Consider the following 123,941-nt stretch of genomic DNA (forward strand, 5'->3'; position numbering starts at 1 on the left):
CAAGTCAGTGTTCTGCTTGTGGAAAGAAAGGATAAGTACAATCCGTATGTTTGCAACAAATCCAACCTAAGAATTCGGCCTACTCACAAAAATATAGCCACAAGGCCCATGTAATTAACGCAGTATATTCAAAGACTGCAACAGGCATTAGCAAAACTAGCAAGCGAGCAGTTTCTTCAGAGCTACGCCAGTCCAACAAATTCCAACAATTTACTTCTTTGTGGAAAACGTGTGAAATTTCAGTTGTACATGGGTGCCTCTGTCGCATTGCTAAATCGTCACACATATGAACTGTTAGTCTCGCCACGCCTGTCTAAAACTAGCACGCAACTGATAGCTTATAACAGTCAAGACATTCCCGTTCTCAGAACATGTAATTTGCCTGCTAAGTATAGCTCGCATACGCGAACAGTGATTTTTTACGGTGCTACAATCACGTGATTGTGAGAATATATTGGGTCTTGATTCATTTCATTTGATCTGTTTGGTTTTAACATTCATGACAATGTGTTGTCAGTTTCTGCATTCCATGCAAAAGACAGTGCTTGCTGACAGAATTCCCAGAACTCTTTTCTGAAGGTTTAGGCAAAGCTAATCATTTTGTTGCGCGTATTACCATGAAAGACAATGCTCAGCCGAAATTTTTCCAGGCAGGACGTGTTTCCATTACATTACAGGGCAAAGTCGCTGCTGAATTTAAAGCAATGCAAGATAGCAGAGCTGTTGCGCCAGTACAAGCTAGTCAATGGGTAAATCCACTGGTTTTGATCCCCAAACCTTCAGGTCGCATTCGCGTCTGTGTTGGCTTTGTCTACGGCAACCCACAAACTGTGATTGATTCTTACCCACTGCCACGCCCAGAGGATCTCATGAACGGATTAGACGCTGGTCACTACTCTTCAAAAATTGATTTGTGCGACACGTATCTTCAAATACCGCTCGATGAAGACTCTCAAAAAGTGTGTGTAGTGAATACTCGTTTGGGCTTGTTTAAATATTTGCGTTTGCCTTTTGGCAGTGCATCCGTACCCCCCATTTTCCATCAGTATTTGGAACAGCTGACTGCACAAGTGCCAGACTGTTCAAACTATTGTCGTAGCAGGTCTTACACGTGCAGATCACATTGCAAATTTGCGTGCATTGTTTTGTGTGTTACCTGATGCAGGACTAAAGTGTATACTGGACAAGTGCGATTTTTTAAACCTGAGTTGCAGTGTCTCGGTCATGTCATAAACAGTCAAGATGTACACTCTCCTTAGTCGCCTTTATTAGTAATTTGAGATTTTCCAGTTCCTTGCAATGTCACAGAATTGCAGTCAGTTTTAGAGAAAATCAACTATTATACTCGGTTCATACGGAACGCTGCACAAATCGCAGCTCCATTGCATCGCTTGCGTCGCAAGAATATCCCCTTTGTTTGGACAAATGAGTGCCAAGTAGCTTTTCAAAAACTTAGAGATGCAATGCTCAGTGATCGATGCTTAGTTCACTTTGATCCTGACAAGGCAGTTGTATTGCAAGTTGACGCTTCCTCTTGCAGAGGAATCGGTGCAGTGCTTTCGCATAGAATTGGAGGTACAGACGTATTACTTTACCATTAAAAGTGTTGTCCAAAGCTCAGTGTAACTATTCACAAACTGAGAAAGAGGCATGGGCTATTGTGTATGATGTTATCAAATTTCACTACTATTTGTATGATAGAAAATTCTATTTAGTAACGGATCACAAGACATGGCAGTCCTTGTTTCATTCGACAAAGCCAGTTCCTGTATGAAACGCCAAAAAAATTCGAAGATGGGCTTTGTTGTTGTCTCAATACCACAACAAGAGTGTGTATCTTCCGACAGCTAAAAATGGTAATGCGGACGCACTTTCACGTCTTCCTATTGGCCCTGATGCTGACTTTGACGCTTCTGCTGCATCTTGTTGTGACACCGATGCTCAGGATTCTGAATTTAAAAAAATGTGTGTGAAATCTTATGGGACTTAACTGCTAAGGTCATCAGTCCCTAAGCTTACACACTACTTATTGTAAATTTTCCTAAGACAAACACACACGCCCATGCCAAAGGGAGGACTCGAACCTCCGCCGAACCAGCCGCACAGTCCAGGATGCACCGCCTAAGACAGCTCGGCTTATCCCGCGCGGCTATCCTGAATTGCTTGAATCCTTTCCTCTGAACTATAGGAAAATCGCATAGACCACGTAAGCCGATTCAGATTTGAACATTTTGCTAAGATACATTCGCACATCTTGGCCTCGCTCCTTGAATAGCATAAAGAACTCTGTAGTGCGCCGATACTTTGCACGTCGGTATAGCCTCGCTATACAGCAAGGTGTGATTCTTGTTCAAAATCACAGTGAACAGTCACGCATGTTGATCCCTAAAGCTTTGCAAAAAGTAGTGTTGCAGTTGCTTCACCACGGACACTGAGGGACTGTTTGTACGAAACAGTTAGCGCGACGACAATGTAGTTGCCACGGTCTGGATACCCAACTAAAACAGATGACGTCACAGTGTTACACATGTGTGAAAAATCAGTCCACTCCACCACCAACATTCTCTGCTTGCCCTAAGTCGCATCACCATGGTGACGTGTGCACATAGATTTTGCGGGATCTTTTTGGAACTCTCGTTGGTTCATTGTGGTTGACTCGTATAGCAAGTCTCCTTTTCCTGAGTCACTACACATGACAACTTGACGTAGCACAATTCAGGTGTTGTCCACTATTTTTTGTCTCGAATGATTGCCTGAAGTCAACAGTTCCTCAGTTCCTCAAAAGAATTTGAAATATTCTGTGAACACAGTGGCATACAGCATCTAATTAGTGCAATGTTCCAGCCACAGTCAAACGGCGCAGCTGAACAGTTTGTCAGAACATTCAAGCAGTAGAAGGCCAAACTTCGCATTGCACACACCACGGATCAGGCATTGCAACGGTTTCTTACCTTTCATCGTTCGCATCCACGAGAGGGGCCATCGCCGGAGGAATTTCTTCACGGCCGCCGCCATCGCATTGCTCCGCCTGTTCCACCTCCCTCAGTTTCTGGCGCTGAAGGAAAGCCGCCAGTATTGCTTCGCGCAGCATGATATTGTGTTTTACAGGGTTTTTAGCGGCAGCATACGGTGGGTGCTAGGCGACATCGTCCGTAGACTGGGCGCATGCATGTATCTCATTTCAGGCCCCGAGGGATTGCAGCGTCGACGTCACAATCAAATTCTCCACTGTTTAGTGCACAGGGTTCCTGTGTCTCTTGCCCCAGATTCACGAATCCCGAGGACAGAGAGACCACAGTAGCGGCCAGAGGGTGTCATCACGACACCGCGGGACAACCCCATGGAGACGGAGCCTTTCGCCTCCTCCGTTTCGTCGTCCTACCGATGGTGCTGGGCACACCCACGCCGCAGCAGCCGACACCTTCGACAACTTTTAGGGGCCTCAGGGGGTGGATGCGTACCCTTTGGTCGTGTTCCGGGGGATGTGTCCGCCAGAGCGAAGGCCGTATGGCGGGGTACGAACTGAAGCCTGACGTCCCCTTTACCCACGGCTTCAGGTCCAGCGCAGCGTCCACATTTCTTCCTCCCCCACCATTGTCGTGCTTCCTATACGACGGTCCGTCGCCTTGGGGTTGGAGTGGGGGGGGGGGGGGTGAAGGGGAGGAATGTTCTGGGGAAACGAACGTCAAGTGCCGGCACGTCGGCCAGGGACGTTACAGCAGAGAAGGCTGTGACCTGTCAGCCAATAGTACGCTGACGGACCCCTCTGTAGGACGACAGAGACAGGAGTGGCCTCTACACGAAGAGAATATGAGCACCGCTCCGCCTGGTCGCGGTCCGAGTTGAAGACGAACCGTCTCCCGAACACTACAGCAGTGACTTACGAACTGTATTGCTTGTATTGGAGTTGTATACACCGAAGGACATTGATTGATTGCTTGTCGCCATTTGCTTGCGATACACCTCTGTGAATATGCGAAGTATTGTCATTTATCTTACTGTAATAAACATTGTTAATACGATTTGCTTGAATTGTTGTCTAGCGATCCGAGAAAGCAGGTTTCCTAGGCACCCTATATTAGACGAGTGGGTAGAACACAAGTCAAAAACCGGTATTCATGCAGATATCGACGGAAAATGCAAAATTGTGAACTTTGGAGGCCGACAGATGAATGCGTGACGTTGCGGGACAGTTTCACCACACAGCTGGCAGAGATAGTAAACAGGAGACAATTTGATATCAGTCCATAAAGACCTTGCGAATTTCATTGCATGTACTCACCTGGACAGTATTATGCCTCGCAGACAGGGGTGTGAACAATGTATGCCGGTGTCAGCATTTGAGGGAGGACGTGTAGTTAGGCTCGTAGAAGCCAGCTGGAGTAATAGGTGAATCGCTCGACATTTGCATAGGAGCGACGACACTATTCAACGATGTTGGAGGAAATGAGTAAACCATAGCCGAACATAGCATCAAGAAGGAAGCAGTCGACCTAGAGAGACCACTGAACATGAGCACTGAGCGATACCCAGAGAGACATTCAGAGCCCTGGATTCATCATTTTCATCGATCCGACTGAGCACGAGGACCATTAATAGGCGGCTCACACAAAGGGGCTGAGATCACAGCGCCCCTTCCGCCGACTACCTTTGAACTCTATGCACCAACAAGCCAGTTTGCACTAGTGGTGGCCACATTTCGGCATGGAATCTCATGAGCGAAGTAGGATTGTTTTCAGCGATGAGACCCACTTCGAACTGAGCCCAGGTTACTAGCGAAGACGTGTCCGGAGACGCCCCAGGCAGTGATGGGATACCAACTTGACATTCGCCCGCCGTACGGCTCGACAATCAGGGACGATGGTCTGGGAAGCATTTCATGTCATAGAATGTCCCCTGTCAGTGTCACCACGGCGCCCTTAAAGCGCAGCCGTTTGTAGACGGTATTCCACTTTCCGTTTTGTTCCGTTTCACGGCAAGTCATCCAGGACTTACATGTCAGTAAGCTAATGCCCGTCCTGGGACAGGGCGGGAACTTATACTGCTTCCCTTAGTGCTTGCCAAACCCTACATTGGTCAGATAGGTCCCCACTTGATAACATTAGGAGCATTATGCAAGGCCCTGCAGCCAGTTTGGGATTTTGACGATCCAACGCGCCAGTTGGACAGAATTTGGCACGATAGCCCTCAGGAGGACATCCAAAAACTCTGTCGATTAATGCCAAGCTGAATAATTGCTTGAATGTGGGCCACAGGTGGACCAATGCGTTATTGGCTTTCTCAGTGTGACAAGCTCTTTCTCTTGATTAAATCATCCAGTATTTCTGAAACTGGAAGCATTTGTTTCTCTGTACATGTACAACACATCACCGATTTCCGTCCCATTCGGATAGTTTCAGCGTGGTGTGTCATTGTGTTTTTCCCTCTCAGAGGGTGTTCCGAGCCTGGCAAAATTAATATTCTGTTTTCAGTGTACGAAGATACTGTTCAAACAATAGTAAAGAAGGTTGAATTCGACAATATATGTGGGAGTAACTATGTCACTCGTTAGGTAGCCAAATGGCGGCGGTCCGGCTGCATCCGGACTTGGCTTTCCGAAGAGCGGTTCTGATGTTGTCACTCTGCTGCTTTGAGGCGCCTTCCTTGGGTTGTAGTTACAGGGAGAGTGATGTGCAATCCACGGGCCTAGCCCTTTTAGCCTCTCCTCTCCTGCAGTCTTCCCCCCCATTCATGTGGGGCCCGCTGATTTCGCTGAGTGGAAGACTTCTCTGGGGCCTTGGGGGGTTATCAGCCTCCCCTCGCATATACCCTTTTTTAGTTGGGGGCAGCATGACAAAAAACAGGGGAATTGGCCCTCTCACTGGAGGTGCCCACACAGCTATCCCAGCGCCTACTCAGCCAACCAGCCCTGCTGAGGTTCCTGTACGAGACACAGCACACAAATGCCCTGGCTGTTCCCGCGCCTTCACCAGCAAGTCCAGCCTTTGGGTTTACCGCCGCCGTCAACACCAGGTGGCAGCCAACGCAGACATTGTGACGGACCATAAACATGCGAGGTGGTCCAAGGAGGAGGCCCTCTCGCTCGCCCGGTCAGAGGCAGAGCTCTCCCTTGGGAGGGACTGCCGGTTCTTCTTCGCCCATCAGGAGCTCCTCCGACTCTTTCCTGACAGGTCGCTCGACTCCATAAAGTGCCAGAGCCGAAAACCTGCGCACCGCCAGGGTGTGCAGGAGTTTCTGGCCAGACTGAGGGAGAGGGACGAGGAGTGGCCGGCGTCCAACCGTTGGGGTCGCCGCCGCTGGACGGTGGAGAGGACAACAAGACACCGCCAGGGACGCCGCCGCCAGAAGCCGATGTTGACGTGGCCATCTGGGAGCATCTAGCGGGTCTTCCCGCTTCCACACCGCGTTTCTCGGCCCTGGACTGCATCATTGGTTTGGGGCCGGGGACGCTGCCCACTACCATCCTGAGCATGCTCCCTGATGGCCTCGTCGCCGTCGGCTCCAAGAGCCAAGAGGGGGAGAATTCACAGGTCGACGCCTCGCTCACCACCTAAGCGGCAGCAGCCGCCTGAGCGCCGGAGGAAGTGGCGCCGATGGGAGTTTGCACGGACACAGGAGGCCTTCCGGCGGTCCCACCCGCTATGCATAGTGGGCATCCTGGATGGCACCCTGGTGCAGCTGCCACCCGACATCCCCAACCCCGTCCAGCAGCAGCTGCAGTCCACTGCTGGCGCCATCAGTGACTACCTCCTGCCGCACTCGCAGCCCGTGGACTTCGAGTGCCTATGGCGACCGGTCACAGTAGAAGAGGTCGCTGCTTCTCTGCCACCCAGGGGTTCTGCACCAGGCCCGGACGGCCTAGCTCCAGCCGAGCTGCGCCGCCTGCCGCTCTGTCTTTGTTGCATCTCTCAACGTGTTCAAGGCGTTCGATTCGCTCGACCATACTGCTCTACGCCCTGTGCTGAAAGTGCATGGTCTTCCAACCGAATTTGCTGACTACGTTGACAGCTGTTACAGGGGCAGCCCGGCGGCGATAGCGGGCGGCGGCGGCGTGGGCATGGCCGTGCAGCTGTCAAGGGGTGTCCATCAAGGGAACCCACTCTCTCCCCTCCTGTTTAATATGACATTGGACACGATGCTTAACACCTTCCCTTCCCACATAGGAGCCCGTAGTTTAGGTCGCAAGATCAACGCTGCGGCCTTTGCTGATGACATCCTGCTGTTTGCATCGACGAAGAGGCGCCTGCAGTCCCTCATCTACCCACCCACAGCAGCCCTCGCCACCTGGGGCTACATATCAACGCTCGGAAGTATTTCACCCTCGCCTTAGTGGCCTCGGACCGCGAGAAGAAGGTGAAGGTGGATGACACCGTCACCTTCACAGCCAGCAACGCCACCATGCAGACCTTACACGTGGGTGAAATCTTCCAATACCTGGGGCTGTAGTTCTCCTCTTCCGGTCGGTGCCTGTTCCATCCTCGCCGCCATCTGCAGGAGCAGCTGGACATCATCACCCGGGCTCCTCTGAAGCCTCAACAGCGCCTCTACGCCCTCGTCCACGTGATGCTGCTGGCCCTCAGCCGCACTCGGATCGGTGCCCTGAACACCATGGACACCGCAGTGCACGCATCTGTCAGAAGATGGTTTCCCCTCCCAGCAGACACCCCCTTGGGCTACTTCCACTCTCCTGTGGCCCATGGGGGCCTTGGCATTCCATCTGCCCTCTGGATTGGCCCTATTCTATGGCGGGGCCGCCTCCTGACACTGCAGAAGATGGGGCCAGCTGTGGACGACGCGGGCCTGCACGGGGTACAACGCGAGGTCGCGGCGATCGAGCGGCACTTAACGTGGGAAGGCCACGTCCTCACGACGTCGGAGCAGGTCAGGGACATGTGGACAGCTCGCCTTCACGTCGCCTTCGACAGTGTAGTCCTCTCAGAGTCTGTCCCCATCCGGGGGCAGCACCAGTGGGTCACCGACACCAGTCGTCTTCTATCTGGGCGCGACTTCATCAACGCCATCCGCGCCTGCATCAGCGCCTTCCCCTCCAAGGCGCGTCGAAGTCGCGGGCGCGCGGCTGAGAGGCGATGCCGCGGGGGCTGCAGGGCCGTCGAGACCGCCAACCACGTCATCCAGGCTTGCGGACAAACGCACGGGTCCCGCGTGAAACGTCACAACGCTGTCGTGAAGTACCTCGCGCGTAGACTCGCGCAAAGGGGCTTCGATGTCTCAGTGGAACCCCACCTTCATACGCCAGAAGGCATCCGCAAGGCTGACATCATCGCGGTAAAAGACGGCCAGGCCCGCATCGTCGACGCCCAGATAGTCGGAGACCACCTCCGGCTCGACTGGTGTCACCAGCAAAAGGTGGCGAAATACAACACGCCGTCCATCAGGCGTGCTATCCTCGAACTTCGTCCCGGCGTCCGGAGTGTTGTCTGCTCCTCGTCCACCTTGAACTGGAGGGGAACCTGGTCCCCACAATCCGCACGTGACCTCTTGAAGCTGGGCTTCAAGGTGCGGTAATTTTCCATCATCTCATCAAGGGTGTTAACGTCGTGCTGCGCATCGTACAAGATCTTCGAGCGTATGACGGCTCGTCGCCCGATGTCCAGGGCTGGCGTTGGATAGAGCGCTGGTTCTCTTCTACCCTGACTCCTGGGGTCTTTCACAGGAGCAATAACCTGTATTTATTCCTTTCCTACCTGTTTCTGTGTCTTGTTTCGTTATTTAAGTTATGTTTATTTTCTAACTGCATACATTGAAGTGTTACGCCCTGTAATCATTCGCTCCGGTGGAGGTATGGCGTGACATAGGATACTTATTACCTGTATCTGATGTATGTTATTTTTCGGAATAAAGACGGCTTTGAATAGAGGCACACAGTCAGCCTACATAATGTATATTTAACGGACAGCAAGGCAGTAACTGCGAGAGAAATAATCCGATAATCGCGGAGGACTAAATTACGTCACAATAAGACATCCCAGATTTCGATTGGGAACATTTGGGTGAGACAGTTACCGATTATACAACCGAGGTTTAAGCAAAAACTGAATCATTAGACAATAAGGTATGTGGTTGATGCACGACAATGTAGATATCTGAAACGGTGAATACTGAATTGGCATATTCTTTAATGAAGCAGACAGAAAATATGCAAATGTAAGATTAACAATTCATTGTGCAGTGAACTTAATGTTAAGACCGATTGTTAGGACAAATCGGTGAACAATGAGATGAATAGTAAAATTAGATTCTTCGGATAATAAATAAGCAATGGCTAATAAACTAGATTCTTTGAAGAAATCAGTGGGCAGTAAAGTTAAAGAGACAAACAAGAAACCTTAATTACTGTATATACAAAGCCCGAAGAAGCTGTTTGTCATAACCTTGAAAAGTTAATAGATCGTGAAAACTAAACAAAGTAAATAATGAATTTGGTTCTGAACTGATTTAATCTGGAGATATTCTAAAAGGGCAGACTGTGCAAGTTAGACTAACACAAAGACGCTGTTACATGATTTCGAAAAAGCAGTTAGTAACAAACTAATCGATACTCTAACAGCAAATAATGCAGATGTTCACAGTGAAAACAAAAGCTTGGAGACTAACATAAGCTAACCAATCGCGGAGCTTAGATACAAAGAGAAAGCAAGCTCGAAATCCGCAACTAACTGAAAATAACAAACGTATTGAAATTAACGAAAGTTAAAAGTTTAGGAACTGTTAATAGGTTGGCCGCTGCATTCACATTAGGAGGGAATGACATAACCTAAGCGATTGCCGAATTGGAGAAGTTCAACCAGAATGGAAAAAACCCGTTCTGTGACGTTCATGTACACGTTTAGAAAAGTAATTTCCTGGAACTCCCTGAGGAGAACCATGTGTTCATTGTGAAAACTAAACTCACCTGAGACGCACATATTTGGGCGGCTCGCTCCACGTAAGTTTGAGACCTTTTATAAGAAATTTTGAATGTTTGTGAAAACTTATTTTGATTACGCAATAAGCAGAGCAAAATATTTCAGTGCAAAATATTACCGACCCGGCAGAGATAAGCATACGAGAACTACGAGGGGATGTGCAGAAACGTTAATCACAAAAAAGGCATCTTAGCAGAATAACATCTGGTACAAGTGCTGCACAAGGAATTATCTTGGAACGATTATATTGTATAGGAGAATGCGCCAGAGTTTTACGGCTGTTTTCCATCTACATCGGCGAATGCCTCAGTTACACTATGACGGCGATTGCTGCGCAAACACCGTATCCACGTTCACATACACCATAATTATTCTACCACGTAAACATTTGGGGCTACACTCGTTTGATATACGTTCGCGGGCGCGGGGGGCCCTCTGGGGGCCGAACTGCACAAAAAACCTGGGTATTGTGTGGGGTGGCGGTGGGGTTGGTGGACTGCTGTCTCCTGTTGCGGTGTTGTGAACCATTGAAGGCTATGGCGGGACGAAGCCTCTCCGTCGTTTCTAGGTCCCCGGTTTAATACATACATACTTAGGAGAATGCGACACAGCCACATTTCTGGATTTCTGGGAATAGGCGCATTCAATGTTTGACATCGAGCAAACGGTATTCGATATCATAATAGGAATAATTATAATAATGACAATCATAACTAACAACAACAGAAACACCTGATATGGTGTCAGATTTGCAGGAGTAGGTAGAAAAGGAGGAAGAGACTATAACAGGCAATTTCAGAAGATAACTGTTTGGAAAACGGAGATACGCAGCAGTTGCGGGGCGGACTGGAGGAAACAGATGCGAGCGGCCCATCAAAAAGGCCAATGTTATGAACTGCGATAACAATACGACAATTAGCAGACAGAGAGATGATGGGTTTAATCATGAAGAGCTTCATTTGGAAATGTACATTAAGATTAGTGTAGAGATAACAAATCTCGTATATCGAAAGTCTAGATGTGGTGTCGAAGACAGATTTAGGAGTTGTAAAAGCAAACACCAACCTGTCGTACAGAAATGGTGCCGGTACGCCAATAACATTACAGTATCAGATAGCGACAGAGTAAGCTGCCAAAAAATAACGATGGATCGGCAGAAGTTAGAGGGTGGCAAAATACAACTTGGTCAGCTACGTGAAAGGTTAGAATAACAGATAAAGAGAGAAGATTTAGTAGGGACGGCGGTCAGAATATGGCGTGTATCAACAAATGTGAAGTTTGTAAAAGTAAAGGAGCGAGCAGTTTGAAAGACAGACGCTACACCACCACAATTAAATTGTGGAGTATAGGAAGGTGGACGATGAACACGAGGTACAGGTGATTCTGCAAATGTTTAATGCCACTCTCGTACGTAAGGAAGTTAATGATAACGTTCAGATAAGCGGTATCAGTAATATGCGAAAAAAAAATTCAACCTTCGATAATCACGTCAAATTCATAAAAGGAAACGTAGATTACAGTGTATACGAATTCGTGGTGGTCGCTGCACGTTCGAACTTGAGTGAGGAGGAATGTGAAAATAGTGCTGCTAATATCCAGCCGGTAACAGAATTTGGGAGACCCCTCACCTTGTCGGCACAGCTTTACTGTCTGTAACACAGCATGACATGCGAAAATACAACTGCTACCAACATGTTGCCTAAGTCATAAAACACGCGAGCATTGTCGGACTGTTTATATGATTGACAGACTATATTACTGCTGATAAATTTATCGTTTATATTTATCTGTTGTGTTCAAAAAACTAACGAAAAACGATGTTTAGCTGTACTGTTCTAATACCAACTGAGTCAGCAATCTTTGCCTCCGCTGGTCCTTGGCGATATTGCCGCGCCTTGCTGTCTCTGCTGCAGTCAAGACACAGACGTGTGACAAGTGGCGCCACGTTGTGTTCCCGGCGGTTAAGGCCCAAAGCTTGCTACAGGTGTCGCTACTGTCGGTCCGCCGTGTGTGTGTGTGTGTGTGTGTGTGTGTGTCAAGTAATTGGAGACGTCTACGGATATCAGCTGTTGTAGGGAGGTCACTACACTCGTGCGAGTGGTGGTCGAATCCTGCTGGTGCCGTAGCAGCAGTGCGAGGTGCATTTATGCGGATGAGCCATCGTTCCGTTATACACTTCAGATCTGTATGCTCACCAATCGGATCTACCAAAAAGCAGTGAGAAATTGGTCTGTATTGACAAAGTAGCTCTTAGCACCCTCTTAAATAGTATTTATGTGAAATCTCCGAAAGGTTCATTAAGTACTTACGTAACTGCCCAGTGTTCTAACTAGCGCTTAATTTTATAGTGACTTGGTTGTCGGTCACGTTATTTGTTATTCTATTAAAAACAGAACTGTTGTGAATACAGCATTACGGATAACTAAAGATTCTGTTTTAAACACTGGAGGCGCCTGCAGATATCAGTTGTTGTAGAAGGGGTAGTCTTCACTCGTGCAAATGGTGATCGAATCCTGGTGTGCTCTGTCAGTGCGCCTTGTGTACAGTTACTTGCTTGTAGTAATTGTTTTAAGTCACAGGAATATGGTTATATACTTGTTTTCCTCTGTTGAAAATTTTGTATATTCAGGCTGAGCTATAGCAATAGTGGCAGACCCACATGATGGTGACCACTTCGACAGAGGGAGCCTCTTGTACTACTAATGGCTGAATACGACACTGTCTGGGAAGTTGAGTAATTTGTTTCTTCTCTTGTTCGTTTATTCTCCTGCGAACTGCATCTGTTCGAGAGGGGGTGTGAAAGAGGGTGGGTGGGGGAGAGGGGGGTGAAGAGGGGGGAGAGAGGGGGGAGAGGAATAGAACATACATCAGCGCACATATAGTTACAGAAAACACAATTGAAAGCAAAACCATAATAAATGGCAACACTTACAAAACCAAATGACACTATACACACAGAAAATGGCGTTAAAGTCATCTATGTTGAAAACAGTGCACGAAAGGAAAACTGTAAACTTTCAACCAGTTTGTCACATGAAAGAAAGTTATTTAGCTTAAAGATAATGAATCAGACGCAGTCTTGTAAGCACTTTTCCATTTTATTAAAAAAATCTCAATGAGCTGTTTTAAAGTTGTAACCTCTATGTGGAAACGGGAGACCTGTAGCGCCCAACAAAAAAAGTCCCGTAATATTTCAGGACACTGAAATATTACACTGAAGATGCCTTGTAACAAAGGCGAAACTCATGTGCGTGCACAAGATACATAAAAACCTTAATATTCAGCTTCCAGAAGGCAGTTTTCCTTTTAACTACTGCAGTTTATGTCTTTCAGAGTTTTAAGCTGAGTGTGTAAATTTAATTTGGTGAAGCTGAACAGCACATTCTTGAATTATTATTAGTTCAGGCTTTTATCAAAAATCGTAAAATCTAGAAATTTTACATAACTGCAACTAAAATTACGATTGGTCTTACGGAAACACATTTAAGTTTTAAGAGAATTTCAAGCTTTATTGATGGTCTATTAGTTTTCCATGCTGTGGTCTTAAGATCCACTCTGTGGTTGGTCACTTTAAATTGGTTTTAATTTCTGTTTACTTTCTGACAACTTAACTTACTTAAGAATGGTGTCCAAGTTTAACTTTGTACGGAAAATAACTTGAATGTTGAGGTCAGTGGTTTGAATAGTCCTTGATCATTCTATGCAAATGTTTGGAGCTGTCATCTTATCAGTTTCCGTAATTTCTTTGTTGTACTTTGAAATTGAATGTAATAAAACCCTTGTGAAAACGAATAATTTAATTTCGGCTCACCATCTTACCACTCCCTGCCCGCTCCGTACCAATACAAAAACAATGTTTTTTAATAAAACAAATTATCACCAGTTAGCAGGATAATACGCACTTTCAGCTATGAAACGGTGTGTATATGTTCAGTTTGAAGCAGTGTTACAGGAAGACCTGCCAAAAAGTATGAAAAATGTATCAGTAGGAGTAGATACATATCAAAATAGTTAAAGAATCATTCACAGTCACAATTAAGTCAATACAACTGACAAGAAGCAGAAAAGGCAAGCATTAACAAGTGTGCTGTCCTGCAAGTTTTCTCACCTGTAGATCTTGCCGTTTCAGAATCAAAGTAGCGTCGGAACTTATAGAGGAGAAGTTGTTTTAAGATTTTTTTCCTGATAGTCGATCTGCCTGCTGGTAGTTCTTTCACAGAAGAGGTAAAAATCTTGTCACCAGCGAGACTAAAACCGAAATCCAACGCAACGTTTCCCTTGAAGAGCGAACACTTTACCTCTAAGTTATCGTACAACTATAGCTGACATCACTCCCTTGTTATCACACAATGGCTAATACGGAGGGCTCGCATATGATGAGGTAAGCTGCAGATTCTGTTGCATCAAACTTGTTGGATTCAAAAACATGAAGATGCTACCTCTGCGTCAGCCATTAAGTAAGGCTCATTCAGACTACTTAATTCAAATGACAAGACGAAATTGAGTGAATTGACCACGATAATTCTGAATCGCTCCTGGAAGTAAAACGACAGTCATAGCTGCCAAACTTATTCTAGAATGTTGCCAAATCAATGTCAGACTAGCGACAGGCAGAATACAGTTCCTCAGCTCATGTCTTGCTTGAGGTGTCTACTATTGGGAACTCTCGCGCTCAAAGACACGTTGACGCTGGATGAAATATAGTGAACACTGCAAGGTGCTTCTCTCAGACTTGTTTCTCTCATGCATTGCACTGATACTGCTGAACAAGTAAAATTCAAGAGGAGACGTGCAGGCACTGACGATGTTTGCGAGAAATTCAAGTAACCTGCTGGCAAAGTAACTGTTAGTGCCAAAAGGAAAAAACTGACCACTTTTCTCAGTGGAATAAGACTACAGGAATATGCAAAATTTGCAAGAAACAGAACACTCTTGTTTTATCTGTGATTCAGAAGATTCCACTGCTAAAAGAAATGTATGTGAAGAACTTGTTACATTATTAAATGTACATTTGTAATAAACGTATTCAGAACACAGTAATATTATTATACGTTTGTTGCCATGCTGATACTTTACCTCGAATCAAAATGTTACACATGTGTAACACATTGTAAAACACCTAAAATTAAAACAATTGTTCATGTGTCCTTTAATCAATAGACAACTGTAAATAATACTGTGCTAGCTACAACCTACAAATAATATTAATTTTTGTGGGTCTTGTCACACTGGTATCCATTCATATCTAAGCCTGCAGTTAGAAAAACTCTATTTCATGAACAATACAACCTATAACATCTTAAATCGTAGTCAAGTTTCACATATCTTTCCCATAAAAGGATTTCGAAAGCAAGGAGCATCGGTAACCTACTGCATGCATTTGGTGACATATACAACTCTACAGTTTTCTTTCCGAATGCAAGATTCTGTAATCTCCAGCAACACTGAGTTTCTATTTATGTTATCTCGAAATATCTCAGTCTCATCCACTTCACAGTGAAGGCCAGTATCGTTATCACAACGTGTGAGTTACTGGAAGTTCCAACAAAACGATTACGCTTGGGACCATCTAGAGTGATACATACTGGTGCATAAATTTAATGTTTTAATTTTTACCTTTTCATTCCTTAAGTTACTAAAAATGTTAGTGTATCTTAATGCTATTAAGACTAGTTTGGTCTTTGTATTTTATGCTATTTTTATCATCAGATGGATTACTGGCACGTCGTCATACCCGTATTTAGGTTGCCAGCAAGCTACGCCATGAAAACGTCCACTCAGAAGTCTTTGCGAATACCGACAGTCTGCCGTTAACAAAATCGGCATTACTAAGTGCAGTTTTCTGTTTTTCTTCCTACCAGCCATTTTTTGTCACCATGGCACCCTGACAACAGCATCCCGTCTAGGGCTCAAAGTATCACTTGAACATGCTATGTACCAGTTCCACAGCTTTTTGTAACGTGTATGTTTCCGTTTTAGTACCTAGTTTGTCATTATATTTTATGCGCAATATTACGCCAACTTTTCAGCCACGCGCCGCCACGTGGTAACGATAATTTTCAGCTTTTCCAGCTACCTATGTTATGAGTTGTCCGCACAATCGTCGTTGAAGACATCGACCTAGATCGTTACCACGACTACAGTCGTCGTCCCCATGTGTACTTCTTTGGTTTCTGAGCTCCCATATTGGTTTCTACGTTACCATGGCTGTTCTACTATGAAGAATGTTGTCTAAATTTATGAGTAGTGGTAATATCGTACGTTCACTCACAGTATCAACAGTAAAGAGACGGAGGGCGTGTGTTTGTGAAACTCACTTCACTTGGAATTTATATCTCTAAGAATCTGATGGCACCGGCAAGGGGTGTTTAATGTCGTTCATTGTTTTACCATTATTTATTTATTTTTGGTCAATACTTCAACCTGTTTTTCTGTAACTGTAGCTAATTTTGTACAAGAGTATTACATTTAAGTTTAAACAGCACTTAAAGACTGCCAGAATCTCTAATTTTGTAGTTTTGAACATCGAGACTAACTTTTTTTAATGTCTTTTTCAGAAGGTGGATATATTATCTCCAATTCGGACAATGAAATATACAGCATACACTTGCGGAATAATAACGGATCTAAATACGATTCTTTGAAATAACCAATGCTGGTAATAACAAATTTTAAGTCTTATTTTAAATACAAATTTTCAACTGGTATTCTGAAGTATTTACATATTCATGATCACTTCATCATGTGTCAGGTCGCACATATTGCATTCGCCAACACTCTCGGGCAGTGGTAATGACAACCATCAAAAACGTTTTATATGTATTACATCGAGATGTGGCAATGGCATGCTTCACCACCGTTCACACTCTTTGGGCCCATTGTCTATGATTGGGTAAATTAAAATAAAGAGCTGACCAAGTATCTAAAGAGAGCTTTGTTAGAGTAATGGAGGCGAAGGCGGCAACGTGATGCAAGTAACGGATCGTGAGATATTTAGGTTTCAGGTCAGCTGGTCGATCTTTCACAAGTGGTCGACGCAAGCGGGCTCCGGCAGTGTCGCGAAGCGGGCCAGTGTTGGTCGACAATCGCAAGTAGCTTGGGCGCGGTCGCACGGTCTGCATGGCTCGAAGGCTGGCGGATGGATAGACATGTGTTTCAAACGAAAATACTGCGTAGTTTACATCAGTGGACACCCCTTCTTCCTGAACGGTTGGACGAGTTCAGAGTAACATAAGAAGTCAGAGACAAAGTAGTGCCTGGTGATCTACGCATCTGTACTCTTGCAAAACACCGTGAGCTGCACGGCAGAGGGTACATCCCACTGCACCAGCTATTTGGGTTTATTTTCGTTCCATTCACGTATGGAGCGCGGGTAGAATGCTTGTTTGAATGCCTTTGTACGTGCTGTAATTATTCTAATCTCATTCTCATAGTCCCTATGTGAGCGATTCGTTGGCGGTTGCAGTACATTCCTAGAGTCATTGTCTAATCCCGGTTCTTGGAACTTTGCCAGTAGTTTACGTCTATCATCAAGAGTCTGCGAGTTCAGTTTCTTCATTATCTCTGTGACGCACACGCATGGTTCACACATACCTATGACCATTCCTTCCGCCAATCTCTGTATACGTTCAATATCACCCGTTAGTTCTATTTGCAACGGTCTGACACAGTTGAGCAGTTTTCTAGGATGGGTTGCATAAGTGCTTCGTAAGCAATCTCTTTTGAAGACTGATGTTATTTCGGCAGTATTCTATCAATAAACCAAAGTCTACCAACTGCTTTACCCACAACTGAAACAATCTGGTCATTGCATTTCATATCCCTACGAAGTTTTGCATCCAGATATTTGCTAACCGAGTCCAGCTGTGACTCATTAATACTCTAGTCATAGGATACTGTGGTTTTTCGTTTTGCGTAGTGCACAAATCCATATTATGAACATTTAAAGCAAGTTACCAAACTTTACACCATTTGGAAATCTTCTCAAGATCTCACTGAATAATTATGCAGTTTCTTTCAGGCAGTAGTTCATTATACATAACTGCATCATCTGCGAAGTCTGAGATTATTGTTAATAGAGTGTGCAAGGTCGTTACTATAGGCTACAACATGAACTGTAAGCGTCCCACACACTGCCCTGGTTCACACTAGAAGTTACTTCTCCATCTGACGATAAATCTCCATCCAAAATAACACGCTGCATCCTCCGTATAAAAAATCCTCAATCCATACACAAATTTCTCCTGATAGCCCAATGTTCTTATTTTTGACAATAAGCGTAAATGTGGTACTGAGTCTCTGACATGTTGCGGAAATCAGGAAAGACTGCATCTGACTTACTGCCTTGATCCAAAGCTTTCAGTATGTCATGTGAGAGAAATGTGAGTTGGGTTTCATACGGTCGCTGTTTTCGGAATCCATGCTTGTTGACATGGAGGAGGTCGTTCTGATCGACATACCTCATTATGTTTGAGCTCAGAATCTATTCTAAGATTCTACGAGTTCACGTCAGGAACATTGGACGATAGTTTTGTGGGTCACTTCTACTAACCATCTTGTAGGCGACTGCAACCTGTGCTTTTTCCCAACGGCTGGGCACAGGCTTTTGTTCGAGCGATCTGCGATAGATTATGGCTACAAGAGGGGCTAACTCAGCCGCAAGTTCAGTTCGGAATCTGACGGCGATGCAATCAGACCCTGTAGCTTTGTTCAATTTTAACCAATTCAGTTGGTTCTCAACACCACTGACATTAATACTTGTTTCACTCATATTTTTATTGGTACGAAGATTAAATTGAGGCAATTCTTTGTAAAAGGAACATTTGAAAATGTTGTGGATCGTAATAGTTAGGAGATACGTAAAATTCTTGCTGATATCATTCTGCAAGATTCTACCTTGGAGTATCGATGGGATGTATTCTAATATCAACACGGTTGGGCAGCAGAGAGGAGGATGCGCCATTGTTCCAGGAGAACGCGACTGGAGACTGGAGCTCATGTACGTATAGAGCCGGCTCCGCAGTTATGGAAAAATAAGCTTTGTTTTTGCACACATTACATAAAGAATGGTGTCGAAAGTCAAGTCGTGTAGGGAGTGAATTTGTTTGGTGATTACAAGTGTTTCTCCTTGGTGACATACGCACAGACCTAAAAAAGTCAGACAATGCGCGAAGCTTATGCCAGTCGAGACTGTGAGTTGCTACGATCTAAGTTCGTTGGCCTTACTGTTCCGATGCGTGCCATCTTAGTGTGGTGAAATTCTTATCGATGATGACAATTTGGTTGTGGCAGGAAGATATTTCAGTCACTTTGTGTTCGTTGTGAATGTGCCAGCATTACCAAAACTGTGCTGGTGGTGTGTATGAGATGGCAAGACTCGCGTTGCTCCAAACATAGTAGAATGATGGGAGATAGTTACTGTGTGTTCTGATATCGGTAACTTCTCTTGTGTATCGGTAGTGTCGGCCTGCACGCAAAAGCTACCTTTTCTACTGTACGGTGGATTCTGATAGAAGCAGCTGGAACCGAGTGCCATCACTTTAGCGAATGTACCCATACGAAATTGGAGGACACTGGACCCCAGCAAAATATCAAGACTACGAAATTTGCTCATCGTTTATTTATGAGGGTAACTACATCCCCAGAGTGTTATTTTCGTTGTACATTCGTATTCAGAATTCACAGGCTGGTGTACAACGTGCAGTTTGCCTGTGTTGATGTTTCGTTTTGATAGACAAGAAAAAGGAAACAAGCCAAATTCACGTGAAATACAAAAAGGAGGATAGAATAGGTTACAACATGTAGTTTGTCAGATAATAGATAATTTTCAAACGTCAACTTTTCAGGTGTGATCTGTCGTTCCTTTTTTCGAACAGAACATATACATTTTGCAATATCATTCGTTAATAATCAATGTAATAAACTCAAGGTGATAATAGAAAAGCGAAGTACATGTAGCTAAAACACGACAAGACCTGTACACTAACTTCTGCTAGTGATAATGTTTCCTTTACAGGGAGTGTAGTGGAACCGACATATAGTTCATTGTCTGATTGCATCACTGTCCCTATTGCTACACTCTTCTGAACTCTTCTACATGGTGAGCTGGTATGTTGCAGACCGTAGGTTGAACACAAATTCGTATAACACTCACACAAAACCTTGTGCAACTGTGGTAGGAAGATAGACCAGAACCAGTCTCGCACATGTCAGAACATAACTACTTACATGACCGCAAACTATAAGTACTTTGAGATCAAATAATTAGTTGCAATTAGTTATGTTGCAATTCTTTGCAATGTTATGTTGGTGTTACATTTATTCTTAATATTTGTACCAGGGTATTTTTGGCAGTGTGTTGTGTATGGCTGGATTTAGTGTTTTCATGTCATTGCAACATATTTTTCTTTTATTATTGGATGGTTATTGTCAGGTTTCTGTTGTTATTTGTTTCGATTGGTCATTAGTTATTCGTTTCAGAAGGAGGGAGAGTTTGATGGACGGTTCCTTTTCTCAGATGACGACTTCATGTGGACATACCTAGATGATGGGAATGGTCCTGGGTCGGCTATACTTCGTTGGTAGTGCAGTAGAACGCCTAACTGTCGTTTAACCGTTGGAATCATATGTGTTGTTTTCTAGGTAATCGGATGTCTTAATTATGAGCTATCAGTGGATATTAAAATAACAGTGGAGATATTGGAAATTGGGAATGATATTCGGAGATTTTTTTTCAGAACAGGGAAGTGATCTTAGTAGGGAAAAGCACGAGGAGTGCCAAGAGCTACAGTTTACTTACGGTAAATTAAGATCACAGTTATCACAGCTGGTGGATATTGAACGACAGACTGTGGTTCGGATGAAAGGAGGTTGGTTAGTATACTACGTAAATTTTTAAAAACTGTGTGCAGGATAGTAACAGAGGACGGTGGAACTTAAATTGTACATTCGGTCAGGTGTAGCAAATGTTGAGTTGTACGAAGGGTGTTGTAGGATTCCATGCAATTCGACTTTATAGTTTAGAGCAGGGAGTATTAGACAATATGAACTTAGTACGACAGTTAACTATGGAGCTAACTCGGTACATCAGTGTACAAGGAAGGTGTTGAATTCAACGACCTGGGAAAGATCGGGGACAATTATGTTTATTGGATAACAAGTTGGTCATCGTAAAGATGCTCAGGATTTATGCTGGGATTACGCCTAGCAGAGAAACAATTCCCAGCAGAATTAAGACATATAAGTAGAAGTGACAGAAAGTAATTTAGCATTATTTTTTCATATGGCTAGGATAATGGCAAGAACAAATGGAGCAGGGGTATATATAGCAGTTCCTTACCTATAGCAGGGATTAGTTCAAAATTTCAGCATTATACCATTCACCCATATCTGATGAAATGTGAGATAATAGGGAAATGAATATGAATAAGGATGCATGAGGTACTGTTGATCTCAGATAGAAGGGAAACCCATGTGTCTATGTTGTTACTAGATTTGGAGAAGTGCACTCAGGGAGTATTGTTGTCTGGCCAGGTAGACCAATACAGCAGTACATGCAGGCATATGAAGCGAGTAAGGTTGTAGGAAAAATGGATGAGACAAGTAATGTGAAGGAAATCTTACCTGCATAGTCTTACTTTCAGCAGGCAGGGATGCACTGGCTGTACTCAATCTTCTTGTCAGATACTATGTTAGCAAATTACTTGAAAATCGGAAATCTGAGAAAATTAGAGCTGTAGGGAAGTGATATTATCATTAACAGAATGGCTTGTGAGATAGTCGGAAGGGTTTCTGGCTTCCAGCTACACTGACTGGTACAACTGCCATGACACTGATGCAGAATACATTGTATTTTCCAGATGGGTCACTAAGGGTATTAGCCACCCAGAATTTAGCTTACCTTCACGCCAGCATCAACCCTGAACTTACGTGATCATTAGACAAATTAACATATTACAGCAGGGAAAAATTTCAATGGAGTGGATGTTATAACTTGTTTAAAATATGCACGAAAATCGTAGTCACAAGATTATCTCGATAAGCATTTCAGTTCAGCATTGTGGCCTGTTTCTGCTAGGTATTTGCACATTTTATTTCTGTAATAAACACAGGCGTGTATAGTCTATAGACCGACTGATGCATCGATTACCAGTCGAGTTGTTAGCTGGCGTAGGCCAAGGGAACAAAATTATGAAAGTAAAACTTCTGTTTTACGTAGTATAAGTATTAAATTAAGGACTATTTTGTAACAAGGTCTTGGAGACCATACATCGAGAGTAAGCCCCTGTTAGTACTAGATAAAGGAGGAACCCCAGTGGATAGTTCATGGCGAGAGCTGGGTGTTGCCATCAGCACACCATGGAATTTTCTTTGGTTAAGAGATTCGGGACGAATCTTTTGAGAGAGGGAAGCGTCCTGTATTCCTGAAACTTAACTGTGCAGATAGTGAACTTTTAAAGTTTTATCCTGCTGTGGCCATGCAGGAGAGGCCAGCCCAGTAAATGTGCTAATCAAATAATCCACTGGACGGTGTTGTTGACATTATGACAAAACACGTTGGGCAGACAGGGATTTGTGATACTACTCAACTACTGAGCGTATGGAACAACTAACATGGAGTGACCAAGAGTGGAGTAATAGTCTATAAGTCGGTCAGGGGTTTGCTTGCTGCTGAGAATCTCACACTTTGTAAGTTTCACTGGGCCTTGCATCCCAAGCTCAGAGCATAGCGAGCTAGGAAAAGGGACAAGTAAAAGGAAGCAGGACGAGAAGAGAATGATGGACATTTGAGTTTCAAAGAAACCACGACCCACTCACTCTTGGTGATAAAGATCAGCTGACTACCTGCCTGCTGATTGACACATTGAGATCCAATGTGGCATGTGACATAGTGGCTGCGGCGCTTGGGAAACTTCGCTGATGTGAAGAAGTAGTGTGTGGCTAGCATCAAGACACTGGCAGGCTTCAGCCATTCGGCTGCAAGCCATCTAAGATCCGGCTGGGGGAGGAATGCCTTCGCAGCCTTCTATTCACTTAGACATAATCAGGAATCGTCCTGGTTGGTCCCTGGGGTCCGGAGGGGGGTGGAGGGAGGGGTTGATGGGAGCATTGCAGCTCAGCAGTAGACAACTGGTGTCAGCTACTGCATCCAAGCTCAAGACATGGGGAAAACTTGTTAGTGTATGGTGCGTAGTGACAAGACTCTGGAGGACCAGGGAGGGCTGTCCTCATTCTTCACTGCTGGTGGTATACACGTGGTCACCTGATGACAGGCTGCTCATCATCATGGTAGCCGCTGCTTGCGCCCCTACTCAGTGGACGTCATCCATCACTGGTGGAATAAAACGTCAATGTATCCCACGAGTGACTGTGATTGCAAGCATACAGTGCAGCCATGAGCACTGCGGGAGTTCTGAATAAGGCGACTGTACACCCCATGCAAATGTACCCTCTCCCTCAGGATTATCACCATTTCTCTCATCCATCCTGATACGCAGCCACCACGTTGTTACAATACTTCTGGCCTGATTCTGGAACCTTTCTGGCCCATTTCTTGTGTAGACAATAGAATGCTTCTAATACATTGTTGACTTTGTTGAGTCAGGAAATATTATCCCCTAACTCTTCTGTTTCTACACTTAAATCAAACAGACATCTGTAACAGAAGCACTAAACACAATGGACATATTACAAAATGTAATATTAACGTGCTGAGATTCTTACATCAGAATTACTTATTTTAAAACTAAAACCACCTATTTTACTATGAGAAATACTTGCTTGAATGACGACACACATGATACCAATCAAAAGCAATCTACTATCCTAGAGGGAACTAATCATAATAGCAAATACATATTTTAGATGTGAAACATATCAAACGAAAAATCAGCCAGCCATGTCCGTTACCCAGATGCCCTCTATATACGTTCTGGTTTGAAATGCACCACACTCCTCTCTAACTTTTGGATCAGAGGGTCTCTAATTGTGCACGTTGTCCCACGTGGTTGTACACTACGTTGATCGTAGCGTTCACTGAGGCCAGCCACGTGACAAAATATTGGCCAGACGTGGCCGCAGACAGCTGCGTGCACTTTCTCCTCCGTACAATTTGCCGCATCCGACGAGCGGCAAGTCTGATCGCAACCAAGGAGCCACTAGTGCGCCTCTGCCCTAAGGCACAGCACTGCAAAATACAAGAGGTGGAAGAGAGGGGGAAGGGGGAGGGGCACGTTCTCGCGATTCTCTCACTGGGGAGACACTCCTGCTAAAACGACCTCGAAAACTGCATGTTTCCCACTCGTAACATGTGTTGGCTGCAAGATACAAGTTATGTGTAATACAGAGTAAACTACGGCTAGGTCACGAATTGAAAAAAAAAAATAAAATAAAATAAAAAAACACTGACATCAGTTGCACAGGTGCACGCGATAGCAAAAGAATCATTAGTTAAAATGGGATAAACATGAACTAAAATTTGCACTTTATAATAAGGAATAGAAAAGCTTAGTTTAAAGTAACAAGTACAGATTTTACATCGATTTGTAACGACAGACGACCGGAGTGAGACAGCATAGTATACACAGTTTAAGATTTTTATGTGTACTTAGTGAGTATCTGTGGGTAGCCACAGGAAACTCTGAATTCAGAAGTGGCCACCGCCTTCGGACATGATTGTCTACGTTGGAAACACGACAGAGACCAGAGACACGGTAGGACGACACACATTTGATACAATAACAGACTGTGGCGTGCTGAAGATTATTGCAACTTGGATACCCGATAGAGTAACACTAGTGAAGACAAGCACGTAAGTAGAAACGAACACAGAGGTGGAAAGCTCTATGAAGAACTGCAGAAATAAAGCATTCCGCAATCCACAGCGTAAGTAAAAATTAAAAACATACACAAATTTTTAATTCTTACTAGTGACGCCTTGAAAAAGAATGGGAATAGATTCACCTGCAGAACAGTGCAGCATTAATTTCAGAGAGATCATGGGGAATTTCGGGTGTATTAATCTATATCAAATACTGAAAATAAAATCAAACAGAACAGATACCACAGGAAGAAAGGTTGTACTTATAGACATGGCAGCAAAACGAAATACCCAACAAACGAAAACCATGAAAAGAAGCACAGTGGAAAACTTAGATTGCGAGACAGACCCGATATAATCTTTCAGTTCCAAGGGGAACATAACATAAATATAAAACTTGGAGAACTGTATGATACACACTGTGCTGTCTTACAATATATTCATTCACTAACAGTTTCGATCATGGACCATCTTCACAGTGGAAAAATATCTATTGTGAGAACTACACATGCCATACTTGCTATTTCACCAGAAAAGTATACGCCATTGCTGACTTGAAAATATCATAGAATGGCACTTAATGCCATAATTCCTGCTTAAGCAAGCAGAAAACATTCAAAACATGAAAACGTATAATATCAGTAAGTGTACAGCACTATTACACTGGCAGAACAACACCCAGAAGTTTAACACACAAGTCACTACTGTCACATGGTTTCATGTTTCCAATGTTTTCTGCTTGCTCAAGTCGGTATTATGGCGTTAAGTATCATTACATGACATTTTCAAGTCAGCAATGGCGTATACATTTCTGGTTAAGTTATATGTATGGCATGTGAAATTGTCACAGTAAATTATATTTCATTGTGGAGATGGTCCATGTTCGAAACCGGTTATGAATAAATATAGAATGCCGGAGTGGCCGAACGGTTCTAGGCGCTACAGTCTGGAACCGCGCGACCGCTACGGTCGCAGGTTCGAATCCTGCCTCGGACATGGATGTGTGTGATGTCCTTAGGTTAGTTAGGTTTAAGTAGTTCTAAGTTCTAGGAGACTGATGACCTCAGAAGATAAGTCCCATAGTGCTCAGAGCCATTTGAACCATTTCTGAATAAATATATTGTAAGACAGCCCAGTCTATCAAGCATTTATTCAAAAATATCGATGCTGTTGACCGTCTCCTGAAAAAAAACCTGATAAATATAGAAAATATCTAAAGGGGTTTCTTGTTAGCCAAACGAGAGAGACATTAAAGGTCAAAACACTTGCTATAACTGATTCGTAGGATAAAATCGCGGGAGTCTTAATAATAAATGAGTGAGGATACCTTTAAACACCTAAAAGACTGCAGTATCACACTCATAAATTGGTCCCTCAAAAGAAAACTGTTTAAACAAATTGGGCTTCCAATACTCACTAGAGGAACAGCAAATCAGGGTTTATATATGGAGTGACTGACTTAACAACAGTAGAAGCCAGACGAGTATACTCTAAACTTACATGGCAAAATTCATAATATCCCGATGACAAAGAAGAAGGAGAAAGGAAGCGTCCGACCTTTCGTTCCACAGTCTGGTAGGTTAAGCAGCGTACTGACTTTCTGGCGGCAACAGGTGCTCGTTATAGTGTTACGATTGAATGCGCCAGTAACTCTATAGTCGTCTATAATCTCTAGTAATCTGATAGATGTCAGAAGTTAGAAAAAATGTATGCAAACTAGAAAATCTGAAAAGCGAAATGCTAACGCTCAATCTAGATACACTGCCGGTCAGTGAAGTGAAATGAAAAGAACACAAGTATTTCTGGAATGAGATTTTCACTCTGCAGCGGAGTGTGCGCTGATATGAAACTTCCTGGCAGATTAAAACTGTGTGCCGGACCAAGACTCGAACTCGGGACCTTTGCCTTTCGTGGGTAAGTGCTCTACCATATGAGTAGAGCACTTGCCCGCGAAAGGCAAAGGTCCCGAGTTCGAGTCTCGGTCCGGCACACAGTTTTAATCTGACAGGAAGTTTCACAAGTATTTCTGGTCAGACGACGACTATAGGGTAATTTCAACAGCGACAGAAAATGTTGTAACGGCAGTAGGATTCATTATAAACAGGAAAGTAGGACATAAAGCGAGTTGCAGTTAACAGTCCAGCAATAGGGTGGTCCTCATCAAAATCGACAGCAAACAGTCGCCGACAGTAATAGTTCAGCTATACATGCCGACGTCAAAGCATAGGATGAAGAGATAAAGGAAGAATATGAGGATACTGAATGGGTAATTCACTACGTAAAAGGAAGTGAAAATCAATTAATAAGGGGTGGAGTGGAATGCGGTTTTAGTCGAAGAAGTAGAAGAAAAGGTTATGGGAAAGTCTGAGCTTGGTAAAATTTGGACTTGGTAGTAGAAGTGTGCGAGGACAAGCAATAATTGTGTTCTATAACAAATTTCAGCTAGCGATAGCGAATACTGCGTTCAAAAATAACAATAGAATGAGATATACGTGGAAAAGGCCCGGAAACATGGGAAGATACCAGCTGGATTATATCTTAGTCAGACAGAGATTCCACAATTAGATATTGCATTGCAAAGAGTGCCCAAGAGCAGATGTACACACAGCTCACAATTTAGTAATGCTGCAGGCTAGACCAAAGTTTAAGAGAATTGTACGGAACTATCAGTGAGGAAAGATTGGGGATATTGTAGTATTGAGGAAAGATGAGACGCATTTTAATTTTGCTAATATGTGGATACCGTGATAAGGAATAACACAGTAACAAGTTCAGTTTAAGAGGAATGGATATATCTGAAAAGGGCTATCACAGAAACTGGAAAGAAAAACGTAGGTACAAAGAAAGTAACTGCGGACACACAGCATATAACGGAAGAAATACTTCAGTTGATCGCCGAAAGGAGGAAGTACAAAAATGTTCAGTGAAATTCAGAAATACAGTAATAAAAGTCATTTATGAATGAAATGAATAGGAGGCGCCTGGAAGCTAAGGTGAAATGGCTACATGAAAAATGTGAAGAAATTGAAAAAGAAATGATTTTCGGACGGACTGACCCTGTATGTAAAATAGTCAAAACAACCTTTGGTAAAATTAAAAGCAAGGGTGGTAACATTGGGAATTCCACTTCTAAATGCAGCGGAGATACTGAATAGTTGGAATGAGTAAGCTGAAGGCATCTATAAGAGGGATGACTTGTCTGATGATGTGATAGAAGGCGAAACAGCAATCGATAGGGAAGAGACAAGGAATCCAGTAGTAGAATCAGAGTTTAAAAGAGCTTTGGAAGACTTAAGACGAAACAAAGCAGAAGGGATGGATAACATTTCATCCGAATTTCTAAAATTATTGGTGAAGTGGCAACAAATCAACAGCTCTTATTGGTGTGTAGAATGTAGGAGATTGGAGATATACCATCAGACTTTTCGAAAAACATCATCCACACAATTATGAAGACTGCAAGAGCCGAAAAATGCGAGAATATCGCACAATCAGCTTAGCATCTGATGCAACCAGGTTGATGACAAGAATAATATACAGAAGTACGGAAAAGAAAATTGAGGATCTGTTAGATCATGATCAATTGTGGCCTTAGGAAAAGTTAAGGCAACAGACACGGAGTTCTGACTTTGCAATTGGTAATGGAAGCATGTATGAAGAAAAATAAAGACACATTCAAAGGACTTGTCGACCTGGAAAAGCGTTCGACAAGATAAAGTGGTGCAAGATGTTCGACATTCTTAGAAAAATAGGGGTAAGCTATAGGGAAGGATAGGTAATATACAATATGTATAAAAACCAAGAGGGAACAATAAGAGTGGGAGACCAACAACGAAGTGCTGTGTTAAATGTCGTGTGCCTAGAGCCTCCCGTCGGGTAGGCCGTTCACCGGGTGCAAGTCTTTCGATTTGACGCCACTTCGGTGACTTGCGCGTCGATGGGGATGAGATGATGATGATTAGGACAACACAACACCAAGTGCCTGAGCGGAGGAAATCTCCGACCCAGGCGGGAATCGAACGCGGGCACTTCGGACTGACATTCTGTCGCGCTGACCACTGAGCTACCGGGGGCGGACAGTGCTGTGATTAAAGGGAGAAGACAAGTATGCAGTCTTTTTGCCCCTTTTGTTGAATAGATACGTCGAAGAAGCAGTGTCGGACATAAAAGAAAGTTTCAAGAGTGGGACTAATATTCAATGTGAATGGATCTCAAAGATAAGATTCGCTGATGTCATTGCTATCCTCAATGACAGTGAGGAAGAACTACAGGACCTGTTGAATGGAATGAACGGTACAGGATGAGTACAGGATATGGATTGAGGGTAAACCAAAGAAAGAAAAAAGTAATGAGAAGTAGCAGAAATGAGAATAGCCAGAAATTTAATACCAGAATCGGTGATCATGAATCAGACGAAGTTAAGGAATTCTACTATCTTGGAAGGAAAATAACCCATGATGGTCGGAGCAAGAAGGACTTAAAAAGTAGACTAGCTCCGGCAAAAGGAGCATTCTGGGCCAAGAGAGGTCTAATGGTATCAAATACAGACTTTAATTTGATGAATAAATTTCTTATTGATTTAGGGGCACAGAATCGTATGGTAGTGGATCATAGACAGAAGGAAAACCGAAACAGAAGAGAATCAAAGCATTTGAGATGTGATGCTAGAAAAAAATGTTGAAAATTTCGTGGACGGTTAAAGCAAGGAAATGTGATTTTTAACCAAAAGAGTTGCACGTGTCCCTAAAGTCTTTTATTATCATTTCTTAGCCGATTATTGGAATGCGACGAATTCTATGTGTTTACATCTCTGTTTTGAATGTCAGGACCTGCGAGTAGCGCCACATCATTGCCAGTAAATCCGTTTCCACGCATGCTGTTAATGGCATGCCCATTGGAATACAAAGGGGTCCAGCCACTGTTGCCAATGTCATCTTTAAAGTGCTCCTGGACCAAATCTATCGAATGAAGGATCGATAAGAAATGCTCCAGCTTACGATATGGTATGGTAATTCATTTTTCGGGAATACTGATAGGTTATTTAGCTTTCAAAATCTGCACAACTTTAAGCGCTACTGCATCTTCAAAGTAGCGAGTTTCATTAATGCATCGCTCAAAGTATTTCCTAAAGCTTACTTGGTTTGAATTGTTCCTAGATCGCAAACGTTTTCCCAAAGTCGTTCATGTTGACCAATACTTGGCCAGGAATGCTTTCACAAACTGGTAGTGCATCATGCAATTCTCAGCGGGTTCCAGTAGCCCAAAAGGCAACTTACCTGCCTTTTGCAACAAGACTTGGACGGTACACATCTAAAAGCTTTTCTAAGAGCAACTGGTTTGTGGAGACTATTGTTCCAGTGGAAATACTTGTAATGGGTGATCCTTCAATAAACTTTGTTCTCAAAGTATCACCGTTAAGGTGAGTGCCATCTCCAACAATTCAGTAGTATATTCTGTTTATGGACTCGCCTGCCCTGCCTCATCACGATAAGTTCGATTGTTGTCTCGTACCTTTCATGGGTATTAGTATGTAATGGGGGCCCTTGCTGGGGCAGTCCTTTTTCAGCCGTGACCTTGCGATGCATGTGAGCCACCTGAGCAGAAATACTGTGCCGCCATTCGGGAATATCGTGGTTTAATACACGCTTTATGTGTGCTACGTCACTTCGAATAGCTTCACCTGTAGAACCTGATTGAGGTGATACTTCAGTAGCTCAGTGTTTATGTTTTCATAGACAGGTTTGTCTAACCAATTAGTAAATTCATAACAAAATATTTGTCCTTGAGCGTCTAGGCACTCTCGTAACATCCTTCAGGTTCAAGTACTAATTTTCAACTCCTTTGAGACAGCTGCTACACGGTGTTGTAACCGCAGGAACAAGCCAAGTCAAATTGCAGTACCTTGAGAATAGTACGTAGGAAGAAGTTAAAGTTGTAGCGCTGGGCGCGAGGCGTGGCCGAGGGGTCAGCCGAGGCGGCACTCGAGCTGCAGGGCAGCTGGGTGTGTTGATAAGAAAGTAAACAGCCGGTAGAGACAAACGAGGGTCTGTGCAGGGACTCATGATAAGCATTCGATTAAGAATATCAACAGTAAGCATTCCTGGCTAGAGAGAGAGGTCTGGGAGTGGAGAGAGAAAGAAAGAGGGCCCCTGGTGGGGACCGCACTACGTCATGAGGAGCCAATGAAGGGCTCAGGACGCAGTGCGTGACCATATAGGGAGAGGCGCCTCTGCCCCTCCACTCAGCCTCTGAAGAACAATAGCAACAACAATGTTTTAAGGAGACCAAATAAGGGCAAGTTGCCTTCGACGCTACGTCATGCCAAGCGCTGGCGGGGTCGGAGGGGAAACGTTAACAAAACCCGAGAGCACGCCGCTCTGGGCAGCTAAGTCTTGTCGTGTCGGGTCTTGTCTGGTGAGGGCGAAGAGTTAGATAGCAGCAGCCGACTTGGGCTGGGGAACGGGCTGTAGGCAGGCAGCCGGAGATAGTCGCTGGAGCGCGTCAGGCCGTAGCCGCGGGACTCTAACGTAGGGTGTTAAGAAACGTTGCAGAACTTCTAGTAGGCAGTCGGAACGGTGGAGTCAGTCACCGTCTCCGTATTAGACTTGGCCTTCCTGTGAGTGCAACCACCGTCAGATAGGGCGATTTGTATTCACTTAGAATAAACTGCAATTTGTTAAAGTTATCACGACTTTAATTTCTATCACCTTCCTAGCCTTGTGAAAACCAGGGATTATTACATCTTAGCCAGATCAAAAGTCTCCCTCTCATTACGGTCAACCGGCTAAAATCCCATCCACGAACCGTGTCGCTCAATCCCTCGCAATACCCACGCTTGGGACGCGACAACGGCACTTCCACTCTTAGCTTGAACTGTCTCCAAAGACAACATCTCAAGCTAAATTCTTTACAGCTTCGGTTATTCCCTCATAAGTTTTCTTTAAATCATAAATTTCGGTTGAAATATTTGACAAGTTTATATCTACTCACTCTGCTAAGTCTTTGTCACACTCGTCAATTGTGGTATTTATCTGAGCCCTTCAAGGGTAATATTAACCTAAGCAGAGATTCACGTGGCCGACTCTTTGTAACGTTCTGCCAGGGCTGTATTTACCTGAGCAGAAATTCGCTTGACTAACTCTTGATCACGCATGTTTATCATTGCTAGTATTTTCTTCAACAAATACGTAGATGTATCTACATTTTCAGTGGTTTCTGGAATTTCCTCACTTGGTGATGATTGTGAATTTAATTCAGGTTCAGGTTGGTTGGCAAGTTGATTTGGGCACGCGACCAAAGAGCGTGGTTAACGGTCCCATCGAATTAGGGAAGGACAGGGAAGGAAGTCGGCCGAGCTCTTTCAAAGGAACCATTAAGACATTTGCCTGAAGCGATTTGGGAAAATCACAGAGAACCTTAATTAGGATGGCCGGACTCGGGTTTGAACCGTCGTCCTCTCGAATGACAGCCCAGTGTGCTAACCACTGCGCCACCTCCCTCTGTCTAGTTCAGAAATGATGGGATTTATATCCCGTGTTGTTGGATCGACATTATTGGCACCATCGACATCAGATTTAGCATTTATATCGTCTGCGATATCAATTGGTACTGCCTTCCCAATCTTTGTCTTTCCACGCAGTAATCAATGTTATTTAAAACTAACTGCCTTATGCCGGCCGGAGTGGCCGAGCGGTTAAAGGCGCTACAGTCTGGAACCGCACGACCGCTACGGTCTCAGGTTCGAATCCTGCCACGGGCATGGATGTGTGTGATGTCCTTAGGTTAGTTAGGTTTAAGTAGTTCTAAGTTCTAGGGGACTTATGACCACAGCAGTTGAGTCCCATAGTGCTCAGAGCCATTTTTTTAACTGCCTTATGACATAAATAATAAATGTTACTACCATGCACAGAAAATTTATCTCAACATGCATTTAAGCAATACGATCGGTACTACTACAAACACCAGGATATCGTCTCCTAAACATCTTGCGTTCGTGCTGCTTAAAACCTGACGTCTTGGTCATGATTTTTCTCTGCCACGTACCTTAAAAATTTTAGAGTTTTTCGAAACAGAACTTAAAATAATTAGACACGAGTCATGAATTGTTCGACGTTGTGTTTGAAAAACCGTGACACACATCGTGACACAGTGGGATCCCTTACCTTTATTTTTGCTGTGATGTATCGTTGCCTGCTGTTACAACACGGATTCCTTTTTTAGATGTTATTTTACTTTGTTGTACATCTGCTTTTTCGTAGTAAATTCTCTTCAGATGAGATGGATGTTTGATCTAAAATTGATTATTGTATGAGGTCTGTTCCAAAAGTTCCGGAACACTCGTAATTTCGCGCCAATGGTATGTTGGAGCGAAATGCGGTTGACATCCCTGCCCACGCCTGTGTTTAATGAGTAACTGCCAGAATCTTCATTGTTGTATGTCTGTTAGCTACTGTTCAGTGCTGTATTGAGTAGTCGTTGTGTTTCACAGTTTGCAAATTTCGAGATTGCACCTGCATTAAATTTTGCGTGAAACTTCAAGAAAACCTTTATAGAGAGACACGAAATTATGTAGAAAGCCTACAGTGATGAATGCTTGAGCCGTACTCGGTGTTATGAATGGTTCACGCGGTTTAAAAATGGCCGGACGCAAGTTAAAGATGACCGTCGTTCAGGACATGCTTCGACGTCTAACGGCGATGCTCATGTCAGGAATGTCAACGAAATTGTGCGTGCCAATTGAAGATGGACTGTCCTAGATACTGCAGAAGAATGTTACATTTCAGTTTGATCACTTATGAAATCCTGACACTGCATCTTGGAACGCATCGTGTTGCCACCTAGTTCATTTCACTGCTCATGAGTCAAAACTAGAAAGACCTTCGCCTCGCAATCTGTGAAGTGCTTTTGGATCGCGCAAATGAGAGCGACATGTTCATTAAGAGACTCATATCTGGTGATGAGACATGGAGCTAAAGTTATTATGTTGAGACCAAAGTTCAATCTTCAGAATGATTAATAAATGATGCTATCGATCGGAGCGTGTTACGACGCCTGCAAGAAAATGTGAGAAAAAAATGGCCTGAAATGTGGCGAGACAATCCATGGCTCGTGTATCACGATAAAGCACCTGCACATTCATTCCTGTTTGTGAGTGACTATTGCACAAAACACGAAATCATTGTGCTTCCTCATCCTCCGTACTCTCCAGACCTGGCTCCTGCGGCCTTTTCTTTATTTTCAAAGTTGAAAACCCCGTAGAAAAGATGGAGATTTGCAAACGAAAGACGAAATAAAAGAAAATTCGCAGAGGGCGCTTCGCGCGAGCCAGCAATAGGCGTACCAAGACTTCTCCCAGAAATGGAAACGGCGTTGGGAGCGGTGAGCCAAGTGTGGAGGAGAGTATTTCGAAGTAGACCATGCACAATAAGTAAAACATAAGCGACGAAAAGTTTTGTTGACGAGGTTTCGGAATTATCTGAACAGACCTCGTACATGAAAAAGAAAAAAAGCAAAATATACAGGGTGCTCTAAAAAACAGACTTCTAGGACTTACAGAGAGGACAGTATATACAGTTAAAAAATGGCTCTGAGCACTGTGGGACGTAACTTCTGAGGTCATCAGATCCCTAGAACTTAGAACTACTTAAACCTAACTAACCTAAGGACATCACACACGTGCGTGCCCGAGGCAGGATTCGAACCTGCAGTGGTCGGGCGGTTCCAGACTGTGGCACCTAGAAACCGCTCGGCCACCCCGGCCGGCTGTGTAGACAGTATTTTGAATTGATACGTACGGTTTCTGTACTACAGCGTGTGAAAACATATTTGCTAGGTAGGTATGAAACCGTATAGGCATGATGAAATGTGCTTAAGTCGGATCGACTGATGTCATTCAACCCCTACTATCTGACCACTGAAAAACATTAAAAATACAGTTTAGATTATGTATATTATAAGGAGACAGGCCACAAGGCCCCGGGAGTAGACAACATTCAATTAGAACTACTGACGGCCTTAGGAGAGCCAGTCCTGACAAAACTCTACCATCTGGTGAGCAAGATGTATGAGACAGGCGAAATACCCTCAGATTGCAAGAAGAATATAATAATTCCAATCCCAAAGAAAGCAGGTGCTGACAGATGTGAAATTACCGAACTATAAGTTTAATAAGTCACGGATGCAAAATACTAACGCGAATTCTTTACAGACGAATGGAAAAACTGGTAGAAGCCGACCTCGGGGAAGATCAGTTTGGATTCCGTAGAAATATTGGAACACGTGAGGCAATACTGATCCTACGACTTATCTTAGAAGCTAGATTATGGATAGGACAGTGTCTTGAAAGGAGGATATAAGATGAACGTCAACAAAAGCAAAACGATGTTAATGGAATGTAGTCGAATTAAGTCGGGTGATGCTGAGGGAATTAGATTAGGCAATGAAACGCTTAAAGTAGTAAAGGAGTTTTGGTATGTGGGGAGCAAAATAACTGATGGTGGTCGAAGTCGAGAGGATATAAAATGTAGACTGGCAATGGGAAGGAAAGCGTTTCTCAAGAAGAGAAATTTGTTAACATCAAGTATTGATTTAAGTGTTAGGAAGTTGTTTCTGAAAGTATTTGTATGGATTGTAGCCATGTATGGAAGTGAAACATGGACGATAACTAGTTTGGACAAGAAGAGAATAGAAACTTTCGAAATGTGGTGCTACAGAAGAATGCTGAAGATTAGATGGGTAAATCATATAACTAATGAGGAGGTATTGAATAGGATTGGGGAGAAGAGAAGACTGTGGCACAACTTGACTAGAAGAAGGCATCGGTTGGTAGGACATGTTCTGAGGTATCAAGGGATCACCAATTTAGTACTGGAGGGCAACGTGGAGGGTAAAAATCGTAGAGGGAGACCAAGAGATGAATACACTAAACAGATACAGAAGGATGTAGGTTGCATAAGGTACTGGGAGATGAAGAAGCTTGCACAGAATAGAGTAGCATGGAGAGCTGCATCAAACCAGTCTCAGGACTGAAGACCACAAACAAAAAAAACAAAAGAGACAAGATGGTAGTTATCCTTAAATAGTGAAATCGACGTATTATGCTGAAATATGTAATTATGAAGCCAGAAAATTACAATGGGTCCTAACTTATATGTTGACAGCACAACCTCTCTCCAACAAAAGACAAGATGGTAGGTCGATGACAAAATAATTAGCCTCTACCGTTTTGCTTTCTGAAATTAATTTAACATTTTCCACCGTTTCTGGAAACTTAGACGTATTTAGTACAGTTATAAAAATGTTCGTTTGGCCATTGAGAAGTAATAACTTTCAACATATAATTTTTATGAATAAATTGTCCACTTATACTGTATGATTACCAACAGCAGTTAAAAGAGAAGACACTAAAGAAAAAACTAAGAGAAAACACTTCAAATCGAACCAAGTGGAGCAGCGGTTACAGCAAGAGAAGTGCAGTTAAATAAGTCGCAATGTTTCTCAATTTACGGTTGCAAAAATTCGGAGAACAGGTGTAAGAGATACATTTTACGTGCAGAAAAGCTGACGAAACAGAAAATTTGAAGATTCTTATAGAAATTTAGTAGAACACGTTGACACTAAGCGTTGATCTGTGGTGATTGGTGGACAGCTACTCCTCACAATATATGAGCAGTGTGATGTTACAGGAAGGCAGCGGGTGTGTTTGCTGAATCTTGTGAACCGCTGGTAGGAACCAGCAGCAAATCAGATACCGCAATGCGAGACATACTTCGTACAGATTAGACTAGATTGGATTTGCAGAAGTATCAAACGTTACTTAGTTTTGCTGAATTTAGCTGTGCCTTGGAAAGAAATTTTTTGTAATGAAAAGCAGTGGAAAGACTGACAGCTATTTAAAAAACATCATTACTACAGCCTGTCAGCGGTACTTCATACACGTACACACAATGGGTGGATATGTAAATGATTAGAGTTGCAACTCTCTGTGACAGGTAAAATGCCCATCAGAGTGTTTTAGTGTTATTCGTTTTTAGTGTTGCAACCAAGCCTGGTAGGGCATCTAACAAGGGAACCTCCCCATCGCACCCCACTCAGATTTAGTTATAAGTTGGCACAGTGGATAGGCCTTGAATAACTGAACACAGATCAATCGAGAAAACAGGAAGAAGTTATGTGGAACTATGAAAAAAAGAACCAAAATATACAAACTGAGTAGCCTATGTGCAAGATAGGCAGCATAAAGGACAATGTGGGCTCAGGAGCGCCGTGGTCTTGTGGTTAGCGTGAGCAGCTGCGGAACGAGAGGTCCTTGGTCCAAATTTTCCCTCCAGTGAAAAGTTTAATTTATTTAATTTATGATTATCACATCCACAGGAAACCTAAATCGGCCAAGGTAGAAGAATCTTTTTACCCATTCGCCAAGTGTACAAGTTAGGTGGGTCGACAACATATTCCTGTCATGTGACCCACATGCCGTCACCTGTGTCGTTTAGGATATATCAGACGTGTTTTCTTGTGGAGGAATCGGTTGACCTATGACCTTACGATCAAATGTTTTCGGTTCCCATTGGAGAGGCACGTCCTTTCGTCTACTAATCGCACGGTTTTGCGGTGCGGTCGCAAAACACAGACACTGAACTTATTACAGGGAACAGAGACGTCAATAAACGACCGGACAGATCATAACTTTGCGAAAATAAAGAAAGTAAACTTTTCACCCTAGGGAAGACCTCGTTCCGCAGCTGCTCACGCTGACCACGGGACCACGGCGCTCCTGTTACCTATCTTGCGCATGGGCTACTCAGTTTGTATATTTTGCTTATTTTTTTCAAAGTTCCACACAACTTCTTCCTGTTTTCTCGATTGATCTATGTTCAGTTTTTCAAGGCCTATCCACTGTGACAACTTATAACTAAATCTGAGTGGGGTGCGATGGGGAGGTTCCCTTGTAAGGAGCATGAACAGCGTCGGATATTAGGTGATCACTGTGAAAGACACGGAGCTGTCGGGTACACGTGTGGGACAGCGTTATCAGCACCTGACTGTGTCTGAAAGGTACCTCATTCTTGGCCTCAACTTGGCCAGCTGGTCAAATTGGGCAACATTCGTAGCTATGGGGTATTAGGATGTGACAAAGCCCACTGCTGTCTTAGATGGGAATTTGAGGGCAGGCATACCCGTCGCTAAGGTTCTGTATTATCATGACTGGCCGCCGTGAGGAAGGATCGCCGTCTTTTTCACCAAGCACATATTAACCCGTTCTCATCTGCCCTTGCTATCCAAGAACAAGTAACGGACTCACTGCAACATTATGTGTCACTCCATACTATTGGTCGGACACTAGCAGCAACCTAAAGGGGAAGTACTGTCTCACGTATAGGCTGCCGTTAGTAAAATGGTACAAATGGCTCGGAGCACTATGGGACTTAACTGCTGAGGTCCTCAGCCCATAGAACTTAGAACTACTTAAACCTAAGGACATCACACAACACCCAGTCATCACGAGGCAGAAAAAATCCCTGGCCCCACCGGGAATCGAACCCGCGAACCCGTGCGTAGGAAGCGAGAACGCTACCGCACGACCACGAGCTGCGGACTGCCGTTAATACCACAACAACAATGGCTATATTTGATGTGGTGCCGTGATCAGGGCTAATGCTCCTGTCTTCGTGATGTTCTGGCACTGCCGTGGTTAGAAAGATTCTCAGATCTGTACCTCGCAGAACATGTCTAGGATCAGTGCAAACGTCAACTCCGTCCCATTGCTAGTATACAGAATATCAAGGACCAGTCATCTTTATGACATTTCCCTACCAAACCAGTGTAAGCATTGTAATGACACATTCCTATGCAGAGACATACAATATCTTAAAAGCTGCGCCAAAGATAAATTGAGAGGCATGTATATTATAATCTTTGTAAAGTTCACATTGGATTCTCTTTTGTTTGATACTCCAAGGAGCTAAGGGACACTTTCGATTGTTGCCTTGTGGAGGATGGACGTGATTTTTGGACTGCGCGGAAAGGCAGCCATATGGTTGGTAATTATGGTTTGTGCGACGAGCACAGCAAGTCTTATTGTGTTGTGAATAAAAAATAGTGAAAAGTATCGAAGTGTTACGAAAATTATTTATAGCGACGTAGCATAGTATTCCTTGGTTTCCACCGTCTTCGTGAAGTGAACCGATGCCGACTCATGATGGTACACACGGTCAACAAAGAGAAGAACATCGATGGCGACTAATGAATTAATATTGTGGCAGAAGGACTAATTCTACGTCTAAGGTGAGAACTCTGATTAAATCAACAATGACGTGGAATTTAAAATGTAAAATGTTTTTTATTTATTTCGCCACACTGGCGACCACTGACAGGGACAGTGCTGGTGGAACAAAGAGTAAGTACTTCATTGTTGTGCTACAAATGTACTTGTACTAATTACTGTTTCTCTGTTACATGACGCACATGGAAAATGACGAATAAAGTGAAACAGTATTAACTGTATAAACGGATGGCACAATAACCAGAAGGAACAAGGACAAGGATTTACAAAACTAACGTAATCGTGAGTGACGCAGCTCAGTCGGAATTAAGGTAGGAAAGCGCAAACGCATGTAGTGGCTGCACCTTGGCTTAGCTCCACTTAAAGCAGAACCATTTCCTGTCCATATTAAAATCCTGGTAGTGTTTGTGGCAACACACAATTACACTTTGATAATTACTTTTTTATGTTCAACAATCGCAGAATTAGAAGACGTAGTGCGCCATCTTGTAAATTTCCGACGCGCAACAAATAACAATCGCGAGATATTTTTATTAATTCAACTGCGAGAGAATTTAAAGATTTAGATTAACAGTAAAGTACAGATAAAAATAATATCTTCACAATGGAATCGGAGAACTTTAATTTAACAAATGTTCATGGACACGTCACCGATTCTGACAATAGTGACGTAAATGATGACGCAATTAGTTTTTCAGCACAACATAATGTAGAAGTAAATACAATTCAATTGCACTCCACAGGGATTAACAATAACGAACCACTTGCAAATGAAACCTTGTGCACAGTCGATGAAGCATCGATTACCAGATCAGATGAAAATATTTCGCATGAGATCAGTGAACCTAGCCCGGTTTCGATTCAATCAGACCGTGGCAGAGAAACAATGGCAACAAATAATGGCATAAATACAAACACACAAGCTTCGTCAGTTACGCTTGAGGCATTATATAGTCTGATGTCAAACGTGAGCGAGCAATTATCTGATTTAAAGATGAGTCACAACACAACGAACACAAAACTGGCGAATCTAGAAGTCAGCCACAACACAACGAACACAAAACTGGCGAATCTAGAAATCAGCCACAACACAACGAACACAAAACTGGCGAATCTAGAAATCAGCCACAACATGACAAACACAAAATTGTCAAACATGGAAATTGGGTTCCAACAGCAGTTTTCAAGTGTAAACACGCAGTTTGAAAACATACACAGACATTTCGATCAACGCTTAAATAAACTCACCAATGAAATCGATCAAAAGATCGAAGACAAAGTCATCAAAACCGTCAATAGTGTATACAATGTATTGGCAAATGACTTAGAAAAGAAATTGTCAGATCTTACAAACAAACAGGAACAGGAACTGTCAGAAATAGTAGAAACACACAATCAAACACAAACCGTACAAAAAGAAATACATGAAAACGTACAGGCTATTCAATTAAATTTAACAAGAGTACAGTCCGCATGTGAAGAAATACCTGACCAAGTTAATAAAGTTAACAAAGAAGTCGGTTTTCTGAAACAGGAGACTCGACGTATCAACGTGGACATTATCAAAATAAATGAAACTTTAGAAAACGGTAATGTAAATGAATCAATAACTGACCAGGAAACAAAACTTTTTGAAAAATTAGGTAATGAAATCAAAGTAGCCGAGGACAGAATACGCAAGGAAATTGCTGGTAGACTGAATGTTTCAAATGACTTGCCTACGTCAAGCAACAGGCAGCGCGACACTTATTCGCCCGTACCAGATTACGATGTCAATAACGCAGAACATCAGGCGCCCAGTCCGGCGTATGTGCACGCACCGGCACAGGCAAACAATGGATATTCGCCAAACGCGGTGCTGCAACAGGCAGTAGGCGTGTCGCCTTGCATCTCGACGATTCTAGTCGATGAGAGCCTGTTGAAACATAGACAGTTTCCAGTTTTCTCCACAGAATCCAGAAAATCTCATCCAGTCGTATTCGTAAGAGCATTTAAAAATGTCTTACCAAGAAACTGGACTGAGGCACAGAAGATTAGATATGTAGTAGGCTTCACACAAGGCGACGCACTTTTGTGGGCCACAGACATGGCTGAACAGTGCGTCACCTACGAACAATTTGAACGGGCTTTCTTGGAGAAATATTGGTCTGCTGGAGTCCAAGAAAGACTGCGCCGTGAGGTATTCAACCCACAACCGTTCAACCTCAAAAACGGCGGGTTGAGAAAGTATTTCGAAAAGTACTTGAATAAGACGCGCTATTGGAACAATCCAATACCGCACGTAGATGTTCTCAAAATTCTGAAAAACAGACTACCCGCGAACTTACGCGAAAAATTGGTAACCATACCGGAGAACGACCTTGAATACTTTCTTTCCGTGCTTGACTCAATTGATCTAATATACGAAGAAGAGCCGAGCACAATTAATCGGAATGAATATTCCGGAACCAATCAAAACAACGGTAACGGATATCATTTTAATGGCAGTGGACAAAACCCACACAGTTGGCATCCGTATGCGACAAGGCCAAATAATGGAACCTGGAATTACGGAAATCGGAGGAATTCGGCGCCACAGAGACGTGAAGACCGAAGGTACAGTACAGATTACGGTCCACGCCGGTATGGAAATGATAGAAATCACGTGAATGATTGGTCAGGCCCGCGTGATGAAAGGTGGCACACAAATGAAAATTACAATAGTTACAGTAATAGGAATGATAGACCAAGGAGGAATAGCGACGGCCGGTCGCAAGAAAATGTTGCACGCAGCGGTCCGGAAACTAATTGGCGACAGAATAACCACTCAGTACACTTTGTAGAGGTAACGGACAGTACTGAAGCAACGCCTTTGTCTCCCCCGGTAAACAACAATCGGTCGTAATGAGCCCCCACCGGCCGACCGATTTGACAACAGGGGGCACAAACAAGCACACATTACATCTTAGACAATTATTTTTAAGATATGATCAGGATGGGACCGTAGAAGATGATCTATGTGAAGAAGAGACGAAAGCACCGGACAAGGTAAGTGACCTCGTGCAGGCTGTAATAACAACAAAAAGATAGGAAACGTTACAGAATTTAACATTGGACAGGAAGTACTATTACGTACCCACCCAAAATCCTCTAAAATTAAGGCATTAAACAAAAAGTGGCAGTTGTTGTATGATGGCCCTTTCATTATAATAGACAAACCTCACCCAGGATGTTATCTGTTAGGTAACACACGAACGAGCAAGGTGAAAGGGTTATACCCCCACAAGGACATCAAGGAATTTTTTCATTAAAGGTTATATGTTATTTTAGCAAAATTGAAATTGTACAACCTTGGATCACATAGTAAAATTGCTGTCATTAACCTAAGAAACTTGCGAACAACTGGGGGCATATGCCAGCTTAAAAACGCATATTTAACCAAACCTAATGAAACATGTGTTACTGTGAGTCTTAACACTATAAAATAAACCATACGGTACTTTTGTAGTCTAACTCAGTTATTTAAGAGAGGGGAGCAAAGACAAATTAGCGCGAAGGTCAGAGTTTGTTCGCTTGAGACGAGCAACAAACCACACGTTGAAGTTGCAATCCAACGCTCAGCTCATGAGCACGCGATAGCTGCATGTCAAGACGAGGTCATTGGCCGCGCTGTAGGCAGCGAGCCGGGGAGAAATCTTCCCCCCTTCCATGTCCGATCAGCTGAGCGTATACAAAGCGCGAAGGCGCATGCGCGGTCGAGTCCAGGTGTCACGTGACTATTACACGATGGTGGCTATCACGAATAAAGTTCACCAACAATGCAGAGTTTTCCCCGCACCTACAGTCCAGTCGTGGTACGTAAGCGCGCATGCGCGGAAAGTTTAAAAGTTTTTAGACCACTCCTAATATGAGACACAGAGACGAAAGTCATTCAAAAACAAGAAAGGAAAGGGTACACAAGTCTTGTAAATAGTAACTTGGAAAATTTAATTATAAGCTGGTATTACGTAATAAAAGTGAACATACAAGTACATACCGGTCATGGACGGTATTGTAATATTATATTATACTGAGTAAAATCTTGGCTTGTACGGAAGGAGAAAGAAAATAGAAAAATAAATAAATAAATAAATAATGCAGATATATAACCGGAAGAAAGGCTATGTACACGAGAACAACACACAATTACATATAGGGAAAAAGCAGCAAAGAGGAAAGAAAAGAGGTAACGCATGCATTTACATTACACAGTAGCGGGCGATTTTCAGACTGAACAACAAGGCAAACGCGCTAAATTTTGTGACTAAGGAAAAGAGTGACACAAGCTTTAAAATAGGGTAATAATAAACAGACCTATGCAGCGTGAGTAATGAACTGAATCGCTCTCAAAACAAATACCTAGGGTTTATAGAGAGAGAGACAGACATTAACGTTAGGAAACACCTGAAGCACTCAGCAAACAACTTTGTAGAATATATAAGCTATACACGAGCGTACATGTACGAAAGCTAAAGTGTAAAGGAGGAAAATAGGGAATGTTGCACATTAATGGACTGTAAGGCAGTTATGTATGTAAGAAGAAATATTTAGTTGTAAGTATTATTAGTATAAGGGACGATGCTCAGCACACCCTGAATTATTTTGGAATATTGAAGGAATGGTGCAGGGTACCGAAAAAGGGCCCCACCAGCAAAGTGTATATTATAGTGGTAGATATTTTTTTGTGTATAAACGTATGTATGAATGTGTGAAAGGCGAAAGAAGCTCTGTACATGTACAGAACTTAAACAACGTAGAAGTGTATAAGGAAAATTAAACTCTAAGACAACCTCTTATAAACATGTATACCTAACATCAAGAAACAACTTAATTAAAACCGTAAGACTCTACGAGTTTACGAGAAAATACGAAAAACCTGATACAAAGTGCAACATTAGCGATGCTTCACTCATGTACGCAGAAGGAAGGTATGAATTACTTTACCCACTTGAAACATGAAAGGATAAATCATGTTAAAATTATATCTTTCATACATATAACGATTTACGGTCACGAAGAATGAAAATGACATCGCCGCTATACGAGAAACAGGTAAGTAGTGTGATCGACGACCTGTAAGCAAAGGAATCGTCTATAAAATAAACTATGAAAAAAAAAAGTCATACAGAATTTCATGCTGCACTGAAGCTATGAAAGTGTGATTATTCGTGTACATAGATTTTCATGACAACCGATGCATTAAAATGTCTATTTTTTCTCCCATGATAACACAAGACGCCTATAAGCGCACTTTAATTGAAAATGATACACGCACACAAGGGCGTGCCGCTATTATGAAACACTGTACATATTAATAGTAGCTAGACCCTGAACTTCAAGATTGTATGTTTATATGTCTATGTTAATGTAGGAAATTTTATTAGAGGTAATGATTTACAAGCACACCAGAACGTGCTTAAGCACAAAACACTGTACATATTAGGGTTATGCTGCATATAAATGATTATTTCGTGCATTTTCAGATTTTATACGCAAAAAACCGTAGCATACACGTAGTCGTTGCCACTACCCTAAGTAGAAGGTAGAAAATTCCCTTCCCAAGCTTCAGTGGAGCGGCTACAGCTGTATTCTCTGCATGCTGATGCATGTCGTTGCGTATGAAGAATACGTAACGGAGGTAAACCTTAACTTATACTCGAGTTCAAGAAGGAAAACAAAGGACTTGTTCCTTCTAACAGATTAATGGAAAAAGGCGAGTGTGTGTGTGTCAGTAAAATCCAAGACGAAGAAGCCACTATGAGTGGTCAAAAATTTTTTCAATTTTAGTCGATAGTTTTTTCCTGTAGTTAATGTAAACAATGTATTGTATGTATTATATGTTATTCCATTGTATGTGATGTATTTTGTATTTCATGCCAAGTCCCGTGACTTACAAATTATGTGCATTGACCAGAAGTATTGAGGGGAACGAATCTCAGTACAATAGGTAAAAGGGGTTAATGCGAAGAAAAAAAAAGTGTAGTGAAAAGGAAGTTTCGATCGCAATACTCGCGGTTAAAGTGGTGTGTGTAGAAATTAAAATTGTGCAAAGTAGTGCTACGTTGCAAGTGTCAGCGAGCCTAAACAAGTGACATCGAAAATTGAAGCTTGTATCGTCAAACGACCCATGGCGTCACGGTAGGAAAGGACAATGCCAAACAAGTTTGACATGGTACGCTTCTTACCAGGAGCTGAATCGACGGGATCGTCCTCCGCCTCGCACATAGTGTGGTGTGTTCTTCGGGGCACATATTCCAATGTACCTCGTCGTATCCAGTCTAAGTACTGGAAGGAACTACAAAAAGCACACGCATACTGAGGTTCGGAAGTCTCGACGGTACCCGCACGTCGGTGTATATTCAGTGCACTGTCGCGCGCATTCAACCAACGTCGCCCGCTAACGGACGACCAAACAATCAGGCGCGCGTATCACCCGCCCATATTCAACACGGGCTAGCGAACAAAGCTCGTCGCCCCAGAATAAATGCAGAAAGCAATACAAGGACTTAATTTTCACCTCTGATGAGGAAGGAAACATTTGTATGTAACGTTGTATTCATTGTATATTTTATTGTACAAACTTTACTACATGATATCATTTTCTCAGTATTAACCAGAACTTTGTATATTAGGATTAAGGTTTGTAAATATTAGCATAAGTATACCAAAAAACTGACACACACTCAGAAATACCAAAGAATTCACAGTGCCATGAAAATGAGATAATAAAAATGAAGTGTGTAAATAAAAGACCCCCAAACCTATCAATTGCAAGGTCGACTACTGTATCCTGTCAATCAAATAAAATTTTATAGTGACAGTATACAGTAGGGGGGCAGTTGTAATGACACATTCCTATGCAGAGACATACAATATCTTAAAAGCTGCGCCAAAGATAAATTGAGAGGCATGTATATTATAATCTTTGTAAAGTTCACATTGGATTCTCTTTTGTTTGATACTCCAAGGAGCTAAGGGACACTTTCGATTGTTGCCTTGTGGAGGATGGACGTGATTTTTGGACTGTGCGGAAAGGCAGCCATATGGTTGGTAATTATGGTTTGTGCGACGAGCACAGCAAGTCTTATTGTGTTGTGAATAAAAAATAGTGAAAAGTATCGAAGTGTTACGAAAATTATTTATAGCGACGTAGCATAGTATTCCTTGGTTTCCACCGTCTTCGTGAAGTGAACCGATGCCGACTCATGATGGTACACACGGTCAACAAAGAGAAGGACATCGATGGCGACTAATGAATTAATATTGTGGCAGAAGGACTAATTCTACGTCTAAGGTGAGAACTCTGATTAAATCAACAATGACGTGGAATTTAAAATGTAAAATGGTTTTTATTTATTTCGCCACAGCATCCAGGCCAGAGGTGGTCCAACGGCATACTGATAAATAGGCTTATACTGCTAAGTTCTTTGTACATTTCGTTTGAGTTTGTAATCACTGAAGTAACATCGCATATTCTCTCAACCCATGAAGTTTCATTCTTTCGTCCCCCCTTCTGAGTGCCTCAGGGTTTTCGTCAGGCAGTATGAATTGTCTAATAATGGGATCGGTGAGGTGGTTCAATGACAAAGGCATTGTTATCGTATTCAGAAGGAATCAGTTTCAAATCCACGTGAGACCACCTCGATTAGGATTATTCACATTTCTTTGGATTGCGAGTCTGTAGCTCGTGGTCTTGCGGTAGCGTTCTCGCTTCCCGCGCTCGGGGTCCCGGGTTCGATTCCCGGCGGGATCAGGGACTTTTCATGCCTCGAGATGACTAGGTGTTGTTGTGTTGTCTTCATCATCATCATTCATCCCGATTACTGTCGGTGGAAGGCAATAGCAAACGACCTCCACTAAAACCTTGCCCAGTCGACGGTGCGGGTCTCCCGCATCGTTCCCTACACTCATCGGAATATGGGACCTCATAATCATAATCGATTGCGAGGAATGGATCTCAGACAACCGTGTCGTTGACTGTATGCCAAACCATTACTCCCTCCTTGATGTTCTTTCGATAAAATATCATGTCCCATTATTTCTAAATTAGCTTTACCTTCTCAATTTTACAGATATCAAATGGCGCCGTAACCCTAATAAGTGTTTCAAGGTTCCCTTTTTAACTTTATCATAAATTCTGAAACTGAATTTGAAACTCTGAGATCAATACGTGTGCACATTTTCGAGTATAAGAAGGAGCGGAGTGTCCGACTTCGGCAGCTGCTGCTGGAAGACCACTATGAACGTGTTGGCTGTATTGCTGTTTGCCGCAGCGGTTGCGGTTAAGGTAAAATGGATGCAGTCACATTAATATATATCTTAGGAGTACGGGAAACAAGCCGACTCATTCAGTGGTGATTTTCACCGTTGTGTAGACTAATCTGAGGTGATAGTCAGTGAATGTATTTATCACGTTAAACCAACCGAAATAGCGTACTAGCATCAGATGTTATGGGCAGTGGTTGAAACACTTGATCAGGTTCCCAGTGGACACCGGACCTCGACACTAATCCACCGGGCGGATTCGTGCCGGGGACCGGCACGCCTTCCCGCTCGGGCAGCAGCGCGTTAGACCGCACAGCTAGCCGGGCGGGCTGAAAATACTGTTTACTTTAAGAAAGTCTTGTATCTTTTCAGGTATAATTTTTTCCAATTTTGTCTCCAGTTTTCTCAAATAACGCACATTCTAAATACTAACTGACCATATTATTTAACGAGAGCGACGCAACATTCTGCCACTTCGCACACAGACTTTATAGTGTCCTAGGATAAATTGTATCAACATTGTCTAAATGTTGCGGCGACATATAAGATTTGTAATTGTCACCATTACACAAATTTCGTAAATGTGGTACAATTTTTAACATTTTCAATAATTTCTCAAAACGTTAACCTTCCTGTATTTACTTTATAATTTTTTTCATTTTTCGTTAACCTTTCGGATAAATTCCACTTTTCCTAAGAAGTGAATTATGTGCATATACGATGTGTTCAGTTGTAAAAGAAATGTCTAAATGTGTGGAGTTCACGTAGTTCAAGAACTTAAGAAGTACATCACTAATACGAGAGCTGAATAAGATCTTAAAAACTTTACTTGCACACTCACTAACTTTTGTAATACAAACCATTTCATATGTTGTCAAAATTCTCAAAACAGAACATTTGATTAATAGATACTTTACTCCTGTTTGATGTTGTTCATTACATATCCTAATTAAACATATTAAATTCTTTACACCGATAAAATCCCTAATGTTTCCACAGATTCTATTTCTCCCTCACTAGCTGAAGCGCTTCCATCGCAGCCCCTCCTACTTTATTATCGATTAATCCATTTCATGACAATTATGAACAAACATCACGGAGAAAATGTTTTGTACAGTAGATCTGTTGTAATTATTTCATGACAGCTTCAGTACAGGTATTAGCGTCAATTATGTTAGTTTCCCGCGTGTTTGTGTTGATTTTCAGATCCTTTGAAGATTTATCTGGGTATATAGTGAATAGAGCACATCACTACCAATTTTATAATAATGTGTGGCCCGATTAGTGATCACTGCTTTGATTTCATTCATTCTGATTCCTTATGACGTTATACAGTGTAAATACACATAACTCACAATACATTGTAAAATAATGTTCTGCTGTAGATGGCAACCCCTCGATTCTAGTAATAAGCGACGTAACTATTTCAAAATGACGTATTTTCAACATATGATCGGTGCAGAGCACCATATCAACAAAAATGCGTTACATTTGTTTGTTTACAGGCGCTGCCCCAGAATGCGACGCCACAGCTCAGTGTTACATCTATGGTGAAGACATTGCCACTAGTGCGTAAGTATTTCTACGCAGTCCAGTCTCATTAATATGACCACCGCTATGTTCGACGTTAACGTGCAATTGTCACTCACAGAGAGCAGGTGGCAGGATTAGCATTAGAGGGTATATAAAGAGTGTTGACGTGACGCGGAAATAGTGCAGTCGTTGTCGTATTGCGGGAACGAAGTGATTCATCAGACGTCCAGAAGGGCTTGATCATTGACTTTCAGCTCAAAGGTGGAAATATTACCGAAACGCTATGTTTATAAACTTTTTGCATGCCCCGTGGTTGAAGTTTACTGTGCATGGGAAACTGCCGCTATCCAAAAACGGCGGCGAGGCGAACGTGGAGCACCACGGGCCATATACCGGGTGGTCCATTGATAGTGGCCAGGCCAAATATCTCACGAAATAAGCATCAAACGAAAAAACCACAAAGAATGAAACTCGTCTAGCTTGAAGGGGGAAACCAGATGGCGCTATGGTTGGCCCGCTAGATGGCGCTGCCATAGGTCAAACGGATATCAACTGGGTTTTTTTTATATAGGAACCCCCATTTTTTATCATATATTCGTGTAGTACGTAAAGAAATATGAATGTTTTAGTTGGACCACTTTTCTCGCTTTGTGATAGATGGCGCTGTAATAGTCACAAACATATATGTACGTGGTATCACGTAACATTCCCCCACGTCGGACGGTATTTGCTTCGTGATACATTACCCGTGTTAAAATGGACCGTTTACCAATTGCGGGAAAGGTCGATACCGTGTTGATATATGACTATTGTGATCAAAATGCCCAACGGGCTTGTGCTTTGCATGCGGCTCGGTATCCTGGACGACAGCATCCAAGTGTCCGGACCGTTCGCCGGATAGTTACGTTATTTAAGGAAACAGGAAGTGTTCAGCCACATATGGAACGTCAACCACGACCTGCCACAAATGATGACGCCCAAGTGGGTGTTTTAGCTGCTGTCGAGGCTAATCCGCACACAATAGCAGACAAATTGCGCGAGAATCGGGAATCTCAAAAACGTCGGTGTTGAGAATGCAAGATCAACATGGATTGCACCCGTACCATATTTCTATGCACCAGGAATTGCATGGCGACGACTTTGAACGTCGTGTACAGTTCTGCGACTGGACACAAGAGAAATTACGGGACGATGACAGATTTTTTGCACGCATTCTATTTAGCGAGTAGCGTCATTCACCAACAGCGGTAACGTAAACCGGCATAATATTCACTATTAGGCAACGGAAAATCCACGATGGCTGCGACAAGTGGAACATCAGCGGCCTTGGCGGGTTAATGTATGGTGCGGCATTATGGGAGGAAGGATAATTGGCACCCATTTTATCGATAGCAGTCTAAATGGTGCACTGTAGCCCGCATCTCGTGGTCGTGCGGTAGCGTTCTCGCTTCCCACGCCCGGGTTCCCGGGTTCGATTCCCGGCGGGGTCAGGGATTTTCTCTGCCTCGTGATGGCTGGGTGTTGTGTGCTGTCCTTAGGTTAGTTAGGTTTAAGTAGTTCTCAGTTCTAGGGGACTTATGACCACAGCAGTTGAGTCCCATAGTGCTCAGAGCCATTTGAACCATTTTTTTTTGGTGCAATGTATGCTGATTTCCTACGTATGGTTCTACCGATGTTACTACAAGATGTTTCACTGCATGACAGAATGGCGATGTACTTCTAACATGATGGATGTCTGGTACATAGTTCGCGTGAGGTTGAAGCAGTATTGAACAGCATACTTCATGACAGGTGGATTGGTCGTCGAAGCACCATACCATGGCCCGCACGTTCACCGGATCTGACGTCCCAGGATTTCTTTCTGTGAGGAAAGTTGAAGGATATTTGCTATCGTAATCCACCGACAACGCCTGACAACATGCGTCAGCGCATTGTCAGTGCATGTGCGAACATTACGGAAGGCGAACTTCTCGCTGTTGAGAGGAATGTCGTTACACGTATTGCCAAATGAATTGAGTTTGATGGACATAATTTCGAGCATTTATTGCATTAATATGGTATTTACAGGTAATCACGCTATAACAGCATGCGTTCTCAGAAATGATAAGTTCAAATGGTTCAAATGGCTCTGAGGACTATGGGACTTAACTTCTAAGGTCATCAGTCCCCTAGAACTTAGAACTACTTAAACCTAACTAACCTAAGGACATCACACATATCCATGCCCGAGGCAGGATTCGAATCTGCGACCGTAGCGGTCTCGCGGTTCCAGACTGTAGAGCCTAGAACCGCTCGGCCACCCCGGCCGGCAAATGATAAGTTAAAAAAATACATGTATCACATTGGAACAACCGAAATAAAATGTTCAAACGTACCTACGTTATGTATTTTAATTTAAAAAACCTACATGTTACCAACTGTTCGTCTAAAATTGTGAGCCATATGTTTGTGGCTATTACAGCGCCATCTATCACAAAGCGAAAAAAGTGGTCCAACTAAAACATTCATATTTTTTTACGTACTACACGAATATGTAATAAAATATGGGGGTTCCTATTTAAGAAGACGCAGTTGATATCCGTTTGTCCTATGGCAGCACCATCTAGCGGGCCAACGATAGCGCCGTCTGGTTGCCCCCTTCAAGCTAGACGAGTTTCGTTCTTGTAGTTTTTTTCGTTTGACGCTTATTTCGTGAGATATTTGGCCCGGTCACTATCAGTGGACCACCCAGTATAACGAGGGTGAACGACGGCTGCGGGGATGTGTACGGGCGAGCAGGCGTGCGACTGTTGAGCAAATAACTACTCAGCTGAACCAAGGGGCTACCAACAATGTCATCAACGCACGTTCAGCAAACGTTGTTAGGTATGGCTGTTTCGTTCATGCACGCATACTGACTGCTGTTCATTGGTTACGAAGGCTGAAATTTGCAAACCATTACCGCTAATAGAAGCATAGTGAATTGTGTCCCTTAGTTTAAGTACAGTACAAATCTGTCAGCGAATGTATTAGAAACTTTACACGAAATGTGTACCTATTATTTTACCGCATTTCAATGGTCTTGTAGAGGAAATATCATTCTCACTTTAATGTAAAAAGCTGTTATTTAACACAAGCAAGGCATAGTTCTTACATGCCTACTTGTTCCTGGTCGCTCGAGCCTGTACCTTTAAACAGTTGGCCTTCGGCTCTGGCGCGGTGAATACTTAAGTTATGCAAATATTGTTATAATTTTATATTGATAAGAGCCTTTACCAGTGAGCGAATACATTTGTGCGATTATTCTGACGTGTGCTGAATGTTATCTGGCTGCTGTCTTAAGCCAATGAATGTGATATTTCTTTTTTTTACGAGGGTCGTCCACAAAGTAAGTTCCGCTTCTATTTCTATCCGCGGCACCACGGGGCAGCCTTATGGAAATGCAGGAAACCTGAAGTATTAGAGGCCAACTATCCAATGAAAACCGACTTACAACGTTTCTAGGAACAGTATTAAGTGAGGAAGCCACAAATATACTATAGCTCCCTACTCGCTTCTCCCATAGGGTCGCCAGAGACAATGTCAGGCTAATCACGCAGCGTGCAGATGTATTTAAGCAATCATTCTTCCAGTCTTCTATACATGAATTTCACTGAAAGGAACAATGGAAAGTACCGTCTGATAAACATTTCTCAGTAGTTTGTAATAGATGTAGATGTAGACTTACAGTTAATTCCGTTAGATAATTCACACTTAGCGATATTCACAGACAAGCCTGTTCAATAAAAAGTGTCTTATCTGTGTAATACACAATCCACCCAAATTCGGACAGCTCTGTAGCTTTGAATTCACACTCTCAGGTCTTGAACCTTCCTGCCAACACATAACAGAAGCCGCAAATATTAACACGTTTCATAAGCAGCGGTCCTACAGTTTAAAAATTCAAGCATATACGTTCCTTACACTGCTTCATACTGGGGCTAACTCATCATATTGCAGACACTCATATCTCTGTCGATATTTTCGCAACCAAGTCTCCAAACAGGATAATTCGCATTGATCGAATTTCTGCACCTGGCTTATCTACTCATGATGAAATATTAGTTATTCGTTGCAATCTCCAAATAACAAACTACGAGTGGGCAGACAGAGGATCTAAATGAGTATGTCGGCACGCATATATCACTACTTGACCAATGCACAAGGACGCAAACCATCGAATCCCTTGAAGTATCTGCGGTCGGTACAAACGAAAAGTTTTCTCTGCAGTCAGTAAACCTCAACACAGTGAGGAAGTCAATTGCGCGGATTCGTTTTGCAGCTGCAGGACAGCTGTATGTAGAGACACCAAATCTGGACACCTAGAAAACATAGGCATTGCCTGCCGGAGACACAGCGACCGTTTTAATGAAAATTCAGATAAAACAGCAACTGGTCACACTCAATTTGATAAGCTATTATTGATTTTGCTAATCATATATGAGAATCGTCACATGTTTGGAAATTACAGTATTTAACAACGGCGTCAGATAAAATCGATCACTTAAAGTCACAGTATGATAACTTACAATATTTGCCGTGATGCCCGCATCTGATGAGCTGTTTCATGTGAATATCTACTCACCAACGATGAAGCCACTCTTTCATAGTATAGTAACTGAAATATTTATTTTTATATAATTTGAGCGTTTTGGACGAATTATGTAAGAAATGAAAGGAATAAACTTATGAAAGGGAAGAGAAGGGTAATCAACCTCAAAAACCTGGAAGAACATTCCTCGAACATTCCTCCAAAGCAAGATCCACGTAACTAAAGATGGTGATTTGGCGGAAATGATTGTTTCAAGTGCACAAGATGTCGGTGGCCTATCCCAAAAAAATAAACAACCAAAGAAATTCAGTGCCAAAACTGAAACCCTTTTACAACAGAGGAGAGAAATGAAAATCCAAACCGATCGTGACATGGTAGCGTATTCCGAACTACGCAAGGCAGTGCGAAGAGAAATGAAAACTGACATACAGAAATTCACTGAAGACACCTTATGCTCAAGCTTGGAAAACACGACAAGTTTAAAGTCGGCCAAACACAAACTCACAATCGGTAAAAAGCAGATTATCGCACTCGACGGAAATGACAGTCGAATCACTGAAAAGGAGGAGGTTTTGAAGTTCATCAGAGACTTTTATAGCAATTTGTTAGCAATCCAAGGGAAAATTTGAGTGTATCTAAATTGAATGATGTACCTAGTGTTCCAGATATACTCCCATCGGAAGTCAAGTGTGCTCTGGATAGCATGAAGAAGGGAACAGTGTCGGGTGATGATGAGCTCAGTATTGACATCCTCAAACTGGCAGGAGAGGTAACAATAAATCACTTGGAAAAAGTATTTACTTCCTGCCTGCACTATGCTTCAATCTCACTATCGTGGAACAAGGCTAAGATTATTTTGATACACAAGAAAGGAAGTATTCACAATATTTAACTACCGTCCTATCAGCTTGCTCTCAATTTTGTACAAAATTTTCACAAAGATCTTGTTAAACCGAATTAGTTCCACCCTAGAGTCACCCCAACCTATAGAACAAGCAGGATTCCGGAGCAATTTTAGCACTATTGACCACATTCTGACCGTTAGTGAAGTGATAAGCAGAGCGAATGAAAACCAACTGCCTCTCTGCATTGCCTTTGTTGACTTTGAAAAGGCATTTGACTCCGTTAGCCATGTAGCTGTCCTAAAAGCTTTGAGTGAGCAAGGAGTGGGAGCAGCATACATTGATGTGCTCAGGAAAATCTACGAGAATTCTTCAGCTTATGTTAACATCAGCGAATCAACTCAAGAATTCCGTATGATGTGGGGTGTCAAGCAAGGCGATCCCATCTCCCCAAAACTGTTCTCTGCTGTATTGGAAATGGCTATGTCAAAGCTGAGCTGGGAATGTAAGGGAATTAGAATTAATGGAAGAAAGCTTACCAATCTGAGATGTGCTGATGATATTGCCTTACTGGCCAAAGTCTTCGCAGATCTTGCATCGGAATGTCAGCTGGTTCGCTTGAACACCAACCTTCCCAAAACAAAAGTAATGTCTAACAAATGGGTACCAGCTGGAGATGTGAAAGTCAAGGACAGTCTACTAGAAGGGATCAGTGAATATGTCTACCTTGGCCAGATTATAAATATGAAGGGAGACATAAGGCGAGAAATCTATCGACGCATCAAGCTTGGCTGGCAAGCATTTGGGAAGAATTCAACAGTATTCAGATCAAAAATGCCAGTAAATCTGAAGAAAGCAGTATTTGATCAATGCATTCTTCCTCTGATGACGTATGGCTGCGCGACATGGACACTGAACTCATTTACAAAAGGGAAACTTAAGACAGCGCAGAGAGCCATGGAGAGATCAATGTTGGGCTATACAAGAAAGGATAGGAAAAGGGCAGATGACATCTGGTCTGTGACGAAGATTAATGGTATCTTAGAGGCAGAAGGTCCCTTGAAATGGCAAAGGGCTGGCCACGTCGCAAGAAGAAAAGACAACACACAGACGAAGCTAGTACTGGAGTGGAGTCCGAGAGAGCAACTGAGGCCTAGAGCAAGACCACCAGACAGATGGGACAAAGACATCAAGAAGACCGCTGGTAACACCTGGCAGAGAACTGCCCAAGACCGTCCCACTTGGAGAAGACTGCTGAAGCCTACCTGAATCCACGACTCGAAGAGGCCACATCATTCAATGATTGAATTGGCTGATGATGATGATGATGAGATGAGTTATTACGTCAATTTTTGTTTGAAATAACAAGGAGATGTTGCATTATTCAATGTTTTGTTTTTAGTAGAGTATAAGTTGATGTTTTAGGCCATAGCGAGATCTTCGGTTCTGTAAGCTCTCTCCCAGTTAGAATCTCGGGTACATTTATGTTTGTTGTTGAAAAGAGTTATTTGTGAAAGTTTCGTTTCGTAAGAGTTACGAATAGAACAGAATCAAAAGTAATTTCTGGTTCAGCTTCGTTATTTATGGAGTTTAATATGTACAATTATTGAAGTGTTGCGATTTTGCATCTAAGGCTGATTGGTTTAAAAATACTAGACTGCAATTACTATAATTTTGAAGTCAGTCTAAAGTCAACAGCAGTTAAACAATTTTCATGCAAAAGTTGACTTCCGATCGCAGCACAGAGCGATCGGCTGACTGTCATTTATTTAAAGAATTTCACCAACTACATTTCAGCAACCTGAAACTTCCTGACAGATTAAAACTGTGTGCCGGACCGAGACTCCAACTCGGGACCTTTGCCTTTCGCGTGCAAGTGCTCTACCATCTTCATTTTGTTCGCTTTAGTTCGTTGCATCTGCTCGGGGCGGAGATCGTAAGACATTCATTTAAGTTCGTTGTTGATCTGTTAACTCAGTTTTCTTATTACAAAGGGCGCATTACCCTCTGACCGAACACTCTGAGCTACCGTGCTGGCTGTCCATCTGAGCTACCCAAGCACGACTCACGACCCGTCCTCACAGTTTCAATTCTGCCAGTACCCCGTCTCCTACCTTCCAAACTTCACAGAAGCTCTTCTGCGAACCTTGTTGAACTAGCACTCCTGGAAGAAAGGCACACAGTTTTAATCCGTCAGAAAGTTTCATATCAGCGCACACTCCGCTGCAGAGTGAAAATCTCATTCTGGAGACATCCCTTAGGCTGTGGCTAAGCCATGTCTCCGCAATATCCTTTCTAGTTCTGCAAGGGTCGCAGAAGAGCTTCTGTGAAGGCTGGACGGTAGGAGACGATGTACTGGCAGAACTGAAGCTGTGAGGACGGGTCGTGAGTCGTGCTTGGGTAGCTCATTTAGACGCCGGCACGGTAGCTCAGAGTTAATGGATCAACAACGAACTGAAACGGCTGTCTTTCGACGTCCGCCCCGAGCAGATACAACGAACGAAAACGAACAAAATGAAATTTTAAAAAAAGAAAAAGAAGTTAGTAGAGCACTTACCCGCGAAAGGCAAAGGTCCCGAGTTCGAGTCTCGGTCCGGCATACAGTTTTAATCTGTCAGGAAGTTTCACATCAGCGCACACACCGCTGAGAGCGGAAATCTCATTCTGGATTCCAGCAACCTCTCTGACTTTTAGCGTGTAATCTGACGTGAAAACTTAATTACGACGACTATAAGTTGTCAAGACATTTATTTTCAATTATGAGTGCTTGAAATCAGTTCTAATTAAAAACAAATAGTGTTTGCTCACCGAATTAGACTGACCTTGCTTAAAAACATGGCTTGTGAATAAACAATTTACGACGATGTCAAGGTACGTTACGTCCACTGTCATTGTTTCAAGAGATTTTAATAAAGTTTGTGACTCGTCCTCTCAGCTTTAAATAAAAGTAAACGGAACACGGCCCTGGAGATCGAAGACATCGTCAGCCGCCAACTTAATAAACTAAAATTTAGCATCCACGAAAGACTACAAAAACGAGGAGGAACCACAACCAGGATAAACACTGGTTCGCTTCCCAAATGCCTCCTGTCGCCTTTGAATGAACACCCCGTCCACGGCCAGCTCCTTATCTGCTGCAGCTGGACACCCAGAAGCTGAGGACGCTGGTGGCCGCATCGTGGGTGGCAGTGCGGCCTCCCAGGGGCAGTTCCCGCACCAGGCCGCCGTCTCCATGGACAGCTCCCACCTGTGCGGCGGCTCGCACATCTCCACCTCTGCTGTCATCACCGCGGCGCACTGCGTCTCTGGGTGAGTTCGAAGACCAGTGACCCGACACTAGGATCAATAAGACGATCAAGTACATCCTAAATATGTCCCGTTTACATTCTCTGATCAAAAAAGTGAAGCACCCAGAAGACACGATCAGACGTCAATGTAACTTCGCATGTTGTTGTTATGGTCTTCAGTCCTGAGACTGGTTTGATGCAGCTCTCCATGCTACTCTATCCTGTGCAAGCTTCTTCATCTCCCGGTACCTACTGCAACCTACATCCTTCTGAATCTGCTTGGTGTATTCATCTCTTGGTCTCCCTCTACTATTTTTACCCTCCACGCTGCCCTCCAATACTAAATTGGTGATCCCTTGATGCCTCAGAACATGTCCTACCAACCGATCCCTTCTTCTAGTCAAATTGTGCCACAAACTTCCCTTCTCCCCAATCCTATTCAGCACCTCCTCATTAGTTACGTGATCTACCCACCTAATCTTCAGCATTCTTCTGTAGCACCACATTTCGAAAGCTTCTATTCTCTTCTTATCTAAACTATTTATCGCCCATGTTTCACTTCCATACATGGCTAAACTCCATACAAATACTTTCAGAAACGACTTCCTGACACTTAAATCTATACTCGATGTTAACAAATTTCTCTTCATCAGAAACGCTTTTCTTCCCATTGCCGGTCTACATTTTATACCCTCTCTACTTCGACCATCATCAGTTATTTTGCTCCCCAAATAGCAAAACTCCTTTACTACTTTAAGTGTCTCATTTCCTAATCTAATACCCTCAGCATCACCCAACTTAATTCGACTACATTCCATTATTCTCGTTTTGCTTTTGTTGATTTTCATCTTATATCCTACTTGTCCATTCCGTTCAACTGCTCTTCCAAGTCCTTTGCTGTCTCTGACAGAATTACAATGCCATCGGCGAACCTCAAAGTTTTTATTTCTTCTCCATGGATTTTAACACCTACTCCGAATTTTTCTTTTGTTTCCTTCACTGCATGCTCAATATACAGATTGAATAACATCGGGGAGAGGCTACAACCCTGTCTCACTCCCTTCCCAACCACTGCTTCCCTTTCATGTCCCTCAACTCGTATAACAGCTATCTGGTTTCTGTACAAATTGTAAATAGCTTTTCGCTCCCTGTATTTTACCCCTGCCACCTTCAGAATTTGAAAGAGAGTATTCCAGTCAACATTGTCAAAAGCTTTCTCTAAGTCTACAAATGCTAGAAACATAGGTTTGCCTTTCCTTAATCTAGCTTCTAAGGTAAGTTGTAGGGTCAGTATGGCCTCACGTGTTCCAATATTTCTACGTAATCCTAACTGATCTTCCCCGAGGTCGGCTTCTACTAGTTTTTCCATTCGTCTGTAAAGAATTCGTGTTAGTATTTTGCAGCCGTGACTTATTAAACTGATAGTTCGGTAATTTTCACATCTGTCAACACCTGCTATCTTTGGGATTGGAATTATTATATTCTTCTTGAAGTCTGAGGGAATTTCACCTGTCTCATACATCTTGCTCACCAAATGGTAGAGTTTTGTCAGGACTGGCTCTCCCAAGGCCGTCAGTAGTTCTAATGGAATGTTGTCTACTCCCGGGGCCTTGTTTCGACTCAGGTGTTTCAGTGCTCTGTCAAACCCTTCACGCAGAATCTCCCATTTCATCTTCATCTACATCCTCTTCCATTTCCATAGTATTGTCCTCAAGTACATCGCCCTTGTATAGACCCTCTATATACTCCTTCCACATTTCTGCTTTCCCTTCTTTGGGTTTCCGTCTGAGCTCTTGATATTCATACACGTGGTTCTCTTTTCTCCAAAGGTCTCTTTAATTTTCCTGTAGGCAGTATCTATCTTACCCCTAGTGAGGTAAGCATCTACATCCTTACATTTGTCCTCTAGCCATCCCTGCTTAGCCATGTTACACTTCCTGTCGATATAATTTTTGAGCCGTATGTATTCCTTTTTGCCTGCTTCATTTACTGCATGTTTAAATTTCTCCTTTCATCAATTAAATTCAATAATTCTTCTGTTACCCAAGGGTTTCTACTAGTCCTCGTCTTTTTACCTATTTGATCCTCTTCTGCCTTCACTATTTCATTCCTCAAAGCTACCCATTCGTCTTCTACTGTTTTTCTTTCCCCCATTCCTGTCAATTGTTCCCTTATGCTCTCCCTGAAACTTTGTACAACCTCTGGTTCTTTCAGTTTTTCCAGGTCCCATCTCCTTAAATTCCCACCTTTTTTCAGTTTCTTCAGTTTTAATCTACAGTTCATAACCAATAGATTGTGGTCAGAGTCCACATCTGCCCCTGGAAATGTCTTACAATTTAAAACCTGGTTTCTAAGTCTCTGTCTTACCATTATGTAATCTATCTGATACCTTTTAGTATCTCTATGCTTCTTCCATGTATACAACCTTCTTTTATGATTCTTGAACCAAGTGTTAGGTATGATTAATTTGTGCTGTGTGCAAAACTCTACCAGGCGGCTTCCTCTTTCATTTCTTACCCCCAATCCATATTCACCCACTACGTTTCCTTCTCTCCCTTTTCCTACTACCGAATTCCAGTCACCCATGACTATTAAATTTTCGTCTCCCTTCACTATCTGAATAATTTCTTTTATTTCATCATACATTTCTTCAATTTCTTCATCATCTGCAGAGCTAGTTGGCATATAAACTTGTACTACTGTAGTAGGCGTGGGCTTCATGTCTATCTTGGCCACAATAATGCGTTCACTCTGCTGTTTGTAGTAGCTTATGCGCACTCCTATTTTTTTTCTTCATTATTAAACCTACTCCTGCATTACCCCTATTTGATTTTGTATTTATAACCCTGTATTCACCCGACCAAAAGTCTTGTTCTTCCTGCCACCGAACTTTGCTAATTCCCACTATATCTAACTTTAAGCTATCCATTTCCCTTTTTAAATTTTCCTACCTGCCCGATTAAGGGTTCTGACATTCCACGCTCCGATCCGTAGAACGCCAGTTTTCTTTCTCCTGATAACGACGTCCTCTTGAGTAGTCCCCGCCCGGAGATCCGAATGGGGGACTATTTTACCTCAGGAATATTTTACCCAAGAGGACGCCATCATCATTTAACCATACAGTAAAGCTTCGCATACTGACACATAATCAGCGGATTCGTGAATTATTAGAGTTGCTCTTTTCTGTGACTCGTAGAACGGCCGCTAGAGTTCATTAGTGTTCTTCGTGTTCAGTGTTGTTACCAGGTCTGGTAGTGTATATAAGAGTCGTGAACACCGCCACACATTGAGTCGTCACTGTGAAGGATACCGAGATTCCGCCTACTCGCCTGAGGTAGTATCATTAGCATATGACAGAGTCTCAAAGGGGAATCACTGTGGGTCTCAATTCGGCCGGCTAGTCGAATCGTGGAATATCCAGATTTCTGGGGCATTCGTATGTGACAATGGCCCAACGTTGGACTGCATAGGAACGTGAGGGCAGGCAAACAATCTGTCAACAGTGTCTTACTACCACAAGGTTCAAAATGGTTCAAATGGCTCTGAGTACCATGGAACTTAACATCTGAGGACATCAGCCCCCTAGAACTTAGAACTACTTAAACCTAACTAACCTAAGGACATCACACACATCCATGCCCGATGCAGGATTGGAACCTGCGACCGGAGCGGCCGCGCGGTTCAAGACTGCAGCGCCTAGAACCGCTCTGCCACACCGGCCGGCACTACCACAAGGGAAGATGACCATTATATGCCCCGAAAACATCGTAACCATCTGCAGCCGCCATCCGAGAACAAACAGTGTTTAACATTTTTTTAAATGTTCGGATAATAAGTTGCCGTCTCTTTATCTAAGAACAGATGATGAATGGAGCTAGCCGCTATCTCTGTGTAATGTCTTGTCTGTATAGACGTGAAGCTGTTGCCTTTAAGATCCCTTCACCTTCACACATAAATCTATACAGTAAAGTAAGGCCTCTTGGCTGATCCGTGATAAGACAGGCGAAAAATTAGACTAATGGAGGATTATTAGTATTATCTCTATTTTCATTCGCTCTCTCTCTCTTTCTCTCTTTTATCTATGTACAGTTTTTAGTATAATATTTCATTACGTGAAATCAGCCAAATAGGATCTTTGGTGGAATCCTTCGTCTTGGTAATCAGCGGCTGGCTTGCTGTAAGAGATCCTTACATTTATTATTACTGTTAAACACTGCAGTCTGTCGGGAGAATCAATCGTTTGGACAATTTGTTCCTTTTACGAAAGATTGCGAATTCCAGATGTGTACGAAGCCTTTTTGGACGATTTAACACAGACTCAGTGATTGCAGGCTCTCTTCGACACAGCTGAAACTTTCCCACTAATTACAGGGCCAACGTGATCATCAAATGATTCAGGAAAATCTCATTCGTTCATTCACTCCAGAACAAAAAAGTCACAAACCTTATTTATGGAGGCAATTGTGTATTAAATCCATCTCCATTACATATCCAGATCTCCGGTGATTCCACGCCTTAATTATTTTCCATTTACAGTCTCTTTCTCCTCAAACAAACCGCTAGCGACACAAATGTTAACGGGCTCGCTTTAGCGAGAAGAAAAGCAGAATATGTATCTCTCAGAAACACGTCAATCCCTCAACAGATACTCCAGAAGCTGTCCTAGTTACCACTCTAACAACCATGGAGAATGTATATATGCATCTCTGTTATTTGAAAGAATAAACGCACTAGAAAATACTTTGGCGTCGTCGAGCTGTAGCCGCATATATTACGAGAAAATCAGATCAGATAACTTTTCCAAAGTGAATGAATGTGGATGGTTTGATTGAAAATGATTAATTGGTGCGTGGTATAGGGTATTTTCTGTGGGGACATTACAAGTGGACTCCTTACAACATTCTGTATCATTTCGCACCATTGGTTGGAGACTAGAAGCAGCCAGACTAGGAAATTAACGTCGCATGCGTAGGCTGCCATTAACACCACAACAAAAACTGCTGTTTTCGAAATGGTACCATGACCAGGAAACATGGATTGCTGATGAATAGTGCCGCATCGTGTTCAGCGATAAGTTGCCGATCTGCAGGCCTTCAAATATGGCGACTACCTGGGGAGAGATCTCATTCTTCCGAAGTTCTGACAGGCTCAGCGGTGTTACTCTTGGTATGGGGAGCCTTCGGATACGACTTCAGGTCACGGCTGGCAGTAATTGAGGGAACTCTAATCACACAACAGTATGTAGCGGATATCCTCATATGTTACCTCTCATGTGACAGTGTAGTTATGCCAATTTTCGACAGAGCACATGGGACGTGTCTCTATGAACAGTCTGCGTGCTTTCGAGTGACTCCCGTGGTCAGCAGGACCCCAGATCTGTCATCGTTAGAGCTTGTGCGGGGATAGCTCGGACGTCACCTTAGTCGAAGTGCCAGTTTTCGGGGTACTACAGGTACAACAGTCACAGCCTAGCTAGCCTCAGTAAGGGATGTAACGCCTTCATGGTACCTTTCCCAACCGAATCGGTACATGTATCGCGGCCAGAGGGGCAACATTATACTTATAAATGAGCTCCAACTGCAAGTTCTTTTTAAATTTGTCTCGATATTGTCCTTACCGAAATGGCATCACACACCCTCTCAACCCAAGAAGTTTCATTTTTTTCTTCCTCCTGTTTTAGGTGCTTCAGTTTTTTTTTTCACGAGGCAGTATGTTTGCAAATGTAGACCTTGACGCCAAATTTCGCTGACAAAATCTTCCCGTGTTATTAACCTTATAAGTGTTGTTTTGTAGGGACGTTCTGGCAAGCTTCCTATTCATCAGTTTCAGGAGAAGGCTAGTTACCCTGTATGAGATCATCTTTAGTATACTACGAAGCAACGCAACACTGTGCTCTCCACCCTGAGATACAGAGCTTGAATATTTGCAACGAGAAGCGCCTATCTAACGAGCTATAGCTCGTCCATGACGCCTCCCAATAAAATAACTGTTGGGAGATGTAAACGAGAAGTTTTCTCCCGAGTAACAACAAAATTAAAGACATCAACAGCCGACTAGGTGTTTGCGATATTTGTTGTGCATGCATTAAATGGTGATCTGTCTTTTGCAGTACTGTATGTGTTGTACCTGAAGAGTTCCTTGCGACCGATGTTGTATAATACAGAAACAATGACAGACTCGTGTTCAGTTCAGCTTGAAACACATGAAGGTACTTTGTAGTCTTCTGTCTTGGGTTCTTCGGCTGATGTTTCGTAGCACGAGTAGCTAGCATTGTCGAAACTTCATCCTCCACCGCTGGTGGAGGACTGGAATCGAGCTCGCGGCCACAGATTACATGTACCTGGCGCGCCAACGTCCGTGGGCTTTTCCGTGATCATTACTGCTGTGGTTTACCCCTTACTATTTGCAACTGTCGTTCGCTGCAGCCAGTAATCCAGGATCTGTTAACCTCGAGTCTTTTTTCTTTCTTGTTGAAGCTACTATTTTTGTAGATTTCTGTACGGGGGTGTGCTACCTACTCTCCACAGCAAGTTCCTCAATGTCGGCGAATTTTCTTATGTGGTCCCTCTCATAAAGCGCGTACTGCGCCACGGCCGAATTCTCCACCTGTACCAACTGCGATGCCGCTTATATTCGGTAATTTTGGCGTTCATAGATCGTCCAGTCGTTGCAGAACAGACTCTCCCACATGCACACGCTGTGCGGTATATTCCCAAAATTGCAAGTGGGCACCTTTATTCCTTTCCCGATCTAGATACTCTTTGACCTGCTTTCCTGATTTAGGCCGTGTTTGTGCAATACGTCACCGATTCTGTACGTCACTTTAGGAATGTGTGGCAAGAAGACCGCATCCAACACGCGTTCTTTCGACGTGTCATTTCGTTCAATGTTTGATTACGTGACACTTCTTATGTAACTCGTGCAGTATCCGTCTCTGCTTAGAACACTTTTTAGGTGCTGAAGCTCTCTTATACGTCTTGCAAGCAATACGATTGTATTCAAATGAAATGTCGTGTGACTAGGGCCACTCGCCTGGTAGACCTGTCGCCTGGTGCAAGTCATTTTAGGTGACACCACTTCGGTGACTTGCGCGTCGATGGGGATGATATGTTGATGAAAGATAACACAACACCCAGTTCCTTAGCGGAAAAAATCCCAACCCAGCCGGGAATCGAACCCGGACCACCTTGCACGGCATTCCGCCGCGCTGATCAGTCCGCTTTCGAGGCGGACACGATAGTATTAATCACACCTCTTTTCTGGAGCGGGCAGTGATTTCACAGTTAGAGTAGGTGTCGATCAATGCGTTTCGCCGACACTGAAGTTCTTGCTGTGGAGAAGAGCTACCACACCCGCATATGCAGGGAAGATATAGAAATACACAAAAATGACAATAACTTCAACAAAAAAGAGGAAAGCCTCAAGGTGAAAGGATCCTGGCTTCCCGTGCTGCAGCGAACGACCGTTGCAGATAGAAAGGGGAGAGTAACAGCGGTAATGACCTCTCCAGGAGACACCGCATTAAAGAAGCACTGTCCGTGTGGGCGGAGAGGTTTGCGTGTTCAGATGACACTATTTCGGCAGTAGTGTAGCTACTGGCAGGGCCTCCCAAGTCGGACAGGTCTCAGTCGATGAACCAGACGAAGTGTGTCTCACAACGACCTATCTTTCCACTCTTTGTCCTTCATCGTTTCACATTTGTAAGAAAAGTGGAGATGAAACTCGACAGTTGAGGAGAAAGTAATTAATCGAGGGGAAGGTTACCCCAAAATCAAATACTCTGGTCTTCCAGGTTGAGGGTTGGCGATGGGTTACCACTCCATCACGGAAAATTTGTCCATGGTAAACAGACTAAAAGGAATTTGGTAATACAAAATAGACGAAAATTGAGAGAACAAGGTTTACGATTTAGAAGGTGGAATATTCGTAGTTTATATAAAACAGGCGCCGCAATCAATCGAGTCAAGGAGATCGAAAGATATAAGATGGATTTTGTCGCTTTGCAGGAAGTCCGTTGGGAGGATACTGCTACCCAAGATATCGAGAAGTACACAATCTTGCACGGAGGCTGTGAGACAGGACACAAACTGGGTATGGCATTTTGTGTGAATAAGGCACTGGCTGCTAATGTATCTGGATTTGAGGCTGTGAGCCCTAGAATAGCAGTTTTAACAATAGACGGAGAGAGATGTAAAATATCGTTTGTGAATTGCTTTACACACACAGAAGAAAGTACATTCCAAGTGAAGGATGAATTCTACGCGGAACTGGAGGTAGTCATAGATGCCATCCCAAATAATAATTGTAAAGTACTACTGGGAGACATGAATGCTAATGTTGGAAGAGAGAACGTATTCCAGTCAACAACCGGAAGACACAGCCGTCATGAACTCAGCAATGACAATGGCATCGGGTTCATAACCTTTGCAACATCCAAAGAGATATTCATAAGCAGCACGAATTTCCAACGGAAGGACATACATAAAGGGCATTGGGTATCGCCAGATGGTAAAACAGTTAATCAGATAGATCACACTGCAACGGATATCAAAGCAAAGAACTGGGTGAGGAATGTAAAGGCAGCAAGGGGTGCAGAGTGTGGGAGTGATCATTTCCTCGTTAACAGCTGGCTAAAAGTACAAGCCAAAGCCAGAGTTAGAAACAACCTTACAAAAACTGTACATTACCATATCGATGCGCTGAAAAATAACACAAAGAGAGAAGAATTTCAGCTCAGCAACCGCTTTGAAAATCTACAGGAAGAGGTTTCACAAGAGAACCCAGATCAAATGTGGAAAGAAGTTAAGGATGCCGTAAATGAGGCGGTGAATGTAGTCATCAAGAAGCGGATCAGAGGCAAAAGGATTTGGTTTGGGGATGAATACATTACGGCATTAGCAAAGAGAAGAGAAGCCAAGGAGAGCTGATTACAAGGGGCTGAATTTGTTCAAGGCAAAGCACATTTCAAAGAAGTTGAAGAGCTACTCAAGCAACCCCGAGAAGAGCAAAGAGAATGTACGTTAAAGGACTGGTAGATGAGGCTCAACAAGCTTTCTTGGGGAAAGGCGCGAAAGATGTACCAGAAAGTAAAATTCTTCAAGAAGGAATATTAAAGCCGCCAAAAATTCATTAACAACAATAATGGGCGCATACTCGCAAGTGAGCTTGACATTGCTGAAAGGTGGAAACAATACTTCAAGAGACTCTTCAACTGTGATTAACCTAATGATCTGTTTGAATTTCAGTTTCCTGACATTCCAGATTTAGAGTATCCTCCACCCACACTAGCGGAAATAAAGAATCAGATAATGAAGCTACAGAACAACAAAAGCCCGGGAGGAGATGGAATCCAGGCAGAAATCATTCAAGCTGGAGGGGAGGGACTCCACAAGAAAATCCACCAATTAATCAAGGGGATCTGGATTTTGGAGGATATCCCAGAAGATCGGAAAACAGCTGTCATATGCCTTATACACATGTAAGGTGTCAGGCAAATACAACACTTTCCATGAAAACCCTGACATGATAAGCAAATCCAGTAGTATGTCACATAGCTCCAAATAAATCGCGACATTAAATTAAACAAAGTAATACGAGTAACGAGTGAGCAAATGGAATACCACAGATTAACACAAGAATGCTTAAATGCATGTCATACCTTCCCACTGTGTGACAGACGCAGTTCCGAGGGGAGAAACGAGAACAGAAGCCGAGAGCAGAACCGTGTTATGCTGGAAGGCCCTACGATAAGGGACGGACGGACACCCACGTCGCCAGCTAACCGCTAGGGCTACACCACCCGCAAGTTTTAGCTTGAGACCTTTTTCGCGTCTCTATTACGTTAGGACCACCCCCCAGCCCATGTTAAAAGATAGAGCCCTCCAGAAGAACAGTATAGATCTTACGATAACCCTAAAAGAACCACACCAGCTGCAAGTTTTAGCGTGAGACTTTTTCGCTTCTCTGTTACGTTGCAAACTTTAAAAACATTGCCCCACCACGAAAAGTATAACGTTTCTCATTGGATGGACAGAATTTTTGTAGGCGGAGCTTAAGGTTAACATTGAGACCCTTATTGGTCAGATGAAAACACAGCCAGATAGTTTTTTTTAAATCAACTTCGGTAAATTATAGTAAGGAGAAGTTAGGAGAGAGTTGCCAGGGAGTTGCTTCCGAGACAGCGAGGTGAGCGGAGCTGTGCTGCCCGGCGCCCCCTGACGAACACCGACAAGGTGACGAACGCACGCGATGCCGCATTTTTGGGCGCATCAGGCTTCACTCAGAACTGCAGAAGTCTCATCTGTTACATCCCCTTTACGTAATACTAGTGTCGATCGTCAATTAAAACTCATGGTGTTCACATTTGCCACTTGAAGTAAAAATTGAAACGCGATGATTTTTCTGTTATTTAGTTATTGAGAAGCTACATTAGCCACTGTAATTTATGACAAGTTAGATAAGTAATTAAAGATAATTGAGGGTCACTGTAGACCATTTTGATAGTTTTCTCTTTTGTGAAACTTAATTTAAACCTAGATTATAGATGTTATATGGCATAGTTCATCCTTCGATCCATTGTAGAACTTGGAAACCCACTCAGGGAATATTCGTTCACATTTTTGTTGAACGCAGTTGGTTTTTACCATCCTGTATTAAAACATTTCCTTTTATCAATAGTGCAATTTATAAACGATGTTTTGTGAGTAGAATAAAATTCCCAATGGTAAACTTAATGCTTTTTCGGCGTTATTTTACCGGCTAACTAAAAATAGGAAAGTCTTGAAACCCTTCCACTAAATTTAATTAGTATTAAGATTCTGTTACAGGGAGTGCAGTGGAGCTGACGCTGAAATCATTAAGTATATGGTTATATCATCGCTCGTCTCACTGAACTCTTCTGAATTCTACATGTCATGTGTGGTCTGACGTCTCCTTACCAGCAACAGGTCCCAGGTTCAAACTATTCAGTTCCCTAAAAAACACCCTCAGAGCATTGTTGCGCGAAAGTGGTAGGGAGACACGATATAGAACAAACAGACACCATGCAGAATGTTTAGAAAATGGCGACCCTGCCAGGATGGTAAAATACCATGATTGAAGGTCGACCACATGCCTAACTAGGTCAGAAAAATATCCTGTTGAAAAATTTTCGTAGTAAAAAATTTATTTTTCCTAAAGTTTTAAATACTCTAAAACAGTAGCTGCAGTGATAGATAGTAAGAAAGATTCAGAGACAATAGCATAATTAAGTTGTGAATTTTAATATTGTTAGAATTAAGTTTTCTCCTCAATGCAAGTGCACAGGTGGCGGATACATCGTTGACAAGTTGGTTCTGACCCAACAAGTAAGTGAATGGATTGTCAGTCTTGGTAGCGTCAAGTCGTGTGAACAAAAATTCTATGAAACGCGTGAGATCGTATGAGCGCATGTTGACTCGAAGTAGGGCGCGTGAATTGCTTTTAAAACAGAAAATAAGGGATTCGGAAAGATTAGCAATGGCAGATCGAGACCTTGACCGAATTGAGGTAGAGACCCAGCATGAAAATGGTCAGAGAATAGAGGCCAGTTCAACAGACGATGCAGTATCGCGAGAAATAGGACATATAACGCACCATAACGAGTATAGTGTACGCCAAGGCATAGAAAACGTAAGTCAGCATACGACAGAGGAGCAGGAAAGTAGAGAGACAGTCGATGAGGATTCTAACTTGCGTCTTGAATACGTAGAACCCATAGTACAAGTAATCAGAGCTCCCTCACCACAGAGTACAAGGAATGCGAGCAGAAACGTGTCACCGCACAGTTCAATGCAATCGGTTGCAAACCAACAATTGGGCGAAAACACAGAGCGTAGGACGTCGGAAGAAAACGCAATAGGACCCAACAATCTGGCAGAATTACTACAACAAATTACGGAAACCATGACAAGACATAATAAAGACATAGCGAACCAAATTCAAATTCAGAATGCAGAAACCACGAGACAAATGCGAGAGATTAAAGAACAAAACAAAAACAAAAATCAGTTACACCTAAGTCATATTGAAGACGAGGCAAAAGAATCTCGAGAAGTGATAGGAAACTTAATAACAGGTTACAATCAATTGAGAACAGACATTGACAAGGTACAAGTGGACGTACAAACATTGCGTAGTGACACTCAGGACGAGATCAAAACATTACGTAACAACACCCAGGGAGAAGTCAAGAAACTAGAGAAACAGATAAACGTAATTACTAGACAAGCAGCAGGTACAGCGCGTGAAATTGTTGAAAACATTGTGTTACACAAACGTATCACAAAAGCAGCGCTGAAAAGATGTGATAACCGCATAGTCGAAATAGAAGCGCAAACGAAGCGACAATTTCAGAAATTGCGAACAGAGTTGTTGCAAACCATTGAAGAGAGTAGTGAACAGGACCGAACAAGCACAGAGTCTGCAACCACATCCGTATCTGCAACAGCACCGGAAAAACAAGCAATTAACGAAGATATCATGCATTTGCGATTCCAATCACAGGCGGAAAGTAACATACGTGACAATGGAAAGCCAGGTCGCGAAGAGTACAGTGCAATGGATTCAGCTACACGTACACAACCGATGGAAGAAAATTATTGCGTACCACTCCAACGATACTCCGCAAGGGTAGGCGAAAGTTACAGTGGACAATATCCAATGGATCTACCACAACCGGAAAGAACGACGGGAGAAATGATCAGAAACAAAAGTGGCGAAGAATCGCGAATTTCATATGGAACTATGACGAAGTACGACAACGAGCATTTCCTCACAGTCAGAAAATTTCAACACTTTCGAGAAGGAAACTCATTACATCCACGAACTTTTATTGATCAATTCCGAGTAGGATTACCAGAACACTGGACGCCAGCACACAAATTAGACTTTATATGTGCACACATGTCAGGAACAGTCGCAGAAACCATGCAGAATGTTGCAGCGACATGCCAATCGTACGAAGATTTCAGAGAGAAGTTTCTCTCACGATATTGGTCCAGCGAAGCACAGAACAGAGTGAAGTACGAATTATTACAGAACCCATATCTTGAAAATTCAGGAGACAAGAGTCCCGTGAATTTTTTCGAATTAATGGCAAAGAAAAATCAATGCTTAGATGTACCATACAGTGACGGAGAGTTGATTAAATTATGCGCGATGAAGCTACCATTGAAATACCAGCAATCATTAGTAGGTTGCGGAGGCAATGACGTCGAAGTATTTAAAGGTATTCTAAAGGAACTACAGTTCATATTTTCGGAAGATGACGCAAGAAAAAGACGAAGCACACGTGAAAACAAAAGCAAAAAGCAGTGGAATCCACAAGACACAGTACGAAGAAACTATAATTACGAACGATGTGATAACTTCGCACCAAGAAACGACAATAGATTTCAACAAAGAACCGGTTATGGATTTAGAAGAGAATATGGCAATAACTATAATTCACCCAGGAACGGCAACAACTATTACAGAGGGAATAACAACAACCGGAACGGGTACTGGAGAGCTAATAGACCGACAAATTATCAAGAAAGAAACCACTATCAACAAGCTGAACAAGAAAAGAGAATAAAGATAGAAGAGGTGGAGGTAAGACCACCAAACCCCGATAAACGTTCTATTTGACAGCTAAGTGCCCATGCCAAAGAGAATGACGCACCGACCCAGGACAATTGCAACAACTTGAACAGAGAAGTAAAAATCTTATCACGAGAAGAGAAGAAGGAAGAAACAAATCCACAGGGACCAGATGAAAACGAAGACAAGAAAATAACAATATCGTGTTGGGACGAAATTAATTGGGAGAATACTGACGAGGAAAATGAATTACCAGAGGCATGCACAACGAATGTAGGAGGAAAGGACGAAGTAATGAGTATTGCAGAGCTATTTGAGATGGAAACCAGGGAAAGCGAATTCAATGAGGATAATGCGCAGTCGACAGAAGTTGAAAATAAGTTACGAGTGGGTCCACAACCCGACGTATATAATGAAGGAAGTTATGAAGCGATAATTAGAGCATTTAGATGCGATTATGTGGAAGTAGCGACGAAGAAGGAGAAGATAGAGGATGAGGAAAAAGCAGAGGATGTTGAAGAAAGCGTAAATGAAGGAAGAAATAGAGAAGAGGAAATAAAAGAGAGAGAAGTAGCAGTCGAAGCTTATCCTACAGAAAGTTCGAATTCACAAGGGAAATTCCTAAAAAGACTCATGTATGATTCAGTGGAGGATTCGTTGATGCAAGAAGAAGAAGAACAGGACCAACCCTTTCAAATTCAACCAATTGTGAAGGCCATGGAAAAGCATATCCCAGTCAATATTGTAATTGATAGCGGAAGTGAACTGACTGCGATCTCAGAACATTTATTCATGCAGTGTAATGCCAATGAGGAATTGCCAGTTCTGAAAACACGTAACATTAAAGTAAGAGGTCCTATTAGAAACAATGCTGCGGAAGTTACGAGACAAACAAGGTTAACTCTTTCGTGCCAAGGTCAAAAGATCGAAGCCAACTTCGTGATTATACCTAAACTAACTATAGATTTGATTATAGGTGCAGATTTTTTAAATGAGAGACGAGCGATAATAGATATGGGGAAAGGTAGCGTAACATTCGGGAATGTCACACTTCTCTTTGAGCAAAAGCTAAAATTAGAAGAAATAGCAGTTACAAACAAACAATGACGCGAGATAAAGAGGATGAAGAATTAGAATGGTATGCACAAAAGGGGGACTCGCCTCAACTCATGTTAGAAGTCCATAAAGAAATCGACGAAAAACTGCAAGAAGTTCAAGTTATTTCGGAACACAGTAAAAGAGAACTAGAGGGTACTTTACGAGATAAAGCAGAGGTATTTTTACCTAAGACTGGCATTATTAAGCACTTTCAGTACAAGTTTGAAGATTAATTTTATTACTGGTAAATAATCAGCACAATATTTCAAGATTATGTTGCAGATAAGATCGTGAGGAGAAAGAAGAATGAAGAGAGAGAAAGGTGGGAAAAAGAAAGTAGTTTCAATAATAACACCAATAGTACCATAGATTAAGGTGAAAGGGTAAAGCGTAGATAGTCTAACAGCATGAAATACTAAAATGCTATACACCACGACACTACACAAAAATAAAAAACGAATTTGAGGTTTCTTGTATAAGTTAAGACTCAAAATATCTTAGAATTGTAACATGGAAAGGACGCCAAAATTTGTAAAGCTTTTTAAGAAAGTGTAAAATAATGTAAGTACTAGACATACGTCAGATGATTATAAGTAAAACTTTTTGTAAGAACCATTGTAAAAACTCCAGCAAAGACCAGATGCAATGACCCACAAGTTGCAACGCGAGAAGTATCAAGAAAGAAAAGGACGTAATTAGCAAGACACGATTCCTACAAGGCAGAAGCGTCGAGAGAAGGGAAAGGACAGCAAGACCAACAAAGGGCCCTCCTAGAGTGGGAAATAAATTTGACCACTAGGCGGAACCCTGCTGGGACGGAACACGGACCCGCACAGTAGCGGAGCCCTGCAGAGATGCGACGGGACACCGAACGCCGGAAGGGTCTCCAAGCACCCCCACTCAGCGGAGGGAGCAAAAAACGGCACAACCAGAAGACCGCTTGGGCAAGCCACCACCGGCAAAAAATATGTGTAAAAGTCACACTACCGCTATTAAACAGCACGCTGATGCACAAAACTGAAGAAAACATACACAAAGTAGAAATATCATGTCCAAACCATTTATCAAACTGTTACTAGGAGGAGAACTTCAAAGCGACTAGTTATCAATAAATATTTCCATATCCTGCCCAGAGAAGAATCAAGAATCAAGTAAGAAGCAGAGAAAAAGCAGGAAGAACAGAAGTTGAAGATTCGCAAATTGAGACCAAGAAAGAGTATGGGTGAAGAATAGACGACATACCTTCCCAAATCCCTATCCTATTGTAAACTAGTCGTCTGCAAAGTATTACAACGAAAAACGACCGCTTTCAGCGACACATAACGATGACTTTCACGCATACAAAGAAAGTAAACCACGAGATTCTGCACTCACAGCTCCATTCCATTATGGGACCTCCACAACAGCAACACACACTTGCAAAGCTAACAAGGAACGACGAACGAAGCTGTACATCAAATACTTGCCGACATCCATCTCGCTCAAGTCCATCACCTTCGTGCAAACGCATTCGCCAACCTCATGCTTAAACGTTCATAGGATTGTGTGAATGTGTGAAATCAAATTATGTGATGTAGGAATTGTGAAAAAGAAATGTGTGAAAAACTAAATAAGTTAAGCACAACAGACAGCTAATAAACTACAAAATAACAGTCATTGACTATGGACTTAAGTAAAAAATACACTATCGATAAAAATAAGTCATTAGTTCTGAAATGGACAGTATATAAAGAACAAAAGTAAGGCATAATAAACACTAAAACTATATGCCACTTATTTTCTCCTCATAAAAATAAAAGAATAACTATATTTTACTTATTTTCTTCTTATAAAAACAAAGAATAAAAAATTATCTTGCTGGATGTTTTCCTTTTTTTTTAACATTTGTACCATTTGTTAGGATAATATCTCAATACTTGTGTATGTGTATTTCTTTGTCAAAGCAATTCTTGGAAATAATTCTTATTTGTTAGTGTAGCAATGTTGAAATGAGTGTCCAGAAACAAAAACACTTTACTTGTACATGATATTTAGAAAATGTGTTAGGAATAGATTTTACTTAATTACTACATTTATAAAAACAATATTTATAAGAAAATCGATGAGAAAGACTCATCACTTTCAATAACAAACTTTTAAAAAAACAAACTTCACACTTAAATAAAGAAAGAAAATAATTAAAAAATTAATAAAAGCATAAAAATGTTCTTCTCTTGTCATTTTTAAGAATAATATGGAAGAATATAAAAATATAAATTAGTAATACAAACTAGCATAGAACAGAATAACGTGGCCGAACAGTAGGCAACAAAACTTAGACAACAGAATAATTTTTGACTGACTTACACATCGATTCAATTATTGCCTAAGTTCAGCGCAAAAATTAAGTTCGATGGGTGGTGATATGTAAGGTGTCAGGCAAATCCAACAACTTCCATGAAAACCTTGATATGATAAGCAAATCCAGTAGTATGTCACATAGCTCCAAATAAATCGTGACATTAAATTAACCAAAGTAATACGAGTAACGAGTGAGCAAATGGAATACCACAGATTAACACAAGAATGCCTAAATGCATGTCATACCTTCCCACTGTGTGACAGACGCAGTTCCGAGGGGAGAAACGAGAACAGAAGCCGAGAGCAGAACTGTGTGAAGCTGGAAGGCCCTACGATAAGGGACGGACGGACACCCACGTCGCCAGCTAACCGCTAGGGCTACACCACCCGCAAGTCTTAGCATGAGACCTTTTTCGCGTCTCTGTTACGTTAGGACCACCCCGCAGCCCATGCTAAAAGATAGAGCCCTCCAGATGAACAGTATAGATCTTACGATAACCCTAAACGGACCACACCAGCTGCAAGTTTTAGCGTGAGACTTTTTCGCTTCTCTGTTACGTTGCAAACCTTAAAAACATTGCCCCACCACGAAAAGTATAACGTTTCTCATTGGATGGACAGAATTTTTGTAGGCGGAGCTTAAGGTTAACATTGAGACCCTGATTGGTCAGATGAAAACACAGCCAGATAGTTGTTTTTAAACCAACTTCGGTAAATTATAGTAAGGAGAAGTTAGGAGAGAGTTGCTAGGGAGTTGCTTCCGAGACAGTGAGGTGAGCGGAGCTGTGCTGCCCAGCGCCGCCTGACGAGCATCGACAAGGTAATGAACGCACGCGATGCCGCATTTTTGAGCGCATAAGGCTTCACTCAGAACTGCAGAAGTCTCATCTGTTACATCCCCTTTACGTAATACTCGTGTCGATCGTCAATTAAAGCTCATGGTGTTCACATTTGCCACTTGAAGTAAAAATCTGAAATCCGATGACTTTTCTGTTATATAGTTATTGAGAAGCCACATCAGCCATTGCAATTTACGACAAGTTAGATAAGTAATTAAAGATAATTGAGGGTCACTGTAGACCATTTTGATAGTTTTCTCTTTTGTGAAACTTAATTTAAACCTAGATTATAGATGTTATATGGCATAGTTCATCCTTCGATCCATTGTAGAACTTGGAAACCCACTCAGGGAATATTCGTTCACATTTTTGTTGAACGCAGTTGGTTTTTACCATCCTGTATTAAAACATTTCCTTTTATCAATAGTGCAATTTGTAAACGATGTTTTGTGAGTAGAATAAAATTCCCAATGGTAAACTTAATGCTTTTTCGACGTTATTTTACCAGCTAACTAGAAATAGGAAAGCCTTGAACCCCATCCACTAAATTTAATTAGTATTAAGATTCTTTTTCAGGGAGTGCAGTGGAGCTGACACTGAAATCATTAAGTATTTGGTTATATCATCGCTCGTCTCACTGAACTCTTCTGAATTCTACATGTCTTGTGTGGTCTGGCGTCTCCTTACCAGCAACAGGTCCCAGGTTCAAACTATTCAGTTCCCTAAAAAACACCCTCAGAGTGTCGTTGCGTGAAAGTGGTAGGGAGACACGATGTAGAACAAACAGACACCACGCAGAATGTTTAGACACAAGAAAGGTGACGAAATGAACTGCACTAACTACAGAGGAATCGCCCTACTGAACGTCTACTACAAGTTCTTGTCCAACTGTATACTGGTTAGAAGAAGTGATTGTTGAATATCAGGAGGGGATTCAGAAAGGGCCGTTCAACTGTCGACAACATCTTTACGCTGCGACAACTCACCTAAAAGTTGTTGTAGTACGGCGAAGTACTTCATGTGCTTTGCAAAGATTTTAAGAAAGCGTATGACTGCATCCACTATGAGTGTCTGAGGAACTGCCTAACGGAGTTTGGAATACCTAAGAAACTCGTAAGCCTAGTTGGAATTTGTCTCACTGATTCAAAAGGCAAAGTGAAGCTCGGGAACCAACTCACGGAGAGCTTCAACATGAACACAGGGTTGAGACAAGGAGATGGTGTGTCACCGGTTTTATTATTGAAACGATAATGAGAGAAGTCTCTCGTTAAAGCTTCAAGGTTGTAGAGGGTGAGAAAATCACACGTCTCGCGTTTGTTGATGATGTGGCCCTGTTGTCCAGATCTAAGGAGGAACTAATGCGGATGAGCGAAAGTGTAGAGGCGGAAGTAAGCAAAATTGGGCTCGTTGTGAATGAATCAAAGACGGAATATCTGGTGATGAGCAGGACCCATGCTTATTCAAGAGACACACTCCAGCCTTTGATAGTTGGAAACCGACCCTACAAAAGTGTTCGTGAATTTAAGTATCTGGGGTAATCTTTACAGAAGATGCAGCATGTGAAGCAGAAATCAAAGCGAGGATCCAAGTCGCCAACCGATCATACTTTGGTCTCAGTCAACTTCTTGCATCGCGTGGTCTCTCTAGGAATTTAAAACTCCAGCTGTATAAAACAATGATTAAACCCATAGTACCGTATAGCTGTGAAACTTGGAGTGTCCGGGAAACAGATTTGAACAATCTTCTTGTTTTTGAGTGGACAGTATTAAGGAAGATCTTTGGTCCGGTACAAAATGAGGTCACTGGAGAATGAAGGATCAGACATTATTGTGAACTAGACGAAATGTACAATAGACCAAACATTGTAGGACTGATGAGAAGCCGGTCGTTGTGGCCGAGTGGTTCTAGGCGCTTCTGTCTGGAATCGCACTGCTGCTACGGTGGCAGCTTCGAATCCTGCCTCGGGCGTGGATGTGTGTGATGTCCTTAGATTAGTTAGGTTTAAGTAGTTTTAGGGGACTGATGACCTCAGATGTTAAGTCCCATAGTGCTCAGAGCCATTTGAACCTTTTGAACGGATGAGAACCAAGCATCTTGTATGGGCAGCACATGTCAGTCGGATGGATAAATGCTGATGGCCTTTGAAAACTATGGATTATACTCCCTGGGGAAGACGCCCATAGAAAGACCAAAGAAGAGATGGAGGGATGGAATCTATGAGAACTTGCTGCAGATTGGAATAGAGAATGATTGGCGCCAGGAGGCACAAAATAGAGCCCAGTGGAGGAAGAACCTTTTAGCAGCGCAGGGTCTTCTGGGCCTGATCGCATAAAGTAATGTAAGTAAGTGCTGACCACGGAGAAGCCATCGGACGTTGGCGTGCTAGAAGAATACCGCTGTGGTTATAAACTTTGCAGCTACTCATGGAGGTACAGTGTGGGCTGTATTTATCATATATCAGCGAGACTTGGTAGATATGCTACTGTGTTAATGTGGAACCCATTTACGCTGAAAAAAGATTAATTCCAGTTTTGGCCACCAGGTTCAAATCTGGCGCTGTACACGATTTGTATGACGGTATAACATACATGCTAACATTTGACAAACCGTAACGTGAGTGAAGAGTATAGCTATCGAGAAGAGAGGCCGTACACTGTTAGTGAAACTGTTTGACATGGATGGCAGCAATCACATTGCTGCATTGAGAGAGTATCGTCAACTGAAAGGTCTGAGGAGACACCCGATGTCATTAAACGGTTAAAATAAGATGTTAACGAAATTCGAAAACACACGTCAGCTTGATAAAGCACCTGAAAGAGCAAGGCGTCCTATCCCATTGGAAGTTGTTAACGAGGTTCCTGTTGCTGTAACTAACCATTCAGCACATGTCCCAGGCGGTACTAGTGCTCGTACAGTGTCACGAGAATTGTCCATCCCGTGATCAACAGTACGGAAAGTTTTGCGGTGTATGGCACAATGCTAACCGTACAAAATCTAAACGGTGCAGCAACTCAAACCTCATTCTGAATTTGCTCTTCGGTTTCTGATACGGATCGAGTTTGATGGCATGTAGCTGGACAATATTAAGTGGAGTGGTGGGGCACATTTTGCACTACAGGGAGCAGTGAATACACAGAAGTGCCGAAACCGGGCTACTTTTAAGTCGCGTGTTATACATGAAGAGCCATTGCAGACGCTCTATGTGACTGTATGATATGGATTCACAAGCATCTTTGTTCACGGTCCGTTGTTGTTTGAAGAGGATACCGTGATGTCTGTGTGTTGTCGAGGCCTTTTTGTGCAGCATGTGATTCCAGCATTGAAAGAGCGCAACTTTGTGGTAACCATAGTTTTCATGCAAGATGGGGCGGCACCTCATGTCGCTTGCCCAGTGAAAGATCTGCTTAACGCAATCTTCAATGGACGTCTTAGCTCTAGATGTTTTTCAGATGCATGGCCTGCAAGATCACCTGATTTGAATCCATGTGATTTTTGACTTCGGGGTATCCAAAAGAATACTTTTACCAGGAAACGCTCGGTCTTTGGCTGATCTGGAGAACAGAAAGCAAGAACACGTTGCTCAGTATCTACCGGAGCTGCTGCGAGCAACTGTTGATCACGTTTTACAGATGAAGCATCTGTCGACGTCTCCAGCGCTCATATTGAGCAAATTGTTTAACTGTCGGCTTATAACAAAATCAACAATACACCTTACTCATTTTTTTGACCTTTTTTGCCCACGTCCAGTTCCTAACCCGTTACATATGGAAACATTTCTGTGCGTTTTCTTGCATTCGCAGGGAGAAATTTGAACCTCGTGGTCAAAACTGGAACAGTTTTTTTTTCTCTCTCCAGCGAAAATGTGTTCTGCATTAACGCATTAGTGTATCTACTAAGTTCGACTTAACACGATAATTACAGCCGACACTGGACGTCTGTGAGTAGCTTCACTTCAGATACAACCACCCGCCACAATCTGCATGAGCGAGCTCGACTCCAGCCCACCACCAGCAGTTGAAGGTGAAGCTTTGACAAAGCCAACCACTCGCGCTGACGAAACGTCAAAAAAGTCATCAAACCATTGTTAGCTGAAGAACCCGTGACAGAAGCGAGCAACTAATTTGTTAACAAATGGCCACGAAAATCTTAATAATTTTGTACTTTACGGTGCCAGAGGGTTCTCGGACTGTCATCAAGAAGACGCTGGAAGCAACAATAGACGGCTCTCTTGTCAAGTGATACAGTAGTTATCACCAGGGTTTCCAATAGGCATTCGGCAAGAGCTACATCGGCCCAAAGCGACACTGGCATCGGGCGGTTTGCACTATGAGCCAATGTGACCCGTACTACCTTACACTCGTACACCTGTCGGATATTTCGTTATTTTCTATCCTTCTCAGTGTTGCAGTTATAATTGCGACCAATAAATTGAAATATAGATAAGAACAGAAACTTTTTCCTCTGAGTAGTTTTCCACGCTTGTTTAGGCAAATAGGCTGGTTTAGGCTCGTTTAGGGTCGTTGGGCTGGTCCCCAATTTCCGCCTCAGAAAACGCAATACAAAAACAGTTGGAATACAATCTGACGCAGGACAAAGTTTACACGATTCACGACTTCCTTCGCTTGGGGGGACGTGAAGGGTATCCGGCCGCAAAAGTCAAATAAATATAAATCCGTTAAATTTTAAAAATCTGTCAAATTTTGACAGCCGAGTCCGAACTAGACGGGGCTAACGCTAACAAAGAAGAAGAATAAGACAGAAAATTCTAGTGATTGCTGAGTACGAAAATAAAAAGTACATTTTTCCTTCATCGATGCTCATCTGTAACCGCAACGAGGCCTTCCGCTGCGACAGGTTCAGCACGTGGGCGGTGAGCCTGGGAGGCATCCGCCGCAGCGGCAGCGAGTCTGGCCGCGTGACCATCAACACCAGGTCGACGACGGTGCACTCCGGCTACAACGCCAACACGCTCAACAACGACATCGCCGTCATCTTCCTGGGCACCAACGTGCAGCTCAGCAGTAACTCCACACGTGTGGCCATAATTTAGCGTACACACAAATAAAATTGAACTGTTTTTGACACTGCTTAAGAAAGAATATACATATATTGTCTGGTTTTTTGGACACGTCTAAAGAAAGACAGACACAATTTTTTGAACCAGCAGCCACTATGAATTAAGACGCCAAGGAAAGAGGGACATTGGCTGCAAGCGGGCATTGAGTTAAACAATGGGGAAAGTTGAAAATTTGTGCCAGACTGGGATTCAAACCCAGGTCTCGTGCTTACAAAGGCAGATGAACTGACCACTGCACCATCTGGACACAGTGGTCACACCACACGCCAGACCGAAAATCTCAAACTTACACACCCACTACTCATGTAGTGCCAGTTGCCTATTATCCTCACTACTGCGGTATTTCGCTGATTCTTGGAAGAGTTCAAGTCTGGTATAAATCCACACTGTAGAGATTGTTGGCGGTTCTCATCTTAATCATAGATACGTGTTTTCTATTCTTCCTGACAATGATCTCTTAACAGGAATCGGCAAAATGCCGTGAGTAATGAGGGAAACGGGCAAGGGGCGCTACATTAGTAGGGTGTGGAGAAGTAGAGACTTTGGGGTTGACGGGAGGAGTTCTAGCGTACTCCGTGCAGCTGAGCTGGCTAGCTCTGTGTGCGGATGGTGTGGTGCTCAGTGCATCTGCCTCGTAAGCAGGAGACTCAAGTTCGAATCCTGGTCCAGCACAAATTTTCATCTTTCCTCTTTGATTTAAATCAATTTCCGCTTGCAGCCAATGTCTGATTCCTTTGTGTCTTAACTACTTAAGAATGTTCCGAAGCGACATCTAACGTGTGCCAAGCAACCTATAATCATTATATTTAGTTCTGTACGTAGACATAAGAATAACACAGTGAAAAGTGCTTAACACGAAACTGAAGGGGTTGAAAAATCTTTTGGAGTTAAAGGAATTCCCTGTTAAACGATGAAACAAAAGAAACATTGGAGTTTAATGCGTGATCATTACAGATAGAGCATGGACTCGGATTACAGAACGAAATCGACAGTGCCCTTTTCAAAGCAACCATGTCGACATTTGCCTGGAGCGACTTTGGAAAATCACAGAAAACCTGAATGTGGATGGCCGGACGCGTTTTAGAACCGTCGTCTTCCCGAATGAAAGTCTACTGTGCTAAGCACTGCGATATCTTGCTCGTCAGAAATTCGACTTCCTGCTAAAGTTTACTCTTGTAGGTGCAAACTGTTTTTTGAAAGTTTATAGTGAGTATGTTACTGAATTTTGAAGTATCATTTCCAGCATCAAATTTTCGACGAATCATTCGATATCGTCCATCGTTTTATCCATTTCGCCACTCTAAAGAGCTTTCAAACAGCTAAGCATCTTTTTAATGATGTTCTGCGTTTATGATATGTTTGAGACAGGAACTGCGGTATTAATTGTCAAATTCGTTGCCGTCCCCTTAAAATCCTCCACGGTGTATTGCTTCATCATGTTACAAAATACTTAAAATGCTAAAATAGTAAAGTGTGAGACGTTTTGGCTGTGATGTAGCGGCCTACCTCAAGGCGTTGATTCCTTTGAGAGGTGGATGCTTGTGTATGTTACGTTACTGAACCTATCACGATACCACCGAGGTCAAATTTCTTAGATTATTTGACCCTAAGACAACACTGCTCTGTTTTAGGAGTGACGCGGTGGAAATGTATGTAGAACTGGCTTCGTGTTTCCGCCAGTGACAGCGGGGAAACGAGGTTCCCATCTACTGCATCAAGTTCATCGAACAAAAATGTAAATGTCATGTGACATTGTTGATTGGGAAATTCAGCCGCCTATCGACAAAGGTATTGTTCGGCTACATCGGCAAAGTTCTGTGAAGGTTCTTATCCGCCTTGGCTGCAGGACTACTGCAAAACCACTGCCGCCCCAAGGACATGGCATAATTCCCAAGAACAGCCTGCCAAAAATACGAACCCAGTGATCGCTTAATACTTCCTTTGCGTGTGCTAGCCCCGTTTCTTGCGGATATGCGAGTTGTGTGTGTATTAGTAGAGTGTTGGTGAGTGTAATGGTGATACTGTACGCCCTTGCCGGCCACGGTTCTAGGCGCTTCAGTCCGGAACCGCGCGATTGCTACGGTCGCAGGTTCGATTCCTGCCTCGGGCATGGATGTGTGCGAAGTTCTTAGGTTGGTTAGGTTTAAGTTGTTCTTAGTTCTAAGGGACTGATGACCTCATATGGTAAGTCCCATCGTGCTCAGAGCCATCTGAACCATTTTGTACGCCCTTCTAAAATATTTCCCAAAATATTTCATTAATTGTCTTTCACGTTAGTAACGTCCATTGAGATCGCAACATACGTAATGCACCCCCCCCCCCTCCCATTTCACTGATGGAGAATTCTTGTGCTTCGATACAGCTACAAGTAAGTTTTGTGTAATGCCTTGATCGCGCGATTGCGGTTTTGTGTTCCTCGTAGACAATACAGAGACTGCTCAGAAACATTCTGAAAAGCCTTTAAGCGCCTTGCAGGGTATTTGTGCTATGAAATAACTGTTACGAAAAGAGATTCGATACGTTGCTCGTTCACAAGTTAATTAGCGTTGAAGTTAGACAATCAGGCGTAAATTCAAGCGGCTCGCCAGATACAATAATTAGTCGTTCTAAAGGCATAGGTTATAGCGCACTATACGGCTCAGCCTTTGGTTCGGGTTTGATCCTTACTACCCACGTCCAATTTTTGTACAGCTATCCTAATCGGGTTCAGGAAACCAAACGAAGAACATATTTAACGACATCGTCTCTGGCGGGCCTCTTTAATCTACGCGGGCAACGGACCGACAGGCTAACTTCATTGCTAATTAACTCGGAAACGGCGTGAGGTACCGGACTTCTTTCTAGACAGTCAGTTGCCAGCATAAGCTACCCTACAACACCCTTTCAAGTTTTCTATACTGTTTCTGCCCATCCTGTACAAGCTCTATAGCTATTAATTTAATATCGTGATGTTCTGGACTATCATCAACCATAACTATGACTTAATCTTTTTTGAAAATCTAATTTGGAAATCCAGTCTGTCAATATAACAACCACCATCCACAACGTTTTACTGGTCTCTTATTACTTAAACATAATGGTTTTAAACTTGTCTCATGGAAAATTACTACCTTTTTGAGAGCCATCCGAATTGCATCCTATCAATACCATAGACCTATCTTTAAAGAGTTTTCTTCCCCGTGAATGATGGCTTTATCGGGTGAATGATTGTAAATGCAGCTCCTTTCGACTGTGTTGGAAACATTTTTCGCTTCATATTTGTAGTTGTAGTAAAAATTTTGAATACTGTGGTGTTCACTTTCTTTTACAATCTGAGCAGCCTGCATACGCAAAAAATTCAATATTAATTTGCTACACTAACTAATCAGCCTTATCCAGCAAAAAAGTGGTCTGATATGGGTGCATTCTGCGACCTAACGTGTTTGAACGAAAAAAGCAACACAGCGTGTTTAGCAGTTCTTATATTTCTCCTCCATGACTGGAATGGAAAATATTGCGCTCAAACATTGCCTTAATTTGATTTCTGTTCTTTTTAATTAACGCTGACAGTGTGCAGTTAACAAAGCCAATCTCTTTTCTCATTTTCTTTTCTGACTCTCATCTTTCATCAGTTGCCTTTGTAGCACTATTCTCATTTCAAGCAAAATTTCGATTTGTTCTGGCTCGATTTTCTACAATTGCGAGTGCAAAATAAAATTATAGCAGCTGTATACAAAAACAAATAACATGAGCAATTCTGACACAAAATTCATTGATTTCAACTCACAAAACATATAAATCGCCGAATTCTAAATGCTGTAGCAAAGGCAGTACCTAAAGACAAGTGATAACAGTAACAAGAGGAGACATCGTTTACTTCGTTCTGCCTAGCGAAAAAAAGTCAAGAACTCTGAGTATCGTCGCGACTGCAGAAATAAGGTGAGACTATATTTGTTCATCTGAAGATGAAGAGTTAAAAAAAGTATGAAATTACTCCGTATTTTGTCGTGAACGCAGTTTTATTTCATGCTAACTGATTTTCCGTGTTAAATATATTTGCGTAAACCTTTTTTCGCTGAATTTTAACTTTCAGAGAGCACACTGAAATCCAGAAGATCGTATGCAGAATCTTCCAAATGATTTTTCGTAATCGCAACACAACCAGCACTGTGTTTCGTTGCTAATACAGAGCGGTTCGGGAACAGTCTGAAAACCTTTTAAGGGTTCAAATGGCTCTGAGCACTAAGGGACTCAACTGCTGAGGTCATCAGTCCCCTAGAACTTAGAACTACTTAAACCTAACTAACCTAAGGACATCACATACATCCATGACCGAGGCAGGATTCGAACCTGCGACCGTAGCGGTTTCGCGGTTCCAGACTGTAGCGCCTAGAACCACACGGCCACTCCGGCCGGCGGGTTGTAAGGGTTTTGAAGGGAAGGTTGTGCTAAGAATTGTTATGAAAAATGCTATACGTGGCGCCGTTTCCGAGTTAATTGTTGGGTAAGTTAGCCAATCGGTCCGTTGCGGGGCGGAAATTCAAGCAGCCCACCAAAGACGGTGTTGCTAAATGTGTTCTTCATTTGGTTAGCTAAAACCGAACAAGAGAGCGATACAAAAATTGGACATAGGTAGTAAGGATAGAACCCAAACCAAAGCCTGAGCAGTCTCGTTCGCTATCATCTACGCCATGAGGACAACTGGCACTTAATTGCATCTGGCGAGCCGCTTGAATTTGCGCGCTCAACGGCCTGATTTGCTAACATCGATGATAATTAATTCGCAAAAGATGCGGGTGTCGAACTTGTTTTGTTCACAATGATTTTTCAGCACAACCTACCCTGAAACACCCTTAAAAGATTTTTAGACTGTTTCTAACCAGCCTGTATAAGAAGTCGTATGTTTTTGCTGCCACTATATTAAAAATAATGAAGTAAATTGTAATATTGTGGCAATATTGCTGGATAATAAAAACTCTGATTGAATATAAAACACGGATTAAATAAGTATCAAATGCCTTGTTACCGAGAAAGGTATAGAAAATCACTGAATAATTGACTATAGATATACTACGCACATTTCAAGAAAACTCGCCATATCTTACAGAAAACAGCTACCAATGTAGGCAGGAAAGACAAAGAAGCGTCATTCTGCACTTTTACAGCACCCAAACAGTCACTTTATAGCGCAGTACTCGATTAACACGTTAAGATGCTTTACTTCTAACGATAACGGAGCGTAGATAATTTATACATCTACCTCTTCTTTCTAGGATGCTACTGCCACCCTGCCACGGAAATCAGTTTCCTTTGTTGGTTGATACTTGAGAGTACTTTTACATCAGTTTTATAATTTTCAGCAGAGCATGCAAATTTAAGTGTTATTTCTCACTTTTTAAAATGTGGAAACTGAAACATCACACGGCACAAATTTTGACTTGTCACTAATAGATTGTACATACATCTGTACGTACTACAGGTGACGTTCAAGGAATTCGCAATTTGCGAACAAATTTCGTGACATTTAATACAGCCGTGGATTGTCAGCATTGCCTTTTCCTTCAGACATGCAAAATAAAATAAGGATTGCGTGTCTAGATGGGCTAAAAACTACGACAATAGCGTTGCTTTCTCCATGTTGCGGGAATGACATTATGTGCGTTAGTGGTTGTTGACAGTGTGGCATAACGAGGTTTAAGTTCAAAAAATGGTTCAAATGGCTCTGAGCACTATGGGACTTTACTTCTGAGGTCATCAGTCCCCTAGAACTTAGAACTACTTAAACCCAACTAACCTAAGGACATCACACACATCCATGCCCGAGGCAGGATTCGAACCTGCGACCGTAGCGGTCGCACGGTTCCAGACTGTAGCGCCTAGAACCGCTCGGCCACCCCGGCCGGCTGGCAGTGGTCACAATGGTCTGGCTGATTAGTTTGTATCTACGAGTATATCTTGTACACCTGACATCAAACAAATTGGCAATCTGAGAACGAGTGTCGTAATGTTTCTATTTGAGTTTATTGTACCTTTACTCTATAATATATGCCTTTTTTGAAGAAAAAATTCTGATTCCTATGTCTTTTTCGTTATGTATAACCAACGAAATTCTTGGTTTGAGGCGTAATCCTTTTATTTTTGATGCTTGTCTTAAAAACATCGGCCTACACTTGATTTACAGGTTCTGAGAATCATTGCTTATATTCAAAAAAACATTTGTCTTTTTCAGCAGATTTTAAAGGCTCATCTCAGTGTAATTGGTCTTCACGATTGGTTTTGACGCCCCTACATAAACAGGTCCTTCATGGCTATTTTTAGCTTTGTCCCTTGTTTGTTGGAATCCACTAACAGGTTCAAATGGCTCTGAGCACTATGGGACTTAACATCTATGGTCAGTAGTCCCCTAGAACTTAGAACTACTTAAACCTAACTAACCTAAGGACAACACACAACACCCAATCATCACGAGGCAGAGAAAATCCCTGACCCCGCCGGGAATCGAACCCGGGAACCCGGGCGTAGGAAGCGAGAACGCTACCGCACGACTACGAGCTGCGGACAATCCACTAACAGGCACTGATTTTTAGATAGTTTAGCTGATCTAACTGATTTACACAGAAGTTCTATGAACATGAAGCTATTCTTTTAAACGAAACATCCAAGCTATGTCTTTTGCAGGAATATCAGTTACAAGAAATAGCACGACAAATGTCCATTGAAAATGCATCGTGTCTTTTAATTCATATCGTTTTATCATCTACAGTTAAGGTCGAAATAAATGGCATAGGAAATTTTCTGGACTAGTACTTCTTAAAAAACAGAGACCGTGCGCGATGGTTTGCACTTAACAGTATTTATTTAAGTAGTTAAAAAAGTTTGGTTTCTCACAAACTGTGAGTTGAGTGCTGACATTTTTCGAATTCATTGTAATTATTCCGATCAACGACATTTCAAAATCAAGTATATGCCGTACGTTTATTCAAGTACTAAATTCATCCGTATGTGTTGACTGTTTAGGTATTTTCATCACTAGAGATGTTTTCAACAAAGTATTATCATAGATTTTGGGAACTGATTTCTCCAGGGGTTCTAAGTATCGATTCTTCCAGGGGAATATTTGGGAATGTAAAAGCATTTTTAAACTTCCTGGTTGATTAAAACCGAGTGCAACGCCAGCACTCGAACTTGAGATCTTACCCTGTCGCTTGTGTGCCCTAGCGACTGAGCTATCCAAGTACGACTCACGAGGCCCCCCTCCCCTCACAGCTTTACTTCCTCTAGAACCTTATCTTCTACCTTCCAAACTTCACAAAAGTTCTCCTGCATACACTGTGGGACTAGCACTCCTGTAAGAAATCCGGGGCATGCGAAAGGAAACTTCCTGGCAGATCAAAATTGTGTGCAGGACCGGCTCGCAGTTTTAACCTGCCAGCAGTAGCCCACATTCCGCTACAAGGTGAATACTAATTCTAAAAAGATTTTGTTTGAATCATTTCACTGTATCTGACAAATTTTTCTATTCTTGCAGGTTACATCGCTCTGGTGAACCTGCCTTCTCGCTCACAGGCGGGCAACAGCTTCGAGGGCCAGACCGCTACGGTCAGCGGTTGGGGTCTGACTGCCGATTGTAAGTACACACTCCCGTTCACAAGTGGCGGCTTCTTGTATGCTTATACTTCATTACACCTCACCACTAAAGTCCTTGCAGAAGAATCGTAAGGCAGTTAGCGACAATAAGTCTGTAAATGTAAGACTACGTTACAACGTGTAAAATTTTGAGTGATCTGAGTAAAAGTAGCACGCCTCTGAGTAACCTCGTCAGTGCCACAAGTTTGCTTGAGGTACCTTCTGGATCAGCAAAATCAATGAGGCCAGAGAGACGAAATGTACTACTACGGCACCAGAAAGATACTGTACTCAACCTGCCGCAATAATTACAATCAGCTAACGCTAGGAACCACCACATGATCAACTGGACATGGCAGTTTCATAATTTGCTGACTGTATAAATCTACAGAAAAATACAAATGAATACTCATGAGGTACTGACAGATAGCCAAGAATAAGTCGGAACTTGCATTTCAAAATTGATTAATAAAAAAACGTCACGTATGTAACAAGGAATACTACAGTCAGAATTGCGAAGTTTATAGAATACGGTATAGAGATACATGCTTAAGTATAACTTCTGCAAAAACTGAGTAAAGCTAACTAATATTAAATAGCGTGTAGGAGAGGTGCAGTTCATGAATACTGCCAGTTAACTTTTTGTGGAGAAGGGAACGGCGAATGCGAATTCACGCTCCAGTCAAGAATACAATAGTGTCATTGAAGAGGTATGAAGGTGAGATTCTTCTCCTAGAAGAAACTATACATGTAGTATGTGTTTTTTCGGCATAGTTATGGAACGTCTGAAGCAATTTGCACAAAATTTGGTACACATATGGCTATGTATGAGGAGACAGTTACCGACAGGGTGTAAAGTGATAACGTTTTAGTTCAGGAAATTTCAAACCAAGCTAGATACGAATAACTCATTATTTAAAAAATAATGCTGTAGCCTAAAACAAGCGTAGGGCAAGGGTGTGGATCTTAAGGGGATGACAGGAAAAAAATAAAAGTAAAACGATCGAGACTAGTGTCGATACCACAGTTTCCGGAGTTCCTGGACTGATTGGTGACATTCTGAACGAAAGTTGACCATTGGAGTTGGGGGTAGTAGAAATAAGTGACTTCTGTAGCTCTGAGAAAATTCAACTAAACTTATGTCTTCCTATATCAGTAAAAAAGACCTCTGGTACCAGGATGCCCCCATAGTTCTCCGGGTAAGACATGAACATCAGAGTAGTGGAATAAACTGTAAGTAGAATGTGACGATTGTAGTGTCTAGGGTGAAATACTGGAGTTGTAAGGTGGAAGCAAAAGCCACATTAGCATATAGAAGGAATCTATTAGTGTCAACAATTAAGCTAGATTTGGAGAAGACTGTTCTCAATAGTGCTACAGTTTAACTTGTTCATGTAAGACTGCAAAGAAAAGAACCATTAATTTTTTGTAGCAGGTGCCTCATAAGGATGTTACAATTTAAGTTAACAAATGAAATAGGTAATGAGGACGTGTTAGAAAGGATAAAATACAACGAAATAAATCTGTAGAATATTGATAAGAGAAGAATCGTCGGATGACAGAACATGTGATCGGGCATTATTAAAATGTAAAAACTGAGGAAAATTGGAACCTTCAGCGCTGACTGTTGATAAAGATCGGTAAAACAAGAGTATACAGAAACAAAGATAAGAATATGAAGACTGCGTCCATGTAAGGCTTATGACTGTAAAAATGAGATACTAACCACTGGTTTTGGCTTTGCGGCTTCAGAGTACACACCGCATCTACTTCGTGCTGCTTATAGAATAATTTTTTTCTGGAAGATGCAGTGTACATTTCGCGTTGGAAGATCATCGGCTAGCGTAGATTAACCAGCAATCTTTAGCGGATAATCGCCTCTGTATAACACATGAGAGAAGTTTATATTGTATATTCGAACTCGAACTCAGACTTATGATTCTCTGTTATTGCACTACCAGTTCAATAACAAGCCTCATAGTTTGAACTTGTCATTATTGGTTCTGTTAATACTCACTTAAATGTTAGATTTGTGAATAAAACCTAATGTTATGTGACCCCTGTTGGTCTAATAAAGCAATACAAACAAATTATGTATGTTATGGGAAATATATAAAATGAATACATCACATTGATTTATTGACTGTGTTCGGCCCGCTAGCTGCTTTGCATTATCTGTGAAGTTTCGTGGCGTAAAATCATAAAGAACTTATGTAATAAAATGGAACACTTGCAGACGTCCATTCGATGTTATTTATTGTGTAATTACCAGTTTCGGTGATTCATTATACCATCTTTACGCCTTAACTGTGTAAACTCCAATCCTATACACGAACCCATCAGTGGCCAACATCTACGAACTGTACAGACAGCGATGTTGTGTCTGCAACTAATAACTAAGTTGTTGGCTGGAGTCACGACATCGCTGTCACAGAAGTCTACAGTAAAGGGTTCATAGATGTTGCCCACTGAACGGGTCGTGTGTACGACTGGAGTTCACACTCTCAGAGTCAGTTACGGTCTGAATATGGTGTATTGAATCACCGAAACTGGTAGCTATATAATAAGTAACATCTAAAGGACGGATGCAAGTGTTCCATTTTATTACGTAAAGCAAACCTCCAATCAGAAGGACGGACAGACAAAAACCATAAAGAACTGTCTTGGCAACTGAACAGTCAAACGGCAGCTTGATGCCACTAGTGAGGCTATCACCTGTGACAGCATTCGGGAAGGGTAAGAGGAGGCCGTGTGGTGTGTTTCCAGACGGCAACACGGCCAGCACGCTGCAGTACACAACGCTGAGCGTCATCTCTAACTCGCTCTGCCAGCAGTTTTTACAAGCTGACTTAACAAGACGTTTTCGATTACCGTTTTCTTATCAAGTGCCTTAAGCAGCCCCATCTTTATTTTAAGCGAAATATCAATTTATTTCGTCCCGATTTATTTCGAACTGCACGCAGAAAACAAATTTACAGTGCCTGCATCCAAAAACAGAAAGCACAAACGATTTCAAAATCCACTGATTTCGACTCACAATTTACCGACATAAACACAGTAATAGCGAATTTGAAATCAGAGTGAAATGTTTTGATAATGGCAGTACCCAACGACAAGCGCTAACAGCAAAAACAGATGCGATCATTGTTTACTTTGTTCAGCCTTATGAAAAGAAAAAGTCAATCTGGGTCTCACGATTGCAGAAAAAGAGTCTGTCAGCATATCACAAAAATTTCCCTTTCAGAGTTAAGAGAATGTGTGAAATTATTTCGTACTTTGTCGTCAACGCAGTATTAGTTTATGCTAACTAAACTGATTTTCCGGGGTCAGCATTTTCTCATCATTGTATTTTAACTCTTCAAAGACAGGCCCACTACTGTGAAATGCAGGTGATCTTATTTACAGTCTTAGTCACAACACTACCAGCGCCGCCGAGTGCTATTAATGGCGCTTTCTTAAATCTACAGGGTGTTACAAAAAGGTACGGCCAAACTTTCAGGAAACATTCCTCACACACAAATAAAGGAAAAATGTTATGTGGACATGTGTCCGGGAACGCTTAAGTTCCATGTTAGAGCTCATTTTAGTTTCGTCAGTATGTACTGTACTTCCTCGATTCACCGCCATGATTTCATACGAGATACTCTACCTGTGCTACTAGAACATGTGCCTTTACAAGTACGACACAACATGTGGTTCATGCATGATGGAGCTCCTGCACATTTCAGTCGAAGTATTCGTACGCTTCTCAACAACAGATTCGGTGACCGATGGATTGGTAGAAGCGGACCAATTCCATGGCCTCCACGCTCTCCTGACCTCAACCCTCTTGACTTTCATTTATGGGGGCATTTGAAAGCTCTTGTCTACGCAACCCCGGTACCAAATGTAGAGACTCTTCGTGCTCGTATTGTGGACGGCTGTGATACAATACGCCATTCTCCGGGGCTGCATCAGCGCATCATGGATTCCATGCGACGGAGGGTGGATGCATGTATCCTCGCTAACGGAGGACATTTTCAACATTTCCTGTAACAAAGTGTTTGAAGTCACGCTGGTACGTTCTGTTGCTGTGTGTTTCCATTCTTTGATTAATGTGATTTGAAGATAAGTAATAGAATGAGCTCTAACATGGAAAGTAAGCGTTTCCGGACACATGTCCACATAACATATTTTCTTTCTTTGTGTGTGAGGAATGTTTCCTGAAAGTTTGGCCGTACCTTTTTGTAACACACTGTATAGCGGTAAATTTTCTTGTTGTGAGCCTGTTGCTGGATAATGCAAACTCTGCCTGACGACAAAACGTGGATTAAATAAACGTCAAGTGGCTCATGTCTGAGAGACAATCACAAACGTAATTGATGCTCAGTTGACTGCAGACAGATACATATTTCAAGCGTGACATCTTACAGAAAATAGTTACTGCCGTGAGCAGGAAAGAGAAGAAAAGGCTATTCGAATTTACTCAGCAGTCAGGCAGTCACTTAGGTCCGCAGTTCTCGATTCCACCACGATTATATGAAAACCTTTGTTTTTGCATTTAGAGGGAGTTCTCAGCCAAATCGCTGGGGCACCGCCTCCGTGCCGCTCGTACCCAGCCTCGGTAAGCTCCGACATGTCTGTTTCTCTCACTTGGAGTGCTGCTCTCAAGTTTGTACTTGCCGTGCTGTTAGTGTTCTCTAGTTGCGTTAGCATCACCCCTCCTTCTGTTGTGCAAATAAATTCCTCCTTTGCTTTTCTAATCTGTAGAATTACTCTTCGGTGTAGTAGTTAGTATGATCGCAAATAAACAGTGCTAATAAGACCCCTGAATTCCATGAGTCTCCGGCTGCAAGTATACTGTCAGGCTATAAAATCGGCGTCTCTCGTAGATGCCCTGTGATAATGTTTGGCGCTGATCCAAAACATCAACCTGCCTTCACTGGGAATTTGTCTTACTGCATACGCTGGGAAATTGCAGACTGACCCTAGACCCCCTGCCTTCCCTCTGTCCTGTGTCAGGACACGACAATTATAAATGAAATAACGCATTACACTGATGTGATATTCTATACTATTTATCACACCGTCTGACGAAAAACTTGAAGCACCCAGAAGGAGAGCAGCAAACGAAATGAAACTTCACGGATCGAGAGAGTATGTGACGGTATTTCGGTGATTACAAAATAGTCAAAAAGTACGAGCCTACGTAACAGTATGACGCTGCACCCACCCTGGCCTGGTTGCACGCACTCATTCATTTGGGAAGCCATTGTACCCTCCCCTGGGGTACGCTGCCCCATAATTGATGTACACTATGTGATCAAAAGTATCCGGACATCTGGCTGAAAATGGCTTCGTGGCGTCTTCCATAGGTAATGCTGGAATCCAATATGGTGTTGGCCCACCCTCAGCCTTGATGACAGCTTCCATTCTCGCAGGCATACGTTCAGTCAGGTACTGGAAGGTATCTTGGAGAATGGCAGCCCATTCTTCACAGAGTGCTGCACTGACTAGAGGTATCGATGTCAGTCGGTGTGGCCTGGCATGAAGTCGGTGTTCCAAAACATCTCAAAGGTGTTCTATAGAACTCAACTCGGGACTCGGTGCAGGCCAGTCCATTACAGGGATGTTATTGTCGTGTAACCACTCTGATACAGGCCGTGCAATATGAACAGGTGGTCGATGGTGTTGAAAGATGCAATCGCAATCCCCGAATTGCTCTTCAACAGTGGGAAGCAAGAAGCTGCTTCAAACATCAATGTAGACTTGTGCTGTGATAGTGCCACGCAAAACAACAAGGGGTGCAAGCCCCTCCATGAAAAACACGACCACACCTTAATATAACCGCCTCCAAATTTTACTGTTGGCACTACACACGCTGTCACATGACGTTCACTGGGCATTCGCCATACCTACACCTTGCCATAGGACCGCCACATTGTGTACCGTGATTCGTCACTCTACACAAAGTTTTTCCACTGTTCAGTTGTCCAATGTTTACGCTCCTTACACCAAGTGAGGCGTCGTTTGGCATTTACCGGCGTGATGTGTGGCTTATTAACAGCCGATCGACCATGAAATCCAAGTTTTCTCGCCTCTCAGCTAACTGTCATAGTACTTGCAGTGGATCCTAATGCAGGTTGGAATTTCTGTGTATGGTCTTCCTATTACACGTTACGATCCTCTTCAACTGTCGGCGGTCTCTGTCAGTCAGCAGATGAGGTCGGCCTGTTCGCTTTTGTGCTGTACGTGTCCCTTGACGTTTCCACTTCACTATCACATCGGAAACAGTGGACCTAGGGATGTTTAGGAGCGTGGAAATCTCGCGTGCAGACGTATGACACAAGTGACATCCAATCACCTGACGACGTTCGAAGTCCGTGTTCCGCAGAGCGCCCCATTCTGCTCTATCACGATGTCTAATGACTACTGAGGTAGCTCATATGGAGTACCTGGCAGTATGTGGCAGCACAATGCACATAATATGAAAAACGTATGTTTATGGGGGTGTCCGGATACTTTTGATCACATAGTGTAACTCGTCCTTGATATCCACTGGGTCAGAGTGGACGTCCGAGCTGGTCCCATACTTGTTCTATCGGGGGAATATCTGGGGATATTGGTGGTCGCGGGAGTACCTCAACATCACGGTGATAGTTCATAGAGATACGGGCTATGTATGAACGAGCATTGTCCTGTTGCAAGAAATGGTATCACGATAAGGTCACATGAGCGGTAACACAAGTCCGTGGCGTACTGTTCTGCCGCCAGAGTTCGCTCGATCACTACCAAATGTGTCCTGAAATCATAGGCAATTGCTCCCCACATCATGACGCCAGAAGTAAAACCACTTTGTTCCCCAGTATGTTGGAAGATAGGGGCCCCTGCCCAGGTCAAAATCATACTCACCGGCAATGGTTGTCTTGGGTAGTGGATGACCACAATGCGACGCTGAACATAATGAGGCGTCATTCATTAGCAGTCCATGATACCCGGTCATGACACCACTCCAAAACCGAGCCGTTTGTGTTGTGGTGTTAATGGCAGCCTACACATGGGACAAGAATTCCCTAGTGCGACTGCTGCCAGTCTCCGACCTATAGAGTGGGATGAGACAGAACGTTGCAGCGGGTCCATTGCTTGCTCTCGGACCGCAGTATTTAACGAAACGTATTCTGAAGTATAAAGTAATTACGCATAATATATTTTGTGCAACTAATTTTTTTCTTAAAACAATTGTTTTAATTTTTCATGTAGTTTATCATTTCATTTGTCACATATTTTACCTAAGTTAAATGGTTTTACATGGTATTTTACGGAAAAACTTCTCTGTTTTTAGTGCTAAATCACATATTACCAACTGTCATCCTTGAAAACAAACTTAGATACTCGCTAGATACACCACACTTCAAATATTTGACCTTGCACACCACACGTATTTACGCATGTACCTGACAATAGAGTAAAAGCCGAAAATCGATTTGTATGACAATAAATACTATGGAATATTACACCATTGTCGTCGATTATTACCTACAGTTATAGACAGGATAATGTATATTTCAGCCGATTTTAATGGCTCGTTTTCAGTATAATTGAACAGTACGATTAGTTTCGACTTCTCTACTTCAGCAGTTCCTCCACGGCAATTTTTAGCTTAATGTCTTGCTTGTTAGAATGCTTTTCCATGCATAGATTTCTGCATTATTTGTGTGAGCCAAGTCATTTGTACAAAATTTCTCTAAACATGAAGTTACTTGTTTTAACGAAATATTAATATTGTTTTTTAGCGGTAAGATCGGTCACAAGGAGTACCAAAACGAATGTCTGTTGGGGGCATCATTTGTCTTTGTTGATAATATTCTGCGATTCACTGATAATATCTGAGTAAATGCCATGGTAAATTTTCGGCAAAAGCAGTTCTCTACAATCAGATAGGGACCACACACGGTGGTTCGCACATAACTGTCTTAATTTTACCGCCAAGTACACTTGGTTTCTCAGAAACCGTAGGTCGAGTGCTCATATTTTTGAAGTCGTCGTAATTATCCCGATCAACTATGTTATTGAGACGTCCGTTCATTTACGTACTAAATTCGTCCATATGTATCATGATTACTAGAATCGTAGTTCAGAGAGTATTTACATTGTTTCTGTGGCTTCATTCTTCGAGAGAGTCCTACGTCTTGATTGTTTCAGGGATATAACGAGAAATATAAAAATATATGTTTCTATTTTTACAGCTTACATCGGACTGGTGAACCTGCCTTCTCGTTCACAGGCGAGCAACAGCTTCGAGGGCCAGACCGCTACGGTCAGCGGCTGGGGCCTCAATACCGACAGTAAGTACACGCGTTCTACGTAGGTGGTGACTACTTTTTAAACTTTTTATTGATTCCGTCCCATCCTAAAAGTTGGTGTAAGGGAATCGAACGTTGTTAGCGGTAATACGTTTGAAAATGTGAGTCTGCATTTATGGTATAGGTTGTCTCATGTCATACAATACGTCAAATTTTGCACGATCTGAGTAAATTTAATATAAACTGAGTAATCTTCTCAACGCAACACGTTTCATGGAAGTATCTTCTGGATCACTAAAATCAGTGGCGTATGAGATATGAAACGCGCCGTCAGGCTTCCAGGAAAGCAATGTGCTCATACTGCGGCAGAAATTAAAAGCAGATAACCCTAAGAGCTACCACATGATCAACAAGGCACGGGAATTTCATAAGATGCTGACTGGATGCACCCAGTGAAGAATAGAAAAGAATGTCCATCACGTAGCGCTAGATAGTCACGAGCTATTCGGAATTTACATTTGAATATCTATCTTTAAAAAATCGTCATATGTGTCAGCTGGAATATGATCTTCAGAATTATGTAGATAACCAAATGTAATACAGGAGAGACGCTTTAGTCTAATATCTATCGAAACCGCATAAAGCTAACTGAAGTTAGTTTGTAAAAGAGTGCTACAGCTCATTAACATTGCAGCATAAATTTTTTGTAGATAAGGGAAAGACGAACCTCAATGCAAGTTCCAATTAAGAAAATATAGGTGTCATTTATGAGGTTCGTGGATGACAGTCTTGTCCTACGAGATATTTCACATACTGCGTTTGTGTCCTGTTCGAGCATAGCTCTGGAAGGCCTGCAGTGCTTTATAAAGACTTGATACATATGAGTTAGTACAACGGGACAACTACCGTCTGAATATGAAGACACATGCTTAGCACTGGATCGTCTGCAAAAAGTTCGAACCAGATTTGCTACATGTGATTTATCATTTAGTTGAATTTGCTGTGGGGTAAGACACCCCTAGGGCAGAGCCGTAGGTGGTTGAGGGAAGGACGTTAAAAATCCCGAAAATGATCTATATTATTATCAAGTCCATAGTTTTCGAGATTTCCGAATGGTGACACTTCCAGTGACAGTTGACTCCTAGAGGTTGAGGTGGCACTAGGCAAAATTGACATGTCATGCTTATCTTCGAAACACTTCGAGAAAATTCCATAAAATGTGACTTATTGTTGTTTTAATCTTCAGTGGCAACACTGCTTTGATGCAGCTCTCCATGCTGCTCTATACTCTGCAAGAATCTTCTTCTCCGAATAACTGCTGCAACCTACATCCTTCTGAATCTGCTTACTCTATTCATCATTTGGTCTCCCTCTACGATTTTTATCCTCCACACTCCCCTGCAATAATAAACTAGTGATCCCTTGATGTCTCAGAACCTGTACTCTCAACCGATCTCGTCTATTAGTCAAGTTGTGTCAAAAATTTCTTGTCTCCCCAATTATATTCAGTATCTACTCATTAGTTACGTTATCTACCCATCCAATATCCAATAATTTTCTGTAGCGCCACATTTAGAAAACTTCTATTCTTTCTTTGTCTAAACTGCTTATCGTCCATGATTCACTTCCACACATGGCAACACTCAAGGCAAATACATTCAGAAAAGACTTCCTGATGTTTAAATCTATACTCGATGTTAATAAACTTCTCTTCTTCAGAAATCCTGTCCTTGGTATTTCCAGGCTATACTTTATATCCTCTCTACTTCTGCATTCCTCAGTTATTTTGCTTCCCAAATAGCAAAACTCATCTACTAGTCTAATTTCCTTAGCATTACGTGATTTAATTCGACTACATTTCATTAACCTTGTTTTGCTTTTCTTGATGTTCATTTCACATTCTCCTTTCAAGACAATGTCCACTCCATTCAACTGGTCAAGTAATTTGCTGTCTCTGACAGAATTACAACATTAATGGCAGACTTCAAGGTTTTTATTTCTGCTGCCTGGATATTAATTCCTACTCAAAATTTTTCTTTTATTTCCTTTACTGCTTGCTCAATATACAAATTGAATAACGTCGGGGATAGGCTAGAAAACTGTCTCACTCCCTTCTCAACCACTGCTATCCTTTCATGCCCCTCTACTCTTATTACTGCCTTCTGTTTTCTTTTGTAAATAGCCTTTCGCTCCCAGTATTTTGTCCCTGCTACCTTCAGAATTTTAGGGAGACTATTCCAGTCAATATCGACAAAAACTTTGCCTTAGTCTACAAATACTATAATCGTAGGTTCGTCTTTCCTTAACCTTTCTTGTAAGTCATAGGGTCAGTACTGCCTCGCGTGTTCCTACATTTCTCCAGGATCCAAACTGATCTTTACCGAGGTCGGTTTCTTCCAGTTTTTCCATTATTGTGTAAGGAATTCCTGTTAGTATTCTGCAGCCATGACATGAAACTGATAGGTCGGTTATTTTCACACCTGTCAGTGACTGCTTTCTTTCAAATTATTACATTCTTCTTGAAGTCTGACGGTATTTCATCTGTCTCATGCATCTTTAACACTAGATGGAAGAGTTTTTTAATGGATGACTGTCCCAAGGCTATCAGAAGTTCTGACGGAATATCCTCTACTCCCGGGGTCTTGTTTCGACTTACATCTTTCAGAGCTGTGTCAAGTTCTCGCAGTATCATATCTCCCATCTCAACTTCAACTACGTCCACTTCCATTTCTGTAACATTGCTTTCACGTTTATCTCCCTTGTACAGACCTTCTATGTACCCCATCAAACTTCCAGCTTTCCCTTTTACGCTTAGCACTGGTTTCGCATCTGAGCTCTTTATATTCGTACAGATGCTTCTTTTTATCTGTAATGGCCTCTTTAACTTTCCTGTAGTCGGTATCTATTATTCTCGTAATGAAATAGGTTTCTAAATACTTACATTTGTCCTCTAGCCATACCTGCTTAGCCATTTTGCACTTCCTGCCAATCTGATATTTTAGAGTTTTGTATTCCCTTTCGCTTTCCTTATTTGCTGAATTTTTATATTTTCTTCTTCATTAATTATATTCAATATCTCTTGTGTTATCCATGGATTTCACTAGGGTTTGTCTTTTTACGTATTTGATTCTCTGCTGCTATTTCATCTCTTAAAGTTATCCATTCGTCTTCTACTGTATTCCTTTCCCTTGATCTAGTCATCCGTCGCCTAATACTCCCTCTGAAACTCTCAGCAATCTTTGGTTTTTTCAACTTATTCAGGTCCCATATCCTTACTTTCCTACCTTTTTCCAATACCTTCAGTTTTAATCTACAGTTCGTAGCCAATAAATTGTGGTCAGAGTCTACATCTACGCCTGGAAATGTTTTACAGATTAAAACCTGATTCCTAAATCTGTCTTGTCATTACATACTCAATCTGAAACCTCCCGGTGTCTCCAGGGCTCTTCCACGTAAGCACTCTTCTTTTGTGATTCTTAAACCAAGTGTTAGCGACGAATAAATTATGCTCTGTACAAAACTCCACCAAACGGCTTCCTCTTTCATTCCTTTTCCCCAGTCCATATTCACCTGCTGTTTTTCCTTCTCTTCGTGCTTTCGAATTCAAGTACCCCAACACTATTAAATTTTCGTCTGAATTTTCGTCTGAATAACTTCTTTTATCTCGTCATACATTTCTTCAATTTCTCCTTCTTCTGCTGAGCTAGTCGATATATAAACAACTTCTACAGTGGTGGGTATGGGCTTCGTGTCTATCTTGGATACAATAATGCGTTCACTATGCTGCTCATAGGAGCTTACCCGAATTCCTACTATCTTATTCACTGTGAAACCCACTCCTGCATTACCCTTATTTCACTTTTTATTTATAACCCCGTATACAACGCACCAGAATTCTTGTGCCTCCTGTCACTGTACTTCACTAATTTCCGGTATATCTAACTTCAACCGATCCATTTCCCTTTTTAAATTTTCTAACATACCTGACCGATTCAGCGCTCTGACATTCCACGCACCGATTCGTATAATATTCTCCTGATGGTGACATCCTCCTAAGTAGTCTTCGCCCGGAGATCTGAATGGCGGACTATTTTACCTCCGAAATATTTTACCGAAGCTGAATGAGCACGGGAAAAATTACAGCCGTTCGCAGTACTAGCACAGCACGACCGTTTAGGTTGATGTTACAATGCCAGATCGGTCAATCATCCACACTGTTGCCCTTGCAACTACTGAAAAGGCTACTGCCCCTCTTCAGGAACCAAACATTTATGTGGCCTCTCAACAGATACCCCTCCGTTGTGGTCTCACCTGCGCTACGGCCTTCTGTATCGCTGAGGCATGCAAGCCTCCCCACCGATGCCAAGGTCCATGGTTCACTGGGTGATATGACTTATTATCCCGATAAAACTGTGGAACCAGGACGTCCCCTAGTAATCCTTTGGGTGGGGTGACACGCTTTTTCCTATCTTTTTTAGGGTTTCATTCATCAGTCAGTAAAAGTGGAGCCCTTATAGCATTGTTTTCTTGTCCGTCTGTCGTTCCGATTCCTAAGACACCTTTTTGTCTGGAATGGATAGATGTATCAAGTTGAAATTTATGTCACATACTAAGATCTACGGTCCGTCGGCGGTGTAAAATATTTACACTTGCAAGTCAAAGAAATCAGAATATGTGGCCATTTATGTCATAGATTTAATATTCGTAGACTCACTCATCAAAACCTTAGGGCTATTTTCCGTTGACCTAGAAACATGAAATTTGGCAAGAAGCAAGGTTTCACAGTACAAATAAAGGAAAAATCCTAAAATTGTTAAACTGTAATTATATCACATATAAAATATCTTTTTGTCCTTAGAACTTACATTGTATTCATCATCCGTTGAAAAATAATAGAAAAATATTACTGCATTCAATATAAGATGTGGGTCGTTTGTTTTCTTTCTGAAAAGTTGTTACAAGTTGACCTCTTGTGTAGGTTATTTTGCAAGATGCCATCAATGGCGTTGGTAGTGCATTCATAGCTATCTGACTCTGGCTTTGTTTTTCGCGACAACACTGAGGTATTCTTGGCATGAAAAATTAATTTAATTGACCTTTCCATTTATATCTATTCCTTGTCTAGTGTATTCAGAGTGAGAATAAGGACAAAACCCAGTTTAAGAGAATTCTATTAATGAATGTTTAACTGTAAAATAAAAATGAAAGTGCAAAACACACAACATGAAATCCTAACAAATATACAATTATAAATCCTACTATTTACCCTATCCAAGACTGGCACAACACTTAGCGGTCAAAACGCGTCCCCTGTTACGTTCGTTAAGAACACTGCAAAGGTTGATATTGTAACCCTTTTGTTAGTTCTAACCACCACCTAAGCTGGCGTAGACAACGAAAAACTCAGAGACGAATTAGTGGGACTGCATGTATGTGAATTTACTCTTCTCTCTTGTTCGATGCGCAAATGTTACCCGAGTGATCAGCAAAGTGTCGATCTTCCGCGTCGTAGAAGACTGGTGGCGCCTTGGAGATTCAGTGTGACGTCCATAAAATAAATACGGCTACTCAATGGACTTATTATTGCGTCGGAAAACTCCTATGATTGAAGATACTCAGTTATCGCAATCGTTTAGGAGACTGCAGTCTCCTTGCCTACTCTGGCCAGGAACAGAAGTATGTCTCTAGTGCTCGAACATAAATGAACACTTCTCAATACGAACAGCGCCGCAATAAAGTACCAAACCGTTCCTCTGTTAAAACACGAAGAACATCTCCCTAAAATCTGGGGAAACAAGGTGGACAGATTACAAAACCTTTGAACTCTAACCACATTCGTATCAATGTCACTTAAAACGGAGGGCAGAACTGCTGGCAAATCTTCCGCTGCCCTCTGGCCCGAAGACAAAACACAGTCTAACAGAATGTGGCGTACAGTGATCTGTACACCATAAGCGCCACACACTGGAGGGCCACCGCGCTGGAGCAAGAAGCCAGGCGTGAGAGGACTGTGGCCTACGCGAAGACGAGCAAGGAGAAGCTCACCCCGTCTTCGTGGCTGAAACACCGCAGCGTAGTGCGCTTTACTAGATGAAGCATGTTACCTGTCACATCCAGTTACTCCCATCGCGGCATGACTCAGTACCTCAACAGCGAGGCTATAGTGTGCAAGGGGACGGCGCAGTGAAATAACTGAGGATCACGACATGCCTCCTTCGCTGCTACATCTGCGCTTTCGTTGCCCGCAATATTCATGTGCCTTGGTACCAAGAAAAAAGACCTTCCGCCACAGCCATTGTACTTAGAGGAAGGTGTCTTGTATATTCTGTCCTACTTTCTCTGCTGGGTACAAGCATTATAGAGAATGACGATCGCTCAGAGAAACTGAATAGACAAGGAATTTTGCACTTGAAGCAGCACCTCATCTGCTCCAGTGCCCGCAAGATCGTATGAAATTCGACGTCGAAGGCAGTTAAGTCCCGAGGCTTCCGGACCTTGAGGACTCGATCAACAGAGCAACCAACGCAGTCCTGTTTCGACGAATCCGCAAAGACAGCTGTAGAGTTGTGTTGCCCAGTTTGCAATGTCATAAAATGATGTGGTTAAAAGCATATGCAGGAGTGCAAACAGTCCTGTACGGCACTAAATCTAAAATTGTTCTGGGCCTCTGTAGTAACCGTGGTGGCAATCGGATAAACCCTGGATTTGTGGTTGTACATGCTCCATACGTAGTGACTGCAGCACAAGCCGCGCACGAATGCCAAATGGTCATTGCGCTCGTGGGCGCTTGGAGAGAAGGTGTAATCAGTAACCAAAAGTCGCCAAAACATCACTACAATTGCAAATGCAATCATGTTCTGTATATCTGGTTCCAAACTTCCTGCACGTTTGACCCACATGTGCAGATTGATTGTAATTGTAATCGATACATACTAGACCGACTATATTTATCAGCGTCGGTATTATGTCTTCCAAGTCTCTTCCGTATTGTGTTGTTTTTACGGTATCTTTAGCATACTGCCTAGTCAGTTGCTGTAAGACATTAAGTGCCTTTTGTTACTTACTATTTGCTGACAGTATGTGAGTAATGTTGCCTATCTCCCTCTCTCCCTCTCCCCACAACCTCCCTCTCTCTCTCTCTCTCTCTCTCTCTCTCTCTCTCTCTCCCTCTCTCTCTTTCTCTTTCTCTGTTTGCGTTTGTGTGTGTGTTTTATGTCTGTTGTGTTACGTGTTCGCTGTTTTTGTATTTTCTTGTTTATTTTTTCTGCTGGCTTTGCATCGTACCGATTCTCCTGTGCAGTTCATTTTATCACGTTCAGTTCTTCTGTGTAGTCACGTTTGTTCATAGATAGATTTCATATAAATATCGACCTCAGCCTTATTGTTTCTCTTGTGTATGGAGAGGTTTAAGACATTATGCTTTTGATTTGTTTGCGTTTCAATGGTGATTCGTATTTGTGGGTGGATAGTGTTTATGACATTATAAAGTTTTTTCCTACGAGAGTGTGATTCATCTTTTAGGCAAATTATGTCATATATAAACGTTCACCCTGTAAAATTAAATTCTCTTCCCCATACTCAAGACCATTCACTCTACTAGCTACCCATAACTCTCTCACTTCCACCCCGCTCTCTCTCTCTCTCTCTCTCTCTCTGTCTGTCTGTCTTTGTGTCTGTCTCTGTCTCGTTTCGCACGCGCGTGCTCACACGCACGCACACACACACACACACACACACACACACACACACACACACACATGACATAAGAATCACGAACGTCAACGAAGCACGTCACGCCCAAATAAATGAGCACTACATAGCCACAAAACGTGAAATGGCGGTAGAAACTCTGACCTTGGCAAACGAATCATACAAAACGCATGTGTAACGACAGCAGCAAAGAACATCACGCAAAATCCGCAGTTTTGAAGCATTATATCAAAATAAAGGGGGATTAGTGGATCACTGTTGTCAGCTGCAGCGGGATGTTACGCGGAATCAGCGCCGACGAGCGAAAGTAAAACGACACTTATCGCCGCTGATTCCGCGTAACATCCCGCTGCAGCTGACAACAGTGATCCCCCTTTAATTTAAGAAATAACTTCGTTTATACGACACAAACGAGATACAAAACTCTTCAACATTAAAAACCGTAACACGCCAAATAACTCGATATATATCGATTTCCCAGTCGGAATAAACAACAAACAAAGAAAATAAAAAGCCGTTTCGTTGTTTGCAGATGAAAGTTGTAGATTGTATAGTAAATTTAAAGCTACCGCCATACGCAATTAATAGCTTCGCGTGAGGTATGTAAACACATGGACATATTTATGTTATTTCCAAATTTACTGTCCGCAGCTCGTGGTCGTGCGGTAGCGTTCTCGCTTCCCACGCCCGGGTTCCCGGGTTCGATTCCCGGCGGGGTCAGGGATTTTCTCTGCCTCGTGATGACTGGGTGTTGTATGCTGTCCTTAGGTTAGTTGGGTTTAATTAGTTCTAAGTTCTAGGGCACTGATGGCCATAGCTGTGAAGTCCCATAGTGCTCAGAGCCATTTGAACCATTTGAACCAAATTTACTATAAAACTAAAATCTTTATGCATACAGTAAATGAACAACTCCTAAAGTCTCAATTCTGTGATATACACACATAAAAAAAAAGTTTTTCATCACCTCGATTCCGAGAGTTCCGGAACCGGTACAGAAAATTGGAATAGTGCTCGACATAAACAACATTTCTGACCTTGTTATTGTTCATGAAAACCACACACTGCATGTTGTACCACCATGCAGCGCGACCTCCAGAGGTGGTGGTCCAGATTCTTGCACACACCAGTACCTATAATACCCAGTAGGACGACCACTTGCATTGATGCGTGCCAGTATTCGTTATGGCATACTATCGACATGTTCATCAAGGCACTGTTGGTCCAGATTGTCCCATTCCTCAACGGCGATTCGGCGTAGATCCCTTAGAGCGGTTGGTGGGTCACGTCGTCCATAAACAGCCATTTTTAATCTATACCTGGCATGTTCGATAGGTTTCATACCTGGAGAACATGCTGGCTACTCTACTCGAGCGATGTCGTTATCGCGAAGGAAGTTATTCACAAGATGTGCATGATGCGGGCGCCAATTGTCGTCCATGAAGACGAATGCCTCGCCAATATGCTGCCGATGTGGTTGCACTATCTGAGGATGGCATTCACGTAACGTACAAACCGTTACGGCACTTTCCATGACCACCAGCGGCGTACGTCGACCCCACTAATGCCACCCCAAAACAGCAGCGAAATTCCACCTTGCATGCACTCGCTAGACAGTGTGTCTAAGGCATTCAGCCTGACCGCGTTGTCTCCAAACGCGTCTCCGACGATTGTCTGGCTGAAGGCATTTGCGGCAGTCATCGATGAAGAGAACGTGATGCCTATCCTGAGCGGTCCATTCGGCATTTTGCTGAGCCCATCTGTACCGCGCTGTATGGTGTCGTGGTTACAAAGATGGACCTCACCATGGACGTCGGAAGTGAAGGTGTGCATCATGCAGCCTATTGCGCAAAGTTTGAGTCTAACATTACGTCCTGTGGCTGCACAAAAAGCATTATTCAACTAGGTGGCGTTGCTGTCAGGGTTTCTCAGAGCCATAATCCGTAGGTAGCGGTCATCCACTGCAGGAGTAGGCCTTGGGCGACCTGAGCGAGGCATGTCATCAACAGTTCCTGTCTCTCTGCATCTCCTCCATGTCCGAACAACATCGTTTTGGTTCACTCCGAGACGCCTCGACACTTCCCTTGTTGAGACCCCTTCCTGGCACAAAGTAACAATGCGGACCCGATCGAACCACGGTATTGACCGACTAGGCATGGTTGAACTACAGACAACACGAGCCGTGTACCTCCTTCCTGGTGGAATGACTGGAACATATCGGCTGTCGAACCTCCTCCATCTAATAGGTGCTGCTGATGCATGGTTGTTTACATCTTTGGGTGGGTTTAGAGACGTCTCTGAACAGTTAAAGGGACTGTGTCTGTGATACAGTATCCACAGTCAACGTCTGTCTTCGGGAGCTCTATGAACCGGGGTGATGCAAAAATTTTTCGATGTGTGTATGTCTCAACTCTGTGCTGTATGCAAACTAATGAAAAACGATTGACACTTATCAATCGCTCCTTTTACAAATCTAAATACATTTGTACCAGAAGTTCAAATAATCCTCTTGAGAGGTTAATATGAAACAATACTTTTTCAGAAAGAAAATAAACAATAATCCACTGAAGATAGCACAAAAGTGCTGAAGCATTTTTGGGTAAAAAAACTATAAAGCAGTGTCTTGAATAACGCGGAATTCGTCTCCAGTTTTTCTTCCAGCACCCAAATAAGAGCTGCAACATCCACAAGATCACTACACAGCCAACGTCTTTCAGTTTTCTTAGTTCTTCACTGCCACATTAACATTGCCCTCTTGAACTTTTGGCTTTACGGAGGATTTTTGCTGTCCGCTTCAGCACTTCTTCGTATTCTGACATTTTATCTCTTGTTTTGTCAATGTCCAATGTTTTACAAGCTACTTTTATTCGGCAGACTGCCTTATCACAGTCTTCAGTCCACCAAGCATGTTTACATCTCCTTTGTAACGCTGTTATTTCCTTTTCTGTAGGTACGTATTTTTTCAGGTATCATGCTAGATTCCTGTTTCCCTCTGCTGTAGCAGCTTTTGAAAATTAGCTATGCCTGAGCTTTTTCAGAGTCGTTTCTTATAACTTTATTCACAGGCAGTGTTTTCTTATTTAATGATAGAAGTCTAACCTTACACGGGTCAGGAAGTGATAAATTGGAAATTTGTGGTAAGTTCCTTTGGGACCAAACTGCTAAGGTCATCGGTCCCTAGGCATACACACTACTTAATCTAAATTAAAGTAACTTACGCTAAGGACAACACACACACTCATGCCCGAGGGAGAGCTCGAACCTCCAATGGGGGAGGCGCGCAAACACTGGCAAGGAGCTATAGACCACCCGGCTACACCGCGCGGCAGAAAGTGATAGGTTAAAACTGCCACATTTCCTGACTTCTACATTCCCTATTTCCCTAACATCGCGTTTAGCTATTGCGACATAGTCCAGTTGAAATTCACCAAAATATTTTTGTGGAGAGCGCCAAATTTTCTTTTTCGTGTGAAGTCTTTTGAAATCAGGAGACACAAGTATAAGACCAAACGTGTCACAACTGCCAGTAAGTTTTCTGACATTTAAATTTGTTCTATTGTGAACAGGATAGTTCCCAGTCATATTCCTAAACTGTCGTTCCTTCCAGTTTGCGTGTTGAAACTAAAACTGCGAGTTGAGGTCCCTTGTATTTCACCCTCTAGCTGGTTCCAAAGCAAATCCACACTTTCAGGGTTTCTTTGGTTCTCAGTGCGTGGGCACTGAGCAATCTGCACATTTTCTTCGCACGTTTGGATGTTAGAGTAGAGAGTCTGTCAGAAGGGGAGCTGCAGTCTGTTGTTGTTATTGTGGTCTTCCATCCCGAGACTGGTTTGATGCAGCTCTCCATGCTACTTTATTCTTTGAAAGCCTTTTCATCTCCGAATAACTACCGCAAGCTACATCTTTCTTCATCTGGTTACTGTATTCATCTCTTGACCACCTTCCAGTTCTAAATTGGTGATCCCTTGTTGCTTCAAATGTCCTATCAAACGATTCCAACTTCTAGTCAAGTTGTGCCACAAATTCCTCTTCTTCCCTATCCTGCTCAGTACCTCTTGTACCCATCTAATCTTCAACATTCTTCTGTAGGACCACATTTCGAAAGCTTCTATACTCTTCTTGTCTAAACGATTTATCGTCCATGTTTCACTTCCGTACATGACTACACTCCACACAAACACTTTCAGAAACGACTTCCTGACACTCAAATCAATACTCGATGTTAACAAATCTCTCTTCTTCAGAAACGCTTTCCTTGCCATTGCCAGTCTACATTTTATATCCTCTCTACATCGACCATCATCAGTTATTTTGCTAACCAAATTGAAAAACTCATTTACTACTTTAAGTCTCTCATTTCCTAATCTAATGCCCGCAGAATTGCCAGGTTTAATTCGACTACATTCTATTATCCTCGTTTTGCTTCTGTTGATGTTCATTTTATATCCTCTTTTCAAGACACTGTCCATTCGGTTCAGCTGCTCTTCCAGGACCTTTGCAGTCTCTGACAGAATTACAATGCTATCGGCGAACCTCAAAGTTTTTATTTCTTCTCCATGGATTTTAATCCCTAGTCGGAATTTCTCTTTTGTTTCCTTTACCGCTTGCTCAATATACAGATAGAATAACATCGGGGATAGGTTACAAACCTGTCTCACTCCCTTCCCAACCACCGATTCCGTTTCATGCCCCTCGATTTTTATAACTGTACAAATTGTAAATAGCCTTTCGCTCCCTGTATTTTTCCCCTGCCACCTTCTGAATTTGAAAGAGAGTATTCCAGTCAACATTGTCAAAAGCTTTCTCTAAGTCTACTAAAGCTAGAAACGTAGGTTTACCTTTCCTTAATCTATTTTCTAAGATAAGTCGTAGGGTCAGTATTGCCTCACGTGTATCAACATTTCTACGGAATCCAAACTGATCTTCCCCGAGGTGGGCGTATACCAGTTTTATATTCGTCTGTAAAGAATTCGTGTTAGTATTTTTCAGTCGTGGCTTATTAAACTGATAGTTCGATAATTTTCACATCTGTCAACACCTGCTTTCTTTGGTATTGGAATTATTATATTCTTCTTGAAATATGAGGGTATTTCGCCTGTCTCATACAATTTTTTCACTAGATGGTAGAGTTTTGATAGGCCTGGCTCTCCCAAGGCTGTCATTAGTTCTAATGGAATGTAGTCTACTCCCAGGGACTTGTTTCGACTTAGGTCTTTCAGTGCTCTGTCAAACTTTTCACGCAATATGGTATCTCCTATTTCATCTTCATCCACATTGTCCCATTTCCATAATATTGTCCTCAAGAACATCGCCCTTGTATAGACCATCTATATACTCCTTCCACCTTTGTGCTTTCCCTTCTTTGCTTAGAACTGGGCTTCCACCTGAGCTCTTGATATTCATGCAAGTGGTTCTCTTTTCTCCAAAGGTCTCTTTAATTTTCCTGTAGACAGTATCTATCTTACCCCTAGTGATCTGCGCCTCTACATCCTTACATTTGTCTTATAGCCACCCCTGCTTAGCCATTTTGCCCTTTCTGTCGATCTCATGTTTGAGACGTTTGTATACCTTTTTGCCTGCTTCATTTACTGCATTTTTATATTTTCTCCTTTAATCAGTTAAATTCATTATCTTATCTGTTACCCAAGGATTTCTATTAGCCCTCGTCTTGTTACCTACTTGGTCCTCTGCTACCTTCACTATTTCGTCTCTCAAAGCTACCCATTCTTCTTATGGTGTATTTCTTGCCCCCATTCCTGTCAATCGTTCCCTAATGCTCTCCTTGAAGCTCTCTGCAACCTCTGGTTCTTTCAGTTTATCCAGGTCCCATATTCTTAAATTCCCACCTTTTTGCAGTTTCTTCAGTTTTAATCTATAGTTCATAACCAGAAGATTGTGGTCAGAGTCCACATCTGCCCCTGGAAATGTCTTACAATTTAAATCTGGTTCCTGAATCTCTGTCTTACCATTATATGTGTTGTGGCGTAACAAGCTTGCTACGCCACACTGGGAAGGGAGCCGAAAGAAAGGCACGCTTAAACACACGCAGACTGGCGTCAAGTCTGGAACAGGATAACTATTGAATGGTAGCAAGAAAAGTACGTAGCTGCTTTATACTTAACTTTTATTCTTTGATGAATACAGCGTTCTTCTTGAGACATTTATACGATAACTCTCAAACTAGGTAAGGCTAATGGCGCCTTGCTAGGTCGTAGCCATGGACTTAGCAGAAGGCTATTCTAACTGTGTCTCGGCAAATGAGAGGAAGGCTTCGTCCGTATTGTCGCTAGCAATGTCGTCCGTACAACTGGGGCGAGTGCTCTATCGTATATCGAGACCTGCCTTGTGGTGGCGCTAGGTCTGCGATCACACAGTGGCGACACGCGGGTCCGACATGTACTAAATGGACCGCGGCCGATTTAAGCAAGTGTGGTGTCTGGCGGTGACACCACATTCCTCCCCCGCAAATCGGCGAACGGTCGTGTGATAAGGCTTCCGCCCGCCGTGGGGAGGACCCCATGTTGACGTATGCGATGAGGTGGGGAGCCTAACAACAGGCGAAGCTGTGCCATCCGCACCCGGCCATTCGGTCCGAGGGGATCTAGGAAAAGCCTGGAAACCTAGTCCAGGGTGCACGTCAACAGGCAGTGTATGCGCCCGTAATGAGACAGGAGGGGCCGAAGGGTCGACCTCCATTGCGTCGGGGTACCCGACGCGCGATGACGTCATGTGGTCCGGAGCGGGCAAGAGGTCCATGGCGGAGGACGGCTGGTCACGGGAAGCGATCGGCGGGGCGTGACCCAGGGAGGCGCTTGGCGGTTGCAGCGAAGCGTCGAATGCGGGCGGCGCCGGCGGGAGAACAGGCGGCGGCGGCGGCGGCGGCTGCTGCGGCGGCGCGTCGCCATGGGGCAAAATGGAAGGCATCGTCGGTAACACCTGGGGATGAGGCGAGCCAGTAGATGGGTCCCCAGGGCGCTGACCAGACGGCACCGTCGCTGAAAGCAGATGGGGAGCGGCAGAACCCAGGCGACGACAGAGGCGCAGCTGATTGAGATGCCGACGCACCTCACCAGCGGCCCCCAGAACCAAATACATCGCGCGGCCGAGGCAGCGAAGAATGCGCCCTACGAGCCAACGCCGTGAACCTCGATAGTTGCAATAAAATACAACATCGTCTGGAGCAAAAGCAGGAGTCTGCTGCTGCACAGGAACCTGATGCGGCGGATGCAGCAAAGACATCAAGGTTCGATGAGGACGACCGTGGAGCAACTCAGCCGGCGAGCGACCATCTCGGGGCTGAGAGCGATATGAAGACAAAAAGAGCAACAATGCGTCCTCCCGAGAATGCGACTCTTTCAATTTCAACATCTGTGACTTGAAAGTCCGGACCAATCGTTCAGCGGCACCGTTTGACTGAGGCGAAAACGGCGCGGATGTCAGATGTTGAATACCATTGGCCTGGCAGAATGACTGAAATTCTGCAGACATGTATTGTGGGGCATTGTCGGAAACAATAGTCTGTGGAAGACCTTCAGTGCAAAAGATAGCAGACAACGCTTGGATGGTGGCGGAGGACGTCGTGGAAGACATCCGGACAACAAAAGGAAAATTACTGAAGGCATCGACCAGAACCAACCATCGAGCATTCCAGAACGGACCAGCAAAATCGATGTGCAAGCGTTGCCAAGGGAAAGTGGCTTTTGGCCATGCAAAGACTTTCCGCGGTGGTGCGGATTGTTGTTCGGCACACGCCATGCAAGAAGAACACATATTCGTAATCGCAGCATCGATTCTGAACCAAGTACAGTGCTGACGAGCAAGTTGTTTCGTTCGCACTATACCCCAATGTCCTTGGTGAAGAAGCCGTAAAACAGAGGACTGTAACGAACGTGGGAGCACGACTCTGGACTGATCATTATCAGAACGCAACAACAAAACACCACGTCGAACAAAAAGTCTCTCCCTATGCGCAAAAAATCGGCGAACCAACGGATCCTCGATCCGCGTCTTTGACAAAGGCCATTGCGTAGCAACAAAACGCAAAACGGTAGCAAGGACAGGGTCAGCAGCGGTGGCTGTAGCTACACGACGAAAATCAATCGGAAGCGATTCGACCACTTCATCGGTTTCCGAATCAATGAACATGCAAGCAAGTTCGGAAGAATCGAATGCTTTATCCTCAGCAACAGGCAAACGGGACAACGCATCAGCGTTGCCGTGCTTAGCAGTGGACCGATACAAGATATTGTAGCGGTACTGCGAGAGGAAAATAGACCAGCGAATGAATTTCTGCGCTGTACGCGGAGGTACAGGCTTGTTCAGATGAAAAAGCGATGTCAAAGGTTTGTGGTCTGTGATGATGGTAAAGTGACGACCATACAAGAAATCATGGAACTTTGTAACACCAAAGACGAGAGCCAAAGCTTCTTTCTCTATCTGGGAATAATTTCTTTGCGCAGACGAGAGCAATTTGGACCCAAAGGCAATAGGGCGATCATGCGAGCCAACTTTGTGCGCAAGCACAGCACCGATCCCGAAATCCGATGCATCTACCATCAACAAAAGGGGTTTCTGGGGATCGAAAGGCGTAAGGCAAGTATTAGAAAGCAACGCCGATTTCAACTGGCGAAAGGCGCGTTCGCATTCCGTCGTCCAGAGAAACGGAACACCTGTACGGCGCAAGCGAGGAAGCGGAGCTGAAATGGAAGAGGCATTGCGCACATTCACTTACACCTTGTGATTCTATATCCTTTAACGGTCGTGCGACCGCATCACGCAATGCGTGGGGAACATTGCGCGCTCGGAAAAATTTCGGTTGCGCGTGGACTTTCAGTTCCAATTGTGCTTCATAGTTCTTAGCGCAACCAAGGCCCATTGCAAAAATGTCTGCAAATTCGTCACATAACCTAGAAACACTGTCTGAAGGCACAGTCTGATTCACTGATAGGACCTGATTTACAATAGACATGTTAAACAACTGAAATAAATCTAAGCCAAACAAGTTCACTGCAGTAGAAGAATGAAGAACGTAAAATGACACAAGTTTTGTATGTCCCTTGTATGTTGCAAGAAGAGTGCACTGTCCTAACACAGGGATCGGCTGTCCTGAATAACTTTTTAGCGTAACATTTGCGGCACACAACGGAGGTTTGCCCAGTTGTTTGTACGTGTCGTGATTGAGCAATGAAACTGCAGCTCCGGTATCGCGCTGGAATGGTATGACCTTGCCATTAAGGTCCAAATCTACAAAAAGTTTATTGTCCTGCTGACGACAAGAGCGACTGTTTTGTGCAATTTGAACAGACACTGGTACTGAATCACTTGCTAATGGACATGATTTCCGGCGACGTCGACACGCAGTTTTTGTGGGACGAACACAGTCACTGTTAGAAAGAGTGGCACTGGACGAAGCGGAATTAACGACATGAATGTCCATGGGCGAAGGTCCACGAGTCCGAGTGTCCTTGGTTCCATTCCGGCGCGAAGCAAAGGGTCTGGAATGATTAATAGTGTCTGATCGGAGCTTTTTCTGGCAAACACTTTGAACATGTCCTTTCCTATTGCAGAAAAAGCAAATAGCTTGGCGTGACGGGCAATGTTCACGCGAATGTCGAGTAGCACACCGCGGGCATGATTTCACTGCATTTGTGTGCTGGCGCGGCACACATGGCTTAGAGTGCGGCGGCAGCTGCTTCGACGTGCGTGAGGGCAATTTACCGGGCCGCGCAGCTCGCCCGGCGAGCCGGTTAATGTTACTCTCGGCTGGCGAAGTTTCAAAAGATTCCTGAGCACATTCAAGTGTGTCTTGTCTATCCAATATGTCTATCACATGTTGAAGGGAGGGATTAACTAGTTTCAAAATTTGCTCCCGTATGCAAACATCAGAAACGTTCTGTGCAATTGCATCACGCACCATTGTATCTGAATAAGAAAGACCACAGTCACAGTCAAAAGAACACTCCCTAGTAAGTCCTTGCAATGTTGCTACCCACTCCCTATTAGTTTGACTGGCCGTACGTTTTGTACGAAAAAACGTATACCATTTTGCAACCACATTAACTGTTTCTTTGAAATAGGCATCTAAAGCAGACAAAATTTCTTCGTAGGACAGAGTTGCTACGTCGCGTCGGGGAAACAGTTTCACTATCACACGGTAGGTGGACACACCGACACAAGAAAGCAAAAACGGCTGCCGCTCATTACCTTGAATTCTGTAGGCGGCTAGATGAAAGGCAAACTGGCGGGACCATTCCTGCCACGATTCTTGCGCCGCATTAAAACTGCGAAACGGCGGTGCAACTGCATGTTGTGGCTGCGGTAGCGGTGAAGCGGCGGCTGCCGCATCGCGTTGCAGTGCACGTTGACCCTGGACGAGCTGTCCAAGGGCATCCAATAACGCCTGCGTCTGCTGATTCTGCAAGCGATAAAATTCGGACAGTACATCTGGAGATTGTGGCGAAGCCATGACACAAATAAATGTAAGCAATCAGAAAGAACAAGACCCTTTCGTCGCCAATCGGTTGTGGCGTAACAAGCTTGCTACGCCACACTGGGAAGGGAGCCGAAAGAAAGGCACGCGTACACACACGCCAACTGGCGTCAAGTCTGGAACAGGATAACTATTGAATGGTAGCAAGAAAAGTACGTAGCTGCTTTATACTTAACTTTTATTCTTTGATGAATACAGCGTTCTTCTTGAGACATTTATACGATAACTCTCAAACTAGGTAAGGCTAATGGCGCCTTGCTAGGTAGTAGCCATGGACTTAGCAGAAGGCTATTCTAACTGTCTCTCGGCAAATGAGAGGAAGGCTTCGTCCGTATTGTCGCTAGCAATGTCGTCCGTACAACTGGGGCGAGTGCTCTATCGTATATCGAGACCTGTCTTGTGGTGGCGCTAGGTCTGCAATCACACAGTGGCGACACGCGGGTCCGACATGTACTAAATGGACCGCGGCCGATTTAAGCTACCACCTAGCAAGTGTGGTGTCTGGCGGTGACACCACAATATAATCTACCTGAGACCTTCCAGTATCTCCAGCCTTCTTCCATATATACAACCTTCTTTTATGGTTCTTGAACTAAGTGTTAGCTATGTTTAAGTTATGCTCTGTGAAAAATTCTACCAGGCGGCTTTCTTTTTCATTCCTTAAGCCCATTCCACATTCACCTACAACGTTTCCTTCTCTTCCTTTACCTACTATCTAGTTAAAGTTACCAGTGACTATTAAATTTTCGTCTCCCTTCACTATCTGAATAAGTTCTTTTATCTCATCATACATTTCATCAATCTCTTCGTCATCTGCGGAACCAGTTGGCGTATAAAGTTGTACTACTGTGGTAGACGTGGGCTTCGTAAATATCTTGGCCACAATAATGCGTTCACTGTGCTGTTTGAGTAGCTTACCAGCATTCCTATTTTCCTATTCATTATTAAACCTACTCCTGCATTACCCCTATTTGATTTTGTATTTACAACCCTGTATTCACCTGACCAGAAGTCTTGCTCCTCCTGCCGCTGAACTTCACTAATTGCCACTATATCTAACTTTAAAGTATCCATTTCCCTTTTAAAATTTTCTAACCTACCTGCCCGATTACGGGATATTATATTCCACGCTCCTACCCGTAGAACGCCAGTTTTCTTTCTCCTGATAACAACGTCCTCCCGAGTAGTCTCCGCCCGGAGATCCGAATATGGGACTATTTTAACTCTGGAATATTTTACCCAAGAGGACACCATCATCATTTAACCACACAGTAAAGCTGCATGCCATCGGGAAAAATTACGACTGTAGTTTCCCCTTGCTTTCAGCCGTTCGCAGTACCAGCACAGCAAGGCCGTTTTGGTTAGTGTTACAAGGCCAGATCAGTCAATCATCCAGACTGTTGCCCCTGCAACTACTGAAAAGGCTGCTGCCCCTCTTCAGGAACCACACGTTTGTCTGGACTCTCAACAGATACCCCTCCGTTGTGATTGCACCTACGGTACAGCTATCTGTATCGTTGAGGCACCCAAGCCTCCCCACCAACAATGTCAAGGTCAATGGCTCATGGTTTTTTTTCATGTAGTTCAATAATTGTCACCCAGTACATGTCTCAATAAACGCTAGTATTATGTGGCACTTGTTACCCTAACAAAAGTTTACAACGAAGCTATGTATGTGAAGAGAAACATGTAATACAAAACACACAGAACATGTTTAATGTTCGGCCTACTAGTTGCATTACATTATCTGTGTAATTCCGTAACGTAACATGATAAAGAACATTCTTGGAAACTGAACATTCGCACATCTAGTGAAGCTGTCACTCACGGAAGCATTTAGGGGTACTAGAGGCCGTGTTGTTTGTTTCCAGACGGTGTCATCCAAGACACGCTGCAGTACACGACACTGAGCGTCATGTCCAACACGCAGTGCAGCCAATACTACGGCGGTCCCATCTACGACTTCACACTCGGCGCCGTCGGTTCCAGCGGACAGAGCACCTGCAACGTAAGTACCTACAGTCATTTTCACTGTAACAGATATTGATTCCACACGGTAACTGAAGTGACCAAGTAGTCTGACCACCAAGAGTACCATGTCCAGTCGGGACAGTGCGTGGATTCTGGGACAGAAATCAAAAGAACTAGTGAACACCATCACTCAGCGTAATATTGTATTACACTTAACTTTGGAACAAAGTGTCCTTGTTGAAATCCATATAAAAGTCTTTAGCAAAGCAGGGACAAGTTATCACGTTAATAGTTCACTACATAGAAACATACGTACTGAAAGTCTTGGTGCCAGTTTGATGCACTACTTTCGTAGAGAAAGTTACGACTGCACTATATCTATCCTCGACTGCTGCTAACCCGAGCTATTCGACAACTGGGTGATAACTATGCCAGAACTGGACTACAACTCAGCAGGAACTGGCTAGAGCTACGGTCGGGCAGTCTCTTACTAAGATGATCTTTGGCGTCGGTGGCGCCTAAGCTCAGGGTGCGTGGCACTAGTGCATCCGGTGGCTGGGCGGCGAAGGTTGCGTCGCTGTCGCTGCCAGGGACCTCGATGCCTCTCTTTGTGAGGGCGCATGCTTCAATGGCGAAATTTTTATTGTTGGTAGAACTCAGCACCGTTTTGAACTTTGTTCGTAGTCTTCTATCCATCGAATTATTCCTGGACATTATGCTATATAGGTGCGGGAAACCGTCCACAAACTGTAGCTGATGATGTCCTAGTCTCACAATCGCGTGATGCTCGTCTACATTGAATGCTGTCGCCTCTGCCTTGGTCTCGCTGATATGAAGGTATTCTAGGAGCTGATTTCCACACGTTGAATCTGTTCTGAACTCCTTCTTCTGATTTGCCTCAGATCATGATATCATCTGCAAATCCAATTGCATTAATTTCAATAAAACTTTTCTGGTTGTTCTTTATTCCATCGCACATAAAAGTGATGAACAGTATTGGAGACAGTGCACTGCATATCTGTACTATATTCATGGTCTGAAATCATGAAGATCGTTCCTCTCCACCGAATGATTCACAATACCGAATTACTAACGATCCTCAGAATACTTCACAACATTCATCGTTCATGAAAAGCTGATGCTGCGCCCTCGGTGTCCAAAGATATTAACAACATTTGCGAATCTGATACACGATGCTGAGCTAATATTACTCACGGTAGGAGTTTGCCCTGCCTTATAGGCTACACTGTGTGTGAAGCTAAACGTACTGCAGATCTTCCATAGTAATAAGCTCATCTAAGGGTTAAAGGTAGGGAGGTTTCTATTTCTTTGATGAGGATGCATACTGTTATCCGTGGTAAAGAATGAGAAATGTATCAATTTCAGGTATTGGACTTCGGTACATCAACTAAGGAAAAAGGCGTAAGTGTAAATGCCAAATTTCATTTTACCAATTATGGTCTACTGACGATGATAACAATTTGGGGTCTCCCAGATTCTGTGCTGGCATCACTTTGTTGCATAAAGAAGCGAGTATTCTTACATATCTTCTTCACTGGTAATCTGTACCATCATCACAGTCAGAACCTGTAGAGGATATTTACAGACTGCCATAACACTTCACAATAAGGAATGAGCATCTAGCTCAAGCAAAGGCATTCAGTTACATGGAAACAAACGATTGTCAGTGTGAACGCGATTTGATATGACAGCGGTGCGAAAAGGGAAATGAGATATTTGCTATGGAAACCTTGACTCGGCACAGTTCCACATCATCTGATGACAATTATCCGGACACCCCTCCATAATGCGGGACTGACTTCTGAGTGTCAGGTGGATGCGAGTGTATAAAAGGAGGTGGAGAGTATCGTGTTGTCAGCAGAGAAACAATGACAGACGAATAGGTTAGGCAGAATGCCTCTCTTACATCGAGCATGGAATAGTCATTGGATGTTTCCTGAGAAGATCCATTGGAGATATTGAAGGCTTCTCCAGTTGCCCAAGTCGAGTGTCGTTGACGTCATTGTAAAGTGGAAATGTGACGGTAGAGCCACAACTGAACCAAAGCAGGTAGATCTACTGAAGTAACGGACAAGAACGGTCGAGCATTGCGGAGGATGTAAAAAATCGCATCAACTCAGAGCACACAATTATCGAGCAGCTCCTCAGAAGCGACAAATTTCTGTAGTTATTGCTAACCAACGCTTGTGGAGGTGCAAACAGCGATGCCACTGGGCAGTGTACGAGTGGAAAGCAAACAGATGAAAATGGATTTTAGTTTGAGAAATGCGTGGAGAATGTTACCTGTCTGCGCCGACAGTGGAGTGCGGAGAAAGTGTTGTGTCGGTAGCTGGGCCGACACCGTGAAGTTGAGATGGCTGAAAATGAACGCTAGACTAACGCTGTAGCCGATAGGGCACGCAAGGCTAACGCCGACGGGCGTGAAGTCTGGAACATGAGAACTTATAAATGAATAAGAAGAAAAGTATGTAGATGCTTATTACTTATCTTTTATTTAGTCCTTGGAATACATCTCTCTTGAATACTCGTAAGCTATAGGCACTGATACAAATGGCGCCTTGCTAGTTCATAGCCATTAACTTAGCTGATGGCTATTCTGTCTCTCGGCTAATGAGAGAGAAAGGCTTCGTACATCTGGTCGGTAGCTAGGTTCTCGTACAACTGGGCTGTAGCTAGGTTCTCGTCCAACTGGGCGGTAGCTAGGTTCTCGTACAACTGGGCGGTAGCTAGGATCTCGTACAACTGGGGCGAGTCCACTCTCGTATCACGAGACCTGCCTTGGTGGTGGCGCTAGGTCTGCGATCACAGTGGCGACACGCGGGTCCGACATGTACTACATGGACCGCGGCCGATTTAAGCTACCACCTAGCAAGTGTGGTGTCTGGCGGTGACACCACAGAAAGTGGCGTTAAGATATTGGAGTCTTGTTAGGGTGTGATGCCCGTATTTTGCTTAAGTAAACACTAGATGGAAAGGATATGAACATAGGCTGACAAGAAAAAAATCGCAACACCAACAAATAATGTAGTGTACTGCAATTTTTCTAGTACACTTGTCTAGGTAGTATATGTAAGAGATTAATACTGCAAGATTGCAGGTTATTGTAAGCACAAGATAAGCCATTGTAAATGTGAAATTCTGGAGCATTAATAACCGGTGTAACTGCCACAATGTTGAATGCAAGCATGGAAACGTGTATGCATTGTGTTGTACTGGTGCTGCACGTCAGATTGTGGGATGGAGTTCCATGCCTGCTGCACTTGTTCGTCCAATACCAGGATGTTAGTGCTGTTAGTAGATGTCGCTGGAGTTGTCGTCTGATGATGTTCCACACGTGCACTATTGGAAACAGATCTACTGATCGAGTAGACCAAGGTAGCATGTCGACACTCTGCAGAGCGTGTTCAGTTTCAACGGCGGAATGTGCGTGAGGGTCATCTTGTCGGGAAACACCCTCTGGAACGCTGTTCTTGAATGACAGCACAACAGGCCATATCACCAAACTAATTTACAAATTTGCAGTCAGGGAGCTTGGGATAACGACTGTCATACGAAATCGTACCCCAGACCATAACTCCAAGTGTAGTTCCAGTGTATCTAGCACACAGACAGGTTGGTTGCAGGCACTTAACACGCCGCCTCCTATCCAACACAGGGCCATCACTGGCACCAAGGCAGAACTGGCTTTCACCAGAAAACACAACATACCTCAGTCTGCCCTCCAATGAGCTCTCGCTTGATACCAATGAAGTTGCAAATGGCAGCGGTTTGTGGTCAGTGGAACGCACGCTACAAGGCGTCTGGCTCGGGGCTGTTCTTGAAGTAACTGATGTGTAACAGTTCGTAGAGTCACTGTGGTTCCAACTGCTGTTCAGTTTGCTACTGTATGGCAAGACGATGAGCCAGAGCCATACGCCGAAGACGGTGGTCTTCCTTCCCGGTAGTGCCACGTGGCCATCCCAAGTCCGGTCTTCTCGCGACTGTACATTCTCGTGATCACCGCTGAAAGGAATCATGCACAGTGGCTACATTCTTACCAAGTCTTTCTACAGTATCGCAGAAGCAACATTCAGCTTATCGCAGCCCTATTATACGACCCTGTTCAATATGGCGTCTTTATCGCCTTAAAGGCATCCCTGACTGCAATCAACTCACATTCAATCTCAAAGGTAACTAAGTCTCACGACCTTTACAGCGTGTAATTAAAGCAAACCTGAATTGCATGCTCACAGTGACGCTACTAGCGGCGCTCTTATGCGAATAGATCGAAATTTGAGTAGACATCGTTTTTCAGATGTAGAAACACGACTACCAGTTTTCGTGTATGCCGCAGGACACTTTCGTGTTGCATTAGTTTTTCGTCAGTGTATTTTATAGCATCGTGTACTTCATAGTGTAGAAGAACAGTTAGCAGACGATGCATGTCTCAGCACGACGATGCACCTTATAATAAAGGTGCTGCAGTGAGGCAATAGATTGTGGACAATAACATTCCTTAATTGGATTAGCCTGCACAGAGATCCGACCTGAACACAATGGAACACTTTTTGGTCGACTTCCATTACTTCAAACTGCAGCGTCCTAGAGCACAACCTCCTCTAGTTTCGGGGAACCATTACTCCACAAACGTTCAGACACCTGACTGAAAGTGTCCCAGCACAGTTTCAAGCCAACGTAAAGGCGCATGGCGGACATGCACGGGTACTTTTGAGCAGATAGCGAATATCCGCCACAATGGCAGTTGCATTCGAGGAAAAGGATTTCAAGAACTTATGGAGTTACTATTTTAGAATGTATGTGTTTACCTTCAGTGCTACATCTTGAGTGAGTGACACTTTACTATGTTGGGGAATACCTGATTGAGGCTCCCACCAGCCAGAGATTATACTGTGGTCACGTTTCAGGGCGACAGCGGCGGCGCGCTGGTGGTCGGCTCACAGGGAAGCTACACGCAGATCGGGATCGTCAGCTGGGGTTCGGGCAATGGCTGTGCGAGCGGAGACCCGGCCGGCTTCACCAGGGTCACCTACTTCCTCGACTGGATCTCAAGTACCGCCGGCATCACCATTCCGTAAAGGCAGCACGTTCATCACAAGCTATTTCCAAATTCCTCGACAGAAGAAGCTGTGAACAATACAGAGCCCCAAATAAATAATTCAGTATATGAAGTGTCTTATTTATTAATTTCTTGATCCTTAATTAACCAGAGTGTGAATGCGTCAATTACACACACAGTTCATCTGTAAACTTCTTTATGAGTTCCATTATTTCAGTTCCATGTATGAAACATATAGATAATGGCACTTAAGAAGGCAGCCATGTTGTTTTGAAGCCGCAAATTATGCCAAAAAAAAGTTCTTACGCTATTCGTCATTACCAATCACACACAGCTAATCTTGGAAGCAGCCAGAAGCAACTCGATTGTGGTTTCGTAAATGATGTACGTACTGTGTTTTGTTTGTTGCTGTTCTATGAGAGCATTTCGAAAAGTAAAGATACAATGGCTCGCAGTCCATAAATAGAAAATTTGTTCAGAAAACGTGTTACATGTTATTAACTGGATTATTTGTTATTTTTCGACATAATCACCCCCGTTATCCAAACATTTGTTAAGTCGGTGCACAAGCTTTTGTATCCCACAGTCATAGCAGGTTGTCGCCTGTTGTCGGAACCACATTTCAACTTTACCTTTGATCTCTTCATCGTCGTGGAATGATTTTCCACCAGGATGTGACTTCAGGTAACAGAAGACATGGAAGTCGGTGGGCGCAAGTTTCGGGCTGTATGGCGGATGGTCCAATACGTCCCATTTGAATTGTTTGAGTAGTGCTTTGGTTACGAGCGCTGTGTGAGGCCGAGCGTTATCATGAAGCAAGCGCACTGCACTTGTCAGCATTTCCCTGCATTTGTTTTGAATTGCCCTTCGAAGACGTTTCAAAGTCTGGCAATATGCAGCGGCATTAATTGTCTTCCAGCAGGCATAATTTCCAACAGAAGAATGCCTTGTCTGTCCCAAAAAACAGAAGCCATGACTTTCTTCGCTGAAATCGACGTTTTGCATTTCTTGGCTTTTGGTGAATTCGAAGGGCGCCTTTGCATTGATTGTTGCTTGGCTTAAGGTGTGTGGTGATAAACCCATGCCTCATCACCTGTCACAATGTGATCAAGGAACTCGTCACCTGCATCAGCATAGCGTGTGAGGAAGTCGAGTGCAAAGCCCATCCTTTTCTTTTTGTGTTCTTCCGTTAAAAGTTTGGAACCCAGCGGGCACACAATTTCCTGTACTCTAACTTGACAGTCACAACATCATAAAGAGTTGTCATTGACACATCTGGTATGATCTGATGCAATTCTTTCAATGTGAGACGTCTATTCGCACGAATTGCTTCCTCCATTCTCCGAAGAAGGTTATCAGATATCACAGATGGCCAACCTGTTCTTTGTTCGTCATGAACATCGGTCCTACCTTCAGGGAAATGACGACACCATTTCGTTACATTTTGTTGATTCATAATGTTCCCATAAACAGAAACAATTTCTTTGTGAGTATCCGCTGGTCGCTGACATTTTGCATGAAGAAAACGTATGACAGAGCGCACTTCGCATTTGGCGCGATTCTGAATCGGCGCAGCCATTTTAAACACCACCTACTCCAAGCAGAAGCAACGTTCAACTGCCAAACGACCGTGAGGAGAAAGCTAACGGTTCAAGGTTAACACCAGTGTTGCCAACTTGCTCGCCAAAACTCTTCTGTTCCCCTGGCATACGATGTATCTTTACTTTCCGAAATACCCTCGTATATGTAAACTGTCTCCCTCTTCTTCAACTTTCGTGCGTGTCTTTGTTTTAAGGTAGACCTGAACAATGTTTATGTAAACGCTTTTTGATAAAAAAGAGTCGTCAAATCCGTCTGAAAATGTATAACTGTATTACAAATAACTTTTACCAAAATTCATTATAAAACTTAAGTCTGTGTGCTAAATAAGCTATCCTATGAAGTTCTATACAGTGCAGTGTAGAGTGCTTCAGTGTGTGACGTCACAGTGCTTGTCTTAGAGTCAACACAAGAAACAAACAGAATAAATATTCTATGTAAAATTAAAAAATCAAAATTTGAAAGCATAAATATCCAAAATGCTTTTATTAAAATTCCCTGTGTTTTTACGTAAGCATACTGGTTAAATAAACAGTCGGAAACAGTGGGTTTAGGGATGTTTAGGAGTGTGGAAATCTCACCTACAGCCCTATGACACAAGTGACACGCAGTCACCTGACCACGTTCGAAGTTCCTGAGCTCCACGCTGCACCCCATTCTGCTCTCTCACGATGTCTAATGACTACTAAAGTCGCTGATGTGGAGTACCTGGCAGTAG

At 42.9% G+C, this 123,941-nt stretch overlaps 1 protein-coding gene across 1 annotated transcript; it reads left to right on the top strand.

The window, feature by feature from the left end:
• Window positions 1-41,908: 41,908 nt before the first annotated feature.
• LOC126456225 (brachyurin-like) lies at window positions 41,909-121,643 on the top strand. Its single transcript, XM_050091978.1, has 8 exons — window positions 41,909-42,052; window positions 48,814-48,880; window positions 57,394-57,562; window positions 80,271-80,437; window positions 88,001-88,099; window positions 96,324-96,422; window positions 116,448-116,584; window positions 121,473-121,643. Exons 1-8 carry the CDS (start codon window positions 41,909-41,911, stop codon window positions 121,641-121,643), a joined length of 1,053 nt encoding a protein of 350 aa, XP_049947935.1.
• Window positions 121,644-123,941: the final 2,298 nt, after the last annotated feature.

Source organism: Schistocerca serialis, chromosome 2, assembly GCF_023864345.2.
Source record: "Schistocerca serialis cubense isolate TAMUIC-IGC-003099 chromosome 2, iqSchSeri2.2, whole genome shotgun sequence".
Taxonomy (NCBI): Eukaryota; Metazoa; Arthropoda; class Insecta; order Orthoptera; family Acrididae; genus Schistocerca; species Schistocerca serialis.

Coding starts and splice junctions, on each gene's coding strand:
- LOC126456225 (XM_050091978.1), top strand. CDS start 41,909: ATGAGCCCCCACCGGCCGACCGATTTGACAACAGGGGGCACAAACAAG. Junction 88,100..96,323: donor TTGGGGTCTGACTGCCGATT/GTAAGTACACAC, acceptor CTATTTTTACAG/CTTACATCGGACTGGTGAAC. Junction 96,423..116,447: donor CTGGGGCCTCAATACCGACA/GTAAGTACACGC, acceptor GTTTGTTTCCAG/ACGGTGTCATCCAAGACACG.